This window comes from Arachis hypogaea, chromosome 3, assembly GCF_003086295.3.
Source record: "Arachis hypogaea cultivar Tifrunner chromosome 3, arahy.Tifrunner.gnm2.J5K5, whole genome shotgun sequence".
NCBI lineage: Eukaryota > Viridiplantae > Streptophyta > Magnoliopsida > Fabales > Fabaceae > Arachis > Arachis hypogaea.
Genome location: NC_092038.1, coordinates 9,276,943 through 9,400,298, shown reverse-complemented (window position 1 = coordinate 9,400,298; position 123,356 = coordinate 9,276,943). Strand labels below are relative to the sequence as shown.

The 123,356-nt window shown below is 33.6% G+C and overlaps 13 protein-coding genes across 22 annotated transcripts; 8 read left to right on the top strand and 5 right to left on the bottom strand.

Annotated features, from left to right (window-relative positions):
* Nucleotides 1–3,319: 3,319 nt before the first annotated feature.
* LOC112789360 (conserved oligomeric Golgi complex subunit 7) lies at nt 3,320–9,219 on the bottom strand. Its single transcript, XM_025831215.3, has 10 exons — nt 8,653–9,219; nt 7,865–7,954; nt 7,645–7,764; nt 7,440–7,541; nt 7,070–7,350; nt 6,663–6,808; nt 6,375–6,573; nt 5,385–6,057; nt 4,280–4,609; nt 3,320–3,842 (listed from the first exon to the last, which is right to left on the bottom strand). Exons 1-10 carry the CDS (start codon nt 8,935–8,937, stop codon nt 3,570–3,572), a joined length of 2,499 nt encoding a protein of 832 aa, XP_025687000.1. The 5' UTR covers nt 8,938–9,219; the 3' UTR covers nt 3,320–3,569.
* Nucleotides 9,220–10,724: 1,505 nt separating this feature from the next.
* LOC112789359 (uncharacterized) lies at nt 10,725–15,550 on the bottom strand. The gene is made up of 6 exons (XM_072230954.1): nt 14,340–15,550; nt 13,785–14,024; nt 13,226–13,632; nt 11,677–13,148; nt 10,804–11,595; nt 10,725–10,748 (listed from the first exon to the last, which is right to left on the bottom strand). The coding sequence occupies exons 1-6, from the start codon at nt 15,548–15,550 to the stop codon at nt 10,725–10,727; spliced, it is 4,146 nt and encodes a 1,381-aa protein (XP_072087055.1).
* Nucleotides 15,551–24,992: 9,442 nt separating this feature from the next.
* LOC112772570 (uncharacterized) lies at nt 24,993–25,664 on the bottom strand. The gene has a single exon (XM_025817539.1). It carries the CDS (start codon nt 25,662–25,664, stop codon nt 24,993–24,995), a length of 672 nt encoding a protein of 223 aa, XP_025673324.1.
* Nucleotides 25,665–27,354: 1,690 nt separating this feature from the next.
* On the top strand, nt 27,355–29,986 carry LOC140182966 (uncharacterized). Its single transcript, XM_072230950.1, has 5 exons — nt 27,355–27,694; nt 27,761–28,446; nt 28,724–28,891; nt 28,949–29,197; nt 29,465–29,986. The coding sequence occupies exons 1-5, from the start codon at nt 27,355–27,357 to the stop codon at nt 29,984–29,986; spliced, it is 1,965 nt and encodes a 654-aa protein (XP_072087051.1).
* Nucleotides 29,987–36,593: 6,607 nt separating this feature from the next.
* On the top strand, nt 36,594–38,187 carry LOC112789358 (heat shock 22 kDa protein, mitochondrial). Of its 2 annotated transcripts, none has more exons than XM_025831212.2 (2): nt 36,594–37,375; nt 37,532–38,187. In XM_025831212.2, exons 1-2 carry the CDS (start codon nt 37,165–37,167, stop codon nt 37,948–37,950), a joined length of 630 nt encoding a protein of 209 aa, XP_025686997.1. In that variant the 5' UTR covers nt 36,594–37,164; the 3' UTR covers nt 37,951–38,187. The 2 variants fall into 2 exon arrangements, with proteins under 2 accessions (XP_025686997.1, XP_025686996.1); XM_025831211.3 differs by having other exon boundaries at nt 36,951–37,378.
* An 8,277-nt stretch (nt 38,188–46,464) lies between these two features.
* Nucleotides 46,465–49,787, top strand: LOC112789356 (putative glycerol-3-phosphate transporter 1). Its single transcript, XM_025831210.3, has 3 exons — nt 46,465–46,923; nt 47,472–48,525; nt 48,662–49,787. Exons 2-3 carry the CDS (start codon nt 47,547–47,549, stop codon nt 49,210–49,212), a joined length of 1,530 nt encoding a protein of 509 aa, XP_025686995.1. The 5' UTR covers nt 46,465–46,923; nt 47,472–47,546; the 3' UTR covers nt 49,213–49,787.
* An 11,746-nt stretch (nt 49,788–61,533) lies between these two features.
* On the top strand, nt 61,534–66,605 carry LOC112789355 (RNA polymerase sigma factor sigA). 3 transcript variants are annotated; one of them, XM_025831208.3, is made up of 10 exons: nt 61,534–62,113; nt 62,462–63,204; nt 64,036–64,234; nt 64,321–64,413; nt 64,820–64,948; nt 65,037–65,090; nt 65,185–65,262; nt 65,367–65,429; nt 65,724–65,836; nt 66,226–66,605. In XM_025831208.3, exons 2-10 carry the CDS (start codon nt 62,507–62,509, stop codon nt 66,332–66,334), a joined length of 1,536 nt encoding a protein of 511 aa, XP_025686993.1. In that variant the 5' UTR covers nt 61,534–62,113; nt 62,462–62,506; the 3' UTR covers nt 66,335–66,605. The 3 variants fall into 3 exon arrangements, with proteins under 3 accessions (XP_025686993.1, XP_025686992.1, XP_025686991.1); XM_025831207.3 differs by having other exon boundaries at nt 61,733–62,113; nt 62,439–63,204; XM_025831206.3 differs by having other exon boundaries at nt 61,734–62,113; nt 62,430–63,204.
* Nucleotides 66,606–67,478: 873 nt separating this feature from the next.
* On the top strand, nt 67,479–71,678 carry LOC112789354 (maltose excess protein 1-like, chloroplastic). 4 transcript variants are annotated; one of them, XM_025831203.3, is made up of 9 exons: nt 67,479–68,035; nt 68,258–68,431; nt 69,065–69,355; nt 69,578–69,667; nt 70,062–70,163; nt 70,247–70,365; nt 70,776–70,838; nt 70,925–70,986; nt 71,278–71,678. In XM_025831203.3, exons 1-9 carry the CDS (start codon nt 67,775–67,777, stop codon nt 71,358–71,360), a joined length of 1,245 nt encoding a protein of 414 aa, XP_025686988.1. In that variant the 5' UTR covers nt 67,479–67,774; the 3' UTR covers nt 71,361–71,678. The 4 variants fall into 4 exon arrangements, 3 of the variants coding, with proteins under 3 accessions (XP_025686988.1, XP_072088440.1, XP_025686989.1); XM_025831204.3 differs by having other exon boundaries at nt 67,594–68,035; nt 68,265–68,431; XR_011879507.1 differs by lacking the exon at nt 70,776–70,838 and having other exon boundaries at nt 67,489–68,035; nt 70,247–70,390; nt 70,889–70,986; nt 71,278–71,505.
* A 10,969-nt stretch (nt 71,679–82,647) lies between these two features.
* On the top strand, nt 82,648–90,704 carry LOC112789352 (DNA topoisomerase 1). Of its 3 annotated transcripts, none has more exons than XM_025831201.3 (16): nt 82,648–83,092; nt 83,900–85,334; nt 85,472–85,666; nt 86,175–86,255; nt 86,929–86,988; nt 87,131–87,225; nt 87,304–87,460; nt 87,571–87,696; nt 88,188–88,268; nt 88,401–88,491; nt 88,605–88,738; nt 89,187–89,255; nt 89,358–89,447; nt 89,556–89,659; nt 89,738–89,906; nt 90,358–90,704. In XM_025831201.3, exons 2-16 carry the CDS (start codon nt 83,943–83,945, stop codon nt 90,424–90,426), a joined length of 2,913 nt encoding a protein of 970 aa, XP_025686986.1. In that variant the 5' UTR covers nt 82,648–83,092; nt 83,900–83,942; the 3' UTR covers nt 90,427–90,704. The 3 variants fall into 3 exon arrangements, with proteins under 3 accessions (XP_025686986.1, XP_025686987.1, XP_072088439.1); XM_025831202.3 differs by having other exon boundaries at nt 83,897–85,334; XM_072232338.1 differs by having other exon boundaries at nt 82,672–82,847; nt 83,897–85,334.
* Nucleotides 90,705–101,873: 11,169 nt separating this feature from the next.
* LOC112789350 (cytochrome P450 89A2-like) lies at nt 101,874–104,222 on the top strand. Its single transcript, XM_025831199.3, has one exon. It carries the CDS (start codon nt 102,614–102,616, stop codon nt 104,165–104,167), a length of 1,554 nt encoding a protein of 517 aa, XP_025686984.1. The 5' UTR covers nt 101,874–102,613; the 3' UTR covers nt 104,168–104,222.
* Nucleotides 104,223–104,334: 112 nt separating this feature from the next.
* Nucleotides 104,335–107,634, bottom strand: LOC112789351 (embryogenesis-associated protein EMB8). The gene is made up of 8 exons (XM_025831200.3): nt 107,024–107,634; nt 106,671–106,799; nt 106,426–106,557; nt 106,076–106,218; nt 105,888–105,985; nt 105,715–105,809; nt 105,338–105,391; nt 104,335–104,850 (listed from the first exon to the last, which is right to left on the bottom strand). Exons 1-8 carry the CDS (start codon nt 107,450–107,452, stop codon nt 104,647–104,649), a joined length of 1,284 nt encoding a protein of 427 aa, XP_025686985.1. The 5' UTR covers nt 107,453–107,634; the 3' UTR covers nt 104,335–104,646.
* Nucleotides 107,635–108,838: 1,204 nt separating this feature from the next.
* On the top strand, nt 108,839–113,781 carry LOC112789349 (uncharacterized). The gene is made up of 2 exons (XM_025831198.3): nt 108,839–109,689; nt 112,598–113,781. Exons 1-2 carry the CDS (start codon nt 109,160–109,162, stop codon nt 113,235–113,237), a joined length of 1,170 nt encoding a protein of 389 aa, XP_025686983.1. The 5' UTR covers nt 108,839–109,159; the 3' UTR covers nt 113,238–113,781.
* A 1,330-nt stretch (nt 113,782–115,111) lies between these two features.
* Nucleotides 115,112–118,456, bottom strand: LOC112789348 (uncharacterized). 2 transcript variants are annotated; one of them, XM_025831195.3, is made up of 5 exons: nt 117,997–118,453; nt 117,702–117,871; nt 117,067–117,311; nt 116,762–116,866; nt 115,112–115,989 (listed from the first exon to the last, which is right to left on the bottom strand). In XM_025831195.3, exons 3-5 carry the CDS (start codon nt 117,251–117,253, stop codon nt 115,253–115,255), a joined length of 1,029 nt encoding a protein of 342 aa, XP_025686980.1. In that variant the 5' UTR covers nt 117,254–117,311; nt 117,702–117,871; nt 117,997–118,453; the 3' UTR covers nt 115,112–115,252. The 2 variants fall into 2 exon arrangements, with proteins under 2 accessions (XP_025686980.1, XP_025686981.1); XM_025831196.3 differs by lacking the exon at nt 117,702–117,871 and having other exon boundaries at nt 117,997–118,456.
* Between the last annotated feature and the right edge of the window lie 4,900 nt (nt 118,457–123,356).

Genomic DNA, 123,356 nt, shown 5'->3' with positions numbered 1-123,356 from the left:
CAACTAATAAAAGTGAGGTGTTAATTCCTCATGAATTTATTTTTTCTCTAAAATAAAATCACTATTTTCTTTTCTAAATTTATTTTAGAAAAATATATTTATTATAATTATATTACAATTAACATTTAACGAATAATGCATGATTATACTAATTTAGAGAAATATTTTTATTATAATTATATAAAATCAATATCTGATACATTATCAACTGATAAAAGTAAAGTGTCAATTCCTCATGAATTTATTTTTCCTCCAAAATGAAAGTACTATTCTTTCTTCTAAATTTATTTTAGAAAAATATATTTATTATAATTATATTACAATATTACAATTAGCATTTAATGAATAATGCATAATTATAATAATTTAGAAAAGTAAAATAAAGTCCAGTAATTTATCTTTCGACTGCACACGTGTATAGAATAACTTTTAAGAATGAGTCATGTATAGTAAATACGATCGATAATTGTAAAATTGTATACTAACATTGATATAATATTATTTCACGTATATGTTTTGCAGGCATCAAAGAAAAGTGTTGAGTTATTTTTTTAGTAGATTTAGATTATTTATTGTTTATTAGAGAATTAGAATTCTCTAATAATTTCTTATTTATTTTGAGATAATTTTGATATGTTCTTACTTGACAGTAAAACAACATATAAAACTTTGTTGGTGGGTCTAAATATTATTAAGTTATTTATGGTCACATTGAATATATATGTTTGATTTATTGAAAAAAGTAGATTACTAAAACCAATTAATAACTATTTTAGAATTAATATATCTAACTAGCTTAAGAAAAAACAAATAATACATAACATGTTATATTTTTATTAATCAAATTATTATAATTTAAATTAATTTTAACAAAATAATTTAAAATTATAATTTCAATCTTATCACGTGCATGACACGGGTGATTAAACTTGTTAAAAACACTAAAGATTAGAATCAGAATATTGTTTAAAAATACTATTAAAGAATTATCTTGTATTATCATGGTTTTTTTTTTTGCAAATATCATAGTATATATTATCTTGAATGTCCTGCTACACATTCAAAATTTTTTGACAAAAATCAAATTTAACCGAATTGGCCCAAACCCAACAAACACTATTTTCATTACACGCAGCATGGATATGCGCGCGCTTCACTAACGCAAATAAAACGGTGCTTCATAGACGTTTCGCGTGCCATGCTCAAAGAATATGAAAACGGTTCCTATCTTCATGCGTCTTCTCCTCTTTCTTCTATTAGTGCTGCTATTATGTACTTATATTGCTGTGTTTTGTTTTTGTTTTTTCTTCTCCTCCTCTTTTTTATGTTATTGTAGTATCTTATTCTTTCTTTTTTATTTTTTTCTTTTTCTTGATTTTATTTCTCTCAAACGACTAAAATAAGAAGACTTATAATAAAATGAAATAAAAAAGAGAAGATGAAGAAAAAAAAGATGAAAAGGAAAAAAGAAAACGAAGTAGAAGATGAGAAAAAAGAGGAAGAAAAACTTTGAATTGTGCAAAATTTATCAAAAAGATAACACTTAAATTTTTTAACAAAAACATATAAATGTCTTAGTTTTTTACACCAAAATTTTGCTACAAAAGTACAAAAATATTCTTTTAATGTTATATTTTTTCTTCTTTTTATTCTTCATTCTTTCTCTATTTTTTTTCTATTGCGCTTACTTCTTTTTTTAGTAACATTACTTCTCATATTAGACTTGAATGAACATGTTTGTACTGTATTGCAATCTTATTTAGTTGAATGAATGTAGGTTCACACTTATTAAATTGAATTCTTAGCAGAAATGGACCGAAATTTATTCTTTTTTTTTTCTTTTTTTTTATTCCTCTCAAGAAAGTAAAACAAGAATAATTATGAGAAAATGAAATAAGAAAGAGAAAATGGAGGAAAAAAAGAAGAAGACGAAGCAAAAGATGAGAGAAGGAAGAGGAAGAAAAGTTTTGAATCGTGTGTGCCTTATTTAAATCCAGAATGCATTGAAATTCTTTAATGATGACGACACACAAACAAATTCACTTTAAAACAAACTCAGACCAGAAAGCATCAAAATTACGATACACAAACAAACTCAGTTCAAAACAAACAGGCACCTTATTTACCAAAATTACTTAATGATAACGACACACAAACAAACTCAGTTTAAAACAAGCATAGACCAAGTGTACCTTATTTAAATCCAAAATACACCGAAATTACTTAATAATGATGACGCACAAGCAAATTCCTCCTCCTTCTCCTTCTTCTTCTCCATCATTATCATCTTCTTTTATAGTTCGTCTTGTCCTTCTTATTTTACCTTCTCATGATTCTTCTTCACGTTTTATTCTCTTAACAATAATAAAAATAAGAAAAAATCAAATAAATAAGAAAAAATACATAATGCTCCAAAATCACTAGGAAGAGGAAAAGAAAAAAAATGCAGCAACAAATAGTAGCAATAAAAGAACGACGATGAGGAGAAAATACGCGATAACAATAACAATGATGATGATAATGGTGGTGGTGGTGGAGGAGGAGGAGAAGGAGGTGACGACAATAACAAAAGATAAAGATGACGAAGAAGGAGGAGGAAGAGAACGTGCGTGACAACCGTGAAGAAGAAGAAGATGAAGAGCGACAGAGATGAAGAACGTGTGTGCGTGAATTTAAAACTTAGTTAAACTTGGTTAAATATTTTGCTTAGTTGTAGAGATTTATTCATATTTTTTAGTATCTATTTAGCAGTAATTCATTGGTAACAACGTTTTAAAATATTTTTCCCCACTATTTTATAACAGAAATTTTGAATAATTTGGAATCATCCTCCTTAGTCCTTATGCTTTTAAGACATTAACGTTCATTGCAAACATATGTAAATAGTAAATACTATTACAATCTACCCCAACCTTGTATAAATATCATACTCCACGGCTCCATCCTAAGCAGATAGCTTTTAAGTTTTAACATGTTACCCAAAGTTTAGATCCATGATAAACCTAATGAATGTTAGTTCTTATATTTTATTTATAAATATTGCATTTCAAGCTTTTGCATATAAATTATTCTGGTTCCACAATATCAGGATTGAAAGAAAAGGAATGCATATCCAGATATTGAGTTGGTTTATAAAATGGGGGGATTGAAAGAAGGGATTTGATGAAGCCATACAAAGCTTTAGTTGAGGTGGTGAAGCTGCTTGCCTCACAATGTGTATTGTGTGTATGTAATGAATAAAAACTTAAAGGAATCGGTTGCATCCTCACAGATTAGCATCGAGCACAAACGCGTTATAAAAAAGCAATGATATACATTGTTTACTGAAAGACTAATCTTTTTTTCCAATATATACTATAACAATTATGCAGATTGTAAGCTTTATCTAACTAGTTACTAATTCAATATGCAAGTAGATATGTCACATGCTCACCCTAAAACTAAAAAAGAATGCTCTAATAGTAGGTATTGCCGAAGTAAAAGAATGTTCTCTGCAAATCAAGAATACATTTCAAAAAGGAGAATAGAAGGGGGTGCAACTCAACTGCACAAGGTTTGCAAGCAAACACTCATGAATCTAAATTCACTCGCCGCATCTTGCACACAAGGTTTGCTGTTGGCATATCTACTGAATCTGACTTGAGAAGATCTTTTAACTGGTCCCTTGACGCAGAGAGACAACTTTGGAATGTGGCCAAAACCGCGGGGATTGGCATCGACAAAGCGGATAGCACATTACTAAGATACTCAATATCAACTGACAGCTGTTGCGCTCCACGATCCGAAATGTGCTGAATCCCACGCAATTGCTCTATGTACAGTGCTGTTGCCCCTTCTGCGACCTAATAATATTTTAGTCCAAAAAAAAAAGTAGGTCATTATCTGTTTTTCATATGAAAAGAGGACGAATAGCCTGAGAAAGACATGATAATTGCAATAATTTCAAATAATCTGTATATTTGTGTTGTTTGCAACGGCAAAGAGGGAAACTTTAAAACCTAGTCATATCTTTCTAACTTTAGGGAATAAATTCAACTGCATTGCCAGAAAGGGAAGTTTTTACTCAAAAGAGGTGTTCTAAGCTAGTTGAGAGGCCAATTGAGACAAGACTTGTATATATAGGCAGAAGCTGAATTAAATGTGTTAATCAAGAATATTAACCTCAAACTGAAGCATCCACAAAACTGTGGGAAGAAATGCCACTCCTTATCCTATATTAAACAAAAGGGAAAATTGATTCTGCCTAACTTTTAAGCATCCATCAAAGTATGAGTTATACCTTGAACATCCATTCAGTTGCAAAGAACTGAGCTTCATCATTGTTTTCACTGCTAGAGATTCCCTCAGCAAGTGGCTCCAATTGTTGGGGTAGAGTAAGAAGGTATTCACCAACACTGGTCACATAGGACTGTGGATATGCACTGAAGGTAGGAAGATGAAAAGCACTTTGCTCCTCTACTGATGACCAAATTGGCAATCGGGACACATCACTGAGGCGTTGCCGTACTTTAGATATGAGGACGTCGTATACAAGTTCATTCACTGTATCAGCAAATGCTGCAACTCTTTGAGATGCATGAGGAAGTGCATGAAATCGGGGATCTTTAGACTGCAAAAACCAGAGATATTTTTACATAATGACAGAGACCAACAGAAGAAGTATATAAACTGAGAAGACAAAGTACGTAGGCGCATAGCAAAAGAATACCAACACAACTAAAAACAGATGAACTTAGAAACAAATTCACATTCATTGATTTTAACCTTTTTTTGGATAAAATGGGGGTGAATTTGAAAATTTCAAGAATAACATTTTTAGTAATTGTTGTAGAACGCTCAAGACAAATGAAAGAAAATCATTTTCTTTTTCCTTTTATGTTCTCTTCTTTTTGCAATAAAAATGTCTAACCTTCAAATTAAATGACAATAAGAAAAAAAATAGGTTTCTCTACACCTCCCTTTTCAGACAAATCAATTCATAGGCATAGAGGGGTGGAAACTCTGCACATAACAGAGGAAATAGAGATTAATGAGCCTGGGCAAAGGCACCAATTCCACATGAACATTGCCTAAACCTTAAGTCTCCTGTTGATATGTTTTTGTCAAATTGTATATTTACCAATGTCAATAATTAGCATTTTTGTTGGAGGGAAACTGTATTGGGGAAATTGAATCATTGCTACATTAAAGCACGCTGCTAGGGGATTTTAATGTGGACTGGAGAAGAATGTGTTAGAAGGGCAAGTGTGGAATTAGGCACTATATTTTGAGGCTCCTCCAGATCTAGATATTGAAATTGAATCCCATATCCTTTTGTATCTATTTCTAAACCAAAACATATACTTAAGAAAGTGAGATTGCAATAAAGTTAGTCTTATTTATACCTGATTCAAAAGGTTAAGGAGTTTCCTAGCCTTTTCCGGCACATCAACAAGCCGCAGAGCTGCCATATCCAAGGCAGCCCTTCCACCAAAATATGGCTCCCCATCTTCATTACTACTTCTTATTGTCTGGTTTTGGTCTAAACTTGAACCAAATACTGAAAAAGATAGACTCGTGCTCAATCTAGCAAGTGTAGCTCTCAAAGATGCTTCAAATACAGAAGACCTGCTTGTCAAACTATCTGCAACTGTCAGGATTTGCAATGCCCCTTGAACTATGGACCACTCCTCTTCATTTGAGATCAAATCAACTCTTCGAGCATTTGGGTTTCCATCCTTCTTCTCCGTTTCCTTCTTTATTGTACCATCACTACCATAATCGACACCACATACAGTTCTTAGTGACTTGAGTGTGTCTTGCAGAGTAGCAATGTACTGTAACATTATGTCATCAAGAGCAAGAATTAGCTCATCTGCCTCAGAACCTCCAGTGAAGTTGATGCATCTCTCCACAGCTGCTTCAAGAAGTATAATAACTTGCGGAATAGACTCCTCCATCCTGCGAACTGTTTCGCTGAGTTCTATTCCTTGGGCTCCCACGCCTCGAATAACAGCTCCTCTTAAATCTACTCCTCCAATCTCTGAGGAAAGGATGGCACGCTCCATTTGTCCATACCTGTAAGATATGCCCATAAATAATGATAAAGTAATTAAAGGAATAATTCAAAGAATTGGAGAAAAAATTTATGTGTACAATGAGCCAAAAGATCAGTAAGGACGCCCCACTATTCATTTAGATTTACTTTTCTATGCCTCTTTTGTTTTTCTATGTTTTGAGGAACAAATCTGAGAAATATGTTAATATTATTTCTCAGGCCCCTCTAATTTGTCAATAATAATGAGGCCACTACCAAATGGCACTAGCAAACAAACTTTATTTATCAAAATTTCAATTATGCCTTTCTTATTATACATCAAAGAAAAAAAAATTACCTGTGTTTAAATGATTCATATGGCAAGTACACAGCTTTCAGGACATCTATTAAAACTCGGACATCAGAATCCGAAAATAAGTGTTGAATATTCCTTGCAAATGTACCCGTCATGTTGTGTAATTCAATCAATGCCTCTAGATGCTTAGTCTGAATCTTAATACCCTTTTGCATATCTCCAGATAATATATCCAATAAGCCTGCAAGGATTAAAGAGTTGAAATGTCAGTTTGTATAAATTATACCAGTTTTCTCAGACAGCAAATTGTGTAAAGCATCTAAGAACAACCTTTAGCAAGTGCTTTCGTTTCAGGAACAGCATCTCCAATGGCAACATTGATATGAGATACGAAACTGGAACCTATAGACATCATAGTCTCACTTAGTAGCCTTGGGACTAGAGTTTTATAATCTTCTGGAAAAGCAATCATACACCTGCAAGCAATAGTTAGTACTTAGTACCATTTTATTCTTGCTAATTTTTAAATAGAAAGATATGGTGAAAGAAAATCCAATAGCATCAAGGTTTGAGTATGATTTTATTCTTAATCTAATCCAGTTTGCTTTAAGAACTTAAAATTTAAATGGCCAAAATTAACATATGACTGAGATGTTAACCCAAAAAGTACTTAATATTATTAGAGTAGCATTCCAACTATTTGCTTTACTGGTAAAAATTATCTCTAAAAACAATACCATTTCCATTCTTGTTCAAGATAAAGTAGTAGTTCATCATAAAAGTTTGGCAACCAACTGGAGAACGATATTGTTGGCAAAGCTGACTGAAAATCACCACTACTTGATATCCTCTCCATTTCGTTCTTCTCATTTGCAGACTTATTGGCTCGGTCTTTTGAGTCAAAATCTTCCCAGAGCTTCTTTATTGGTTTTAAGTGAACCTTTGTGTATTGCGATTCTAAAGACTTAAATCTCCCAATTCTGATTAGAATTTCCCGCAAATCTTGGGCAGCATCAACCTGATTGACAATGATACAATCTAAAGTTACTACAGATTATATTTATAAGGCATAAGTGCATGGTTTCACAAAAATAAATTAATAATAACCTTGCGATTCGATAATGCATCAGTAAGGCGGGGCTGCACCATCGTGTCTAGCCTATCTTCCAAGACTTCAAGTTGCTTTCTTATGTTGGCAAATTCAGCAACCTACATACAAGAAGTGATGGTAAGTCAAAACAACCCCCACAACATCTTCTGATAAAAATCAAATCACATGCATATAAAACATAACCAATGTGGAAATTAGTACCTCCCCAACAGCAGACAAGCAATGTCTCATATTAGCCAGAGTTTCTGCAGCACGAGGGAGATCACCACTAGCAAATACATCCTCCACAGTTGAACTTAATTGAGTTAATCCAGCAGCATCCTGTCATTACAATGCAATTTAAGATAGTTTGCTTTGTTATCTCATTGAGCTACATCAATGTGAACTTTTGACTCAAAATATGAAAATTAACAATCTTTACCTGCAATGTCTCATAAGCAGCTTCCATCCTCTGCTTGACAACGTCAACTTTAGCAAGGGCTGCTATAGATTCAGCGGACGATCCCTCTGCCTATAAGAAATAAAAAAGTTGATCATGAGGAAAAGGTCAGGGTGGGTCTTCAGACGTATATAAATCGAACATTTCAACCATGAGTCAGCAGGAAGATTAAAAAGAACTCTTAGGATTATAATGAAAAAGAAAGCACAGAACTAAAATAAAAGTGACATCAATGCAACAAAACTAACAATCCCATTGAGCTGATATAGAACCAGAATTTGAAACATGTGTTGCCTAAGCACCACGAAGCCAAAGTAACAACTCTATTCCACGGAAAAAGAAAAAAAAAGGGGGGGGGGGGGGGGGGGGCGGGGGCGCGATGAAAACTACAAGAAGTGTTATCTTAAACAAATATAAAGCAGCATAGAGTAAGCTTATAGCAACTATATTCAGAAAAAGGAATACACGGTTTCCCCTTAATGCATTCACATAACCAATTCAACACAAGCTTGCTCCGAGTTAGCCAGTTAGATCTCAGTGCAAATATTATGGTGCATAGTTCGCTACAAGTAACCAAGTTTAAAGATCTATAACTTAGCACAACAAAATTCAAAATTAGATTAACAAATAACACTATGCATTGACTATAATCAACAATTCATTCTTCAGCACAAGAGATTGGAAAAGCTCAAAGCAAGACAAAGATGAAATTCCCGATTTGATCTCAAATCTAGGCATAGCGAATCGCACATTATAGCAGACACACGTACCTTCTTGAGCTTCTGGAGGATGGCGGAGACGGCGGAGCGGAGAGAAACGGCATCGTCACGGAGTCGGATGACGTCACGGGTGGCACGGGGGACTCGGAGGAGAGCGCCGGCGCTCTGTTCCTCGAGGGAGGCGGCGATCTCCTCGGAGACCATCTGGATTTTCATCTCCATGTCGACAAAGTGCTTGTCGACTGGCTCCTGCGGGTGACGGCTCTGGCAAGCGGCGTTGATCCATTTCTTAGAGTCGTAGTTCTCGCTTGAGAACGGACCCAAATCCAGCATCATCCTTTTCTCCCGGAAACACGAACGAGTTCACTCACTGAGCTGAAGATTGCTTTGGTAGATCCATGAACTATGTGTGGTTATTATGGAGGTTATGTTGTGTGAAGAGTGGAAATGGGTAAAGTCGAGCCGTTTTTAACTTGACGAGGCTGGCTTATATCCAGGATGTTTGGATACGGTTAGGATTATTTCTATGAAGATAAAGTAGTATTTACATATTAATTTTGTACTTAAAATAGAGGTGACATGCTTTTGAAAGTATTTTTTGATTTATTTTTTTTATCGTATTAAATATAAATTATTAGATAAATTAACTATATCAACTAATTAATTTAATTAGATATTTAAATATCATATAATTTATTATAATTTATATTAATTTAATTTAATAGTATTTTTAATTTATCTATTTTAATATTCTGTTAATATTTTTAATTTATTTTTTTCTAATTTATTAAACTAAATTTATTGTGTGTACTAATTTATTAATTTGATTAATTTTATTAGTCATTAAAATAATAAATTTATGAATAAAATAGACAACTGAGATATTTTCAACTAATAATTAAATCAAATAAAATCAAATCATATATTTATTTTTGTGTAAAAGGAGGGTCAAGGACCCTAAAGGAGAAAACACTCAAATGGTGCCTCTTAGCCGAAGGCAACCATGAAAATCAGAAAAAAGGAAGTGAAGACAATTAGGTGGTGGTGCATCAAAAATGTGCAGTCCGTTGGGGAGCTCTTGGCCCTTTTTGGCTAGACAATCAGCAACAGTGTTTGCTTCTCTAAAAATGTGATTTCACTTAATAGAGGGGATGCGTCCTGCAAGGATATTGATATCTTTTACCAAGGTTGCACAAGGATGAGAATCTGGACATCCGTTTTTGACAAAATTAAGAGCCATCTTAGAGTCTGATTCGATGATGACATGATGAATATCATTTGCCGTTGCTATTTGAAGGCCTTTGATGACGGCCTATAATTCTGCATGCATTATGGAACAACTACCAAGGTTGCATGAAAAACCTTTTAAGAATCTACCCCACTGGTCTCTAAAAACTCCGCCACAAGCGGCGTTATTATTGTGCGAGTAAAACGAGCCATCAACATTGATTTTTATAATACTCTCCGGCGGTGGTATCCACCGGATGAGGTGATCTAACCTGTTGGGCTGCTCCTTGATAAGATTCTTTCTCAAGCAATGTATTACTTCAGTTGTCCGTTTGTGAATAGAAATAGCAACCGCACCTGGAGCAGAGATTTTTCCTTCGAAAACCAGCTTATTTCTATCATACCATAGGGCTGATATTCCCATTCCAAAAATGCATGGCCAGTTACCTCTTTGAATCAGATTAAGCAAAATCCACTCCCGCAAATCTGTGTTAAAAAACTCACCCAAAAGGTCTTGAGAAACTAGGGAAGTCCATACATTTCTGGCAAATTGGCAGTCCCGAAGGACGTGAATGGTAGTTTCCTCCTCAGCGTTACATCTCGGACAGTTAGCAATATTTGTCACGTGTCTTCTGGCTCTTGTAGCATTAGTAAGAATAGCCTCGTTAGTTACTAACCAGAGAAGGTACCGAATCCTTTCAGGACCATTCCACTCCCAAACCTTTTTAAAGACCTGGACCGGCATTGAAGGATTACGATCCAGGGAGTTATAGGCTGATCTGAGGTTGAAGGTTCCATCACTTGAGAGGTTCCAGGCCAATTGGTCATCATCTTTCCATGGTGAGGGAGGTGACATCGCGATGATTTTTCCCACTAACTCCTCGGCAGCCAAGTCCTTAGCTTATTTGCATCCCAGTCCCCTGAAACCAACAAGAAGTCATTTAGTGAGATATTAGAATTATTTGTTTCACTTACCTGCAGAGCATATTGATTGAGATGGCCAGCTGTTGGCACCCAATTGTGTTCCCAAAAATTAATTTTAGAACCGTTTCTAACTTTCCAAATAGAGTTCCGCTCCACATCTTGCCAGGCTGAACAGATTCCTTTCCAAATATTAGAGTCGTTCTTTTTTCTCCCAACAATGGGAATGATATCATTCCCACATTTGTACTTAGACCGTAGAACTCTAGCCCATAAACAGTCTTTCTTTGTTGTTAGACCCCATCCCATCTTTATCATAAAAGCATGGTTGAGATCCTTAGCATACCGGATACCTAAACCTCCAGAGTTTTTTGGTTTATTGACCTTCCTCCAACTCAAGAGATGAGTCTTTTTCACTTGACCTGTTTCGCCCCAAAGGAATTTCCTACAATTTAAATCAATTAAGTTACAAGTAGATGAAGGAAGCAAAGCAGTTTGCATAGTATAACTAGGTAAAGAAGTTAAAACAGATTTCACCAGAGTAGCTCTGTCGGCGAGGGAAAGAGTTCTGGCTTTCCAACCATTTAACCTAGCCTCCAGATTATTAATGATTGATTTGTATGTGCTATCGGTCACCCTTGAGTGCAGCAAAAGAACCCCAAGGTATTTACCCAAGTCATTTGTTCTACTAAATTGTAGCACCTCACTAACACCTTCCCTTATATTATGGTTGATATTGTTGGAAAAAAAAAACACGAGTCTTCTCATTATTGACTCTTTGACCTGAACTGTTGCAAAAGGCTTCCAGAACTTTCTTAATAACGTCTGCTTGTTCCATGCTTGCTTCTGCAAATAGAATCATGTCTCGGCAAAGCACAAATGGGATAATTTGGGCCCATCTCTGTTGAGACTAATCGGATTCCACACTTCCATATCAACAGCCACACTAATGAGTTGGGAGAGCTTCTCAATGCACAACACAAAGATGTATGGAGATAACGGATCTCCTTGGCGAATACCTCTAGAAGGCGAAAATTCATCAAGGGCTTCTCCGTTCCAGAGCACTCTCATACGAGCAGTGGAAATGCACGCATAAACCAGGCTAATAAAATGATCAGGCATACCAATATCCTTGAGAATATCTTCAATGAAGCTCCATTTTAGTCTATCGTAAGCTTTCTCCAAGTCAATTTTGATTGCCATCCATCCTTTTTTACCTTTCTTGCTTTTCATGGAATGGATAACCTCCTGTGCGATAACAATGTTATCGGAGCTTTCTCTTCCAGGGATGAAACTGCATTGAGTAGGTTGCGTCAACTTACCCATGATACCTCTGAGTCTTCTGGCCAGGATCTTGGTAATAATTTTGTAAGAGACATTGCACAAGCTGATGGGACTCATCTGCTTCAGGTTCATTACGGGTTCCACTTTAGGTATAAGGGTAATAAGTGTTTCATTAATATCTTTTACCTTTTGTGGATTCTGAAAGATATTCTGAACAAGCTGACACAAGTCTGTACCAATGAGATCCCACTTATTCTGGTAGAAAATTGCCTGTATCCCATCTTTTCCCGGTGCTTTGAGGGCCCCAATACTAAAGAGAGAGTCTTTAATTTCAACAGCCGAGATGTTCCTACCAAAACTCTCTAGCTCTTCATTGCTCAACATAGGAAAGGCTTTGCTCAGAACAAAGGGAATGTCAGCCATATCATCAGTGTATAAGTTTTTAAAAAAGGAGGTAGCCATGTCTTCTAAAGCTGAGCTTTCTGTAATCCAAACCCCGTTATCATCTTGTAGAGACTCAATCCTGTTCCTTCTTCTACGTGCCATAGTTGTGCCGTGAAAAAACTTGGTGTTTCGATCTCCGAATTCAATCCAGTTGCATCTGGACTTTTGGAACCACAACAGTTCTTCCTGCTCTAGGATGACCTCATAATCAGCCCACAAGTCTTTTTGAAGTTTTTCAAGAACCTTGTTATTTCTATTATTCAAACTGTTATTTATACCCTGAAGCCTTCTAAAAATCCTTGACTTTTTTCTGTTAATATCTCCAAAAACCTCAGAATTCCACGTCTTCAGAGAGCTTTTAAAATTCTCAACACCATTACTCCAAGATTCTTGGACCCTCCAGTTATTGGAGACCAGATTATCGAAATCTGGATGATTTAACCAAGCTGCCAAGAAGCGAAAAGGACGTCTTCTCCTATTGAGGAGAGCAACAGGAGAAAGTTGAAGATAAATGGGGGAGTGGTCGGACTTTAAAGAAGGTAAATGTTTAATGGAAGCTTCAGGAAATTTAATTTGCCAATCAATATCGCTAAGAGCTCTATCCAGGCGTTCAAACAAGTTACCTCTTTTCCAAGTAAAGGGGAAGCCAGAGAAACCCAAATCCAAAAGGCCTACATCCGAGACGCAAGATATAAAATCGGGGCAAGCATCACCACTTTGAGAAGGAGCTCCTCCCCTTTTTTATAACTGTGTAAGATGGCATTAAAGTCGCCAATGGTGCACCAAGGAAGATTAACAGAATTCCGAAGATCTCGAAGATTATCCCAAAGTGACTTACGCATCAATCTCTGAGGACTCCCATAGATAGCCGTTAGCATCCAGGGCATAGAATCTCTACCTTCAATCTTCAAATGAATAAACTGAATATGTTGCTGAATAGCCTCCACTTTCCAGTAATGGGAATCCCACAGAACCCAAATACCTCCCGAATGGCCCCTGGCCTCTTCCACACAGCAGCTATCGAACCCTATTTTATTTCTAATAATTTTACCCCGGTCCCCACTGATGTGGGTCTCAAGTAAAATGATCAGATGAGCTTCATAATTTCTCCTCAAATCCCTGATAAGAGTGGGAAAACCTTTACCACCCGCTCCTCTGCAATTCCAACAGATGATATTCATAAGACGTAATAAAGAAGAAAAGGTCGAATAGACCAACACCATTAAGAGGATCGGTTGGAACCCCCTTTGTTATCCGATTTGGATTGGCATTGAGAGACTTGCTCTTTTAGTTTGTTGTTTGAAGACGGAACCCCTGTGCTGAGATCCGGGGGTTTCTTCGGTGACTCCACCTCCACGTTCTTTCCCTTCATCTTCACTGAGAGGGGCCGCTTACTCGAATGATCACACATGAATTCACTCTTTGCAATGTTGTCTTCAAATAGCACATTCACTCTCTTTGTCATGTCAAAGGCTTCCCATTGTTGTTTCTCAATTTCCCTCATACGATTCAAGATCTCTTTTTCTTTCAATTCGGTCTCGGGGTTCCTGAAAGAAAAAATTCTATTTTGCATTACTACAGAAGCTTCAGGAAGGATAGGGTTCTTTTCTTGGACCTTTGCTTTAGTCTTAAAGCCTTTCTTGGGCAAAATTGGCCCAATTCTTATGGTAGGATTTTTTTTATTTGCTTGTGGGTTTTTACTTGCTCCTGGCCTTAAAACCTTTTTTTGGCCAAGATTAGATTTGATAGGTCTTTCTTGGGCTTCCTTTGGATCAAGCCCAACCTGCATGGTGGCTTATGAACACAAGTTCTCACAAGGCTCATTTTGACAATTATTCTCTTCCACATTTAAGATATCAAACCTGGATCCACCTTCCACTTTTTGCCTTATATCATCCGTAGCATCTTCCACAATGAGAAGGTTATTATTAGAAGGAACGGATTTAGTTAAATTAGACGAGATTCTTTCCTGTTTCTTCCGGACTTGCCTCCTCACCATCATCCACGGACCAAAGTCAGGGGGATCCTGATTGAGCCTACTATTGTTATCTTGGCTTTCCTTCATGCCTTGATTATCGCACAAATCATGACTTTCCATATCCACTGTTGGTTCCCCGGAGACTCCCGTTCTCGGCTGAGCGCCCTTGGTCGCAACACCTTCACTGCACTGATCAGCCCTGTGCCCATATTTTCCACACGAGAAGCAGATGAGGTGGAGCCCTTCATACTCTATGTTAAGAATATTTCCCATGACCGAGATTCGTGGTACAAGTTTTTTAGATAAATCGATTTCCACACATATTCTAGCAAACTTCCCTCTTGATTGAATAGACGTAGTTTTGTCGATCTTGAGCATATTTCCAATGGTGGATCCAACACGCCACAGAAAATGGTGGTTATATAGCTCAATAGGTAGGTTTGGAATACGTATCCATGTTGCTATTTTCCTGACTGCACTCTCAGAAGAGAGAAAAAAAGGCCTCCATCTTTGAACAATAAGATAATGTCCGGCAATCATCCAAGGTCCTCCAAGAAGAGCATGAGTGTAATCTTCCTCATCTGAAAAATGAACCAAGAAATAGTCACGATCCATATCAATAATATTAATCCTACCTTTTTTAACCCAGTCTCTATTTAGACGTTGTTCTATGAAGCCTTGGTGCACTCTTTTGCCAAGAACTTTGACAATAAGTGCTGCTTTCCATGGTTTACACCATTCATTGAATTCCTCCTTAGAGATCGGAATGACCGGACAAGGGTCAAAGGGCTTCTCGCTCTCAGAAGGGCCACCTTCCTCCATGTACCACCGATCTTCTGGATTAGGAGTATCTTCCTCAATCTCATTGGTAAGAAAGGAATGATCTTCTGTACTAATTTCTGGTGTTGATAGCAAGGAAGCTTTATAGGAGATCTTGGTCTCTTCATGGACTTTCGAGAGAATCGCATCAGCTACTTCCATGTTATCTACATGTTGGTTGAGATCCAATGCTGAACGATCTTTGACTTTTTTGGTGCTTCGTTGCACCTGATCATCTTCTTGAGGCGAAACCCTACCAGAGCTTTCTAACGACATTAGTATATTAAAGACTATATTATTGAGTTAAATTCAAATCATGTGAATTAAGGACTAAATTAAAATAAGATAATTTCTTATCTATTAAAGTTCAGTGCAATAAATACAAATTAATTTTGTTAGATAATCATAGTTGTCTAATCTAATATATATAGATGGCCACACAAAATTATAAGAATCGTAATTTTCATGGCTCTTACTATTTCAACTCTTTTTTGTTTTTTTTTTCTTTATGTATAATTTATTTTATATATAAATGTATCCAAAGTGAGAAAGTACGAATGAGTGTTTTATTGATTGTTTATTTGATGAACATATCTCAATTTAAGCATTCTACTACTTGTGGATAGAAGTTGACCTGTAGCAATTCAAAGTGGCTAATATATTTTTTTATAGTATTAGATAGAAGAATATTTATTAAAATGAATATACCCATTGTTATAAATTTTTTTCAATTGTTATATTTTTATGTCAATAGTGTAAATTCTTTGAAGGCACAAGATAATAAAATAGGTTAACTTTAATATCATTAGAAGCTAAATTTAATGGTTCAAATAAACAACACTAATTATATTAAAAAAATAATTTTGTAACAATAATGTGATTTACATATTAATTTTTTCGGATAAATTCATTTCAAAAGGTAGAAATTAGACTCAATTACGCTAAAATTTTAAAGGTAATATAGAATTTGACAACAAAGTTAACATTCATTAAGGAAATAAATTTATTTATGACTATTTTCTAATTATAAATAATAAAGATGACTTATGAAAAAATATTAATGTTATCATTTTTATTAATTAAATCATAATATTAGATAGTTGATAGTTTTATAGGCGGAAATTATTAAGTAATTACATAAAAATTAGCAACGAACAAGTAATAAGAATTCAGGAAAAATCTATTATATAATACCAATTTCATAATTAAAATATGCTTGTGGTTAATTTATGTGAAATAAGCTTGTGGTTAATTTATGTGGTAACTAAAGACTATAAAAGTCTGGAATTTAGAGAATAATAGATAGGAGTGGAGTTGAGGTTTAAGATAAAGGACAACTGGACGAGAATAATTTAAAAATTTTATTAAAAAATTAATAAAAGATTAGAATTTGATACTTTGTCACATAGAATCTATTTTTTATAGATACTAGTGTATGTTCCCGTGTCCTACACAGGATAATACATAAAATTATATAAATTTTTTATTAAATTTAAATAAAAAATGTACATAGTAATTATTATTATAAATATTTTACAATTTAAAAATATTAAAAATAATTAATATTTATTTTAATCAATTTAAATTTATTGAATAGTCATCTCATTGGCCCGCTTAAGCAAGTATTTGGAGTTTGAATTTCGTCTTGTGTGTATCACAATCTATTAGTTAGCGACAGACCCTTAATAAATAGAGCATCAATATGTGGTGGATTAATTCTCGACTTGCCAAGTTAGGAAATCCATAGAAAAAAAATTGTATTTGTCTTTAAAATAGATTAATTTTTCATTAATAAAAATACTTATTTATTTTTGTCTTTGTTAAAATTTACTTGGGACAATTTTATTTATTGCTATCGTATTCATTCTTGAAATCAAAATAATATGATCAATATTATTACTTGTTAAAACTTTACATTTTATGAAATAATTTTTAAATTTTCAAATTCATAAACTTATATCATTACAAAAGTTATTAGATCGATTAATATTTTTTGGTAATATGGTGTATCGAAACACCATTCTTGAGTATTAGTTAGTGTGAAAAGAAACCGATAGCAACTTTTGTTATTCAATATATAATTTATTCTATTGAAAAATAAATTAATATGGTAATGAAGACTCAGGGCGTGAGAAACCCACTTTCCATCCCTCATTCCTATTAAAAAAAAATGTCCTCGTTCTTTCTCCATCATTGCAAGTTCCTGTTTAATCACCCTTTACAGAACGTAGATCTTTTCGGATATCTACGAATATTCTTTGAAATTGTTTAAAAAAATTAACACAAAAAGACATAATATAATAAATCATAAAATAATCAATTCAATATAATTCAACACAATTTATAACATATTCGTTATGAAAAATAACATTTCAAAAGGAGAAAACATAAAAAAAATAATCCAACATAATAATATAACATAATTTTTTAGGACGATACTGAGCGACATAGTGACGGACTTGATGAGAGGTAAAGAAAGTGAGTTAGAGAGAGAGAGGATCAAGGCTGAGAATGAGGCTGGAAGAAAAAGAAAAAATTCGAATTGGAGACAAAAATTAGGATTACTAAATTCAAGAAATGGATTTACGTATATATAAATTAGGATAAATTAATAATTTTATATTCGCGTATATTTAATAAGTTTCATGGGACGGGTACTTATGTCCGTTCCCCTATTAGGAGTGGCAAACGGAAAAGTTCGTCATGTCTCGTCAAAAGCTCGTCCCGCCTAGTAAGACGGTCTTGAATTTTTCCCCTGCCCGTCTAATGGTAGGCTGACGGGATCTCCTTTTTTTTATAAGGCATTAAATATTAAACAATATATATAATTTTACAACAATTTCAATAAATTTATAATTTCTAAAAATATAAAAAAAATTATAATTTTTAAATTCATGTACATTAACGTCTTTATAATTATAAATGTGTAATAAATATAATTATAAATATTTTTTTAACAAAATAATAAAACCAGCATTGTTCAAAGCAAAACAAATATTATCCAAAATATAACTTAAAACTTTTTTAATTATCATCTTCATCATTTTGTAGATCAATAACATCATAGAAATTTGTAAAAAAATGACTCTACCAAAATAAAAGTTTGGCCTAGCGGGAAAGCCTGCCCCGCCCCGCCGAAGCCCGCCAAATCCCGTGGATTAGGCGGTGCAGGGTAGGCGGGATTTTTAAGTTTGGTGGCCATAAATTTCTGGCCCAACCCGCATTTTTTAGCGGGTTATACGACCAGCTCGACAGATTTCGACTCGTTTGTCACCCCTAGTCCCATTCATTTTCACATGGCAGGTCGTGAGGATTTCAGGAGTTTCCATCTAGCTCCAAAACGCGAGTAATTCCTGCAAATACCTGTTTTGGCTGTTTTTGTGATCATCCTTATTGCTAGCATTCATTGGTTCGTGACGTGGAGCTATTCTAGCCACTCAATAAATTCTTAGATAATCAAAGTTTATGTTATCTCATTTTTATAAAGTTACATGTATCCTTGTTATAACAATATTAATAAAAGATAAATGGATAAACACTAAACTATTGTTTGGATATAAGATAAAAAATAAGAGGAAAGAAAATGGAAAGAAAAGTATTTTTTGTGTGCTGTTTAGATGAAAAAAATGAATGAAAAGAAAATAGAGGAAAAAATTTCTTTTGCTTAAATGGAAGGAAAAATAAGAAGAGAAAAAATTATAATGGAGAAAAATTATATTAATGTTTTTATATATTATATATAAATTATATTTCAAATGGTAACTCTGTATTTTTATCTATGTTTGCACTTTTGAATTAGTTTTCTTCGCAACTTCGAAGAAAAAAATTTACGTGAGTTTCATGTACACTTTTATATTTTTCATTCAATTTTTTTTTGAACCAAATAATGAAAAATTGATTTTTCCATCTATTTTCTTCCCCAGCATGTTATTTCTCTACAAATTCTTCTAATCTAAACAATACATAAATATGTCACATTTTTTATATATATAACAATAATTAATATCACATATTAAGCTAATTTACGTTGATAAATCAAAGTCACTCTAAAATTACCTGAATCCCCTAAATCCAATAACGTTGCCTAGTTGTCTCTATTTAAATCGAATTTAATGAATTCGAATTAGGATAATAAGTAATAAATCTAATTTATATTTAATAATTTACCTCTAATTTATGGTAAAAATGTAAGTTATGATGCCAAAAAAAAACTAAAGCGTCATAAATTTTTTACTACCAAAATTTTGTTTTAATTTTTAGACACGTATCTATCTTTTTAAGTTATACATTTTGATTTATATAAATTAATGATAATTAAATGTAAAAAAATACTAATTAATAAATGAATAAAATTTAAGATAAACATGTCCTGAACAAATTGAAAAAAATAAAGATTTTTAATTATGATCATTAATTATAATTACATATATTTACTTCAAGATTTATACTTCAAAACCACAGTATATTAATATTTTGTATTTTTATTTTTTAATTTTATACTATCACAAATATTAGTTACTCTCCAATAATGACAATACTTTTAAAAAAATAAACATAACTAAATTATCTTAGAATTATATAATAATTTTTAACATAACAAAAAAATATACAATTACCTAAAATATAATATTTGTGTAGTAACTGAAATTTAATTGTCAATATAAAGTAATATATAATATAATTTCATAATCAAATAAGTGTTTAATCGAAGAATTTAATATTTATATAATAATATGACAAAATAAATTAAAGTTTGAGTTTAATCATAGCAAGCGTTCAAGTTTAAATTTTTATAAATTAATTTATTTGTGTTAAAGTGAATTGCGCAACAAAAAATTCATAAAAATTTCATATATTGAAGTAGACAATAATTTATTTGTAAATACAAAAGGTGTATTGAATAAGTAAGAAATTATTTTATTTTAATTTGGTCCATAATTCACATGATTTGAATTTAGCTCAATATATATGATTTGATTTGATTTGATTTAATTATTAGTTGAAAATATCTCAATTGCCTATTTTATTCATAGATTTATTATTTTAATGATTAATAAATTAATCAAATTAATTAATTAGTACACACAATAAATTTGGGTTAATAAATTTTAAAAAATAAATTAAAAATACTAACAGAATATTAAAATAAATAAATTAGAAAATACTACCAAATCAAATTGATATAAATTAGAATAAATTATATAATATTTAAATATTTAATCAAATTAATTAGTTGATATAGTTAATTTATCGTAATAACTTATAGTTAATGTGTTAAAAGAAATAAATCGAAAAACATTCTCAGAAGCATGCTACGTCAGGTTTATCATTAAGTACAAAAATTTGATTTTTATATAATAGAATAGATAAATTTAAATGCGTAATATTATTCTTATTAAAATTATCTAATTATATTTATGCAACTTAAACTTTTAGAGAAGATTATTAATGACATCTTATTGGTCAAAAAACTTATTAACGACTCTAGAGTTTAGATAACTTGATGTGAATTTTTTTATATTTTACATTAACTTTAGATAAAAAAAAATTAGTTCTGACATATAATTGAAAACTTAAAATGCAATTAATAAAAAATTTTATCTACAATTATTAATAAGATATAATCTAGATATAATGAGAAATAAATCATATAAATAGAGATTTTGTATAATAGGTAGAGTTAAATTCAAGAATAACGATGTTTTTTAATTAATTTTTTTAATTTATTCAATAATAATAATAATAATAATATATTTGTCTAACTTAATTTAATTTTCTCGTAGACAATTTCTAATATATTTTATATTCATCTACATTAAAAAAAAGAAAGAAATGAAGGATATATAATCTTTAACACGGTGCTCTTTTAGGTATTTAGAAATCTGACAAAAAAAAAGCCTTAAAAAACCAAATAGCTACCTAACTTTTTCTTGCCCTCAATTCTATGATCTCACTCCCAAAATCCCAGGAGAGTAGAATATTGCTTGACTTGCTTTCGAATGCAATAGAGAAAAATATGCAACTTCCATCTCGTCGCTGTTATTCTACCTGTCCAGTCACTACTGTTGTCGTATCTGCTCTGTCGTCGTATGCGTTGCTATGCGTCATCCAATTTAATAAATTTAATTAGAATAAATAATAAATTATTTATTTTATTTTAAATTTCATAAACGAAAAAAAACCAATTCACTGATATAATGAATTACAATTAACGTAGTCTAATTAATTAAGTAATATAAATTTTAATAAATTATATTAATATTTAAAAATCCAATCAAATCAATTAGTTAATATAATTAAGTCATTGTAATAAATTGTATTTAATGAGTTAAAATAATTAAATCGAGAAACACTCTCTAGAGCATGCTACGTCAGTTCCATCATTAAGTGCAGAAACTCAATATTTATATAATAGAATAAATAAATAAAATAAATAAGTAAGTAAGTATTTGCACTATTATATTTATTGTTCTACATGATGACTTAAGATATTTGTTTTGTATGTTAAATAATATAAATAATATTTTGTATCTTATATTCATTAAATATTGATATTAAGATGAGAAAATTATGTAATAAATTTTATAAATAGTAATTATAAAAAATAAATAATTATTTATTATATATAATAATTCTTGGTATACATAGGATCGGACCATGTATATATTAGGATATCTATTTTAATTACATGAGTAATTATTGTTATTTTTAATTTTTTATTATATTAGTAAATAATATTTAAAACTAAAAGAAAAAAATAACTAAAAATAAAATTTTCTTAATTTGAATAAAAACTCTCTTATAAATATAGTGAAAATATAAGATGTGATATAGAAAAAAAGTTAAAGTGACATAAATTTTTACTAAAAATAAAAATATTTTTTTGTTCATTTTTTTAGACACATAACTATTTTATTCAAGGTATAAATTTTAATTGATATTTTATCAAAAAAAAAAGCAATCAATACAAAAATAAAACTTAAATAAGACAAATATGTTCTGAAAAAAATTAGAATAAAATAAAAACTCCAATTATAACTATTAATCATAATTATATGTATTTATTATAAGATTTATACTTCGAAAATTTAGAATATTAATATTTTATATTTTTTATTTTTTTCAATTTTAAACTATTATAAATATTCGTTGTTCTCTAATAATAATAATCCTTTTAAAAGAATAAATATAATTAAATAATTTTAAAAATATATAATGATTTTTAAAATAACAAAAAATGTACAATTACCTAAAATATATTATTTTTATGTAGCAATTGAAATTTAATTGTCAATATAAAAATTATATATAATATCCTATCATAAACAAATAAGTGTTTGATCAAAGAATTTAATATTTATATAATATAAAAAATAAATTAAAATTTGAGTTTAATCATAGTAAACGCTCAAATTTAAATTTTTATAAATCAAATTTTATCATTTTTTTCTCGAAATAACTTATACAATAAAAAATTTCTAACGCATTATTGATACTCAAATAATAGAAATAATATATTAATAAATAAAAAATATTATTAAAAGTTAAATATACAGATAAAAAAATTACAACTTGCAAAAATATCTCTAAAATTTATTACATAAATATTAAAAATCATGTATTTATATAAATTAAATTATGTTAAATTGTAAGATATTTAAATATTTAATTAAATTTAAAAATAATTGGTATGTCAATTTAAATAATTTAGATTGAAGATAAAAAAAAATATATACTCAAATTATATCATATAACATAACATTTATATAAGTTTATTTTATAAGAGATTTAATACAAAAATATTTATCATCATCTGTTTAATATAACAATTTAAATTTAGGAGAATTATTCCAAAAAATACCTTTTTTGAATTATTTATTGTTAATATCAGGTCAATTTCATAACATTCAATAATAACATAAATGATTATATTTAAACCACAAAGTTAACCTAAAATAAAATATGGAAATTGATGAGAACAAAGTATTAAGACATAAAATGATTAGAAGCGTAAAAATAGAAAAAATATCAAATTTAAATAATGTCAAAAAGAATCTAATATATAAAGATGTGAATTGTAAAAATAGAGGGATACATATATAAAGAATAATAGCATGCATGCATAAATGTTTTTTCACTATATCATAATTTGCTCAAACTATACGATGAATTCAGCGGCAGTCAGCAGCTCCAAAAGTTTGCACTGATGCACCTCGAACACATGACCTGATTTCTTAAGCTGCAAGTATGCCGAACACATTGTCGTCCAATTCTATTAGCAACGGTAATGCCTAAATTAAGACATTTTCGAGTTATAAACAAACAATCAACGAAATACTATTTATCCATAAAAGAAATTTTACATAAAAAAAAAGAAAAAAAGAAGAACGATAAAAATGATGATTCTTATCATTTTGTTTGGCCGTCTATATATAGAAGACCCTAAAATCATCATTATCTAACAAAATTAATTTGTATTTATTGCATTTAATTTGAATAAGTAAGAAATTATCATATTTTAGTTTAGTATTGAATTTACATGATTTGAATTTGACTTAATACATATAATTTAGTTTGATTTAATTATTAGTTAAAAATATCTCAATTGCTTATTTTATTTATAGATTTATTATTTTAATTATTAATAATTTAATCAAATCAATTAATTAATATACATAATTTATACCTAATTTGATTTAATAAATTAAAATACTACCAGAATATTAAAAGAAATAAATTAGGAAATACTATTAAAACAAATTGATATAAATTATAATTATTATGTAATATTTAAATATCTAATCAAATCAATTAGTTGATATAATTAATCTCATAATAAATTGTATTTAATGAGTTAAAAGAAATAAATCGAGAAACACTCTCAGAAGCATGCCACGTCAACTCCATCATTAAGTGTAGAAATCTGATTTTTATATAATAGAATCGAATAGATGTTAATTCATATATAGTATATAAATAAATTTAATTAGAATAAATAAGAATTTATTTATTTTATTTTAGACTTTATAAATGAAAAGACTAATTCACTAATATAACGAATTGTAATTAATATAGTATAATTAATTAAGTAATATAAATTATAATAAATTATATTAAGAAAAGAAAATTTAAATATCTAATCAAATTAATTTGTTAATATAATTAATTTAGTGCAATAAATTGTATTGAATGAGTTAAAACAATTAAATCGGGAAACACTCTCCGAAGCATGCCACATCAGTTTCATCATTAAGTGCAGACATCCGATTTTTATATAATAGAATAGATAGATAACATTAATTTTTTTGTTTAATGATTATTTTTATCAGCATTTATAAAATTTATAGGTACAAATGGTTGTTTTTTTATTTATATACCAATTATTAGTCACATATCATAACCATATTTACAATTTATAAATTTTTTCTTTGAAAAAAAAAGTACAATCTTACCTATCATTGATTCTTTGTATTTTTGTTTTGTATTTAATATAAGTGAATAATTAAAAAGTCTAAAGTAAGAATAATTTGTTATTATAAAATAATATTTTGACAAATCGACCAATAAATTTTGTAGACTTTTTTTAAGTCTAAGACCTAACCTTTTTAAGTCATAGACTTTATAAAGTTTTAATCCTAATATGTTTAATAAAATAATCCATTGAGCAGAATTTAAAATAAGTCGAGTTACAAGTCCCGTCGAATAATTCGACTTACTTTCACCCCCTAATTGTGTGCAAGAGTAAGAGACAAGTGGAAAAATATCCAACTTTATCGACGTTCTTTGGCTCAGGATAAGTGCCAGCTTTACGCGGAGGTTTGATTAACTTGGAATTTAATATTTCCTTGATAATATCGTCCCTCTTAGTGTTGAATTGAGTGTAGGACTCGTATCGGGGAACGGGCTTGAAACTCTTCTTGTTCTCTCGGGGTTTATCATCATCTTTTGTGAAAGCCGACTTTTCTGCTCGTCGCGCCTGACGGAGCTCTTCAATGTCTATCTGCCCTTTGGCCTTCTCCCTGAACTCGGCCAGAGTCTTTGACTTGGCTACTGCAATAGCTTCTTGAAATTTTCCGAGGCGGAGGCCACTCTTAATGGCGTGTAAGTGGACTTCTGGATGAAGATCAGGGATTCTCATAGCGATCTTCGTAAAATGGGTAATGTAGTCCTTCAAACTTTCTTGCGGACCCTGCTTGATGGTAGTCAGATAATCAGAATCGTGCAGGTAAATTGCTGATGCCGCGAAATGATCTTCAAACTGCTTTGCAAGTTCTTGGAAGCGTGAAATAGAATCTGCAGGTAAAGAGCAAAACCAGTCAAGCGCGGGTCCATCTAAAAAGGAAGGAAAACAACGACATAAAATGGGGTCAGATGCCCCATTAACAATCATAATAGATCGAAATTTTTTAATATGCTATTTTGGATCCCCTAGCCCATCATAGGGAGCCAGGGTTGTCGGTAGTGTGAATTGTCTGGGCATTTGAAAGTCCATGACGTTGGCCGTAAAGGGTCTTGCCGAGTTATCTTGCTCGTCATCTTCATCTTCGGGCATGGCGTCTCTATTCCGATGGTCCGCGTTGTCATCTTGAGGTGTTTCCGAGACATGGGTCGGTTGGGATTGTCGTTCGTCATTTTCTTGTCGCTCACGACGATCATTGTTGTGCTCCAGACGAGCATTAGCCAATTGCTGAATTTGTTGCTGCATTCTCTGATTTTCTTCCGTTATACGTTGATTTGCTTCAGCCATACATTGATTTGCTTGCTGGAGCTCAATTACCATCCGAAGAAGTTCGGATGGGGTAGGGGGAGGTACATCGGCCATCATCAAACGTGAGTGGAGATGGAACTCGGTTATTGACGAAGGTCGGCGTTCTTTCCCTAGGAGACGATGTATACGTCGGTCGATCAGAACAGGTGGATTGGGTACTTGCAAAGGCACTTCGATGCTAAAGTTAGTAAAAGACAGTGTATATGTTATATCTATTTTTCATGAAAAGAATCAATACCTTCCTCGTTCCTGGTTCTCTTTTTATATCTGATTTGAATGGGTTTGATCGTTTTTTGGTAACGCCCGAGGAATAATTGCGTATCCGACGTTATTGGGCGAAAGTAAATGCTTAATTATTGAGAATACTCAGTTAAAATTTGAGATCGGCCGTTACCGAACTATAACTCGTAACCGACTTTATTGGTCATACCAATTGCTATTATATGATTTGATTCTATGAAACAGCTATGCTCAAATTATTATTTAATCATAATATTACCATTAAAAATGCTTACTTAATTAGAGGAGAATACAAATGGAATGAATAGTAAGAAAATATTTTAAAAAATAAATCATTAAAATTACTTTTTTTTATGATATGTTATATCTATAATCTATAACAATATATAATGAGAAAATATATTTTGGTGTCAAAAACTTTTTTTCATTTTTATCCTTTCTAATAACCTACCCCACGTCAGTTATTCCGCGTTACAATACTCTCACTACCTCATCTTCATTCATGTTCTCTCTTATTTTATAAATCAACCTAACTTCTATAATATTGATCTCTTTCTTTCCTTATTCTCTCTCACTTCACATTACTGTTACTAAAAAAACTTCCTTCACTTTTCATCCATCTTTTCATGCATCTTTCTCACTTTATCTAATATATAATTTAATTTTTGTCATTAAATAAAAGTGTAAAACTATATTTATATGTTTGTTTTGATTAATTAAAGTTGACAGGATACCAATGGAAGTAATTGACCGACTTGGCAAGACTATACCAGACGACGAAGACAAAACAAGAGTGAAAAACAGAGGTAGCAACACCTCGCCAGAAGGCGTGCCACTTAAGTTATACATCCTATTAATAAATTTATGTAGTTATTATATCATTTAAAATATGAATTATCTTTTACAATATATTTTCATGTTAATAACAAATTTATTCAATACTCATAGTAACATGGTCCAAGTAGCAGACCGAATAGAGTGCTCTGCTAGGGTTTTTTAACGGAGTTCCTACTGCTGTCAAGGCTACATTGTCAACGTCAATTAAATCTCAATACAAGTCTACGTAATTTGCATGGCTGAGACAACGAGGGATGAAGATCGGACCGAGGAAGACAACCGAAAAGGAGGTAGGAATGTGATTCTACTGGAAGAGGCAGACATATCAGAAGGTATTAACCCTTGCTCCAATAGTCTCTATGACAGACTCTTTGCTTCTAAGACCTTCTCAATTGGAACCATGGGGAATGCTTTAAAGGCTATATGGGGAAACCCAGAAAGATTTAGCGTGAGTGAGAAAGGGGATAATTCCTTCCGATTATTTTTTAATAAAGAAGTGGATGTCTTGCGTATTGAACGTGGTTCTCCATGGCTATTCAAAGATTATGTGCTCCATGTCAAGAGATGGAAGGAAGGTCAGAACTGTGATGAATAGATTATTTCCAATTTTTCAGTTTGGGTTCAATTTTGGGGTTTGCCAGAATCGTTTAAAACCCTCGAAGTTGGACGTAAATTGGGAGAAAATCTGGACACAGTGTTGGAGGTAGGTAAATTTCAGATGTTAGACAGAGAAACTAGGATTGTGAAGACCAAAATTAATATTGATGTTGCCAGGCAAGTGAGAGATCAGTTAATAGTGGCAGGACCTAATAAAAAGGAGGTAGATGTGGCACTGTGCTATGAGAGACTTAGAAAGTTCTGTACCTATTGCGCAAAATTGGGGCACAAGGTGAAAAACTGCCATGATCTGCTGAAGGACATAGAGAGTGATACAGTAAAAGAGGATGACATTGGCAAATGGGTTAAAGCCAGCCAAGTGAGAATGCGAATCTACTCTGAAAGAGAAAGAACATTCAACAACTCAACTCAAAACCAGAATAAGGCCACTCAACGTAAGAAAAAATCGGTCTTAAATTGCTTATTGGAAGAATTTGCAGGGATGTCAATGCAAGAAGGGAAACAAAGTTTGAAACCACAAGACACTGGTAACAAGGCAACACCTGAGTCACCTCAATCAGCCAATTCTAGAACAGAATGCATGGAGATTATCATAGCTGGTCAGTCCAATACCAAGGAGGATGAAGGGCAGCTTATGCAATTCGCTATTGGGCAGTGTCTCACCACTGAGAAAGGTAGGAAGTGGAAAAGGTTAGCAAGACAAGATGCTGTAGAGTCAGATACTAAAAGTGAACCCAACAAAGGGGGTTGATGAGTGGTATAGCTGAATGATCTATAAAGAAAGCAAGAACAGATGATGAAAATGCAGTTGAACAGATGGTGGAGGGTGCCAGCCTACAAATGGCACCCAAGGCGCCATGAAAACTATAGTTTGAAATTGTCGGAGTTTGGGGAAACCCCTGACAATTCACACCTTAAAAGGGATCTGTAAATCACATTCCCCCGAGATTGTGTTTATAAGTGAAACAAAGAATCAATCTCGACAGGTGGAAGCAAAACTTCGGGTATGCGGCTACGAAAACTGGAATATTGTTAACCCGGCAGGAGTGGCAGGAGGACTTTTGCTAGCCTGGAAGGACAGCATCAGTGTTCAAATTATTAGCAGTGGAGAATTCTTTGTGGCAGCCGAAATTAAGGAAGTCGGAAGCAGTGAGGTATGGGCGTTCATTAGTGTCCATTTGAGTTGTTCAGAACAAATTTGATCCTTACAGTTTGAGGAGTTTACAACAATGAGCCAACACTTGAAAGGAAAAGTAGTAATAGCAGGTGATTTTAATGCTATAACAAGTCAAGCAGAAAAGGAAGGTGGAGGCCAAAAATCAGGAACCACCATTGCAACATTCACTAATTTTATTGACAGTAACGAATTAGTGGATATTGGAATGGTGGGGTGCCCTTTCACGTGGACAAATCGAAGGCAAAGAGAGGATTTCGTGAAGGAGAGGCTTGACCGCTATTTAGTTGGGATGGAATGAAAGTTGAAGTTTCCGAATGCAGTGGTGCACAGGCTCATAGAGTCAGGCTCGGATCATGCTCCAATTTTGATGGAAACCGAACCTCAATCCTAGCATAGTAAAAGGTGATTTAAATACCAGGAACATTGGTGTGGAGAAAAGGATGTCAAGAGAATTGTCAGTGAAGTGTCGAGAATGAAAGTTTTAGGCTTGGCTATGTTCTCCTTAGCCCAAAAGTTGAAAGTTTGTAGACATAGACTAGTTTAATGGCAGAAAACTCACAAAGCAAACTCCCGGAAAGAAATTGAGGACCTTCAAGCTAAACTAGAGGAGTTGCGGGTGGCTGGAATCAATGGGGGAGAGGAGGTTACCAGTTTGGAGGAGAAGTTAGAGCTGGCATATTTGAAAGAAGAGAACTATTGGCGAGAAAAATCTATAGTCAAGTGGCTAAAAGAAGGAGATCAGAACACTAGATTCTTTCACCAGAAATTTCAATCAAGGATGCGAAGGAACAGAATTTGGAAATTAGTGGGAAGGGACAATGAGATTGCATCGAAACCTGAGGATATTGCAAAGGTAGCTGAAGACTACTTTTGGGATATTTTTACTTCTTCTTGTTCGACTAATCCGAATCCATACTTAGAGGATTTGGAGCCTAAGGTTACAGCTTCCATGAACCGTAGGCTCCAAAGGCCAGTAACTATGGACGAGGTCAAAAGAGCTACATTTAGTGTTCATGCTCGGAGTGCTCCTGGTGATAACGGGTTTACAGCTAAGTTTTTTCACTTTTTCTGAAATATAGTTGGAGGTGACATGTTTAAGGTAGTGAGAAGTTTCTTTCACAGTGGCAGAATTCTAAAAAGCTTCAATCATACTCAAATTTGTTTGATTCCAAAGGTGCCAGATGCCAGTGACATGACTCAGGTACGACCGATCAGTTTGTCTTTAGTTATATATAAAATTATTTCTAAAGTTATGGTGCATCGATTACAAGGTATTATGAATAAAATTATAAGCCAATATCAGAGTGCGTTTCTTAAAGGTAGACTCATTTCAGATAATATTCTAATTGCCCACGAATGTATGCACTATTTGAAAAATAAGAGAAGTGGGGTAGAGCATGAGATGGCTATTAAACTAGACATGAGCAAGGCTTATGATATGGTTGAATGGCATTTTTTATGGTATATTATGGATAAGCTGGGCTTTGATGCTAAATGGATTAACTGGACTAAGGAATTGGTAACGACTGTTTCTTACTCTGTCGTTGTGGAAGGTCAACCTTTTGGCTATTTTAGGCCAAATAGGGGCATCCGACAGGGTGACCCCCTATCTTCATATCTCTTTCTTTTTTGTGCAGAAGGGTTTTCCTTCTTGCTACACAAGGCAGAGCAAAACAGATTAATTCAAGGAGTTCAAGTTAATCGGAGATGCCAAACAGTTAATCACCTTTTGTTTGCTGATGATTCAATCCTTTTTTGCAAGAGCACACCTAATACAAGCCAAAGTATTCTAGAATTGCTAGAGATCTATGAGGGTTTCAGTGGGCAAAAAGTAAATTTGAATAAGTCGGCTATCCTTTTCAGTCACAACACACCTCAGAACAAAAGACTAGCAGTTGCTCAGACACTAAATATTGAACATATCGGAGCACAAGACAAATACCTGGGACTGCCCTCTATAGTTCAAAAATCAAAGAAAGCAACCTTTGGAGCTATCAAGGATAAAGTTCAAAAGAGGATTATGGGTTAGAAAAGAAGTCTATTGTCATCAGGTGGCAGGCACATGCTATTGAGAGCGGTGGGGGAGGTGATTCTTATTTATACACTCTCTTGTTTCAAGCTCGCGAACACGCTGTTGACTGAGATTCATAGCATGCTCTCGCAATTTTGGTGGGGTCAAAAAGGCGCAAAATGAATAATGGTTTGGATTAAATGGGACAAAATGACGAGACCAAATAAAGATGGAGGGCTGGGGATCAAGAACCTAAGGGCGCAAAATTTGGTTTTATTGGGCAAGCAATGTTGGCGCCTAATGAAATACCCTAATTATACTCTATCAAAAATGCTCAAAGCTAAATATTTCAGATATACAGATTTTCTACATGCAGAGATAGGAAGCGTACTGTTGTGGGGCTGGAAAAGTGTTCTTGAAGGGCGCAAGGTGATCGAGAAAGGCTTGGTATGAAAAATAGACTCTGGCACTAATGTTCACATCTTCCATGACCCCTGGCTCCCACCACCAGTGTCCCGTAATGTCCCTCAAAATGCACTCACAATCCTGTCAAATCTGCAAGTGTATTAAGTTAGTGCATTACTAAATCCTGATAGAAGCTGGAATAGGAATATGATTGAGTCGATTTTTTTAGTTGATATATGCAATAAAATTTTTTCAATCAAACCAACAGAGGAGGAGGATGAAGTTAATTGGTGCTGGACAAAATCTGGTATATATGAAGTTGGGTCAGGATACAAAATTGCTTATGGATTCTTTCATTCTCCTACTTCATTGAGGCTCCAGAACATACACAATAGAGCCTGAAATAGCATTTGGGAGTTGAAATTACCATATAAAATTAAGATTTTTCTATGGAAAAGTCTACATGAAAGGCTTCCGGTGTTGTAACAAGTTCACAGCCGGTTCGCATCCACTCCTGCCACTTGTCCAAGATGCATGTTGAAGGCTGAATCAATTTCTCATGCTTTGTTCCAATACCCCCGTCTTCAATAATATGGAGTCTAAACTTAATAACCCCGACCTATGGATGAGAGAAGAAGAGACCTTTTTCAATTGGTGGCAACAAGTCTTATCCTGGGCAGCGGCTCAATTCGATGGTAGACAAAAGACCCTCCTCGTAGCGGCGTGGTAGACAAAAGACCTTCCTCGTAGCGGCGCTGTGTTGGAGCACTTGGAAAGCGAGGAATCGGTGTGTTTTTGAGAAGGTAATAAGCCTGGCACCAGAGATAGTGAAAGAAGTCAGCAATTTAGTGCGTGAACTCGTGAGCCATACCTGATGGATGCTGATAATTTTCTTTACTCTTACTTTACTTTTCTTTAAGCTCTTAGTCTTTCAGTCACAATTGGTGATAAATAGGAATATCCAATTTTTTAATACTTTCTTATGAAAACACTTTTATTTTATATTAATAAAATAACATTTATCTTTAAAAAAAATAGTAGACCGAATGATCCAAATATAGGTAAGAATCTTGTATATTATTTAATCAATAATAATTTATTTCTTAGGTTTTGATTCGATAAACCTTCCATAATTGTCCTAAATGATATTGTTATAGATATTATTATAATATCTTAATATACTTTAAATTAAATATCTATAACAATATATAAAGAGAATAGGAGAGTTTGGTATCCAATTTTTACTCTTCCATCTTAATCTTATTGATAAATAGTGTTTAATACCTATCTTTATTTCACTTAATTAAAAAAAATAATGATAAATATGTGTATGGAGAATAGTAAAAAATAATGAAAATAAAAATTAAAAATTTTTAAGAAATAATGGAACAAAATATGATTTAACATAGTGAATATAAAATTAAAAAAAATTAGCAATTAAAATTATGCAAGAAAAAGAGTTCTTTAAGTTTAAATTTTTATATCTGCTTCAAATTAAATAAGATTAAAAAATAAATTTATAAATATTTATAAATTTTTATCTTAATTGTTACATATAATAACAATATAATAATTTTAGTATCATACTGAAATTAATTTAAATTTTATTATTCTATACATTAAAAAATAAATAACTTATAAAATTTTTATTTTTATTTTTATTTATTAATAATTTGCTATTTATTAAAATTTTTATTTTTTTATCTCAAATTTATAATTTAAAAAACATAAAAATTAATTTCCTAAAAATATTAGAAAAAAATAAAAATATAAAAATTACAATTTTGTTTTGAAATTAAATGAAATTTTAAGAAAATCTTAATAATTTTATTAGTTAGAGACATAGAAGTTGACATATTAGATATAGAAAAATATTAAAAATTATTATAAATAAGTGTTAAGAATAGAGAAGATATTCAACAATAATATAATATTTTTATTTTCAATTGTATATGTTAATAGTAGCTAGAATAGTAGTGTCCATATAATATTACTCTTTTAAGAAGATATAAATATTTGATATTATTTTTTTATAATTGTTGGCAAATTTTATAATTTGATTAACAAAAAATTTGAATACTTGATATCTTAAATGTTGTCTGAAAGCAATAAAATATGACTTAACAAATAAGTCTGAAAAATAATAAGGATCTATATAATAGGTATACATCTAGATATATAAATCAAAAAAGAAAAAAGAAATCCTTTAGCAAATTTTTAATAACTCAAAAGTTAACACAATGATAGTTATGGATCAAAATGATAAAAAAAATGAGAGTTAGAATAATGGTACGGTGATAATTAATTACGATTGGAATGAATAGAAGAAGAAGAAAAAAATAATAAAACAAGGCAGCATAATAATAATGATGAGACAAAGGATAGTGTATAATATGATGAGATAATATAATCAAAATAAAAATTAATAATCTTAAAAAATAATAAAATTAAAGATAATTAAAGAGGTTCAAAATAAAATTGAAAAAATATATTTTTTATCTATTAAAATTATGAATAGAGATAAAAAATGTTTTGGATATAAACTTTTAAATTTGTTTTTAATTAAATAAGATTGAAAAAATAAATAAATTTAATAATATTTATAAATAACTAATCTTTAAATAATATCAATAAATTTTCATATTAATTTTATTACTCATAATAGTAAATTAATATATTTTTAATTTTATTTTTTAATTTAAATTTGTTTATTTCATTATTCTACATGTTAAATAATTTAAGATATTTTATTTTTTATAATTTATTTTTAATTATTATTAAATTTATAATTTTAAAATAAAAATATAAAATTAATTTCTTAAACTCAATAAAAAAATAACTCAACAGACACGATAATGTATTTATAATCACATTTAACTGTCTATAACACACATTTATCGTACAAATAGTTATCAAGTTAATCATCTTCAGTTGATACTACCAACCATCACACCTAAGTTCTCTTTTCAGTCAATTTGATTAGCTCCAAATCTTAATCTAATCAGAACTCCCTTGAATGGTATCATTTACATGGCATAACTTGTTCTTAAAGATTATCATATTCCTTGCTAACTAAATCGGATAAATAATAAACATGAAACTGATACATAATACTCTCTTGTCTTTGTATCTCCTTGATCTTATCCAGCTTATTAAGTAGTCTTCTTTTAAGGTCAACAGTTATACTCACATTAGTTGTTGTTACCAAGAATTCCACACATTGTTAGAATTTGGTTGAATTAGTCCCACATTATTTAGGATAGCAAATAGAGTGGGTGGTCTAGGCTATAAATATGAGGCTAAGTTCTCCATATTTTTTTCACTAGTTGAAAACACTTAAAGCTTGTATCTGACTTTTCTTTTCCTATATACCTTTTGATTAGAGAGTATTGTGAGGTGTAGTTAAATATTTGTTTTGAGAGTGTGAGTGTACTGGGGTGCCGGTGTTAGAGAGAAAGAAGTCTATGTGTTGTAACAATTTTCACATAATGTATTCTCTGGTTGTCATTTGGCAACGGCCATGGTTTTTTCTCCAATAATTGGAGTTTCCACGTTAAATTCTTGTGTTGTGATTGTGTCTATTTTATTTCTTTATGAAAGGTATTTTCTCAAGGGGGAATGGTGTATTATTCTCGACAAGTGGTATCAGAGTTTCGATTCAGTGGGATTTATTCTTAGTATTCAAGTGTTGATACAATCAGGTTTGTACAAGGCGTTGAAGGAGAAGATCTCTGGTATGAATGATGAAGAATGGGAGGAACTAGATTTGAGAGCTGCAAGTACTATTCGCCTGTGTTTGGCTAAGAATGTTCTTGCAAATGTGCAAGAAATGAAAACAGCCAAGGAACTTTGGAATAAACTCGAAGGGTTGTATCAGGCAAAGGGCATCTCAAATCGGTTGTTATTGAAGGAGCAGTTCCATAATATACGCATGGATCACAATGTGAAAATCTCCGACCATCTTAGTGCTATCAATGGTATTGTCTCTGAATTAGAGGCAATTGGAGTGAAAATTGATGATGAAGATAAGGCACTGAGACTCATATTGTCTCTCCCTTCTTCCTATGAGTATATCAAACCTGTTTTAATGTATGGGAAAGAAACTCTGAATTTTGAAGAAGTTTCTAGTAAACTCATTGCTGAAGGAAGAAGAATGAAAAATGAGGGTAACACTTCTTCAGATTTGGCGCTTGTAGCTAGAGATGACAATTATGGAAAAAGAAATCTTGGAAGGAGTGTAACATGCTGGAAATGTGGAAAGCCTGGACATGTAAAGAGAAATTGTCCAGGTAATGCGGTTTCAGAAAAAGGCTCTCAATCTGATACTTGCAATATTGCTCTCTCTCTATGAGAGAAGATGATGTTCTCTAGAAGACAAGAAATATCCTCATGGTATTACCGCACTGCCATGGATAAGGATAAGTTGTGGCAATCGGGTTCACAATTGCACACGGGCATTGGTTGGCGTTGAGATGCAAGGTGAGTGGCGGAGTTATGTCGATGGCTAAAGAACTTACAGAAAAAGCCAATTTGGAAGTTGCACCATGAATTTTCAGCAAGGTTTCGATCTGTACCAAGGCGAAATGCTTGAAGTGGTCTAATTCCAAGTGAGTATACTTTCATGGTGGAGTATGATAGTTCTCTGAACTATGATTGTCGGTATAGACAATGGCAGCAAAGAATTGTCGGTGTTGACTATGGAAGCTGAAGATGTGTGACTATTTCAATCAAGGTGGAGATTGTTAGAATTTGGTTGAATTAGTCTCACATTGCTTAGGATAGCAAATGGAGTGGGTGGCCTAAGCTATAAATATGAGGCTAAGTTTTCCATATTTTTTGCACTAGTCGGAAACACTTAAAACTTGTATCTGACTTTTTTTTCCCTCTATACCTTTTGATTAGAGAGTGTTGTGAGGTGTAGTTAAATATTTGCTTTGAGAGTGTGGGTGTATTGGGGTGCCGCCGTTAGAGAGAAAGAAGTCAATATGTTGTAACAATTTTCACATAGTGATATTCTCTGGTTGTCATTTGACAATGATCGTGATTTTTTCTCCAGTAATTAAAGTTTCCACGTTAAATTTTTGTGTTGTGATTGTGTCTATTTTATTTCTGTGTGAAAGATATTTTTTCAAGGAGAATAGTGTATTATTCCCAACACACCCCTCACAGACTCACACATTCTCAGGCTCGAGAAATAGGTGTGAAACTATGTTGTTTTTCATCAAAAACAATTAGAAGGCACCACCAAAAGATGTTAAATGCTATCCTTCTAGATCTTTTGCTTCGCTACAGCGAAATCTCCTTCTCTCTTGTCGTAGCAGTAGCAGATAATCATCTGAGCATTATTAGCATTCAAGTGCCCTTTCTAGTTTTGTAGTTCTTGTGATTTTGGATTAAGCTAATGTCTTCTTTAGATTAAAGTATGTCTAGAATCTAGATCTAATTTAAAGCATTAAACTATGTTTTTGGATATGATTCTTCAACTGAGGAAAGAAGGCCCGTGATACCAAAAAGTCCTTTTTCTTTTTCCATAAAAAGGGCCCAATTACATTTGGCATCCGGCGAGTGTGACCACGTGCTTTGGTACAGAATCACGACCTATTGACAGATTTGCTTGTTCCCCAAGTCTGCCACCTTCGCGAAACCGTTGCAAGCTCTGGAACCTTCTAGACTCGTTTCTAGCACCTTCTAATCCTTCTTACCCCTCCCCCACAAATACCCCCGACTCTCCCCTTCCACTGTCGCAGTTCCACACTAATTTTTCCTGACCTCAATTCCAAGCCATATTCTTCAATCCTCCCCAAGTTTCAGCTCTCACTTCGTTTCCAACTCCAATGGCGTCCTCTCTTGCAGTGAAGCGTTTCCTCTCCTCTCCCCTCATTTCCAAGTCTTTGCTTCGTCCAGCTGCTGCTTCCGCTTCCCGCTCCTTCAACACCAATGCCATGCGCAACTACGACGACTCAGCAGATGACCGCAACCTCGACGTCGAACGTCGCTCCGATCGTACTCTCCCTCGCGCTCCTCGCCGCGACGATTTCCTCTCAGGTAGTTGTCTTCGCTCTTAAAATCCACACCGATTCATACCAGTATAACTCTGATTTTACAAAACTCGAACTCAATTAGTTCAATTAGTCATGAATTTTTAGTGGAGGTTCGATTTCTAAATCGTTTTTGTTCTTTTCTTTTTTTTTTTTTTTCCAGATGTGTTCGATCCATTTTCTCCGACTAGGAGCTTGAGCCAGGTTCTGAATATGATGGATCAGTTCATGGAGAATCCTTTCCTCTCTGCTTCTCGTGGAGCGGGAGCTGGACTTCGTCGTGGTTGGGACGCGCGTGAGACGGAAGATGCATTGCTTCTGCGCGTGGACATGCCTGGTCTCGGAAAGGAGGATGTCAAAGTTTCCGTGGAGCAGAACACCCTGACCATAAGAGGTGAAGGTGGTAAAGAAGGCGAAGACGAAGAAAGCGCGCGTAGGTACACCGGGAGGATCGACTTACCTGATAGGCTTTTCAAGATTGATCAGATCAAAGCTGAGATGAAGAACGGCGTGCTTAAGGTCGTTGTGCCTAAGATGAAGGAGGAAGAGAGGAGTGACGTGTTCAGTGTCAAGGTTGATTAGGAAAACAGAGTTAAAAAAATGTAGCCGAATAAGTTTGTTAGTTGTTTTGGTTACTTGCAAATATGCACCTTCTCTTTTGGAGTTCCTTTTTCTAACTGTTTCCCATGGTGTGCATGGGTTGTTATGCAGTTTTCTCTTTTTTGTAAAAATTTCATCAGTGTAACGGAGGAAGCCTTTATAAGGCTATGTTTTTGTTATCAATATCTCCTGATATAAATCTACGTATTTTGTATTCAAGCCATCATTTGATTTTAGGGCGATATAGTTTGTTGATGGTATTGTGATGCTTGGAGATTAATGTAACAATTATTAAGATTCATGAGTCTATAGCTGATGGCTTGTTTCAGAGTAACAAAAATTGGGAGGAAATGATAAAACCTGAATAGAAATACGGCCTGATTTGTGGAAATCTGGTGGAGGTGTGCGCTTTTTTTTTTTTTTTTAATTTACTAATATGTGTGGGGTTTTCTGGTTTTTGTTTCAGCCCGCAGAGCGGAAAAAGCAAAATGATGTGGTTGCTCTGAAATGTTGTGCTAGTCTTTAGTCTCGTTTAGGACTTGGGGATTAGAAAAATGTAAATTAAGATTATAAATTAAAAAAGATTTTATTAAAAATATGAAAAAATACATTTTTGATGTATTTATTTTATATTTATTAAATAATAAAATTTAAAATTTTTTATTAATAATAAATTTATCACATATTAACTGAATTCTAAGTATAAAATATACTCAACAACATGAAAAGATTTTCCCTTTTAAATATTTGTTTATATAGCACGTATATTACAATATGTTTTGCAACTTTGCACGTATAGATCATTCAAACTCACGAGCTTAGACTTCTTTCTGTATTATCCTACATTTAAATGATGTGTCAAATGATCATCCGGTAGATTTTTTGTTTTTAACTAGAGCAGCATTACACAAACAAGAAAGAAAAGAAAAGCAGAACTCTTTGTCTCAACATTTTGAAAAATTGCCTCTTCAAGCTCTCTACCTGGCTCTAATCATTCTGAGTAATTTACTTTACTAGTAATTCTTATTTCTGCAAGTTTATCAACAATGGTATTAGCTTCTCTTAGTATTAAAAGCTAAAATTGACAACTCAATTTCTGCTTACCATGTCTTTAATTCTCAAAATTAGATCCTCATCTTTCAGAGTCCAGCCAGTCATTCCTAACTCTTTGGGCAGCAAGAACGGCATTTTTCGAATTAGTCTCGCAAGTAATCAATTTGTCTCTTCAAATGACAACACTTGCCAACTGACCAAAGAAGCGGCAATCCTGAGCAATTCTTGATTCATCTCCTTTTATCATCCCCCACCACACACCCAAATCTAGCTATAACTCTGTTTCTGTATAAATACTAGTATCACAACTTGTCTTGGCCTTACCAAAAATAATATTTTTTTTCTAAATTATTCTAAAAATTTGAGCTTGTAGGAACCAGTACTTATGATCATCATGTATGCAATAATAGCAATAATAATAATATCAATTTGGAATACATATTTATAAAATATAAAGTCTTTTTTAGATAAATTATAATAATATTTTAGTATTTTGTTGATATTAAATATTAATTATTTAATTCTTTGTAATATAATTAATAATATATATTATTATTAGACTCATTTTAATAATATCGGTTAAGAATAAAGTTAGATACGTTGATACATAATAGTATTTAGGTGTGTTTAAATATGTTTAGAGAAATTTTTTTATTTTTTATTAAGATACGGTTGGATATAGAAAATATGCATGTCGGACAAATTTTGTATCTAAAATATGTTACAAATTAAAAAAAGTGTCCATAATTAATAGATTCTAAGAATTAATATATTTTGAATCTAAAGACTATTTAAAAGTTTGTTGTTAAATAATAAATCGATGTACATATAAAATAAAATTTGAATTTTGAACTCTTATATAAGTAAATTAGGGATTTAACGAATCTGCCACCTTAAAATTGGGATTTATTTATTTTTTTGGTTCAAGCCAACTTAAGTTAGTTAATTAGAGAGATAATTTAAAAGTATGTTTTGTGGTGTATTCTTTAGAAAAAAAAATTAGTTGACCTAAACGGCGCTGAAACAATATGGGTATGGGCTTTGTTTACTTCTAGTCCACAATGACGGCGACAATATACAAAATTAAAACAATAAAAGATTTGGACCTTATACAACACCTTAACCAAAAAGAGTAACTAGGATTGAACTTAAAAAAGAAAACAAAAAAGATTGAGTGGGATGATACGTGGCACCCTAGTGTTCTAGGTGGTGTCAATAGCCACTAGTTTAGCCATGTCATCTTGCAAAAAGACTCCAAGTTGGAAAGTGGAGCCCATATTTTCCCGAGCGGATATCCGCTTCACGTAAGGAATTATACCTAACGGATATTCGCATATACTTTCCTTTTTTCTTTTTTTTTTCTAAATTTTAGTCGGTCAGGGCTGCTATCACATGACCATTATACCCCTATTAGCTTTTGTGATTTTGCAATGCATGCCGTACTTGGTTGATGTTTATTTACCAAAATATCCTCCATATATTGATGGCACCCCGCAGTATACGGGATTTTTTTTATTCCGCTTTTTGTTTTCCCTTAAACCCCCAACTTAGGATTTGGCTCCTCTGAAGTTGTTTATTTACTTTAGAGAAAAAAATAACGCAATCTAAGTCATTGATAACATAAGCGATTTTGATCATCTTAAATAAATAAATAATAAATAAATACATTAAAAGAACTTTGAAAATCGTGCAACCAAATCGTGCAAGTAGCAATTTCCAAAACTGCGTGATTTTAATCTTTCATCTTTTTTGAATCTTGAATAATTTTTTGAAAAATTTAATAAAAAAATAAAATTAATTAATTTAAATTGGGTCAAAAATATTTTTTTATTTTTTATTTTAATATAAAAAATAATCATGTAAATGTACTAAATTTTTTTTAGATAAATGTACTCAATTTTTTTTTGTAATCTATTGTTTTGTTTATATTTTTTATTATTTGTCTATTCTGATGATAATATATTTTTTTTAACCAGTCATACATTTAAATTTAAACTACAACATTAGACATAAAACAAGCATCATAAACATATAAAAACACATAAAAATATAAATAAATTAATTTAATGTATATCAATATAAATTTAGTAGAGATCTATTAAACCAGCATCACATCATTAGTTATTCTAAACACTCTTTAGTTTGTTCTCAATTAGATTCTTATTTTAAGTACAAACAAAAAAAATTGAGTACATTTATCTAAAAAAAATTAGTACATTTACATGAGTATTTTTTTATATTAAAATAAAAAATAAAAAAATATTTTTGACCCAATTTAAATTAATTAATTTTATTTTTTTATTAAATTTTTCAAAAAATTATTCAGGATTCAAAAAAGATGAAAGATTAAAATCACGCAGTTTTGGAAACTGTTGCTTGCACGATTTGGTTGCACGATTTTCAAGATTTATTTATTATTTATTTATTTATTTAAGATGATCAAAACCGTTTATGTTATCAATGGCTTAGATTGCGTTACTTTTTTCTCTAAAGTAAATAAACAACTTCAGAGGAGCCAAATCCCCAACTTATATGCATCAAGTGGAGTTGCACTTTTTAATTTAGATATGGAAAGAGAAATAGTGTAGGACATAGTTATAAAGTGTATGGGTATTTTATGTAATTATAGTGTTAAGAATAAATTGGATTGTCTAATTTGTATTTAAAAAATAAAAAAAATTGTATTACACAAATCGGATTGTCCGATTTATATTTTAAACAATTAAAAAAAGTTAATATTGAAATTGGATCATTCAATTTTTGTTTTTGAAATAAAAAAATTTAAAAGTACAAATCGAATCCTCCAATTTTTTTTTCCACACAAATCGAACTATCTGATTTGTGTTTAAAAATTTTTTAACAAAAAAATTGTACAGTCTAATTTCTTTATTTTATGATTCAAAAAAAATATCCTACATTCACATTTAACACTATCCATTTTCATAGCCATGCACAACACATACAGAATTTGCATATCAAAAAAATTAGCCGTAGAGTTGTTCGGCAACTTGCACTATCAATAAAAGGTGGTTATGTGTTTAAACTTTAAAGTTGATTATATATCACTAATTAAATGAGAGTAGCTACTGAATTGGGGAAAAAAAACATTGGCATATTATGGGTGAAATCATCCCTTACACGTTTACTATGTTAATATACGTAAGGATAAGCATTGGAATTTTTGTTACGATAATATACTGGACACACTCACATACATATAAATGTACATAAAAACAGAAAAAAAATATATTTTATATATAAAAAAGTTTAGAAAATTAATTATAATATAAATCAATTTAATTTTTTTATTTTACTTTTAAAATTTTAAAATTAAGATAATGAAAATTTATTTTGTAACAAATTTATTTTTTAATTAATTAATTCTATTTAACTACACTCTTAGTTAATTTTTTAACAAAATTCTTTATATGTTTGTGGGTCTTTTCCTTTTATTTTTTTCTTTTTTTACTTATATATAATATCAATATATATGTAAGTGTACACCTAATAAACTTAGTCTTATTGCCAAACATAGAAGAAAAGGTTCAAAGTACAATTAAAATTATAAGAGTATATTTTTGGAAAGTAGATAGTTTTATGAAAATATCTTTATATAAAAATAATATTATAAGTTATTAAATAATTTGATATATTTAATTAAATTATTTAAAAAATATTATTTTTATATGAATATATTTTATGGAAGTATCTACTAATTTTAGAATTATTTGATTATAATAATGCAAAACTTGTTTAATTAGTCGTATTCACCTTATCGAGTTAGTTGAGTTCAAGATCAATATATAGGCCCGTACTCCATTGTTTTTCTTGGACGTGTTTTTATCTAATTTATTCTATATCTTTTCATCATGTGAAGTATAGCTAATATATATAATTAATTAATTATGGGGTTAGTAATTTAGGCCACATTTTTTTTTGCCTACATTTTTATCTTGATTGGACCATCGTCGAACATGATGAAGCAAAGTGCTAACATTATATGGGTAAGGTGAGCTATATTCTTGTCGTTCTGTGCATGTCAGAATGTGTGATTTTATAATAACTATGGAAACAGCACAATTATGAGCTTGCTTAGAATGTAAGATGTGTGATCAATTTGACAATTTGATGAGAAAAAAGAAAAATATATTCAAATGATACGTATTATAAGTTTATCAAAACTAAAGAAAATACGAATAAAAATAGGAAAAATATATGGAACCAACTAATAATCAGTCAAGAATAGAACAACATAATTAATTATAATTAGTTTTATTAATTTATAATTTAATTTGTTTTTTAAATTATTGTTGACCACGTTCAAAATATGAGAAAAAATACGCTAGAAATAGGAGAGAATCACGGAACAGATGCTTTAATCATTCATTAGTTGGTTCCATATAATTAATGCGTAACACATGAAACATAGAAATCATATCCAAAATCATCCAATTTACAAGAAAAAGAAACATCCGTGTGCCTATCAATAGCAACATCCGGTTAAAGTCACTGGTGGCTCTGGTTTACCAATTGACTGATTCTTGGCTTATATATAGTTGATTCCCTAACATTGTTCATAAAAATAATGCGTTTTACTATATAATATTTAATTTAGAGGGATCTAAATATTATGTATCAATGACATTAATTAAGAAGTATCTTATTGATTTGTAGCATATATGTATAGATTTAAAAATAAAAGAGATTTTGTTTGGTGTCTATTTTTACTTTTTAAGATTTTTAGTATTTAAATATTGAGTTTGCTATTATATTATAGTTCAATACATAGAATATTTATCTTCTTATTATTTATGTAGAATTGATAGTTTTTTTTTATATTTGTAAGTGGCGTTTGATTTTTCTATAGTTGAACAATGTTTTTTTCTGTAAAAAAAAATGACATTAATTAAGAAAATTATTATAAAAAATATTTGACAAAAAATTGTTTTAAAAGATAAAATTTTATATTTAATATGTTAAATATAAAACATGTAATAAAAATATGAGAAAGATTATTAATATATAATTTTTAAATATTTTTTATTATATATAATTTATAAATAAATATTTTTTATTTATTATTTTTAAGACATAACTTTAAAATTTTTAGTTAAATTATAAATATCTTGTAATTTCAGTTAATCCTATTTTTATTTTATATATATTTAATAAATAAAAATAAATCAACAGATAAATTAGTATCTATTGATATCCACTAACAATATTTTTAAAAGAATGCGTTTAAATTGACAAATGCAGTTGCAAATTTAAATTATAGTAAAAATTTAAGTATAATTAATTTTATATAAAATTAATAATTAATATTTATTAAATAATAATTTGATTAAATTTATTAAATTATTTAATAAATTTTAATTATTAATTTTATATAAAATTAACTGCACTTATCTGATTTTTCACCTTAAATTATTTGTAATGTGGAGCCACTTCGCTGAAAATAATTAATAACGTGAACGAGTTGCTTACACAAAGCCTAGAAGTTGCTTCGACAGTTCGACCTTAGCTTACAAATTTAGTATTAGGTTCCAATAATTCGTGTCAATTCAATTCCCAACGTTGCTGGCAAAACAGGAGTAAAGAACTCTGTTAATTATTGGAGTACAAAGACTATATAATATATTTGAATTGAATTCTGTGACCTCTTGAATTAAGGCTACGCATCCCGTCCCATTCTATATCTATTTCGGATATAATATTATCTGTATTATTTCAATATCATGAAAGCGTCATAGTGATTTGAAAGATCATGCCGATGCAAATTGTATCAAAAAAAGGGGACCATAAATTGCAGCGCAATTTCATCAATTTTAATGTATATTGATGTTTCATTTTCAGCCAACTATATAAAATATCGAAAATGGAGGATAAAAATATCGTTAAATATATACGATATCCATACATAATATATATTGAATATTTAGAATTTTAGATGCTAAATAATGTCAAATCAGAATAAAAAAAATAATATATTTCTTTTAAAAGATAGTCAAAATAATTTGCGGCTGCTATTATAATTGGAAAAAGTATATTATCTCTTAAATTATCATTATAGTAATATATATAAATTTTTATTTTTACAAATATCACTGTACGTTAGTTAGTCATCCATCTAAAATTTGTGAATCTAAAATAATATATAACACACCTGATTAACTACAATAACAAGAAGTCCACGACAAACTCTTGTCTTATTAATTAAGTAGAATTGACTACATGATATATATAAAGGGACGGATTCAAGGGGTAAGTGGTGGTATTGGCCCTAACAAATTTTAAATTTATATATTATTATACTAGATATATTATATAAAGTAAAATTTAATAGTGTAATAATAATAAAAAAAGTTAATATTTTTTATGTATTAGAATTTAAATTTTTCTATATACATTTATATCGTTTGTATTTTTTTATTTGATTTAGAATTCTTTTTATATTTTTTTTTTAAAATTAATTTTAACATTTATAATCATATAAAAAATATTTTAATATTGTTTATAATAATATTATTCTTTTTTTAATTGGCAATATAGTTATTTTTTTATTATTTTTCTATTAATTTTTATTTCTATTATTATATAAAAATATTTTAGTGTATTTTAAATTCACATAACAAAATTGTTAGTGAGATTAATTTATATTAATTTATATTATTTTATGTCATATTTTATAATAATATAAAACATAAAAATTTAACTCGCTGCAATTAATACTTACTAAAGTAAATTAATTAACAAAATATTTAAAAATAGATAATTTTATATTTTATTAGATATAAAATTATAAAAAATTATAAAAAAAATTATAAATACTGAGATAATTCTTTTATTTGACAAGTATTTATTAATTTTTTATTTAAAAATTAATTATAATTATATCTATCATCAAATATATGACATTATATTTGATTATATAAGATTTTAATTTTTGGCTCCTTTATTGTTAGATTTTTAAATCTGTCCCTGTATATATATGAGCAGTATTTGTATTAATATTTACAGAAGTTTTATACAAAAAAAAACATATAATTTATATTTATTTTTACTAAAATTATACACACATAAGTTAATACAGGTTATATCTATATTTTTTTAAAATTTATACACATAAATTAATAAAATTTATTTGTTAAAAATAATTTAATATTTATATTGATTAAACAATAATAAAAATATGAAAAATGACTGATTCAAAAATTTAGGCATACTAAATATTTGGGATTAATATCTTGCTCATACTGATTTTTTTCAATAAATCAATTAATTCAATTTAACAGTAACAAAATAAAATAATATTCACTGTCATTTTTTAACATTATTTCCCAGTTATATATTTTTTTTATTTTTTTCTGTTCAATGAACCTGATAATATTCGAGAAGATAATTTCATGTGAAAGAGAAAATAGAGTCCCACACTCACCGGCCAAGGCACACGTAATAAACCTACCAATTACCAAATATGAAAAAAAAAAAAAGAGAGAGAGAGATTGAAAGAATCATGGCACGTTCACAATTAAAAAGGGGAGGCAGTTCGATACCAAAATAACAGCCGAGGGCAGTTTAGTCAATTAACAGAAACAAATGGCAGCCTCGTAATTAAACCGAAGACGTTATCACTACGGCAAGTGGTGTTAACCGAAGAGGGCAAAAGGGTCATTATAGTGAATAAAAAAACCATTAACGTCAATCATAAGTAAGGAGCATTCCTTCACACGTTTTTGCCTCCGAATTTCTCAAAACCCGCTAAACAAAACAAAACAAAACAAACACAATAGTAACTTCCACGAACACAAGTGGTGTAATGGTGTTCGGAGTTTGAAACTTGTTCAAACGTCAAAACCCCCAGAATTTCCACCCAATTCACCTTCCACTTTGCTTAATAAGGTATCATACATATTCTCATGTTCTATTTTATTTATTTTTTAATTTTTTGTTTACCATTTCTGACTTGGTTTTCATTTTCCTCTGTTTGATTTTTTTTTTTTTTGGTTTTTTTGGAGTTGAAAGATTCATTCTATCATTGGGTTCCTCAATGTTCTGGGTTTTTTCTTTTTTCTTCCTTTCTTTCTTTTTGTGTCCTAAAATTTTGTTTCCTTTTTCAGAGTATTTTGTGTCTCTCAGTTTGTTAATTTATTCTCTTTTGAGTCAAATGCAACTCTGGCTGCTCTGAAACTGGATCTTCTGCTCTCTTGATTTGCCTATATTTCATCTTATACTGAATTTCCCAATGGTGTCTTTTATATAACCCAGGGGTTGGAATTATACCTTAATGTTTTACCTTAGTTTGATTTATTTTATTTTTATATTGGTTTTTAATGTTTGATGTTGTAATTTGATTATCATGGATCAAATGAATCTAGTTCCTTTAAAAGCAAAGATTTAGAATACTCTTGAACATCTATTCATCTTATTTTTCTTCAATTTTTATTCAGTTCAATTCTGCGAGGGGAGAAAGTTCAGCTTCTACTCTTTTGTTGCAGCTGAATTGAGATATATAATATAATTTCATGGGTTCAGCACCAGAATTGTCCCTTAAGAGAAGTTCTAGTAAGCTACTTGGAATTAGGGCCATTGAATACTTGAAAGGTGGTCCTGTTTCCTTCAAAACCCACCAAGCAATTGTTCTGATTGTAACATTTTTGGCTTATACTAGTTACCATGCCACCAGAAAAACCACAAGTATTGTTAAGAGTGTTCTTGATCCTCAATCATCAGATATAGGATTGAGTCTCCCGAAAAAGAAGAGAATTTCTTCAAGTGTTCTTGGTAATGGTTGGGCACCATTCAATGAATCAAATGGGACTTCCCTTCTTGGTGATGTGGATGTTGCATTCCTTTCCTTTTACGCATTGGGGATGTACTTTTCAGGACACTTCGGTGATCGATGTAATTTAAGGATTTTTCTTACTGTGGGAATGCTAGGAACTGCTTTGTTCACTTCACTATTCGGGGTAGCTTATTGGGCAAACATTCATAACTTTTACTATTTCTTAGTGGTTCAAATGATTGCTGGACTGTTTCAATCAACTGGATGGCCTTCGGTTGTTGCAGTCGTCGGAAACTGGTTTGGAAAGAGCAAGAGAGGGTTGATCATGGGAATATGGAATGCTCACACGTCCGTTGGGAACATCACAGGATCCTTGATTGCTTCAGCTATGTTGTGTTATGGATGGGGATGGTCCTTTGTTGTGCCGGGACTTATGATGGCTTTCGTCGGCTTGATGGTTTTCTTTCTATTGCCGGTTGCACCCGAGTCTGTGGGAGTTAGCAGAGAGGAAGATGAGTGTAATTCACCCAAGAAAAGTGGAGATGAAGAAGTGAATGAGCCTCTCTTAGCGCCGGAGAATCCGGCCGAGGAAGAACCAGTTGGCTTCCTTGAGGCCTGGAAAATTCCTGGGGTTGCCCCTTTCGCACTCTGTCTGTTTTTCGCCAAATTGGTTGCATATACATTTCTTTATTGGCTCCCCTTCTATGTTAGCCACACAGGTACTTCAATTTTCTATGCTAGGGAGAACAAAAAAAACAGCTAGAACATTTAGCATTTATTAACAAATTCATATAAGATTGTATCTTTATGTTTGCAAGTAGTCACAATTTCTCATTTATGTTCATTATCTTGCAGCAATTGATGGGAAATATCTATCCAGTGAGACATCAGGGACATTATCGACTTTATTCGATGTTGGTGGGGTTCTTGGAGGGATTCTAGCCGGCCACATTTCCGATCACTTAGATGCTAGAGCCATAACAGCAGCTAGCTTCATGTATTGTGCTATACCTGCTCTGTTCTTCTACAGAAGCTATGGTCATGTTTCATTGATTGTGAATGCTGCATTGATGTTCATAACCGGTATGTTTGTGAATGGCCCTTATGCCCTCATAACAACCGCTGTTTCGGCTGACCTGGGAACACATAAGTCATTGAGGGGGAATTCGCGAGCTCTAGCAACTGTCACGGCTATCATCGACGGAACAGGTTCTATTGGGGCTGCAATAGGACCTCTATTGACCGGTTATATATCGGCCAAGAGCTGGAGTGCAGTTTTCACAATGTTGATGATAGCAGCTTTAATTGCAGGGCTGCTTCTTACTAGGCTTGTAATGGCTGAGGTGGCTGCAAAGATCGAAGAGTCGAGGTCCAACAGAGCACCGGAATGTTCCCTTGATGTTTAAAACTTCAAGGAGTTTCCGGTATACTACCTGGCTGTGTAATGATGCGGATAGTTCTTGTGAAGCATCATTTCATGGCTTCAGGTGATCAAATTCATCAGATCATGCCCTGCAGTGGTTGAAAATGGAGATGTTTAAAGGTTTTCAAACATTCTTCATGTTATTGGAATAACAGTTTCCAATGTTATTTGTATGTACATCTTGTGATATATAGTTACCCTCAATTGCCCCCATTCTAGTATAGATTAATATAGTGTTGTCCTTAGAAATGAGCTTTGTCAAGAGCTTCTTGTAGTTTTTTGAATATGGAAAAAAAAAAAAATCAACCACATTGTTTGTGAGATCAAGAATCAAAGATTTCAAGTGTGTTTACAACTTGATCTTGGCTAGGATTTTTTCAATGGATTTCATTGATGGGGTGCAAAGAGTTTGCAATAATGTAAAAAAGTATAAACTCTATATGTGCCCCCTCAATTTGACTTGTATCTTCTAATTTGAGGAATGTGTCTTGGCCTTCTATTTTGCTAAGTTCTTATTAGCATTTCTTATTATAAATTTTGAGTGTATTTTGAAACAAATGGGTGTAATTGCTGAATCACAATGATCGGAATTTGGAAAATCAATTCTCAGGAATTTGGAAAATCAATTCTCATTTAAAATACATAGTTGAAAGTTGAAAAAGAATGACAAAATATTGTAGCAGAAATTATCAATAAGTTGTTTAGAAACTATAAAAAATAGATTGAATAATAAAATTTTGTTATTAAATTAGTTATTATATATTTGTATATAAATATATATTATTTATTTTATTTTTAATATATATTTTATATATTAACATACAATTTATATAAATAATTAATTTAATAATTGATTTTTAGTGTATAAATAATATAATCGGGATAGTTGCAAAATCAATAATTTGATCTACAAAGTTGGTTCAATCATTTGGCAAATGCACAGATCTCAACAAAAACATAAAGGGTACAAGTACAATTATATTGATGGATATGTACAAGTTATTTGGACTGTATAAGAGATTGATTCGGTTCATTTTCTGCTACAAATTCAGAAAAAATATTTCATGGTACAAGAAACAGGCGAAGTGATATCTGATTTATGAGCATTATTATGCATGTTTGTCAGTGAGTGAATCATGAATTCTTTTAAATTTTTAAATAAAGGTGTGGGCACAAAGGGAAAATGGCCCACAATTTGAACAAGTAGAGGAAAATAGCTTCGCTTGGCCCCTTACAAATTGTGATATGGTGAGGTGGTCCAGCAAGAATGGTGATTCAGATGATGTACTGTGTTCCATGAAGCTTCCTGTTGTTTGGTCCTTCTTTCACATCTGCTAACTTTAGTAATAACTAATAAGTGTGGTAGAAAGGATGAGAAATAGTTTCTTCCTTACCTTAAATAACTAAATATTGGGATTCGAATCTTACTTTGTGCATGCAATAATTTATTAGTAAGTCACAAATTTTTAAATAAATAAAAGATATCGTGAGAAACAAAATAATAATAATAATAGAATAATTTTATAAGGCTATCCAATATAAATAATTTTAAGATTCTCTTTTTTTAAATATCTCAATTTTTTCTTTATTGGGTTAGACTAATTTTTTGGTATTTTGACCTAACCTGAAAGAGCTAAGAAGTCGATAACGAGAAAATGAACCAAATCAATCTCCCTACATTAATGATTTGTTCATATATTGGTCTTGTGACCTAACTTGAAGGAGCTAAAGAAGTTGATAGCAAGAAAAATGCTATAAGATCATCCAACACAAATTCAAGATTTTCTTTTCTAACTAACTAAAGGTATACCTTACATTTTCTTTGTATTGGATTAGACTAATTTTTTGGTCTCTTAACCTAACCTGAAAGAACTAATTAAGAAATCGATAATAAGAAAATTAAAATTCTAAATTTTTAACCAAATTCACAAGATAAATATTTTGAATGTATCTCATAAAGACATATCGTTATTAGGTCTTCTTCATTGTTATAATAGTATTTTTATTATTAGATAATTTATATATATTAATTGAAATTGCAGTATGTTATGACTTTGATGGTTTGATCGATATTAAACTTAAATTTTTCGTTAATTAAAAAAAATTGTCTAGTCATACTTAGTTCTTTTTTTCCCCCCCTATTATTGAACTAACATTATCAAGGATTAATTAACGCTATAATGATATGAAAAGATTTCAGTGGAAAGCGCTAGTATAATCACACCATTAAATGTGCCTTGTTTGTATTATATGTTGTGGAAATTAAATTATTTTAAGAAGTGTGAAGAAAAATGGCATAATGAAGAGAGAGAGACAGTTATGGAATAATAATAATGGATGTTATCCATGGGAAAGTTGCACCTGAAGTTGATGGTATTCATATTCATAATCCAAACAAATGTTGGCGTGTCTTCTGAAATATATGATAATATTAATAGCGGGTACTTATGGCCACCAATAATTCAAGCATAGGAAATTGAAGATAGTGACAATATATAATGTTTCCCTATTTCAATATTAAACGTAATCAATTGAATTAGTATCATACTTATTCGTTGGGATTGGATTTCTCTAACACAGACTTGTTACACATTATTACAATGATGATGATTTGATTTTCATACAATGGACTTCTTACACATTATTATAATGATTTGATTTGCATACACAATAGTAAATATTATTATTTCATAAATAAAAATAATTAATTTTTAAATTTATTATTTAAAAATGATTTAAATAGCTGCAATTATTAGATGATAACATAAAAATTTTTATATTATTTAGTACATCAAAATTAATCTTTATATTTGTATATATAAGAATTTAATTTCTGTAATCATTGAAAAATTTTATATTCACATTTAGTTGTATATTATCACATTATTAAAAAGTAATTAATTTTTGAATCTATTACTTGAAAAATCATTTTAAAAATTAGGTTCCTTTGTGTTTCACGAGGGATTTCAACGAAATAATGCAAGTGAAAGAAAGAAAATGTGCGACTAAATTATTGGCATCTTATGAAATGAGTACATGATATGTAACTAATGGACTTACTTCTTCTTAATGATCATAATTTCACGTGGATCAGGGGTCGACAGTATAGTCGCTTTAATAGAGTGTTGGTCAGTGTATAGAGGTGGCAACACTATTCGAACCTGCGGGTACCCACTCCGTCCCTACCCGTTCGGGGCGGATAATTACCCGCACCCGCACCGGGGTGGGACGGGGTCGAGTTTAGGTTAAACCCGCCCCAGTATATATAATAGATATATAAATATATATATTTTTAATATATAATATATGTAATATATATAAAATAATTAATAAAATGATTAATAATATTGTATCATATTTAAATTTTTACTTTAATTTATGTTATGAATGTAAATAATATTTATATAATTTTTAAAATTTTATTTTATTTTTTGGATTTAATAATTGTAGGGGCGGATAAGGACGGGGTGAGTTAGGATTTAACATTTTACTACCGTGGAGAAAAGCGAGGCGGGTTCGATGTGGGTTTTTGTTGAGTGGGGTGGGGTCGGGTAGAACAAAAACCCGCCCCTACCCGCCTCGTTGCCACCCCTATCAGTGTAGATTGGATTGAGATTCTTTTAGATACTACTTGTTTGCAAGGTGTGGTGCGTGTGGTTGACATATTTTGGTAGAGTTTGGGTTGCTCTTGGTGCGACCAAAAAATTGTTTGAAAGTTGAATAGGAGTATCTGACAGATAAGATGAGCAGGAAAAATGGTTGATTAGTTTTCTTGTAGTAATTTAGACAATTTGGCTAGAGCAAAATACAAAAATTTTCAAGAATAAAGAAGAAAGCATTCAGGACATCTAAATGAGTTCGTTTCTAAAACTATAAGGCAGTGTGGTAATACTCGATGCGGTTGTTGATGACGATGTTGGAGATGACAATAAATTATTGGTAAATGATTTTTTTGGCTTTGTTGTGTGTGTTGTTTTAGTTGAATCGCTCCACTGTAGTGTGTTGAGCCTTTTATGTTATAAAAAACTTTATAAAATTATTTAAAATCTTACAATAAAAATTATTTTTAATAACAAATTTTTAATGACAATAGCATAATGGTCACTATATATTTTACTTAACTTATATTTTTTAGGCATATATTTATCGTTATTACTACATACTATATAGCAGCAATTATATATTTATTGCAATAATTAAAAAGATTTTTATTTACAATCATATAATTGTTGCTAAAACTTTTTAAGGACAAATTATAAAATAGCTAATGTCTAATTGTTGATAAATATATTAAGAGGAATGATAGGAGATCAGTAATTTTAGTGTTTTATAACTATTAATTGGCCATCAATAATATTTTTAATAGTTTGAGATTATATTTAATGGTGGAAGATCATTCACTTTTATTTTGATAGTTAAGTGCTCACCAAAAAATACAAAAATTGCTAGTCCTCTAGACTTTTTCATATATTAATGACTATTATTTTTATTATCACTAAAAATAAATAAATAAACACTAAAAATAATTTTTTTAACAGTGATAATCAATACATCAAAATAATTAAACTCTATTTAAAAACGTAAAAATGACCAACAATCACATAGGATGCTAGTAATATTAATGGCAAGTAATAATCCCAACTATCGATAATTTAGTGACAAAGAATAAAATTAAAGATAGGGACGGTTTTTTTTTCGGTAATAAAATAGGGACGGCTTTATTATCGGGTAAATTAACTTATATTTTGTTCACTCCTTCGTTTATTTAGTGTTTATTTTCACAATTTAATAGTGGGGGTGGGGTGATCAGTCACTAAGCATGCAGTTAGTGATTTTCAAACGATGATTGTGGCCGAAAGTAAGATTAATTAACTTGGTCTCGTTAATTTCCAACCATGAATTTGATACGTAATTAGTTTGTGCTACTTTGAATGAGACATATATAATAATAATAACCTTTTAATAGTATTAACCAATGAATTGCAAGGAACGTTGGGAAACTTGGGCTTTGGAATTTCCGAGATTAAATAAGATAAATGTAACTAAGTTGGATTAGTCTAATAATTAATTCACTAATTCGTTTAAACAATTGTAGTGAATTTAAATATCTAGTAATTTATTGACTAATAACAAATTTTTAAATAAAATTTTAATTTATAACAAATTAATTATAGATGTATCGAATTAGAAAATTCCGTAAAATAAAAAAAAAGTTAAGTGTGGCCTTGATCAGCACCTTGAACACGACGTTTAGATATCATTATAACCACTACTGTAAAGGTTAATGATATCATTAGCTTAGCTTATATTTTAATCGATGACACTATTAGTTTAATTACTCAATTGAATTGCATATCAATTTCGTTTTCTATTGCTCTTCGTCTTGGAACCACTCAGAAATTAATTAATTAATTCCAATGAATTAAATGATATTTGCGTGGACGTCGTTACAAATGTTTTTATTTTAATTTATATTTATTAATTAATTAATTGTATTATAATACAAGGTTATTTTGTGTTTGCTCTTTTTGTCTTCTCGTTTGATCGTCATAAACTATATATATTTTTGTTTTCTATATAAAGTGGACGAGATATTTTTTTACTTTTGATGAAGTCAACAATGAAAAATGAATAATGAAAGTGAGGAACGCATTACAGATCTGTTCATAACAATAAAAGATACCCATATTTCAAAAATAAAAATAAAAATAAAAATAAAAATAAAAACAAAAAGAATTTCTAATCTTAAACACTAATTATGATCAAAAGTATTACTATGTCTTATTAAAAAAGTGAAACATTAATAACAAATTACCGTCCATTTAAAAAGTTTTAAAAGTAACTTTTTTTAATTTTTAGTTTATGAAAAATAATAATATTAATGTCTAATATAATTTTTAAAATTAATTAAATTGTAACTTTCTAAGAATCTATTTAGGAACTTATAGAGAAGTTAAAAAAAAACTTCTCTCATAATACTACTACTTCTTATCACATTTTTATAAAATAAGCACTTTTAAAACAAAAAATATAAATACAAAATAATTTATTTATAAGTTACTTTTAATATAGTCATTTATTGTTTAAACTATTTTCTCAAAAATAACTTAATTAAGCTGTTTACCCAAACTAAATTTTATTATCTCTAATTGCTTAAAAAATTATAAGGGGTTAATTTGATTTTTTTATATCATAAATTTATTTGTCTAATATTTTAAAAGATCAAAAGCTAATTTGTCAATTTCTTTGTTAGAAATTAATTTGCCTAAGACAAAAAAATGTTATATTAATTTAGAGCATGAATTAAAAATTGACATTGGCTAGGATCAAATTATTTTTAGAAGAGCAAATCTTTTTATGAGAATATGAGATAACTGAATTTCATTGATCAAAATTACAAATACAAGAGACAATACGATGAGTTAATGAGTTATACCTCAAATGACATAGTCTCGTCATACTTAATTAAGAGGTTGCGGATTTGAATCTCTTATTTTTTGGTAAAAAAAAAAAAAACAATACGATGATGGTGAAAATAAAGGAGATATAGTGGAAAAAGATAACAAAAAAATGGTAGAAAGAAGAAGGGAGTTGCCGCCACGGCTAAATGATAGCATGGTGTTTCCAAGACATATTCCTGTTGGTTAAGATCAATTGCCCTTTCAACGGAAAACGACTCTTCAAACAAGAGAATTTGAAACCTTAGCAAAGGCCAAAGGAGTTGCATCTAGGTTCATTACTACCGGTGGTTGTTTCTGTTTGTCTTTTTTTATTTTGGTAATGCAGCGAGTTACTGTCCAATATTAAAGATTAGAAATACGACAGAATAAGGTAGCCACTTATTTTGAGGTATACCTTAAGATGGATAATGTGTAAAGGTCACAAGTGATGGTAAATGCGCCAAAAATATTTTTACGTCAGTTTTAAAACAGCAGTTGAGAATACTTGTAAAAGACTTTAATATTTAAGTCAATAAGAATTTAAACATGTTTATGTAAATTAGGTTAAAAAAAATACTTAATTAAAGTATTGGAGGCTATTTATAAGAAGAGATCATAACTTAATTATCACTTATTAATATCTTATCCAAAATTAGTGGATAAATTTTTTTTATTGCATAGAAAATTAACCAAAGTTAAATAGTTACTTCATTGAGGGTAATAATCTGTCGAAAGTTGATATGCAATGAATTATGCATAGAAATAGAGGAGAAAGCAAAAAATGAAGACTTTGTACAACAAAAAAAAATTTGAAAATTTTAATATATTACTACTATTTCTTTCAATTGTATTCACTTAGTTATTCAATTAGAAGTGTACTATATCTAAAAAAACTAACTATAACAAAAAAAAAGGTGAAAATAGTCAACTAACACATCAACTAATAGTACATCAATAATTAGAAACTAGTTATTTCAATTACTGATGCACTTTGAATTTCTACAATCTCCCTCAAACTCATAGTGGATTGAGGAACCATTCTGAATTTGTTCTTGAATCTCTCAAAGGATGCAGTGGATAGTGGTTTAGTGAGCATATCAACAATTTGAAAATTAGCTGGAATATGAATCATATGCAATTACCTTTTAAACTCTGATGAAGTAGGACCCTAAATGTCAATAAACACAAATGATAAAGAAGAAATGTATTCAATTTGTGAAAGGAAAAAGAGGAGGGCATACATTTTTACTGTGCAACAATGGTCACAAAACAAAAGAATCATTAGCTGAATTTTGATTAATAGGAATATTACATTGTTTGAGGACGCTTTTTATTATAGAGTTAGATGGATGTCCAAACTTTCTATGGTACAAAACAAGCTTGAGATTACAAGAAGCTAAAAAAATATGAACATAATTATGATCATATAATAGTGTTGGCACACATAAATGACCAAAAGAATATAGTTCATGTCTAAGAATTTTTTGAAGAAGTGTTTGCTTGTTGACCTGAAATTCAACAAAACATTGAAAGGAGTGAAATTCAAAAAACACATTGTTATCTAAACAAAACTTTGATACATTTATAAGATTCTGGTAATTTTAAAAATGTGTAAAACATTTTTAAGAGCAAAGAGATGATTATTATGAAGATTAAGCAAAGAAGAAGAAACAATATGTTTGATAGAGATACTAAATTCATTTGCTATATATAGTTGACCAGGTCCAGTATATTCAACTGAAAAGAAAGATTGGCAGAACTATGTGTGAGGTGGTGGTTTGCACCAATATTTGGGTACCATACAGTGACAGCAACAGAAGAGATGAAAGTAAGGTAGGACTATGGCTGGTGAAAGGAAGAGGAGGGAGGAGGTGGTAGATTATATGAATTAGTATTGGCTGAATTAGAAGAGTATCCATTGTATGCTTGATCAAATCGATAGAAGTATTGTAAAGCGAAATGGCCTGGATAATTACACATTTGACAATAAAAACAGTTTGTTGCTTGCCATGAATTTCTTTCACCACGTCCAAATCTTCAAACATGAGCACTTCTTCGTCCTTCAGAGGTTCTTCCTGCAAATCTTGGATTGGATAAATTTGATTGAGCTAACTGAGCTTGTGCTAATCTAATGAAAAATTGTTTGAACTTTTTAAGCATTGCTTCATCAGAAATAAGGAGAGTTTTAACCTCTCCACTCGTAAATAGTTCATGTTTGGTTTGAACAAGTGTAATGTAGTGGAAATAATCTTTAAGAAGACCATCACATGGTTTCTATATGTCTTTCATTCAGGACTTCATATCCAAAAGCAATGAGAGAGTCAACAAGTTTTTTGATGGTAATAAGATACTGGTTGTTGGTGAGAGAGTTCTTCTTGACATTCTTGAGTTGAGTTTTTAATTGCTTGATCTTTAATTTGGTGGATTCAGCAAATATTTGATAAAGTTTGTGTTAAATTTGAAGAGCAGATTCGCAATGTACAATTTTAAAAGAACCATCAACAAATGTAAAGAGCCAAGAAAAGAGGATATGTCTAAAACGAGCACAATAATTATGTGCTTATTGGATGCGCCACATTTATATAGACCATTAGATTTGATTAAATGAAAATCAAAGACTAATATGAAAGAACAGCATTGATAGACTCTAATAAATATAAAATATCCTAGTATAAAAATAAATGTTTTAAATGACAGTACTTTAATACACAATACTTTAAAAGGTAACAGAATCTTTTATTCTTAAATAATTAAATATAAAATATATAAATACAAAAATATGAGTATTATTTATTCAATAAAATTAATTATTATACAAATATTTTTTATAATATTAAAATATTATATTAAAATAAAATTTTATACTGTAACATAAAAATATAAAATAATTAAAATTTTATTTTATATTACTTGACAAATAATTAGATTATTATATTCAAAAATTTATTAATTAATTAATTTTGTTAAAAATATTATTATATAAAATAATTTTTCATCAAAATATTTTAAAAATATAATTTATTTAAAATATTATATATAATACATGAAAATATTAACTTTTTTATTTTTTTAATTTTTTTAGAAAAACGGAATAAAAATAATATAATTCTAAATATATGCCATTCACATTATATATTTACTTATATTAGTAAGATCTAAACTAATTAAACTTACGTAATTAAAAATATAAAACATATAAATACAACAAAAATAAAAGTATTTTGAAAATATTATGATATTTACACTAATTTTTCACACACACACACACATATATATATATATATATATATATATATAGTCGAGTTAGAGAATAAAAAATTTAACTAAAACAATAAAAAATACTTGAAAATAATAAAAATAAAAAAATGATCTTATTATAAATATATAATTTTAAATATTATACATATAAAACTTTAAATGTTAATTTTAATAAATAAAAAATATTTATTTTTTGTATTTATATGTTTTATATTTTTAATTAGGTAAGTTTAATTAGTTTAGGTCTTACTAATATAAATAAATATATAATATGATAGGCAATATTTTGAATTATATTATTTTTATTCTGTTTTTCTTAAAAAAATTAAAAAGTTAATATTTTCATGTATTATATATAATATTTTAAATAAATTATATTTTTAAAATATTTTGATGAAAAATTATTTTATATAATAATATTTTTAATAAAATTAATTAATTAATAAATTTTTAAATATAATAATCTAATTATTTGTCAAGTAATATAAAATAAAATTTTAATTATTTTATATTTTTATGTTACAGTATAAAATTTTATTTTAATATAATTTTTTAATATTATAAAATTTTTTTGTATAATAATTAATCTTATTGAATAAATAATACTTATATTTTTGTATTGATATATTTTATATTTAATTATTTAAGAATAAAAGATTTTATTGTCATTTAAAGTATTGCCATTTAAAGTATTTATTTACGTATTAGGATATATTTATTAGAATCCATCAATACTCTTCTTTTATATTAGCCTTTAATTTTCATCTAATCAAATCTAATGGTCTATATAAATATGACGCATCCAATAAACACATAATTATTGTACTCGTTTTAGACATACCCAAGAAAAGATATTAGAATAATTTTACATCCATTTAGTGTACATACTTAAGATGATACCAATTTTCAGCATCAAAGGCATATTTTGTAGGTTCTTTTTCTTCAATAATATGATCTTCTAAATTTTGACCTTTAATTGTAAAGAGAGCTTATTGTTTCATGTTATAAAATTGGTGTCATCCAGTTTGTCGGTAATAAAATTGAGTGTATATTTATTGTTGTTAGTTACAAAAAGAGGAACAATAAATGCCATAGATCAAGATTCAAGTTTTTGATACATGTGAAAAGTTGATTTGCAATGAATTATGCAAAAGAGAAAGCAGAGAATGAGAACTTTGTGCAACAAGAAAAGATTTAAAATTCTTGGTATATCAGTCATATTTCTTTTAATTGTATTCACTTAGTTATTCAACTAGAGGTGTAATATATATATAAAACAGAAAATCAAAAGGTAGAAATAGTTAACTAATAGTACATCAAGAATTATCTTAAGAATCAGGAATTAGTTATTTCAGTTACTGATCTACTTTGGTTCTTTATTTAATTAAACTAGAGAATTCTTTCCTGTTTTTTAAATCAAGTCGGACTTGGATCTTGATACCCGAACTCTTGATTAGTAGAGGTGTTCAAATCTTATGTCTTTGAAATGTTCATCTTTAAATTTAAACGGACTATTTTAAATTTGATCTAATAATAATTATATGTCTATTTTTAGACATTATCGTATTATTTAGGTCATGGTATAAACACTATTTTATAATTATTGACAATAACAAACTTTAATTTTATAGGAGGTAAATCAATAAAGTAAAAATCTGGATGAGTTTCCAGACTTTGTGTGACAAGCTAGTTTGCTCCTCTATTTTCTTATCTTTAGATGAATTTGAATAGTGTTGTATGGACGAATTTTTCTAAAAAAAATCAAATGACATTATTTGTATGATCAAATGATTTTTTATTTATTTATTATTTTTGGATGTTGGATCCAACCAGCTTTAGATGTGCTTAAATTTTGTTTCTGGTTAACTGTTTTTTGTTTTTCTGTCTCTTTTTTGTTATGGACTCTTTTTGTTAAGGATGTGCATAAAGTCAGAAAAGTAGTTTAAGTCCTTTAGATGTTTGGGTAGCCCATTTGGTTGATTTTCGAACATTTAGACCTCTCATTACATCTCATTTCATGATTGAAGAGGACTCAGTCTGCTTTTGGGTAACGGACTCGGGCCTAAACAAATGGCGAATAGGACCAATATAAAAGCCCATTACCATTTTTGGTGTTCAAAGCTCATTTAATTTTGGATCTAAGAATTAAACCCCATCAACTTCTTAGTCCAACAACACAATGCCTCTCATATGTCTAACTATCTTGGGCCTAAAAGAAAGCCTGCTTTATTTTTCGAACTAGCCATTGGAAGTTGGGGCCCAATACTTTTTAATAATTACGTGTCATTTACATTTACCAACAAATTCCAACCACAAAAAATTGAAAAGAAATTAATTTTCATTCACTAATAATATAAATAAATTTTATAAAATATTTTTCATATTTTATAAAGATAATTATTTTTTAATATTTAAAACATCATCAAAAATAGGAATCTTGATTAAATAATAGTATAACACTTTTTATATTATATATATTAAAATAAATTTAAAAGTAAAATAAAATAGTAAAGTAGTAGTAATGTCTACTCATTGTTATTAAATTAAATCATTATTATATGATTAAACAAATTAATATGAATTCAATACATAAGACATAAGCAAACAAGCACATGGAATTATAGTGGCTAACTTGCCTAATACCTTGGTCCTTCCCCCAGTAAGAGGAAAAAATCTACGAGTCAAGACTTAAATTAATAAGCACATAGAATTATAGAAAAAAATAAAACCGGAAAAACTAAAAAAGGAAAAAAAATTATGAAAATGAAGAAAACAAATAAGGGAACGTGGAATTAAGAGAAAGACAAAGCATCACACACCACTCAAGGCTGGTCCCAATATCTCTTCTAACCAATGATATCTCTCTCTTCCATATCTTTATCTTTTCATTTTTTTCCCCTTCAAATTTATGTTTCATTCATTTATTTCTCTGTTGCTTTCTCTCAAACATAAATTAATTAATTTTTATATGATAGTGATAATAAAAGAATAATTATTAAAAAAAAAAAAAAATCTAATATAGCAGCAACGTTATTTCCTTCCACACCAACAGTTATGTGAGTGAAATCTCTTCCTGTGAGCTTGTTCCTTTTGATTGTATGATTCTAAATAAGAACTACTAAGCTAATACCTTTTTGGAGCAATCATCATTCTCTGAATTGCATTTCTCTTTCTCAGTTCACTCAGGTACTTCATCAAAAACATGCCATGCATCATTTTCCGTTATTGCACCTTTTATGTTTCAATTTTTGAAAAAAATGCAACTTTAACTAAACCCCAATTCATTTATGTGTTTGTTTTTCATTTGGGAACTTCCGCTTTTATATGCTGTAACTTTATAAGTTGTTTCAGTGGATTCTACACTCAAAAATTGAAGTATATGGATCCTGAATTATCTTGTTCCTTTGATTTTATTCTATTAGTGTTGTTTTGCTATTTCATGGATAATCATATGGTTAGAACTTAGAACAATTTGGGAATTTTCTGAGAGCTGTATTTTCAGCTGACACAGGTTAAGAATTATTGACTTAATAGGGAAGTTTGATGTTACTCGCACATAGTTATTAGGGGAGTATAACAATGGCTACTGCAGCAGTTATTGGACTCAGTGGAGGCAAGAGGATTTTGAGTTCATCATACCATTACTCTGATGTTACTGAAAAGCTTTCATTTGGCACTGATTTTGGATCCACACACTATCAGATTGTTCCAACAAAGTCTGTAATAATTGCTAAGAAGCCATCCAATTACACCCCGACCTTTGCAGCATCGAATCGCCAAAACCAGTCCATCAAGGCTCTTCAGGAACATGTTGATGCCGAGGCAGCCGGTACTTCAGATCCATCGTGGTTTCAAGGATTCAGTTCCAGTGACTTAGAGTTGGAAAGCTCTGAAATGGGTTATTCTGTGGAGGCTCTTCTTTTGCTGCAGAAGTCAATGCTGGAAAAGCAGTGGAACCTTTCTTTTGAGAGGGATGTGCTAAACGAGCATTCGAGAATGGATAAAAGCCGAAGGAAAGTGGCAGTAACTTGTTCTGGGGTGTCTGCAAGACAGAGAAGAATGAACACCAAGAGGAAGGCCTCGGGTAAAACCAGCGCAATGATCGAACCATGTACTGCTATGCAGCTGAGGTCTGCCATCAGTCCAGAGCTGCTTCAATATCGTTTGAAGGGCTATGTGAAAGGAGTAGTGAGTGAGCAATTGCTCTCTCATGCTGAAGTTGTAAACCTTTCAGAGAAAATAAAAGCTGGACTTTCCTTAGAGGAGCATAAATCCAGGTAATTGCATGTTTTTGTTTCTTATTTTGGGATCCTATGATTCACTGAAAGAAGAATATATCTTATTTATAGCTTGCTTATCATATTCCATACGCTGCAATTTAAAAATTTAAGCATTCTTTTTGTCCCAAGAATGTTGCATGTTAAGTAATCTTATTCCCTTGAGGAAGAGAAGGATTGTCACTTAAGCATTGAAAGTTAACAAACTTGAATGATCAGCTGATCATTCTTTTACTTCATAGCTATGATAGAGCATCCAACAAATCCTCCTAAATACTAAATGATAAATGCTCCTAAACACTAGTAATTAGGAGGATGTTTAGGATGATAAATTATTTCCCTTTATAGAAATCTTATATTCTGAATGAATATTAAGACCTTAAGAGCCATCAGTGAATTCTCTGCAACTTCATGATTTTTAAGTCTCATTTTCATGAGAAATTCACTGTTTTAATTTCTTAAGTCAATGGCAGAGCCTTAGTTTCAGTAATTAGTTAATGCATATATAGAACTTTTTACAGACGGAACATGGACTACCATTTTGAATTTTCTTTCATCTTATTTAACTAAGGGCAATAGGAATATTTCCTTCACATCATTGTTAACTTTCAACAACATATTGCTACTAAGAGTTCTATAAGGATGGAGTACAAATCATTATCTTTTATAATCAAATAGTCATGTTGAGTGTTCACACTGTTCTTGATATGTCAATTCTTTTGCATCCATTTAGGAAACTTTAATAGGCAGTTTTGTTATGTGACTTTGTTTGCTTCTTTAGAAAAAAGTAACTGATCTTAGTTACCTATAAACATTTTCTGTGAGTATCAGAATGAAGGACAAACTAGGATGTGAGCCCTCTGATGATCAAATTGCAGCATCATTGAAGATTTCTCGGGCTGCACTACGAGCAAAAATGATAGAGTGCTCTTTGGCAAGAGAAAAGTTGGCTATGAGCAATGTTCGCTTAGTTTTGTCTATTGCTCAAAGATATGATAACATGGGAGCCGAAATGGATGACCTTGTTCAGGTGAATTACATAGAATCTCTGTCTTAACTTCAAGTTAGACTTTTTGTCTTCTCAGTTGTGCTTGACTTGATGTATTTTCTGTGTAGGGTGGTTTGATTGGACTTCTTCGTGGGATTGAGAAGTTTGATTCTTCAAAGGGGTTTAAGATTTCAACTTATGTTTATTGGTGGATACGTCAGGTGAGGCTGTGTGTTCTTTTTCTTTAGACAACTTCTTTTGTGTAGATTACACATACTTCTAAAATCAAGGGAAATAAGGGTTGCATATCAGAAAATATTTAATGAAACCTCTTGAAAAAATTTCTATTAAAGGCTTTCATTGGTCTCATAATTTGTGCAAAACTTGAAATTATATAAGCATATATTTTACAATCAACAGAATTTGTTTAAACCTTTGATATTATATAGCATATGCTCCTATGCTGTCATTTTTATCTAAGTAACCAATTTAGTTATAGAAAATTCATCTATTTCCATTTTATTAGTATTGGGATCATATAAACTTGTGTTCTAAGAAATCCGAGCAAGGATATTTTACAACTCAAATTGGTCTGTTTAGCATGGATTATGTTTTCTCTTCTGACAGGGTGTTTCAAGAGCCTTAGTTGAAAATTCAAGAACACTTAGATTGCCGACTCATATACACGAAAGATTATCTTTGATCCGCAATGCAAAGTTTAGACTGGAAGAAAAAGGAGTTACTCCAACTGTGGAAGTAAGTCATCTAAAATTAGAACTTCTGTATAAAATATTTTAGAATTTTAAAGTATTGGTAAGCCAACCTGAACTGTTTTCTTTTTCAGAGGATAGCAAAATGTCTTAATATGTCTCAAAAGAAAGTCAGAAATGCCACTGAGGTAATGAATCATAGAGTTACACGACCCTCATATACATATTTAGATATCCTACTGTTCTGTTGTTGACCGTGTGCAATTTACATAAATATTGCAGGCAATGAGTAAAATTTTCTCGCTTGATAGGGAGGCGTTTCCATCTTTGAATGGTCTTCCAGGAGAAACTCATCATAGTGTAAGTGTTAAGTCTTTACTAGTACATCAAGGATGATCATTGGAACTGCTTTCGGCTTTATGAATTGTTATCAACCATCTCATTTGTTTTCTGTTTTTTCCCAGTATATCGCTGATACTCGCGAAGAGAACATCCCGTGGAATAGAGTAGATGAATGGGCACTAAAGGTATGTAGGGAAGTTTTCATTTTAATGCTCTGTATATTGTTCCTTTTTTAAGTGCATGTATAATGATCCTTTAACTTAGCTCCAAAATGCATCTTTATAATTTTCACAGTGAACACTATGATGGCATTGGATGATATATGTAAGCATAGTAAATTGGCATCGTTTAAATAATGTGTTTTCTTCCCCTAAAAGGCTCAAATTTGGAAATGAAGTTAATCTCTTTTCAGGCAGAGAACCTGCATAGTCATTTCTGAACTTCCATATGGTTGTAATACCCGTTGTAATCGTTTACAGGACGAAGTGAATAAACTCCTTAATGTGACGCTTGTGGAAAGAGAGAGAGAAATCATTCGACTCTATTACGGATTGGATAGAGAATCTCTTACATGGGAGGATATTAGTAAACGGTGAGTTTCAACCATGATATCCAATTTCTTGAATTGGAAATTTGCAACTATAAATTCACATGTGATACATAATATTTGGTAATTCACTCATTGCTCTTGCAATGCTGGTGCACTTCATGGAGCTTTATGGTTTAATTCCCACTTTCATGTCACTTACACTTTACATGCTCTGAAATGAAGCTTCAATGTATCACACTAACTACACTTCATGTCATGAGTCAATGCTAAATGATGCTTTTCGGACAATCAAAAGTTTTCCAACAACTTCTAAAGAAACTATGGTGTTCGTCCCAGTCATTCGTTCCGCTGTCGAAAGTTAAAACTATTCGAACGAGAAACCTTTAACATTTCTAATTCTGTTGGCGACTTGGTGTTCTTTCTCTGTGCAGGATAGGGTTGTCAAGAGAAAGAGTAAGACAAGTTGGACTTGTTGCATTGGAGAAACTAAAACATGCTGCAAGGAAGGGAGGGATGGAAGCCATGCTTTTGAAACATTAGACTTTGGACTCATCATAGATTGAGAAAGAGAGAGAGACATGTTAAAAAATGTATATATACAGAAGGGAAGTGTGTACCTAGAAAATTTAACTTCCTGATTGAAAATAGATGAAAGAGGCCATATAAGGGAACACTGAAGATTTGTAAACCCCATCATAAGATCAATTATTGTCTATTGTAATAGTTTTTGTTTTTATCAATAGGTTGAGGGATACAATCTATGGATCTCAACTTTCTATTCCAGAAATGATGAGGTCACGTTTATTTTTTCCTTCTATTTGTAGGGGCCATAGTCCCAAAAAGCCAACATAGCAATAGATCTTAAGTGTGTGCTATCTACCACATGCTAGGTTGCAATATATGCACACATACTTTCCATCATAAAAGTAACATGTGAAGAATCATCACAAGTTTTATGGAGAGATTTTCTGTATAGTGGATGTGAGAAGAATCAAGCATCTTTCTTTACATGCATGATAATGCATTCCTCTTTTGACATGAATGATGGTACGATGCACAATTAAATTGATTGAATAAGATAACTAATATTCCTTCTGTATCAAAAGTTAATTGTTTGGGGCATCTTTATAAATGATTGTTCTATCGGATCAAGAAGATCCCACTTTCATTTCTTTATTATTTTGAGATTATCACAACTTAGAAAACAAGGAAAAGGAAACACATTTTTTCAAAATTCAATTTAAGGTTTGATGCTGGTTAATAAATTATTCTATATATAAAATAATATTTAAATTTCTGATATTTATTTAAATAGACTTGATTAACCTAAGTTGATTATTATTTTTATATATTTGACAACATATCTAATTTGATAATTTGGGTAGGTTGGATAAAATAGATGAGAATCCTATCATATATGTAATTCCACCGATTCGGATGGTCAATTCGCTTCAATTAGAGTGAATATTCGAAATTAATTTGAATTGGTCGAGTGACCAACTTATTCATCTACTTAAATAAATGTTGTGGGTTTGAATCACACCTTATACATATAGTAATTTATTGGTCATCAACAGAGTATCCCAAATATACGAGTAGGTATTGCCAGCGTAACTTCAATTGATCTACTCCGTTGGATATTTGAAAGAAAAAATAAGGGCCCTTAACGTTACTCAGCTTCCACGGTGCAAATTGCTGCAAGATGCGTCAAAGTGCAAGATTGCAGATGCAGTTAAAGTTGGAAGCAAATATGAAATAATAATATCCACGTGGTAGTCTTGGAGATCCTCATATCTGCCACCGTCCAATCCCCGTTTTCCAAACCCCAACACACACTTCACATTCTTCACTCCCTCCAAACTCCTATTTCTATTCATTCACTTACTCTCCTTTCTTGTCTCATTCGAATCCCAATCAGAATCATCGAGTAATAATATCAAACACTTGGTGGGCGAATGCGAGCTTCAACCAATTCAAGTCATGGCTCATCAGTCTTGTGTTGTGTCTCATCCTCCACCTTATGCTCCTCTTAGACACCACCAAAGTCAACATCACAACCGCAACAATAACAATAACAAAAACAACCTCGTCCAATTCAAATATCCCACGCTGCTTCTCCCTCGCACACATCATCATAATGCTTCTGCGTCTGCCTCCAACCTCTTTGGTTTTCCAAGGCTCAGAAGACCCAATATCTCTCTCAATGCTCTTGATTCTGATGCCCCCGATCCGCATCACCAGGTACCTCTTTAACCCCCCTCCCCGCCCACACATTGTCACCATTTTTTTGGTTCCCGAATTCAGTGGCACCTTGTCATTGGGAAATTTTGGATTTTTATGTAATGGGTTTATATGATTGTTGAATAATTGGATACAAGTTTTAACCTTGTTTGCAGTTTTATTTTGATTTATCATATTACAGTGGTGTTCTCTTTTGGGATTAACTTTGTGCATTGTTTGAAGGGATCAGTTAACTTTGGGAGAAATGAAAGCTACCAGCAATGGGATTCTCTTACAGCAAAATTCTCTGGAGCTGCCAATATTCCTTTTTTGTTACTGCAAATGCCACAGATTATACTCAATGCTCGAAATCTTGCAGCTGGAAATAATACTGCTCTCATGGCTGTCCCGTGGCTGGTAGGGTGCTGCCTCAAGTTTTGTAATCCCTTAAATAAATCCCAATTAATCCCCGGAATCAGTCCTAAGGAAATTCTAGTCGAACGCTTTAGTCCTAAAAATTTTAATTATCAAATTTTTACTCCGTAATTTTTCTTGTTGAATTATTATATTTTGTGTGATTTACACATTCCTCCTTGAGGGTAGATGATATAACACATTTTGCACGTTAATTTGTCATGCCTACATGTACCTTCCTTATAGAGAGTCAGTGTTATGTTTAAATCTCAGGGGAGATTAGTGTGTATTTTTGGAAATAGAAGGGTGTTGTGTGTATATTAAGATAGGTGAGTGTGATTTACCCCCTTCTTCTTTTTTGCTATTTTTGTTCACATCTGAGTACATTTTTTTAACTGAATAATTGAGTGTAATCATGTTTTACTTCATTAAACTAGAGTAGTTGTTTCCAAAGCTTGTGTGAATTCTCTTCGCTTGGCTGAAATATTCAAGTTTTAACCATTGTTTCAAATTATGCTATAGAATTGTAAAGTTTCAGAATTTATAGATTCCGATTGTCTTTATTCAGTTGTTCCTGTTCTTCGTTTAATTACCTCAATGTGAAATTGATCTTACACAATAAGGGTGTCAATGTAGGGAATGCTTACTAGTTTGCTTGGAAACTTGTCACTACTTTCATACTTTGCCAAGAAGAGAGAACAGGGAGCAATGGTAGTGCAGACACTGGGTGTCGTTTCAACATTTGTGGTCCTTGCTCAGCTGGCATTGGCAGAAGCTATGCCTTTGCCGTACTTTTCGGCGACTTCAGTTGTTGTGGTGTCTGGTCTTTTCCTGAATTTCATGAATTACTTTGGTTTGCTAAATGCCGGAATCTTTCGATTGTGGGAAGATTTCATTACTATTGGGGGTTTATCTGTGCTTCCCCAGGTAATACTTTCCTTTTACCCCCTCAATATAAATCAGAGAATTGTATCAATTTTATTTAATTTTGTTAAGTAGTAGTACGACATAATCACATTAATTCAGTAACAACTGCTTATGCATGTTAGTATCATCTCATCTTGCGTGCATTGGTGCACACTGGCAGATAACATCTTTATATCCTTTTGCCTCTCATATTACGTTGTCTAATTTATAATCTGGATACAGATAATGTGGTCGACATTTGTCCCCTATATACCTAACAGCATCTTGCCCGGGGCAATTTCTTTTGTGATAGCTGTCTTGGCTGTTACCATGGTAATCTTCTTATATCCTTTGTTTTCTGTTTGATTATGTCTTAACTCTCAACTTAGTCCAGGTTGGATGAGTATGCCATCTACTGCCCCTAGTGCTTATATCTTGATCTGCTGTACCTTGTAAACATTATTTTCTAGTTCGCTTGAAACTCTTATGATTAAGTAACATAAAAAAAGAAGGTTTTTGCAACAACATGCCTTAAAATGAAAGCAAGTCATGATTATGCACTTATTTCACCAATTCATGCAGAATAGGGTATTCACAGAGATGGGATCCATATCGTTACATTTAAACGTCATATTATCTATCAACTGAAACTAAGAAATGCATAATTTAGTAGTATAGGCTTTTACTTCCATTGTCATGTTAAATGCATAGTTTTTAAGATTTGCAGGCAAGAAGTGGAAAACTTTCTGAGCAAGGTGTCAAATTTGTTGGAGGAATATCTGGATGGACAGCTACATTACTTTTCATGTGGATGCCGGTTTCCCAAATGGTAAATGTTATATACGAGAAATATTTACAAGGAGCAGTTCGATTCTTGTATTTATGACCTTTGTGACTTTTCTTGTTCTCTAGTGGACAAATTATCTCAATCCCGAGAACATGAAAGGCTTGTCAGCAATTTCTATGTTGCTAGCTATGATTGGGAATGGACTTATGCTCCCACGTGCACTCTTAATCCGTGATCTCATGTGGTAATTCTCTGTTTTCTCCTGACATGTACATTTCATCGGAACACCATATTTACATACATGACATTTTAGAACAGTTTTATCATTGAGCCCTTGACCAAATAGCACATATCATTACATTGTTTGTACTCTAAGGTAATAGGGTACAGGTTGCTACTTTTCATAGTAGAAAGCAAAGTGACTTGTTGATGCATGGAATTCTAAATCCAGTTTTTCATGGTTATACTATAATTAACAGCACTTTTATTTACTCTGCTCCCGTTGACATGCACATGGCCCACCTATAGTTTCTTGATCTTCCACCATTGCCTTCGTGTTGTTCTTGCTTCAATTTTGGTGTTGTGTATTTTTTTTGTAGCTACTTCTACATATAAAGTCGGCTCTTCATTGGTTAAAATGAACTGTAATTGTAGGTTCACTGGTTCAGCTTGGGCTACCTTTTTTTACGGATACGGGAACATTGCATGCCTATACTTGTAAGCTAATCTATGCTCACTTTTCCCCTGCATTTGTGTGTTTCCTTCAGCAACAATTATAAACTAATATTGCGCTTTCTTTTCAGGTCAAACATTATCAGCAAGGAATTCTTCTTGGCAGCTACTGCTGGTTTGGTTTCATGGATAGGTTAATTACTCTCCTGGCCCTAATGATAACACACAAACACACTGAAACACAGTCACACACTCATAATAATACATTGATATGATTCATAACTCAGATATTATAGGTATCCCATCTCCATATTGCAATTGTAGTCATTTGCATTCTACAAAAATGTGATTCTAGAAAATTTAAACATAGTATTTTTTTTCCTCTCAATAAATAGACTAGTAGCATTATACCAAAAATACAATATTTTGTGGAGATTGATTTTCTTTTATTTTATTTTATTTTCTTCCTTGTGAATTGTGATAGGAATGGCTTTCTGGAGAGATTCTGTAGTGCATGGTTACAGTTCACCTTTGACTTCCATAAGTGACTTAGTTTCTGGATCATGAAAGTCCAAGCTTGTATTGTTGCTGCACTGAAGCTCAAATTATCCAGCCATAGATTAATCCTTGTTGAAAATTGACGCTTGGTAGATACAACAGTTGTATACAAACTACTGAGTTTTTATATATTATACATATATTACTTATAGTACGTTGGATCATAATTAGTATTCCTCTCAGCTCTGAGGGCTGAGAACAATAATGTTGTAACTAAATAAAAAGGTTTAAGGATCTCACATTCAAGTTGTGATATAGCATTGCTTTGCACTTCTAGGACATAAATGTATTGATGAGACTAATTCCTTTATTCAATTGTTTCTTCAATTGCTTGAGTTTAATTACTATACACTTAATGTGTTATACAGTCATTTACTCAATCAAAATTCTTGTATTTTGAGGGAAGAGTATAGTATTATGTTTACTCTCTAATTTTGTTTTTATTTTATTTTTTTGGTCAACACTCTGAAATAATTAAATTTTGTCAAATTTGTAATTAAATCATGTAGCCGATGGCGCCATTTAATTCATGTAGCCGACTCCATCTAATGGGACAAGGTTTTGTTGTTGTTGTTGTTTTTGTAATTAAATCATGTGATTATCTTAATAATTAAGTGTTGCTAATTATTTTATCAACCATGCTACTACATATGCACTAAAATATAGTCATTAAACTAGTCTTTTATAGAAAATACATGTTGAAATACAAAATATACATTAAAAATGAGTTAAACAATGCATGTATTTATATCTAAATCCATGGTGATTGATTTTTTGTATGTGCATATGTAATTTAATAAATTATATATTTTCAAAATTTATAAAGCATGTTATCATACTTTATAAATAAATTATTAAATTCTTTTTAAAGTATGTTAAGTTTTGCATGTTTTTTGAAAGAAAAATTTAATGCACAATCTGGAGGAAGAATGTTAAGACTTTAAACATACTTTTGATTCTACCTATATATAGTAGAGGACAATCAAACATGAAGCATCTTATTTTAAAACCAAGTTTACACACCTAGTTAGTGTATCTACCCAAGCAAAACAAAGAACCCTTTTTTATTTTTTCAAATTTCAAGGTTCTAATATATAAAAAGTTATATAAAAAATATGTCGTAATGGTTTTAGTGGGTTAGTTTAATATACGAGATTTTAATATTAATGTATTATTATTAATTTAATATAAGTTTACATCGATATTCATTTATATTTTACTACTTGTACTAAGATAATTTGTTTTTGATAAATTTTTAGTTGAACATTTGAATCTCTGATAAATTTTAATTGGGTTAATATTCAAATTCGTCTGTGAAAGATCACGCGATCTTTATTTTCGTTTCCGAATAATTTTTTTAATCAAATTAGTCCTCGAAAGAATTAATTTAAATCACATTCGTCCTTCCGTTAATTGAGTGACGTCGCCGTTAGAAATCTGCTGACGTGGACTGTGACTTGGCTGGCCACCCTAACACGTGGCATTAGGGGTGGCAAACAGGCCTAAACCCGCCGGACCGACCCGCGTAACCCGCCAAAAAAGGCGGGTTTGACTGGAAAATTATGACCGCCAAATAGCAAAAGTCCGCTTAATCCGTACCGTTTAAACCGCGGGCTTTGGTGGGGCGGGGCGAGCTTTCCCGCCGGGCTTAGTATTTTTTTGGCAAGGAGTATTTTTACAATTTTTTTTGCCAAAACCCAACTTCCTCCAACCCAACTTACAAGAGAAGGAAAATGAAAATTGAGTGTTTTAGATTATATTTATTTTGTTTTAGAGACAATATTTACAATTATGTTTATTTTGCTTTGGGAACAATATTTATAATTACAAAGACTTTAATATTTGTGAATATAAAAATTATAATTTGTTTATACTTTTTGAAATTATAATAGTTAAAAGTAAAAAATAGAAGAGATTTTTTTGTGCCTTTATATATATATATATATATATATATATTATTTAATAGTTAAAAGTGAAAAAAAAAGATATTTAGCGGGTTTAGCCCGCCGGCCCGCTAGCCCACCATTAGGCGGGGCGGGCTGGGATTCTGGAACCGCCTCACTAAGTGGAGCGGGGCGGACCAGCCCGCCATGGGACGGGGTGGGGCGGGGCGGGCTTCCCTACTTGCCACCCCTACCTGGCATGGTGTGTATATTGCTGACGAGATATGTTTAAGGTGTTGCATCAATTTGGTCCCTAAGTGTCAAATTAAAAAATCCTAATTCCCAACCTTCGAATAACACGATTGCCTTGCTTGAGCGTTGTCGCAGACCCAAGTGCTGTTCTTGTAGGAGGAAGTTGATCTCAGCGCCATGATGGGAAGCGGAAGTGGAGGGTCCGGTGGTGGGTTTCCGTCGCACTCACACAGTAGTTATACGTCGAGTTCGTCCATGCGAAGAAGAAGACAAAACCATGAGAAAACATGTTTCTACGGTTTAAAAACTTTGATTAAGAAATCTGGGACATCAAAGAATCCAAATCGGTTGTTTCATACTTGTGCAAGATATCGGGTGACGGGTGAGTTTAATTTTGTATGAATGATACCATCATGTTGGCTTTTACTCTTGTTCTGGGGTTTACACTGTTGTTCAATATTTTCAGAAAGGGAACCATTGCAATTTTTTAAATGGGTGAAAGAGAATGAAAATGTAGCTGTTGTAGAAGGTTCCAGGGGTATCCTAGAAATTGAAGGATAAATGGACATTGATTATGAAGATTGGAAGGTTAAGTTAGCATGGAGAATAGGTAGTTTAGAAGCAAAAGTCAGAGTATATAGAATGTTAATGTGCTTCATGTTCACTATTGTGATGTTAGTCATCTTAGTAGGAGCTTTACTTTGCATGTCATATATGTACAAGTAGGACTGGTTTCGTTGTTTTCAGTACCCTGGCTAAATTATTGTAATCTGAAACTAGAGTTTATAAATGACAATTTGGATTTTGAATACACCTGTGATGAAAAGATAATATGTAGAGAAGCAAATGACAAACCAGATAACAAGATAATAAAGTTTCTTAAATTTCTTAATATAAAGTGTCAACACCAAAGGTAGTAGAGTTCCTAAAAGTGATTCAACAGAAACACTTCATACCAAGGCATAACATGCACCCAAAATAGAGGCCTTACAAAAAATTCAGACTATATAGTGTTTAACACAAACATATGTTTCCTAGTCTATAGCCTAAAACCAACAAAAAAAAAGTTGCATATGTTCTTATTCATGTGCTTCAGATGGCGTCGTCTTTCTTCCTTGGCCGTTTGAACCCTGGAGTTGGGACGAAGGTCATAAAACTTGCAAGCTTCTTAGTTGTCGCAACACTAGATCTTTTGATTGTTCCAGCAGAAATTGGAGTTGTTGTTGTTGTTGGTGGAGCAAGTTGGGGAGAGGCAACTCTTTTCCCTTTTCCCTTACAAACTTGAAGCTTTTGTGGTCTTCCCCTCACCTTAGCTTGCATGACATGTGAAGTAAACACATGAATAGAGAAACTAGACAGATGTAGTAACATGAAATTGAAATTAAAGTAGTTAATCAAACTGCTATTGATTCAGTGGCTGCATTCGATCGCTGTGGTGGTGGAGAAATAGACAATGGGACGGGATTATCTGGAGTAGCACCAGTAGCATTAGTTGGGAGCTCATTTGGTGCATCTGTGTTAGGTTTAGTTAATGTCAATTGCAGCTGCATTAAACGTGCTTCTTCTTCAGCATCAGCCTGTTTCTTCTTTTTTCATGTTCTCTTGTTGTGTCCAACCTCACTACAGAACATGCATCGGAAGGGGTTATATTTTCTCTTCATTCTCGTCTTGGACCCAGATCCTCTCTCATCTTTGTTCTTTGTCGGCCACTTATCCAAATAAGCTCATGCTCGTTCATTTAACACCTTCACCCTCTTCATGTTTCTTTCAAATTCACTAACAGTCCTGGATCTAGCACATTCCCATACCAGCTCCTTCAGTTGTATACTCCCCCATTGTTTGAAAAAATTCCTCCACAGATGCCAGACGCAAAATCTATGGTGAATTCTTGGCATCACTTCCTGCATGGCTGGGATTAATCCCTACAAAAACATTTTACATCGACAAGATTTTGCATTGAATCAGTCCTTAATTGATATTTCATTAAATCAAACAAGTCCAAATTGATATTTCATTAAATCAAACAAGTCCAAATAGATATTCATTAAATCAATTTAGTCTTTAAAATTCATTTCGTGAAGCAAAAAGGTCCTTACCTTCTGCATATCCGAAATGAAGGCCCATCCATTTTTCCTGTAGTCACCAATATCATTTTGCAGCATCTCAAGAAATCAGTGCCAATTATCTCTGTTCTCCACATCCACAAATGCATAAGCAATCACGAACACGTGATTGTTGGCGTCCTGGCCACAAGCAGTTAGCAGCTACCCTCCATGCAAGCTCTTCAGAAAGGCTCCATCCAGGCCAATCAACGGTCTACACCCGGCCTTGAATCCTTTCTTACACGCCTCCAGACATACATAGAACCTTTGAAATTGTGGAGGACTCTCAGGCATGGGAATGACACCAACTTGAACTGTTGAACCTGGGTTGGTGGTCCACAGTTGGTTAGCATAATCCTAGATAAGTGCATATTGTTCAACTTCATCTCATTCCACTACTTTCCGTACTGCCTTTAAGGCCCTAGTAATGCAGGTCCTATTAAGCTTAACGTTGCACTTCCTGACAAACCAGTCATATACCTCTCTATGCTTCATAGTTGGGTGCTTTCTAAGCTTAGGAACCAGCTTACCCAATGTCCACTTTTATGTTGCAGCCTTGTTCTTTCTCTTTCTAGGACACGTGTGTTCATCAACTAGTGTTTTAATCTGCCATACCCCATTCTGCTTATTACATGCACAATAAACAACCCAGTGACATCCCTCTGTTTTGCATACAGCCCTCACTCTCACGTTATCATTTTTAGTGAAACTGATATTCCTACCCAATTGTATGGTATAATCTCTAGTTGCATTCATAAAGTGTTGTTTGGACTTAAAGATCATGCTAACCTCAAGCTTCAGATTTCCAAATTTTGCCTTTTCATTGTATGGTGGATAAACAGTGGCCTCATCTTCATCAGAGTCCAGGACCTTATCCATATCTTCCGAGTGCCAGGAGTCACAGTCGAATTCACTCTCAATTTCAATCTCCTCTCCCGATTATGTCAATCCAATCACAACAAATTTTAGTTATCAAATCAATATGTGTGATAAAAAAAAAGCATGAGTAACATTGGTCGAATTACCAACCATGACTTACTTGAATCAGATGGGTCATCCTCTTCAATATCTTCGTAGCTAGAGTCATCTGTGTCAATAACCTTCTCTTCCCTTCTAGAAGAAACTGGTCTGTGCTTCTCTCTAAAATCAGTCTTTCTTGTACCTCTACTTTCAAACTCTTCACCCCCACTGTTAGTGTCACTGACATCTCCCAAGCCTTTGGTAGGTTTATATAGACTGTCCTCAGCACTCTCATATGAGTCATGAGAGTCACTATCATCCTGAATAGGGGGTGACTTAATAGCTCGACTAGATCTAGTGCAATGCTGAGATTCTTTGTTCTTATTTTTAGCATTTAACTTCTTTAGAGGTTGGTGCCTACTTCCTGGTTTAACAGCAGTGCTGGAATTTACAGGTTGGGAGAAACTTTTTGGTTGGAACTTGGGCTGGGGTTTGAGCTTTTGAGTGGACTGAGAACTACACTTTCTAGTGGGCTTTTCAGTGGGCTTTTATGTGGGCTGAGAATTGGGCTTTTCCTTGGACTTTTCTGCTTGCTGGGAAGACATTGTTTTGGGCTTAACATAGTCCATGTTCTTGTGGTGAGGATTGGGTTCAGCAGTGTTGGGAGTGGATTTGGCTTTATTTTTGAAAGTGGGATGCAGAGGGTTTGTTGTCAGTGGCTGTGAGTGGCTCATTGTGGGCTGGGATGCAAATTTCCTTGCTAGCATTGCAGGCTGTGTGCTGGGTAGCTTCAACAAAGGTGCATTGGTTGGCAGAATTACATCATCTTCCTCACTCATGCATTCTACCATGTGTGGCTCTGAAATTCCATGTTCAAAGAATATGTTCATCACATTGTGATTCCTTTTACAAGTCTTACACAATTTGAGCATGTCTTTATCAGTCTCCAACTTTCTCAGCCCACTCTTAAGCGACAGCCAATGAACCTTCCACCAACATATGCCCCCCAAGCATATCCTAGTTCCTTATAGTATTCTTTAACAAAAAACACATCCAACGTATCCCCATCAACCCCCATCAACACTTCCGTATTATCTGGTTCGTAGATTCTATTTTCTTTCTTATCATTTTTAAAGCTTCCACCATGATGAAATATGAAAGTCATCGGAGGACCCTCCATCTTAGAATTGCAAGGCCTCCAAACCCTATACAAAAATTAAAACAGAACATGAAAAACACTAAACCAGTAACCATTACTCCATTAACACAAAAAATAGTTATAATTTTTTCTAAGCCAGAGTCTTTCCTCATTTATGCATTCAGCCAATCATAAACCAAACCCTGGGATGAAACCCTAGACCCTATGCACTAACAGATTCTTAACGATGACTCAATCAAATAATGTGGAAACTAGGGGTTTACACAGTTTTACCAAATTTCTTTGCAACATATTAAAAACTTTACCTCTTACTTCGAACGCAAAAACAATGATGTGTACTTGCCTTCAGGTTTTCCACCAAGCTCCAGAGCAGACGCACGAACAATGCTCCACGACTACTCCAATGCTAGCGGACAATGGGACGGTCTTCTTCGTCTTCGTGATGCTTGGTTAGGTGCCAGAGAAACAGAGAGTCACGCTGAGAATGAAGAAGAACAAGTGAGGTTAGAGATCAAAGACAAAGTGTAAAACATTACACTCTACCCTCAAAACGCAGGCGTTTCATTACAACACTCTGGAGTTGCCAAACGACATCGTTTGGTTAGGGTGGGTAGCGAAGTCACCGTCCACGTCAGCAGATTCCTAACGGGGACGTCACTCAGTTAACGGAAGGACGAACGTGATTTAAATTAATTCTTTCAGGGACTAATTTGATTAAAAAAATCATTCGGGGATGAAAATGAAGATCGCGTGATCTTTTTGGGACGAATTTGAGTATTAATCCAATTTTAATTACTGTATATTTAGTTGGCATTTTTTATTTTCAATATTTTATTTTTAGAATTTTGCAAAAACAAAAATAAAGAGTGATAAAAATAAAAATATTAAAAATAAAAAATCAAAATATAAAACTAAACACAAAGAATTGATTATATATTTTTAAAATTTTTTATTTTATTAGACAAATTAATTTTTCAAGTTTTATGTTTTTTCATTGAGGCTAATGAAATTCACCTATAAGAAAAAGATTGATCATATAATTTAAAAAATTTAAAGAATTTTTGTTTTTTTTAAATAATGATATAAGCTAGTTTGACTAAATTTATTAACTTTTAATGAAAGAATTTAACATGAAAAATAATATCTAGATTCACTCTTTTCAAGTTACTATTGAGCATTTGCTCTTTTTTTTGTGTGCTCTAAATGTACTCGTGGTGGTTCTATACTTTATTATTATTAACAAACTATTTTAAGAAAATGAATGAAGTTGATAGAATTTATTTTGTTTGTTGCCAAAACAAAAAAAATCACGCAAGAAAGGCAGTTGAGAGTACTTTTAGAGAAATAGAAAGAGTACAAAAAGGAAGAAGCAGCAATAACTAATCAATGGAGAAAATAGGATTGAAGTAATTCACAGGTTCTTGCAAAAGATGGAGAAAAGAGTACTGAGAGACAAAGATAGACCATAGAATTCTAATTACAAGTTCACTGGTAGGATTTGGGACAAATAAATTAGAGAGTTCGAACCTATCAATAGGAAGCTTGTGGGAATAAACCAAACTGGCTTTAGGTTTAGAATCTTCTTTATAGCACTTGAAGTTGCTTACTTACGATGAACCAGTAAGGACCATGTATGATTGTTATACTTGTTTGAACTTCCCTCACCATTGTGACTTAGAGGTCAGTAGGCTCCAATGCATCATTATCTAGTGCAGATCATAAAAGATTATCAACTGGACTTTTTGCAAATATTTTGAATGATGGTGATCTTATAAAAGTTGAAGGGTTGGATGAGAATCTTAATATAAATCATAAAATATTCAAGTTTTCTGAGATAAATAAATCAATAGAGATAAAAATAAAGATCTGAAGGAAGAATTATTCAACATCCGTTAAGTATGTTAAGATTGAAGTTTCTTTAAAAAAGTAAAGAACTAGAAGAAAAGTTAGAGGAAGTTTTGGGCATTTTTTTTTGAATTTCATACTCTTGATTTGATTCGAGATGTGGTTGGTCACTATATATTTAAGTGTGAAAGGAGGAGAATTCTGTTATTTGGAGATGATCTCATTTTTTTTATATAGAGTTTTTTTATATATTATTTAATTTTTCTTCTCTGTAAATGAGAAAGCTACACTACAGTGTAGGCCTGTCAAACTTTTATTCCATGGAAAGAGTACATCTACACTACCATTGTTGTTCTTGTATAAAGCACAACATTTTGTTGAATTGACGTATCTGCATGTCAAACACATTTTGAATATTATAATTCTTAGTGTCAAATCGTGTCTTAATAAAAAATAAAAAAATTCTGACATATATTTTTAAAATAAATTTAAAAATTATAAATATTATTATTTATTAAAATAAAAAATATTTTAAATATTTTATATAATTAAAACAAGATATTACAAATATTTAAAAAATTATTTTCTATTTACCAATTAACTAATGATTTAAAGAAATAGAAATTGAAAAGGGCTATTGATGACCCACTCACTTCGGATTTATTGGAAGGATGCAAAGCCTTTCAAATCTCTAGCATTGAGCTTCCGAAAAACAAAGAATTTCTAGTTTCAACTACAACCATAATCTTATCTAATTGAAGCATAGAAATACATGCTTGGAATTCTAGATAATAAAGTAGGTATCCAAAATCTTAACATTATAGGTGGTAAAGCTCAATAAAAACCAACAATATAGATGTCAATTACATATTTCTTCTTTTTTCTTTTGAAAATTGGATGATAATACATCTTTTTTATTATTTTGTACTCAACAGACATCTCGCTACAAGATAAAATTTTGATTTATGATGATGAGAACAAGAAATTTTCTGCTAACTGTGACAGGCTTAGGTCAACTCTTCATATTTTTTTTTATTTTGACAGCAAATACATCTTAAAAAAATTTTTTGCATTATTTTCTTTTGATCATTAACAGTAGATCATGAAGTTAAAAAAAGATTTTTCACACTTATACACTGTAATATAGTACAACAGAAAAATAAATAAGTTATTTTGACCTAAGATACTCACATGTGAATGAAATAGAACATATGATTAAATATGGTACAACACATCTAAATGCTTAGTACAATAGTATGTGTATATATTATACCTCATAAGTAGAAAAGTGTTAAGTAGAAAGATTTTAAATGTCATTAATACAAAATATATACTCAAGATATGAGAAAAAATAGTTGCAGAAATTATGCAGCTTCGTTAAAACAAGTACTTTAAAATGATCAATGTTTCGTTACAAAATGGTCAATTCATATACAAGTAATTCAATATTAGTAATTGTAAGAACGAAGGAAGAAATTACTATGACAAAAGATTTAAAAAATATCAATTTATGTTGGAAAATAATCATCTAGATACTAGTAATACTTTCAGAACAATTGCAAATGTGTCAAAAAAAATAAGGTCTTAGATTATTAATAACACTAACAGCTACTCTAAAATATTAATAAAGTATAGGAATTCATCTCATAAATAGTTTGTGAATAATTTTATAAGTATTTCTTCCATATTTTTATTTGGGAGTACATGAATTATAGTAAATTTTTCTATAATAATTATTATAATGGATATGAACATTATAAAAGCTTGACAATGTTAAAAATAAATAAAAATTAAAGTAGTATGAAAATACTTCTTAATTTATTCATATTTTTTATTTTAAATTAAAAAATGTCACTAAATAATAAAAAAATTGACTTTAATTTTACTCTAAAATATTAAATTCCTAAAACACAATTATTTAACTATACTCATTTTTTAAATTCTTAAAAATATATGCAAAATATTATTTTAGGCGGGTTATTTTTTATTATTTTAACCTATGAATGATACGTAATAATTTATTTTTTTCAGTATTTTCTCATATTGACTTTTAAAATTTATCAATAAAAAATATACTAAAAAAATGAATTCATAAAAATAAAGGATTATATACATCCAATATGTATTTTTAAGCTATAAAGTTGAAATAAGATTTTTAATAAAAGTTAAATGTAGGCAATGTGTGTACTCAACAAATAAATTGATATAACTAATAAGTATTTGTGTTTAATTGATAAAAAAATTTTAAATTTTTTATTTTGATAAATACATTGAAATTTAAATTTTTATATAATTTTTATTAAAATACTTTTTAGATATAATGATAAAGATACTTATTTATTGAATCAAAAGTGTTTGTCTATTTGTTGTTATTCTTGTCCTGATACATTTGAATAAGAAATTAGATGTCTTTAAAAGAATTCATTTACTATAACTCTATTAATTTGGATTTTTTTCCTTGTACATCTAGGATAACTTTTCTTTTAATATTTTTGTAGTGATATTAATTACTATTAGTCATACTTACTAATACCTCTGAGTTTTTTTTTCTTTGTGTTAATTATTCAGAGCTATCATTCAATATTTTACCATCTCAATGCTTACTAATAATGTTTAGGACAACCTAATTATACAAACATCAAGTTGTTTATTCTATAGTTAGAATTTTGATTTATTTCTTAAAACTTATTGATTTCAAGATCTTGAATAAGTTCATCAATTCTAAATGATATATAATTTAAATTTGGTTAGAATTTTATATGTTTAATTTATCTTTTCAATTTTACATAAAATCTTAATTTTTTCAAATTTTATTTATATAATTACATGTTAATTCTCTTGTTGTGGTCTTAATAATAATAATAATAATAATAATACATGTTGAAATTTAAGAAGGACAACTACAAACCTAACTATTGTGTAAGAATACAAAATAATGGATCATCTTAAAAAAGCATACCAATTAAATTATTAAAATATATTTTTATTTAAGGACTTTCTATTTAAGAACGAGTGACCAACTCAAATTGGTTCGCATTTTTATAGTTACAGCAATCCAAATTATAATTAATGCCATTGAAACAATATATTGAGCCGAGTTGAGATATGGGCTTGGGCCTATTGAAATGGGTAGGGTGAAGGGGTATTGGGGGGGTCCGAACAAAGAGAGCAGTAGAAAAATGAGAAGGGGTGGGATATGGAGGAGGAAAACGTTAGCTGACCAAAGTCACCGGACGCTGAACCTGACACCTGTGACCCCTCTCTTTCTGTTTTCTTTCAATTCATTCATATAATCGTAAGTTCCCAAATTTTGCTGAGTTCAACTCGACTCGACTCACCCTAACTCGTTCCCTTCCCTTCCCCTCTCTTTTCTCTCTCTTTATTTGTTGTATCTGTCAGCTACCCTCACCTCACCTCACCTCACCTTACCTTCGCACTTCTCCGCCATATTCCTCTCTATCTCTATCTATCTATCTATCTATCTATCTATTCACTCTTCACTTCCACCACCGCCATTCCTTATTCTTATTCTTTCTCTCCGTGAGTATGCTAATTAATTAATTAATTCTTTATTTCATTGCGTTTTATCTCTCTTCAATTTTATTTTATGTTTAAATGGCATGGATCTTTTGCTTATCTGCATTTCCCCCCCTTTTATTACATGCACTTGTTATTCCCCTTCTTTTTTTAGCTTTTCTTTTGTACCGATACCGCCCCATAAGCCTTACGCACTAATGATTTAATTCTTGATTGTTTCTTTGTTTTTCTTGGAGGTTAATTTCATTGACATTTTTAGACTAGTTGTTGGTGGTGGTGGTGCTGGTGGTGGTGGTGGCGGGTGTTGTTTGGGGTTAAAATGTTTTACATGTGCCCTTTTTGTTCTCTGCTGAAATTTGGTATTGGGTTATGTGAATTTTAGCTTATCGTTTATTGTGTTTTGCTGATACTTAGTTTTTTCGCAGCTTCTGAGAGCTTGGTGGTGTGAATTAGGAATTGGTGATTTTTCGTTGTTCTTCGTCTTTATATAAGAGTTGTGTTTTACTTTTCCCCTAATAGAAAAATCAAATACAACTTGAGTTTGTCTCAGAAAGTATTAGGGTTGTGGGGTTTGGTATTGTTTTTTCTTTTGCTTTAGGGTTATATTGTTCTCCCCCATGTGAGATAATTGAGGAGTCCAGAGTCCCTTTGTTTTAATGGGCTACCATATGTTATATTCATTAGCTGTGGCAAATGGATGAGATTGCTTACCCTTATCTTGGAATTGAAATCTACTGCTCCTGCAGTGCTGTGTAAGTGATTCTTTATTTGGTTGTTATTCTTAATGTAAAATTCTTTTCTTCACAGCAGAATTATATGTGATGCGCATGCCAACACTTTCTAAAGTTGAATAATGGCTGTTGAGGCTTCTGACAAACCAGTTTTGCCCAACAAGTTTGATGATGACGATGATGATAATATGCCGTTAACTATAAAACGGTACTCATCGAATAAGAAAAGCCAATTGCATTCAGATGTAAAGAAGTCAATTTCACATAGTCAAGATGGTCATACATACAAGAGGATTTCTGGCGTGCCTTCTTCAAATGGTCAATCTTCTAGCTCTAGTGCACAGAGGGGTAATAATTCCTCATCTGCTAAGGCTTCATCATTAAGATCCCCCCCATCTTCAAGCTCTAATGCACAAAAGGGTAATGCTGCTCCATCTGCTAAGGCTTCACCATTGAGATCACCCACATCTTCAAGCGCTAGTGCACAGAAGGGTAATGCTGCTCCATCGGCTAAGGTGTCACCCTTGAGGTCACCATCATCTTCAAGCTCTAGTGCACAGAAGGGTAATACTGTTCCATCGGCTAAGGCTTCGCCTTTGACATCTCCTTTGAGATCTCCTGTAGGTGTCTCAAAACGACCAAATTCACTTGCCAACTCCACTTCTGCCAAGTTGCCTATGGCAAATTCAAAACCTCCTCATCCAGGAGATAAACCAAAGCCTCTTATTAATCAGAAAGTGTCTGGTGATGTTAAAAAGGAAACAAAATCAATCAAAGATTCTTCAAAGAATTATTCTGAAGATTCAGAGGATGAGGAGGATAATAAACCATTGAGTGCTAGGTTGAAGGTGAACAGTAACCACAACAAAGCAACCCCGGTCATCATCAAGAAGTCTGATGATAATTCTGATTCTGATGATAATGTCCCTTTGTCAACAAAGATAAACTGGAATTCAAACATGGGAACATCCAGTAGTAATTATGACAACTCTGATCAGAAAAAGCCTATTCCAAAAGTTCAGAAAGAGCCACAAAATGGTTCTGGGGCAAGTAATAAAAGACCCATAGATAACAGTAATTCCATGAACTCTTCTGCAAAGAAGTCAAAGATTTCAGAGCCAGCCTCGTCAGTGAAGCCTAAGCAAAGCTCTATGAAAGTTGAGCCAAAGGTAGAGGATGATGATGATGATGTACCTATTTCCCAGAGAATCAAGAAATCGGCCACATCAGCTAATAAATCATCTTCTATAAAACAGGTGACAAAGATCACTAAAGTTAATAAGGCTAGTACCAAATCTTTTAAGAAACAAGCCAAAAACAAGAAGTTGAAAAAATCAGGAAGTGGTTCAGAATATTCCAAATCCACTAAACTTCTTCCTAGCTCTGGTGACGGCCAGAAAAAATGGACAACTTTGGTTCACAATGGCGTCATTTTCCCTCCTCCTTACAAGCCCCATGGGATAAAGATGCGCTACAAGGATCAAGATGTTGATTTAACTCCCGAGCAAGAGGAGGTTAGGTCTTTTCTCTGGAAACTGTGTTCTTTCATCTTCAAGTGACTGATTGCTCTTGTTAATTAATGTTCTTCAATTTATAAAGTCTCTTACCTTAGAGTAGCTGACAGTATTATGAACTAAAATACATATTGCAGGTTGCAACAATGTATGCAGTCATGCTAGATACAGATTACATGCTGAAAGAAAAGTTCAAGGAAAATTTCTGGACTGATTGGCGTAAATTGCTAGGAAAGAATCATGTAATTCAGAATTTGAAAGATTGTGACTTTAGACCAATTTACAACTGGTTCCAAAGTGAAAAGGAAAAGAAAAAACAAATGACTGCAGATGTAAGTTGGTAGCTTTTTTATAGACTTCTCAATATTTTCATTATTAATAATAGAATTTGATATATTAAAGCATTACTTTTGCTCTTAGGATTTCTGGTTTGCACCCGATATATGCATGCAGTGATTTGTTTTAGAGAGATGTAATTTTGAATTTAGCTGTACATCTATGTAGTCCTAATAATAGAGTACTTCATGTCTTTGGTCATGCTCTACATAGTTTGTTGATCTTGCAAGATACAAGTTTGTTGATTTGTTAACAACTTCCGGTAGGGAGTAGAGAAGCAACTAGGTCAATTTGCAATCGTCCTGCTAAATTTTACAGTTGTGACCCCGTTGTCGGCCCAACATCAGTCTCATTTTTAAGGATCTGGGATTAGATGTTCTATGTTTGTATATCCGTACACAGTTACATCTGCATGTATGTATGTTCGTATTGGCTACTTAATTAATCTTTGAATTTCATAAGTCATTTATTTGATTGTTAAGTGTTAAAGCTGTTCGTCTGCAGGAGAAGAAGGCCTTGAAGGAGGAGAAAACAAAACAAGAAGAGAAATACATGTGGGCCATTGTTGATGGTGTGAAAGAGAAGGTTTAGTCTGGTTTCCCTTTTCTCAAAAAATATGTCAATTTATCTTTTGGATTTCTTTCTTAGGATTTTCTGGAGAATTTATGACCAGTGATCAGGCCATTATATTTTGCAGGAGAAGTAATGTGTTACATTCTCTTTACTTGGTCTTGCTTTAGAGGTTGTTAGGAATTTTTGTTATCAAATTTGAATGTTCACTTTCACTTTATATTTTGATCTTTAGTTGGTGCTGGATTGGTCTGCGAGTCTGGACCACTGGGGCACCAACAATCCTCTGATTACCATTTCATACCTTTCCGTGTCTATTATCCATGTATTGTTTGGTAAATTGTTTTCATATCCTTCAACTTAAGGAAGTTTTGCTGGTGTAACTTGCAATCTAGTCTTTGGGTTTTATCTATCAATATGAGTTTCACTCTAGTATTAAGTCAATGGCACATTAGAAATCAAGGCAAAAATTGAGAAGAATGCACGTGCAACATGACATCATTGTGTTTATATTGTTAATATTTCAGTATAATTGTTTGTGTTTTTATATCTATTATACACATTTTTCATTCAAGCTTTCAATTTTTAAATATATCCTCATAATGCTATTCATTATAGAAAAGAGAAAAAAGGGGGCGGTGGAGGGATCAAACTACGACTAGTTCTTATTAAATCTTTATTATTTCAGGTTGGTAATTTCAGAGTTGAACCACCAGGATTGTTCCGAGGCCGTGGGGAGCATCCTAAGGTAATGATACATTTGACTGGAGTTTGATGTGCAGATTTTCCTCATTTGATTGTTTCATTCAAATAGTGGCTGCATCTCCAGAACATTTACCCATTTCAGTAGCTTCCATTACCTATTCACTGATTGCAACCAATTTTATCAGATGGGAAAATTGAAAAGGCGCATTCATCCAAGTGATATCACAATTAATATTGGAAAGGATGCTCCAGTTCCTGAATGTCCTATTCCTGGCGAAAAGTATGAGCCTATCAAATCTTATCCAAAAAAGAGGACTTTTGGCTCTGTTTTTTATCATTAAATTTTGTAATCTTACAGGTGGAAGGAGATAAGGCATGATGATACAGTTACATGGTTAGCCTTTTGGAATGACCCAATCAATCCAAAGTTATTCAAATACGTGTTTCTAGCAGCTAGTAGTGCCCTAAAGGGTCAAAGTGACAAGGAAAAGTATGAGAAAGCCAGGATGTTGAAGGTGCTTGCATGCATTGCTAGATTATTTGAACTAGTCTTTCTCTTGCACACTGTTTTTGGATGACACTTAAATGGAATTCAATTCCATTGGTTCTTGATTTCTCTGTGCAGGATTATATAGAGAACATTAGGGCTGCTTACACAAAAGATTTTAAGAGTAAAGATATTACTAAGCAGCAAATCGCTGTTGCTACTTATCTTATTGATAAATTAGCTCTGAGGGCTGGCAATGAGAAGGTATAATATCTGTCTATTCCCTCTTCACCAAAACATTTATATACCGGAATATATATTAAATCATCAAGTCAATTTGAATGAAAATCACTTGTTTGTGTAATTAAAGTTGTCCATATTCTAAATTGAAAATCACTTGCATGTTTTATTTGATAGTTTTGTTTTCCAAATATTTCTAAGATGTCACATAAACAATGGGGCAAAAATGCAAAATCTGAGCTTGTTTGTCAGTTGTTGCAATAAAGTCCTGTGTTGTTTGGGATGAGATCTTGACCTTTTGATTGGTATTTACTGAAAAGGTTATTTTGATGGATGGATTATATTCCTTTGTTGATTCAAAGGAGGTTATTCTCATAATCCTGGCTGGAACTACAATTGTGTGAACTGGATTAATTGGAATATTTTGAATGTGTAATCCTGGCATGGTCTCTTAGTTTATATATTGCCTTCTTCCTCACATATTGCTTCAAGTTTTCATGTGTTTTTTCCCTCAGGATGATGATGAAGCTGATACTGTTGGTTGTTGTACATTAAAAGTGGAGAATGTGACCAGAGAAGCTCCCAACAAACTGAAGGTAATTTTCAGTAAGGGTTGATGAATATATGTCCTTTGGGACATTCTAAAATTTTCCCAATCCCTCTCCTAAGGTGGTTTATGATCAATTTATACTTGATGGTTGGCATATTTCCTTTTCGTTAAATTACAGTTTAACTTCCTTGGTAAAGATTCTATCAAGTATGAGAATACAGTTGAGGTTGAGCTTCCTGTTTACGATGCAATTTTGAAGTTCCAAAAAGGTCAGGAACTGTCTTCCATCACTAAAAAAAAGAAGAGAAAAAGACAAAGAAACTTTATTTGTTACCATTATAAGTGAGAAGCTTTCAAATACGTTCCTGTTATTAATTTTCAGATAAGCGCCCCGGTGATGATCTTTTTGACAAGTTGGATACAAGTAAATTAAATGCTCATCTGAAGGAACTCATGCCTGGCCTAACTGCAAAGGTCTTCCGTACATTCAATGCATCTATCACGTTGGATGATATGGTAAGAACTGCTTTATTGAAATAGCATGTTCTGTGTAGTAGCAATTGGCATTTGTATATTTTGTTAATAATTCTATGTCTGACATTGAAAGTGCTCTTTCGTCCACCCTTATCCATTCAGGTTAGAGGGCAATTTTAACTACTGAAATTTTCTATTAGATTTTAATTTTGGCACCATTGGAATATTGGATTACCTCTTTACATGTCGAAGGTCATATAAAAATGATAGTACAAAGCACAGAACTATATAATAGCTCTGCCAATACACATGGGAAAAAACACAAAATCTTCTCTTGGAGCTACTCACCCATGAAATTCTATAATAAATCCTTGTGCTTCTAGATATATTCCAAGTGGAAAGTTCATTTCTTATGTATTTATGATGATTTCTTGTGTTGGATTATATATGGACTTGCATGCTTAATTTTCCTGGAATCATGTGACAACAGTTGAATAAGGAAACTAAAGAGGGTGATGTTGGCGAAAAGATTCTTGTTTATCAACATGCAAATAAACAGGTAATTTCACTAAGTGATCAATTCTTTATACCAATGATATTGCATTTGTGTAATTTTTTTTTTTCATGTTCAAGTTTTATTGACGTGTGTTTTCCGTAAAAGGTTGCAATCATTTGTAATCATCAACGCAGTGTTTCAAAATCTCACTCGTCACAAATTGAAAGGTTAACAAACAAGATTGGTGAGCTTCAGGTAATGGACTTGTTACTGGGTGAATTTCTTGATTGATATGCTTGAGTTTTACAGTAGACTTGCCTTGTGGCTCATAAACATATAATTGGATTTGGCTTAATCTTGTAGGATGTTCTGAAGGAGCTAAAGACAGATTTGGACAGAGCAAGGAAAGGAAGGCCCCCTCTAAAGGGTTCAGATGGAAAGACAAAAAAGACCTTAGCCCCTGAAGCGTAATATACCTTTTCCGAAATTCTTAATGATTGCTTTGATTAGATGTGATGTATAATTTTGGTAAATGTAATGCACAGGCTAGAGAAAAAGATCTCTCAAACCAATGCAAAGATTGAGAAAATGGAACGCGATATGAAGACAAAAGAAGATCTGAAAACTGTGGCATTGGGCACGTCCAAGATAAACTATCTTGACCCTAGGATTACAGTTGCCTGGTGCAAACGGCATGAGGTTCCCATTGAAAAGGTGCTGGCTTCTTTTCTTGTATATGATAAGTTATTTTGTTGTGTTTCAGCATATTTTTGGATAAAATCATCAAAAATCAGTTTTTGCATACCTGCATTAATTTTAAAAATAATCAAAATACTAGTTCACTGCATCTTTTTCTTTCTTTTTATTTCTTTTTCAAATGCAAAAATAGTAGTTTCACAGGAAAGTCAGTTTTGAGCTTTTCAATCATATAAAGATTAGAACTAAGATCACATGAGAGAAAATAAATGTTCCATAGAAGTTATCCATGTGTCTCCCCAACTGATAAAACCAAAATCCAGTATGGGGGCTGCTGTTTGAGTGCTTCCTAATTGATGGCATGTGGTTTTACACCTCAAATTATGCTTATAGTTTCCTTTGGTGAGCTGTGACCTGTGTCATCATAGAACTCATTTTGTCACTTAAATATTTTTTGTGAAATGCTCAGATATTCAACAAATCGCTGCTGGCAAAATTTACTTGGGCAATGGATGTGGATCCTGAATTCAGATTCTGAGATCCCTAAATGGAGGGCATGTTGCAATGCTGCTGGGGGAAGACATTTCTTTCTTACTCATTTCTTCTCTATAATTTTTATTTTATTTTATTTTTTTCTGTTTTTCTCAAGTCCAGCGGAAATTAATGTTGTAACTCATCTAATCTAATTTATGGGGTGAGTTTCCCCCTTTCTCCATTTGACTGGTTTTATGTTTAAACCGCCAGCCATTCATAGTTAAGATTTTAATGTGATACACATTGGCAAATGTGGAAAGAGTTAAAAGTTTTGTACTTCCATTCTTCAATGTTTATTTATTTATTTTTTGGTATTCTATCATTAGTACCATATCACATAAGTGAATTTCAGCCTTTTAGGATACAACACTCAACAGTAGTACCCGATGCAAATCACAATGGAGTTTAATTGCTTTGATTTAGTTAGCTCCTTAGGTTTAGTTCTTTACTTCTTAGTGTTTCATAATTTTAACGAAGGATGATTTATTTGTTAAAAGTTTTGTTGGCCCATGTAATAAGTAGTTATATATATTTTTTCAATAACATTTGAATTTGGTACGGCCAGGCCCACCTATAGCATGGGCCGACCCGACCCGAACGGTCGGGTGCGAGGCAACCGAATACCAATCCAGACACGCGTCTCGGACAGCTCTCTACTACAGTTGTGTGAGAAAGCTTCGGGAAATGTGTGTTCTGCCCTTACGGGACTTACTTCTGACACGGTATATAAGGGGAGGGTCTTACCCCTCCCCCAAGGTATGACACACACCACTTTATCCCCCTTTTTTTGCCTGCACACTCAATTGACTTGGGCGTCGGAGTGTCTTTGCAGGTGACACCCCCCTCCACACCAGAAACTCGGGAAGTCGGCTGCTCCAGCTCCATCTCCGCAACCCTGAACCAGGCAGAAACCTTACCTTACCACCCGAGGGATCTCCCCAAACCGTTCGGTACCCGAGCTACCAAACATTGACGCCGTCTGTGGGAACTACCTAAATGGACATCGTACATGGTCCAGGGGACCATGGCCGCGGAGCAGGCCTTGAGGGGGCAGCCTCCGTCGCTTCTCCCCGGGAGCGGCAGAGATACCCCCCGCGACATACCGAGTCACATTCAAGGGCCCAAGAAAGACGCCCCTTTGGGGGAACCGGCGGTGATAGTACTAGGATAATGCAAGAACTGCGCCATAGGGTGCAGAACTTGGAGCGCCAACTGGCGGATCAGGAGCACTATCAACAAACTTCCGATCCCAATTACTCCCCGTCTCCCGAGAGTCGAGGAAGAACCTTCCACAGAAGCTGCTCCCAGTGCACTCCCACCTCAAGATCGGAATCGAAAAGTAATTGGGAGGACCAGGAACACCTGATAAGACGACACGACCCCTTCATCTACGCCCGACCTCGAGGAACTCGCGCCACGGGGCGAGGTTGGGAGGATGACGGAGAAATAATGACGAGAGCGCGACGACATGTGATCATGGGGGTAACCCGTTTTCACCATTCCATCCTCGAAGTCCGGCTACCAAAGCACTTTGATAATCCGACGGATATGAGGTATGATGGAACTCAAGATCCACAGGAACATCTGACGGCCTTCGAGGCAAGAATGAATTTGGAAGGGGTAAGCGACGAGGTCAGGTGCTGCACCTTCTCAGTCACCCTAGCGGGACCTGCAATACGGTGGTTTAACAACCTCCCGCAGGGCTCGTTGGCTAGATTTTCGGACATTAGTCGCGCTTTCTTAGCCCAATTCACTACCTGAATCGCGAAGGCGAAACACTCGATAAGTTACTCGGGGTGACACAAAGGCACGGTGAGCCGACTAGAAAATACTTGGACCGATTTAACGATGAGTGTTTGGAAATAGACGGCCTAACCGATTCGGTGGCCAGCCTGTGTCTGACGAACAGACTTCTGAATGAGGATTTTAGAAAGCACCTCACCACGAAGCCAGTGTGGACAATGCAGGAGATCCAAAGTGTAGCCAGGGAATACATTAACGATGAAAAAGTCAGTCAAGTCGTGGCTGCCAACAAGCGGCAGCCCTCCTATAATCAAACCCGGCAACATGGTAGCGGAGAAAGACAGAAGGAACACGCCAGAGACGGCGGTTCGAGCGAGACACAAAGGCCGTTTCCTCGAGTCGGGAAGTTCACCAATTACACCCCGCTCACCGTCCCCATCATAGAAGTTTATTAACAGATAGCCGAGAATGGAATTTTGTCGAAACCCCGACCTCTGAAGGACCGGACCAGGGGAAACAAGAGCCTCTATTGTGACTACCACAAAGGCTATAGACACAAGACTCAGGATTGCTTCGACTTGAAGGACGCGCTAAAACAAGCGATTCGGGATGGAAAACTGGCCGAGTTCTCCCATCTCATCAGGGAGCCAAGGAGGCGAGATCGTGACCGCGAGGGAGAGGACAAGACCTGCGTGGTGAAGCGACGTCACGAGCTTGAGGACAACGAGCACGGCCTTACCATAGTGAACGTGGTAACAGCAAGAGAGGCACCTCCAAGGTTGAGGTCGGCACACAAGAAAGACGCCAAGGTTCTGACGGTCTCCTCATCCTCCGTGCGAGGCTCCAAAAGGCTCCCGTCCATCTCATTCGGTCCGGAGGACCAATGGTTCGATGAGGCTACGAAAAACCTCCCATGGTCATCACGGCCAGAGTGGGAACTAACCTCATCAAGCGTATCCTCGTGGACACCGGGGCTGACTCGAATATCATGTTCTGCAACGTGTTCGATGCCTTGGGTCTACAGGATGCCGATTTAAAGACGTACCAACACGGTGTTGTGGGTTTGGGCGACCACTTCATCAAGCCAGATGAGATAATCTCCCTACCAATATCCGTAGGGTCAAGACAGGGGCGAAGGTCGGTAATGGCCGAGTTCGTGGTCCTACGAGACTCCACGGCCTACAACGTCATCCTAGGGAGGAAGACTATCAACGACCTCGGAGCAGTGATCAGTACGAAGATGGTGGTAATGAAATTAGTCGTTGATGACGGATCCGTAGGATCCATAAAAGGAGATTTGAAAACGGCAGTCGCTTGCGACAACGTCAGTCTCTCCTTAAGGAAAAAATCTAAAGAAGTTTCGGGGGTTTTCCTCGCCGACCTGGATGCTAGAGTCGACGACAAGTCCAGACCCGAACCAGAGGGGGACCTGGAAAAGTTTAGGGTCGGGGACACGGGGGAGAAGTTCACATTCGTAAACAGAAACCTCCCACATGAATTGAAAGAGCCTCTAGTGGAAATGATCAGGGCCAATGGCGATTTGTTTGCTTGGACGCCAGCCGACATGCTGGGAATAGACCCCCAACTCATGTCACATCACTTGGCCGTCAAACCGGAGGCCCGACCAGTGGCTCAAAGGAAAAGGAAGATGTCACACGAGAGAGCAGAGGAGGTGGCCATGCAGTCGGCTAGCCTCCTCGAGGCGGGGTTTATCCGAGAGCTAGACTACTCGACCTGGCTATCGAATGTGGTTTCGGTAAAAAATCACAATGGGAGATGGAGGATGTGTGTGGATTATTTCGATCTCAACAAAGCATGCCCCAAGGACTGCTACCCCTTCCCCAATATTGATGCACTCGTTGACGCGGCGGCGGGGTACCGGTATCTGAGCTTTATGGATGCTTATTCCGGCTACAATCAAATATCAATGCACCGGCCTGACGAAGAGAAATAGCGTTCATAACGCCGGGAGGAATCTATTGCTATAAGGTGATGCCGTTCGGCCTGAAAAACGCAGGGGCCACATACCAAAGGTTGATGAACAAGATATTCAGCGACCTTATGGGCAAGACAATGGAAGTCTACGTGGATGATATCCTTGCAAAAACCACCCGGCCCGATGACTTCCTAAGCGACCTGGGAAATGTGTTCGCAGCCCTCGGTAACACGGCATGAGGCTCAACCCGCTTAAGTGCGCCTTTGCCATGGAGGCTGGAAAGTTCCTAGAATTTATGATAACTTAAAGAAGGGTGGAAGCCAACCCTGAAAAATGCCAAGCAATACTTCAAATGAAGAGTTCGGGCTGTGTCAAAGACGTTTAGAGGCTAGCAGGAAGACTCACCGCGCTGTCCCGCTTCCTCGGAGCGTCGGCAGCGAAGGCCCTGCCCTTCTTCAACCTGATGAGAAAGAGGATAGCATTTGAATGGAACCCGACGTGTGAGGAAGCGTTCAATCACTTCAAAGACATCCTTGCAACACCCCCGGTACTCAGGAAGCCCAGGGCCGGAGAACCACTCTACCTGTATCTGGCCATAACGGAGGAAGCGCTTGCAGCAGTTTTGGTGCGGAAGAAGGGAAGGTTCAACAACGCATTTACTTTGTGAGTAGAGCACTGCAAGGAGTAGAACTGAGATACAGCAAATTGGAGAAACTGGCATTAGCACTCCTGACTTCTTCCCGTAGGCTAAGGCAATACTTCCAAGGCCACCAGATTGTCGTGAGAACAGACTAGGGAATCCATCAAGTGCTCCAGAAACCTGACTTGGCGGGAAGAATGATGACTTGGGCCATTGAGCTCTCCCAGTATGATTTGCGATATGAGCCCCGACACGCGATCAAGGCGAAAGCAATGGCAAATTTCCTGGTTGAAGTGACGGGAGACCCAACCGAAAAAACGGGCATACGGTGGAGGCTCCATGTGGACGGGGCCTCCAACCAAACGTCCGGAGGTGCCGGGATCATCTTGGAAAGCTCTGCTGGGGTCATATACGAACAATCGATCAAGTTTGAGATCCCCATATCAAACAACCAAGCGGAGTACGAGGCCCTCTTAGCAGGCTTAACCCTAGCTCGGAAAGTCGAGGCGGCGAGGCTGGAAGTGTGTAGTGACTCACAGGTCGTTACCTCACAAGTAAATGGAAGCTACCAAGTCAGAGACTCGCAGTTACAGAAGTACTTGGAGAAGGTCAGAGAATTGAGCAAGCAGTTCGAGGAGGTCACGATCCAACACATTCCAAGGGAAAGGAACACACGGGCAAACCTCCTATCCAAGCTAGCAAGCACGAAACCGGGAGCCGGCAACCGATCTCTCATTCAGGGCATGGTAAAGGAACCAGCGATTGTCCTCTACTTGACAAAGATAGGCCCCTTCTGGATGGACCCCATCACTGATTTCCTGGAAAACGGCAAACTCCCCGATGACGAGAAGGTAGCTAAAGCGTTGAGACGGGAGGCAGCCAAATATGCGGTAATACAAGGGCAACTGTTCAAAAAGGGACTCAGCCAGCCTCTATTGAAGTGCCTGCATCCCGACCAAATAGGCTACGTGCTCAGAGAGGTCCACGAGGGGTGCTGTGGTCACCACATCGGGGGCAAAGCCCTAGCTAGAAAGCTCATCCGAACTGGATATTACTGGCCATCGATGATGATGGACTCCAAAGAATTCATAAGGAAATGCGTCAAGTGCCAAGAGAATGCCAACTTCCACAAAGCGCCGGCAACAGAATTAAGCATATTGACGTCCTCACGACCTTCGCACAGTGGGGAATCGACCTACTGGGGCCTTTCTCGGTTGGCCCGAGGCAAGTCAAATACCACATAGTTGCTATCGATTACTACACCAAATGGATAGAGGCTGAACCACTGGCCAGTATATCCTCATCCAATTGTCGCAAGTTTATGTGGAGGCAGGTGATAACTCGATTCGGCATTCCGGAAGTCGTTGTCTCCGATAACAGGACACAGTTCACTGACAAGAAGTTCGCGGAGTTTCTTACCGGTATGGGCATAAAGCAGAAATTCTCCTCTGTAGAGCATCCCCAGACATAGCAGAACCAGACCGGACTGGCCAGTTCGACCGGAAAATCGGTAAATCGAATCCTATACCGGTCCGGTCCAAGGATAAGACCGTTCAAGGCCGAGAACCGGAATGAACCGGTTAAACTCGGAACGAACCGGCCAAAACCGGTGAAAATCGGTCCGGACCGAACCGCTCGGTCCCAACCGAAGGCGAAGCTACGACGCATCTGGATTCTGCAAGTCCACCATGCTCTCCTTACGCTCCAGTGTGCCAAGTGTCAAAGCTTTGTGTTTTTTGGCAAATTTTTCAAAATGGCTACAATGGGTTCGAACTTGTCAATTGAAAGATGCAAGTATGACGCCCATGCCACCAAGCTACACTGCTTCTTGCCAACTTATATCCAAATTATAATACATATTGTAACTTTTTATTATACTTATATTCAATTAATTTTAATTTTAAAGTCCCTCATTTTTAAATCAATTATATTTTATTTAACTATAAATTTTATTAATATATATATATATATATATATATATTAAGATAAACAAAAAAAAATTATTAATCACAAATTATTTTTTCTTTCATGATTATATGATATCTATTAATATTATTTTTTTTAATAAATACTTGTAGTGTATAATAATAAGTAAAGACTCACATGCAATTGTCTTCATATGAAGTTGATAGTTGAAAATCATTAGATGATATTTAGTTAAACTTATCAAATCATCTAACTATTTTTAAATATCAACTTCACATAAAATTTAACTGTATGTAAGTTTTTATTTATAATAATATAATAATACAATAAATATAAATTAATTAATAAAGTATTAAAATTTGAAAATGATAACTATTTTTATAAAAACAAAATAAAAGTACTTATAATAAAGAAAAAATAATTAAATTTTACATAATTATTTAATTATACCGGGTTAACCGGTTCAACCAGTAATCCACCGGTTGAACCAATAACCCAGTGACCCAGTAACCTCACCGGTTCGATTACCGGTTCGGTTCTGATAACTATGTCCCCAGACGAACGGTCAAGTTGAGGCTGCAAACAAGGTCGTCTTGCTGGGCCTCAAGAAGCGACTGGCTAACAAAAAAAGTGCATGGGCCGACGAACTCACCTCGGTTCTCTGGTCTTACCGAGCAACCGAGCAGTCGTCCACAAGAGAAATCCCTTTTCGCTTGACGTACGGGGTGGACGCAATGATACCCGTTGAGATCGGCGAACCGAGCCCACGATTACTTCTGAAGGGAGTGGAGGAAGCTGTGGAAAAGGACCTAGCAGATGAGGCTATGGAGATGACCCATTTGTCGGAAATAGCACTAAAGCAAAGAATGGCCCTGCGCTACAACACCAAAGTGCTCAAGAGAGAATTTGAACAAAACGACCTCGTCCTGCGGTGCAACGATATCGGGCTCCCGACTCGGGGTGAAGGTAAACTGGCGGCAAACTGGGAAGGCCCCTACAGAGTTAAATAGGTGATTGGCAAGGGCGCCTACAAATTGGAGAAGTTCGATGGTAAAGAGGTCCCGAGAACTTGGAATCCAGGTAACTTGAGAAGATTCTATTCCTAGCTCAAACACGCCGATCAGGCGACCTGACGAGCTCAGTGATTTACTCTTGTTAAGTACTTATTATGACAATAGACTTGTTTAATCATCGACTTATGTTTTACTTGTTGAAAATTACCCTCTCATTTACTTTCGGTTATTTACGCATCCCACGACAACAAGTTTCATAGAACACATGTCAAATGGGACAATGATACGATGCCCCGGGACTGATCACCCCGGGAGCCGACTAGGCTAACGCCATAGCAAACGGCTACAGCAAAGCCACGACTTATCCCCGCCAAATTACCAACGTAACGGTAAATAAACGCTAGCGACAAGCCAATACCAAGAAAACGGCAAACAAAATAAAATGAAAACGCTACCAGACAAGCAGAGAAAAATAATAATCACAAGCCAACCAAGCGACTACTAAAGTATATCAAATGGAAAGTTCCACAAGTTCCACGACAAAATTACAAACTCAATGTAAAAATACAAGGGATCATTTCTTAGGCATATCAACAATCTTGCCATCCTTAATTGTTTTGAAGACCCCGATTGTCGACGTGTCGAAGTCAGGGGCCACGATCTTCACTTGGGCTTTAAGAGCCTCTTCTGTCATCAGGATCGCACTTTTCCCTGCTTCACGGTCTCTCTATGTTTTTTATTAAACTCTTCGGCTTCGGCTTGAGCGGCCTTAGTCGATGAGACGGCCGTGTCACGTTCTTTCTCCAAAGCGACCACCCGACCTTGTGTGGCATTGAGCTGGCTTTCCAAAGTCATCTCCCGCTCGGTCAAATGAGATACAGTAGCATCATAGGTCTTCAATTTTTCCTCGGCAAACGCAGCCTTCTCCTCGGCAGTCTTAGCTTCTCCTTCGCCTCGGACAGCTGCTTCCGAAGCGTTTCAACTTGAGTTTTGAATTGATTATTGGCTGTAACAGTAGATTCGAGCTTCCTACGCAGCGACTGCATACCCGACAACTCAAACTCAGCCTTCCGAGCTATGGCCGCACCACGAATGAGGGTACGATACATCCACCACGCCTGTCCCGCAAGGTCGGTGCCGTGAAAGTGTTCCTCCATGCCGAGAAGCAACTGGGAGTCTATGAATGTCCCGACATCGAAGTTTCTCTCCATCACGATGAGGGCTCCTTCGGGGCTGGAGAGTGACCTCTGCCTCTTGGGGGTGGGGATGACCCTCAAGTCGTCTTCTTCGGCCTCTTGAGCAGAGGACGAGTGCCCGATACCGGCCGCCTTCCCATGAATAGAAGAAACGTGCGCCCCGTCAGAATGCTTATTTGTCGACATCACGAGGTGAGGGCGCCGCCTGATCCTCCTTCCCGGGAGGGGCCTCCAGCTCCTCATCAGCCTTCTCCTCATCACTCTCCTCCAAAAAAGTTTTGTACAAACTCTCAAGGCCTGTCACCTCGGCAAACATTCCCACTGCAACAAATAAATAAACAAGTTAGTCGTTTAATCGGCGTAACTAACCAAAGTGACGATAATGCAAGAAACACAAGACAAAGCTACTCACAAATATAATTTCGGGCGACCTCTGGGTTATCCATAAGAAGGTGGGGGCTCACGTGGTTTTTCCCAAAAACGGCCAACAACACGTCAGCAATCTTTTTATCCACGACAGACATCCCCTTGTAGGTCACCTTAATAAAAGCGTTAGACCCCGCCCCGAAACTCCAATACGTCGGGATGAGGCGTTCCCCTCTAACGACAGCCAGAAAGGATAGCGGCCTTTGACTGGACGCACCTTTTATCCTTAAACCCGTGATAAGAGTCTTCGAACAAGCCATAGATGCTCCGACCTTGGACAGATCGGAAGGACATGAACCCTTTCCTCGCCTTCCCCTCCTTGGAAGGATTCGTGAGGTTGAAACAATAAAGGAAAACGTCAACGGACACCGGCAGCTCCAAATATTCACACACCATCTCGAAACAGCGGATGGAGGTCCAACTGTTCGGATGCAGCTGCGACGGCACCACGGAGATCCGATTAAGGAGCGCCATTTGAATAGCGGAGAAGGGGATGCGAACCCCCACTTGAGTGAACATGGCTTTGTAAAACCAAATTCAATCGGCAACCCGGGGGAGTGGAAATTGAGTTCGTACAGCCGTTCGTTGGGGGCAAGAACAAAGACGTCGCAGTTAGCCTCCTCGTCAGTACCCCCACACAGGTACTTGGCCTGGCGAAACTCGATAAGCTCCTCCTCACCCATCTGGTTTGGGGAGTCCCTCAAGTCAGAAGCCACCCAAGTATATGGGTCGTAACCCGCGGCGGAGGTGGAAGCTCGTGAGACGACGCGAGGCATACCTACAGTGGGGTCACCACTAGGTTAGTCTATGAGGTCGGGAGCTCGGAAATAGTCCAGAAACTACACTTATCCTATTCAATGACTAGAATTAAGCGTGGCTGAAACAGAATCCAAGCAAAAGCCTAAGAAGCTAAATACCCTGAAATGGTAACCCCATCTAAACGCACCTGTGTTGGACCAGAAAAGCAATATGCATACAGAAGAATTGATAATGAAGGTAAAATCAACATAAAGCAAGGGATGAATGCTTACCATGATTGATTGTGGTGATTCGAAAAGGAGGAGAAAAAGGAGCAAATGCACAGGGATGCAGAAATGATACTCTAGGAAACTTGGGAGAGAAGAAGATGAGGATGGATGGAGTAAAGATATGAGATGAAAACTGCCAGAGGCAAAACCGTTTAAAACTGCCAGACTCAAAAAGCGCGAAAGGCCTAGGAGAAAAATAGTCTTTGCGCACGGGGTTTTGAAATAACCCATTATGAGCTTTTAATGCTCTGCGAGAGAAACGAGGCGACAAACGGTTATCCCAGCAACGAACAGACGCGCGCAAGAGTCACGTCTTCTCCACGGGCAGCCGACCTGGCGACGACGTACGAAAGAGGAGATAACACGCCACCAACAACCCTCACGATCCTTTCTGGCGTGTTGGGGGCACTGTTACGGCCTGGCCCACCTATAGCATGGGCCGACCCGACCCACGAACCACCCGACCCGAACAGTCAGGTGCGAGGCGACCGAATACCGATCCGGACATGCGTTCTGGACATCTCTCTACTACAGCTGTGTGAAGAAGCTTCGGGGAAGGTGCGTTCTGTCCTTGCGGGACCCACTTCTGACACGGTATATAAGGGGAGGGTCCTACCCCTCCCCCAAGGTACGACACACACCACTTTATGCCCCTTTTTTTCGCCTGCACACTCAACTGACTTGGGCGTCGGAGTGTCTTTGCAGGTGACACCCCCCTCCACACCAGAAACTCGGGAAGTCGGCTGCTCCAGCTCCATCTCTGCAACCCTGAACCAGACAGAAACCCCACCTTACCATCCGAGGAATCTCCCTAAACCGTCTGGTACTCGAGCTACCGAATAGAATTCTAGCTTGTACTAGTTTGGTTACTCATTTCCATTTATTGCAAGGACTTAGAAGGACACGATGAAGCGTACAAGTACAACCTGAAATTGATTATTGTCGTTTGCTACCTACGTCTTTACGAAAGAAGGGAAATGAAATCTCAAGCCGATAGTTTTACTTGAATATATATATATTCACACTTCAAGTAGCATCTGCATCAGCAGAACACTGTACACTGTACGAAGAGCATGGCCAATAACAAAGGTCAAGATTACAATCCAAATCAAAGGCAGCTACAAAGGAAGACCCAACAGCTATCAGAAACATATAACCATCAACTAAGAACAACTATAAGAAAACATCTGGTTCTATGAACCCGTATAACTACGCAAACTTTGTATGATCCCTCCATATTCCTTTCAAAAACTAACTTCCATTTTCATCTTCATCAATTCTTCTAGCTCCCCTCCTCATTCTTATATTTTAAATTTTAACTACTGCACACATGTTAACCACTTCAGTGCATATCCAAGTTCCAGAGCTAATGTTGTTCGCATATATATTTCAAAAACGCTCTTGCATCCCAGAAATCACAGATAATCATTGACTTTTCTTTTTCTCCTTAAATATTGCGTCATTTCTTGTCATCCAGATTGACCATAACACTGCAAAGAAAGCAACACTCCATTTCTCTCATCTCCACTTTGGCATCATCCATTGAGTTCCAAGGTTTGAAGCCACTCACCCCAAAGTTTCCATGAAAACCTGCAATTGATAAATGTGTTCTAACCCATCCTTCTTCATTGCTGCACAAGACACATACCCAAATCTCTACTTATATAATATTCATCCTGCAAAGGCTCTCTTTAGTGTTCACAATTCCTACATGTACAAACTATGCAAACGTCTTAATTTTCAGTCATGTGAAACTATAGCTTGTAATGTCCTCGGTGATCTGATCCTCTTGGTAAGCGCATGTTTGGTTTACATGTCACTAGTTAGTTTAACAGTTAAACTAGAAGCTTCACAAGGTGGAGTGTAATTTGTCCAGCTTTTCAAAATACGTTTCATGCAGGGCCAAGTAATTTATGATTTTATTCTACTCGATAGTTTTTTTCGCAATCTTGATATAAATCAATCTTATACTTCCTTTTCTTTGGGTCAAACAATGTTTACTTTTTGTTATTAGAAAACGTCCAATTCTTTTATTAATTGCAAGTTTTTATTTTTATTAGAAATGTGGCAAACGAAGTTCTTTTAGAAAATGTTAACCAACGTAAGATGTATTTATTTATTAGCAGCTAATAAACATACATGGAACATTCAATTATAGGGTAAATGTAACGCTTGCAGGTGTTACTATTAGTAATTAGCATGGTACACTTCAATTTTATTTAACTCACCCTTTTTAAGCTTCTTCTAACACATACCCTCTTGTGTGTATTGTCAACCAATTTGATGCGGAATAGTAACATGGAAACTTGGTTCATCTTTATTATGCTCTTTCTTGGTGTCTCAATAATCATCAAACGCATACTTTACCTTGTGTTTCCACGGTATCCCCTCCCTCCGGGGCCTCCAAAAGTGCCTATCATAGGTAACTTCAAATTACTCCAACGATTCAATAAAGATCCTAAGACTGTTCTTGAGAAACTTCATGCCAAATATGGTCCAATCTTTTCTTTTCAAATGGGCTCTCATACCGACATTTTCATTGCCAATCGATTCCTTGCGCACCAAGCATTGATCCAAAATGGCAGTACCTTTGCGGACCGCCCTGTTGCTGTTCCTACCAAGAAAATCATTAGCAGCAATCAAAATGACATCCTTTTTAGCTTCTATGGTCCTGTATGGCGCGCTCTCCGGCGAAACCTCACTTCAAATATCCTCCACCCTTCACAGGTCAAGTCCTATGCAAATGCACGCAAATGGGTTTTAGATATGCTTCTTGATCGATTAAAATCTGAGTCGGGGGCTAGCAACCCCATAAGGGTCATTGATCATTTTCAATATAGCGTGTTTTGCTTGCTCAGTTTTATGTGTTTTGGTGACAAGCTTGATGAGAAGCAAATTAGGGAAATCGAGGATAGTCTACGCAGCATGCTCTTGAGCTTTACTAAGTACAATGTCTTGAATTTTTGGCCAACAATCACAAGGATATTGTTTTGGAAGAGATGGAAGGAATTCTTGCAGCTAAGAAGAGATCTAGAAGCCTTGTTGATTCCTTATATTGACGCTCGAAAGAAAGCCAAGCAAGAGAGACTTGGCAAGGATGGCAAAGAGGACAACACAAATGAGTTTGTTTTGTGCTATGTGGATACTTTGTTGGATTTGCAACTCGTGGAGGAAGATGAAGGGAGCAAGCTTGATTATGGGAATATTTGCACCTTATGCTCAGAGTTTCTAAATGCCGGAACAGATACTACTTCGACAGCATTGGAATGGATCATGGCAAATTTGGTGAAGTACCCTCAAATCCAAGAAAGACTTGTGGAGGAAATTAGAGAGATCATGGTTGAAGGAGAGAACCAGGTGAAGGAGGAAGATTTGCCAAAATTGCCATATCTAAAGTCTGTGATTTTGGAGGGTCTACGACGCCATCCACCACTGCACTATGTGGCTCCTCATAGAGTAACCAAGGATGTGGTTCTGGATGGTTTTTTGGTTCCTACCACTGCCTCTGTAAATTTCTTTGTGGCTGAGATAGGTAGGGACCCTACAGCTTGGGATGACCCTATGGCCTTTAAGCCAGAGAGGTTCATGGACAATGGAGGAACAACTTTTGATATAATGGGAAGTAAAGAGATAAAGATGATGCCATTTGGGGCTGGGAGGAGAATGTGCCCTGGATATGGTTTAGCAATTCTCCACTTGGAGTATTTTGTGGCCAATTTAGTTTGGAATTTTGAGTGGAAGGCTATGAGTGGAGATGACATTGATTTGTCAGAGAAGCTGCTATTCACAACTGTGATGAAGAAATCCTTAAAGGTTCATATATTGCCTAGGAAATAATTAGCATCAATTATTAGTTCCATTGTTCTTAATACAAAAGTCTATATATTCTTCCCCACTTTTTATGCTTTTTCCTAGCTATCAATGATTTCTACATTGATCCCACCAGCAACATATCCAATAAATTAGTTAAAAGGAAAAAATATAGTAATGAACTCAGTAACAAATTTTAAAATGAAACGAATTATGTGAATTGAATGTTAAAACAATACAATTACACTAGTCTTGTTTAATCAATATCTCTATTTACCTCAAACTAAACAATTACAGTTCCAACGCACTCATAAAGAATGCAGTTCTACTTTATTGAATGGTCTGTGAAAGGATCATGGTTGATATCAACCCCCTGAGCTGCAAGGATCCAAGTCCTGCAGTATTCCACACAAAAAAATGAGTGTAATTGCTTCAATACAGTATTCCAGAATGTACAGCGACGAATGGTGACATCGGAAGATTGTAATGTCTTCATTAGTGCCATGCTACACTTCAAGATGGTGCAAGGCTACTTTACCATCAGGATTAGCACTAGTTTTAGGGTATTTGACTTCCTCTGTTTCTAAATATTGAATGAAATCCATTACCACGGGATCAGTCCAAGGAGCTCCAAATGGAGCTTCATCACCAGCAATCCACCCCAGATGGCCACCTTTTGGTGTAACTATTAACAAGCAGTTCGGATTTTCCTGCCATGATAAAACAAATTATACTCAACCAGGGAGTTAATATAGAACAAAGAACATGGAAACCCCAATACATTGACAAAGACAAGAAAACAAGATATCTTTCTGTTCTAAGAATATGTTGTTTAGTACATATATGAAAACTTGATGGTCGACTATTAACTTGTTAAGAGTATCAATCAATGTATACTTAGTAATGTAATAAGAGGAAGCAACGACATAAAAACTAAAAAGCAAACGAAGAAGCAATTAAAATCGTGTGGTCACCATGTGAATTCCATTTTTTATTTTTAATTTTGTCTATCCCAACGTCCAAATCGTACCATTTATGATTTTCTCTACTGTTGAAAAAGATCATTACATTTCCATCTATGTACATCCTTATTCCTCCCTTTCCCATTTTACATCTCCTTATCATTTACCAATAACATTCTAGTGAAGAAATGGTAACATTGAATTCCATGATCCAAGGAAAAGAAGCTGCACATACCTCGATATCTTCACGAGGAATTCCCCTAGCAGGAGCAATTGGATCATTTGCGGCCTGTGAAGAAACAGATTGTTTCTGGTTCAGTAAGTTTATAGCATATACAAAAAGGGAAAAGGTCACTGAAAAACAACCTATTAATTATGCTCAAAGTCATGAATTTGTGTTTCACAGGGTGAGTTCTTGTGGGATATTGCAAGAAAATTCTAATAGGTAACATAAAATAGAATCAATGAATGTAGGCGGCAAAAATACAATGGAAAGGAACATGAACCAAGATAACAATGCAAAAAGCAGCTTTTGTTTTAGATAAAAGAATGGCACAACGAATATCAAAAGAATAATAGATAGCCATTTTTTTATTCTAAAAAATTTTGTACCTGGATGCAAAGCAGAGGGGTTTGAACATGTTTCACGGAATCTGAACTACTTGAACTAGAATAGTATTCATCCACAGACTTGAATCCAAAAGAAACTGCAAATTCTCATAGCATATAATAATTCACAATCCATATCAAATTTATATGGTGTCTAATAAGTATGAGGCACATACCACGGGTTAGTCCATCATCAAACTCCCTAACAGACTTGGCATTGGCTGCCATAGGAATGTTGTATTCGCCACCAATATCTTCAAAGAGTAAAACATGCCTGCACCCAGCCACAAAAATGAACAAGACATCAATCATACTGTGAAGTGCAGCAATCGATCCATCAACAACACATGTAAGTTTTTATCACTTGTTGAAAATCGTGCGAAGGGACTTTGCAAGAGCCTTGTCGTAGACATTGTTAAAGCCTTTATGGAAGTCCTCATCTGCCACTACCAAATTGAAAGGATTACACAATGACACGGCGCCAGAAAGAGGGCAATTGTAGCCTTCCTGAAAGCAAAGCACTCCAAAATTAGTTCAATTTGGAGATTAAAAGTTCGAATGCAATCAGAGTAACATTTTCTATCTGTCAAACCAATCATCGACACACTTCTATTTTCCTGATCCCTAAATACAGAAAGCATTTGCCTAAGGAACAACAAATGCATATTCATAACAATGCCAATCTTCAGGTTATGAAAAAATAATCTTACTCACCTGACCCAAGTAACGAACAAGAATATTTGCGCCAAGTGACCAACCAACTGCATACACATTGGCATTAGGGTATCTACCAGTGACATGGGCAACAACCTCGCGAATATCTCCCAGAAACGAAGCTGAATAGAACTGCACATCACTATTACCACATCACATCACATACAACACTAAAAAGTTCTATCAACACGGATTCAGATTCGGTAAGAAATAAAAAAAAAATGTATAACACAAGCAACAATTACCTGTGGAGTAGTAACAGGACTATCCCCACAACCACGGCTATTGAAAACCACCACGCGCCACCCTTTGCTCCGAGCTTTATTTAACATGTGCCTCACATAAGAATCTCCACTACCACCAGTTAATCCTGGCTGCAAAAATAAATACATAAATAAATCACAATTTTCAAAATTCCATTATTATCTTAAAAAAAAAAGACCAAAGGAAAAAAAGAAAAGAAAGAGACACTTAAGTTGAGAGTACGACTGCATTGAATTCGTTAACTTACTGGCAGAGGTAACCAACCAACTAACTAACTAACTAACTAATTCAGTTATAGAATCAATTCGGTAACTGATTCAGTTACATAACGAACCAGCAAAATGAGGAGTGGAGCATCGGGGGGCAGACGGCGGTCGTCGCCGGAGACCCAGTCAAGGGCGACGGCACCACCATCTTGTGTCCGGAGGCACTGACGGCGGAGTCTTATGTCAGGAATTGAGCGGTAGAACGAGGCAGAGATGGTCTCGATGTGGCGGTTCCATCCGAGGAAGGGGAAGGGGTGGTAGGGGCGAGACAGCACGTGGGAGAGAGCTGGGAGGAACTTGTCACGTGCTCCACCGAGGATTTCGAAGGAGGAGTGAGGTTGTTGGGGTGTAGTAGTAGACATTGGTGAGGCGGAGGAAGAGGAGGACAGGTGGAGGGATCTGATTAGTGCGTTGGGGAGTGTGCGAGGTGCATATTGTACAGAGGCCACCACCAATGGGAACGTCAATGAGGTACCTGCAGTCACTGCCCATGCCATTCCTCTCCTTTTCTGTTTGCTTTGGAGTTTGGACCTTTCTAGTTTTTAGTTTTTAGTTTTTACAGTCGGACTCTTCCTGTACCAAGTGTCCAAGTGTTTATTGGAGAGACTTGGAGCCTCACCCTATGTTGGAAATTTTGTATACGTGGTAATCTGTTAGGCCCAAAACAAAATGCAGTACCAATACCAAGGTCAAACATTGACCTTCTTAAACTAAATTGCTCATAACTCATAGCTCGTTAACCTTCCAATTCCGCTGGAAGCATGCAGCAATCCATTGATATTAGTGGAAAACTTTTAACTGAACTCCGACCCACGACAAAATACTGCTGGATTGAGGATACCGTAAAAAGTTATTAACCTTTTTATTAAACCGTTATATCTACTTCATTTATAATAAATATTGTTTTAATATAAATATTTTTTGATAAATAAATATGCAGTTTTTTGTGTTTAATTAATTAATAATAATATTTTTATATAAATATAAATAATATTTTTATTCTAGTAATACTTTCGATCTATTATAATTTATAGCTTTTTTTTCTTCTTTTTCATTCTTTTTTTTTATTTTATTTTTTTGGACTGTAAGATATAATGTTAAGTAAAACAACACAATAGTAGATACTTAAATAGTAATATTAGATAAACAGAAAAAAACAATTAAAATTTATTTTATTTAATTTTTATTTATTATTACAATAATTAATAAATATTAAATAGGATAAATTTCAACTATTTTTAACTAATTTATTTTTGTTACCAAATATTTTTTATGCTTAAATTATTTAAGAGGATCATGTATTTAGTTGGATCTTTGTTAAGGAAGATGATTATGTGGCAGATCATATTAATTTCTTTGAACCAAAAAGTGATTTTTTACGAGAATAGAAATTAATTGTTAATTTTCAGCTCACAAATACTTAAGAATTTAAGACTAGACAAAGAAAATAAAAAAACAAAAAGCTACTACTTGTAGGAAATTTTGTGGTTTATGATAAATAGTTAAATACTAATTAAATATTTCCATTTTAGACATTTGTACACTAATTAAAGAATCAATGTTAAAAACTTAAGAAATAAAAAATAAAAAATATTTGTTAAATATCATCATTCTATAAAAAATTTCTAATAAATATTCTTAGATATATTGAAAAAGAATACAAATATAAAATTTCTAAATAAATGATATATGATATTAATTATTAAATGCATAAATTTTACTTTCTCTGTAAACAATTTATCTGTTTATATTCTTAACAGATATCTTTTCAATCCCTTATATAATTAGCATGACCTAAAAATAGCACTGGTTAAAAACAAATTTTTCATATCACAACTCACAAGTAATATATATTGATGAACCAACCCACATAGGTCCGACCCGACATCAACCGGTTCGACATTTGAGTAAAAGAAATCAGAAACAAAGAAACGAGACAGGCCCGTCAATGCTCTGCGAGCAACGAGAGTGGTGAGCTGATAAGTGCATTCTGTCTGAAATTATCAAACTCTTCAAACGAATGCATCAATGGTTAAAGTAGTCACGTAAATACAAACAATCCTGAATTCTGAGACCCTTTCTCTTTCTTTTCTTCTCCGCATTCCAGCTTAGAAAAGAAAACAAAGGGGCGATCCATTGGGAATACTCACAAAATCTATTTTTCTTTCTTTTTTTTATTTTTTAAAATTTAATTTTGGTAAAGAATGGAAGAGGCAAAGGCATTGCAGCAACATCAACAACAACTACTGTTGCAGCAGCAGCAGCAGCAGCAACAGCAACAGCAACAACATCAACAACAACACCATTTCATGCTGTTACAGCAATTGCAGAAGCAGCAGCAGCAACAGCAAGCACAAGCAGCTGCAATTTCTCGATTCCCTTCAAACATCGACGCCCACTTGCGACCCATAAGGCCCCTCGGTCTCCAACAAAACCCTAGCCCTAACCCTAATTCTGCGCCTAACCCTAACCCTAACAATCCCATCCTCAATCTGCAGCAGCAGCAGCATCACCAGAACCCTAATTCCAATCATGTCTCGCAGCAGCAGACCCAGCAATCGCAAACGCAATCTCAAACGCAGCAGCATCAGCAACAACAGCAACAGCAGCAACAACAGAAAGCGATTCGCCCTGGGAACCAGATGGAGCTACAGATGGCATACCAAGATGCATGGCGGGTCTGTCACCCTGACTTTAAGCGACCATTCTCTTCTCTTGAAGATGCCTGCGAGAGGTTCGTTTCAATATGCATTATGAAAAATGGTGCTTTTCTTTTTTCAGTTTTTAGCCTTTTAATTGCTAAGCGAAAATTAAGGAAAGTGCGGTTTTTGAGTTTCAGTTAGGCGTGTTATTCCCCCTCCCCCACTCACAATTTAAAAAACATGATACTTTTAAAGATCAAAGTTGATTAGTATCAAACTGCTTATTTGGTGGTTGTGGATTTAATGATGCGAGTATTTTGTGGGATATACTGAGATAATTCTGCCAAGTCTTCCGTATAAAATAAGAGTTGTTTTTAATGCTGCATGCTACATTCTATATAAGTTATTTGTTTAGTATCACCTAATGATTGTGGAAGGTGGTGCTACTTTGAAGCACTTGGCCTCTCAGCAGTCTATAATTTTACAAGTGGCTGGTGGTTGTTGAATAGGCTTGTTTGATTAGTTAATGTCCTTTCCAGAAAATTAGAGAGACATGTTGGTTATTGACAAATTGCATTTGGATTTACCTGACATTAATGAGATTCAGTTTATAATCTTTGTTCTCTCTTCAATCCTTCCTTTTTTATGGTTTTGTTTATGCTTTTAATATAAGAGAATAGTCTTTGAAAGGGTATAATGCCATTTCTTGTGGAAAAGGCTATTTAATTACTTATTGTCACCATTAGAATAGTTTGCAGCTGAGAATGTGAGTGTAGCTCTTAAATAAGTAGTATTCAAAACAGGGTACAATACCTTACACACATAGAGATGAGTTGGTAGTGCTTTGCTTGGTGCAACACCTGGAAAGTATTTTGTGTTTGAACTCCTCAAGGCAGCGGATCTGATATGTTTATGAAATTGTATAATCTTAATTATATATGAGAACTGAGAGTATGATAAATGTTAGGACTTAGGAGTACTCGACAGATAAAGATAAGGTAAACCAGTGATGTAACTTTTTCTTCTTTGAAAATTAAGATTTACTAGTTCCCAGTGATACTATTGAGTGAACACCTTTTTCCTTTACACCTTAAACTGGGGTGTGATAATTGTCCAATCCAATAAATATCAATTTAATTTGTAAATAATACAGACACATGTATTGGATGTTAGCGTTGCTTGCTTTCATTGAACCATTGAAGAGATTCATGTTACTGTGGATATTAATAGCGGTGCTTAAATTGTATTATAATCTCATCAACTGCCAATTGTTTGATGTTTGAGCCACCTTTGGCTGTCCGTGGTATTCTGCTCATGGCCAAGTGCCTCACACTGGTCATGGGGTGGCTACACCTTATTTGCAAGCTGACTAAATATTTTCACCATTTGCCATCTAATAAGCTCAAAAAAAGGCTGAGAACTACATTTTGTACTAATGTGTAAGAAAAGAAGTATATCAGGTCTTCTTTGGTGGATCTTAATTTTAGCTGGGATTAGAAAGATACTAGAAGTAATATTGACCTTGATAGTGCAACTTTGATTAATTTTCTTTTCTTCAAATTAGTCCAAGCTGTGATTCAGCCAGAAATGTCAATGTTTTTTCTGTCAGAATCCGATGGTATCACTTGTGCAGTTTCATTCATTGCAACCTGATCCTTTTTTTGGAACTGCCGTGCACGTTCTGCAAATTCATGTTGCTTACCCATTTTCTTTCCTTTCATATTAATTTCAAAACTCTTTCTCCCGTTTTTTAAAATCTTCTGTTACAAGTATCTGATGCCATGTTAAGTTTTCTCGCTTTGTAGCTTTGCCCTTCTTATTGTTTAGCATTTGTATCTAGATAATACTGCTACTTCACTTTCTTTGTCATTGATCCAACTTTAAGCTTACTATTCTTAACTAACAACCTCTCGAGTTATTTGTTTATGTTTGGGACTAGTTATTATCTGTTTGTGTCCCTATTTCTAACTTTTGTTTATATTGTATATTTTCATTTATGTTTGGGACTAGTTATTATCTGTTTGTGTCCCTATTTCTAACTTTTGTTTATATTGTATATTTTCATTAGCAGTCTTAATTCTACAGAACCTATATCATTGTCATTTAGATCAGAGTCAATAATTCCTTTACCATGAGTCTGCTAACACACTAATTTACTTAAATCAATATGGAAATAACATTTGGAGTTGCTTTATGTAAACTGAATATTTTGAAACTCTGCCTTTGTTATTGCTGTACTGCAAGTGAATAATGTCTTCCGGTTTAGTGAATTTTTTTTAGCCAAGAGATTTATGGGGTATCTTGATAAGCCTGATGTGCAAGTCATGTAGGACTTACCTGAATGAACGAAAAAATTGTATATATTAATCACTTCATGTCTTAGTTTATAATGTTAGATATATAACTATTTATGTGTCTCTATATAACAGCTTAAACTGGGATAAATGGTTTCATAGCATGATATCATAGCTTCTATAATCAAAAGTTCTAAAGGTCGATCCTTGTTACTTTCAAGAATTTCAACATAGGCAAAAATAGACCTATGCACAACTCGTGCTTCAAGCTCAAAAAAGAGGTTCTTGCGTGAGGGGATGTATTAGATACATAAGCATTCATTAACCATTACCTAAGAGCTTAAACTTTTGGGATAAGTAGTTTCATGATATATAATTTATTATTTAATTTAATGGTTTGATAGATAAATTGTAATCAATTGTTGGAGATGGGGATGCATGTAAAACTTGCTACATGTCCATCTCTCTAAGTATTTGTGTATCCTCATTGGATTTCATTGAGATATGCCAATGTTCAAATTTAGCTTACATCTAAGAAGAATTTTCATTATCAAATATTTTATGGTAAAACGACAACTTGTGTTGGGATTTTGGAATATGGGGATTGTATTTAACATGTGTAACTAGCCAGAACTGGTGCAATGAAGTTTGATCTTACATGGATTTCTTATGTTTCAGAATTCCCTGAAAAATTTTCCTCATGCAGATTATTGCCATATCATGTTGTGGCAGACTATGAAGCAGAAGAGGATGATAGGATACTGGATTCTGACACCACTGGCCAGATGCTTTCACGGTCCCAGCAGTGGGATAATAATATTGCTGCTAAAATTGCTGAGTTCACAGCAACTTTTGAGAAGCAGGCACTTGCCTTCAACATAATAACCCAAAAAAGAGGTTTGGGGGAATTCCGATCTGAGGAGAGATTGATGTTTGAGCAGGCACTTCTTCAGGAGGAAAAGCGAGCTATGTTGGAATTAAGAGCTGAACTAGAGTCCAGGGAGAAGGCTGGTCGTGAAGCCCACGAGGCTAAACTTCGGATGGCAATGGTCCAGGCAGAGCAGGCTCGGGCTGATTCACAGTCTCATGCTGAAATGATGTCTCGAACCCCAATAAGAGGGAGTGCACTTGGGTCCCAAGGGAGCGACATCGCAATTGGTCATGACATGAGAGAGCAGGATCAGGGAGGCAATGCAGGTGAGATGATGAATGGATGGGGAAACAATGCTCAGAGAGAAGAGAAGGAGCCATCTGATGATTTCTTAAATGATGAAGCTGAAAATGGGGACACCGGCACGCAGGATGGCTGGCGTGATGTTGGTGAATTTGATCTGAATGCTAGGTGATTCTCGACATAGATCGATGAATAAAACCTTTTGACTGATAGAGCCTGAATTATGCGTAAGGAAACAACATTCATTTTTTATAAAAAAAAAATGATTATTCTGGGCATCATATTGATCTTCAAGCTGCTATCTTAAGATTGTTTTTCTCAATCTATGTCCATTGACAAGTGCGGAAGATAAAACTGTTAAACCAGTATTAGATTGGATGAATATGAAGTTATGCTCGCCATATAGTGCAGTGCACATGATCTCCATCATTATGTCCAAAAGAATGTTATATCCATAAGCATACAAATGTTCAATCAAATGTATATCTCTAGTTTTATGGGAAACTGGTTTCATTGTTGCTGGTGATCTAATATGTTGACTACCATTTTTCTCATTTAAAAGATTGAGGTAAAACATGTAGTTTAATTTCTTTGCTCTGAAGCAAAGTTGTTTTCAGTTACTCATGTGCTGATGTGCATGGCAATTTGACTAACAAGTGTTGGTAGTTCCTGCCAAGTGATGTCAGCTATTAATGTGCAAGAATTTGTTTACTGAATGATGTGCACTTTCCGATAGATAATTCACGTGTAAATTTTTTGGCATGCTCTGATATCTTTAGTATTTTATGAATCAAGAGTCACAGATGTCAAATTCTTTGTTTTTTTATTAATTTTTAGAAGCAAAGATCTTAGCTTATTTTGTTTTTATATTTTTGGACAATAATGCAGTGTATTTGTAATGAGAAAGCGAGATGCACTATATTTTGTTAAAGAAATGATATTTGTACTGGTTTTGGTGTACACATTTTTTTATGGTATCAAGAATATTTTTTTTCACTTATTATCAATAATTTTTAATATAAAAAATAATGTATATAAAATTACCACATAACATTTCTCCCAATATTATTTTGAGCGATTGCAGTCACAGAACCTACATGTGGTTTAGGAAGTGAACCTTCCAAATAAATAATTATGATAGCGATGTTAAAATTACATAAGTTTTGCGTCACGGCTTCAGCTTGTTACGTTTCGATGTGGAAATATACATAAAGTTCGTGTAGTCCATACCAAGAATGTGTGTATTGAATAAAGGTGTTCCACTCGTTCGAGATAAGATGTGGCATGACACTGGCATCCTTTATTAATTTTTGAGAAATCGTCGTTAAATGTAATGTTACTTTGTAGTTGCCAAGTCTTCGTAGCTGTACTTTAATTACGTTGAATAGTTAACCAAACCACCTATATGGCTATATCTACATGCGATGGAGACATTGAATACTATTCCATGTAGACTTTAACAGACTTGAAGCTTTCCCATGTTTTTGGCACTACATCTCATATATCCCGCCATCCCGCAACATAGGGAAGGTAATGGCAGAGAGGACCAGCTACTTTTCTCACAAATGTAAAATCTGAAATGTGAGTACTAAGTAGGTGACGCATTTATTTAATGTCGGGGTAGCATTAAATAAGAGATGCCGTATCCTTAAAAGGTGACATCCTAGTTTTAGTGTCTTCATTGTCTTCTTACCAAGTTGAACAGGTTCCCTGATTTGTTAGCACAGCATTCTAAGCGTAATATAACAGTAACCTTAGTTGGAGGGGCTACAATCGAAAATTTAAGCTAATATTTGACTCAATACTTAGAAGAAATTATTTTAATTTGAAAATAAATCATGAATGAGTTATTTGAAGCATCAATAAACAAACAAAAAAACTCCACATTTAGAATAAGGGAAAAGGCAAGTAATGCCTAAAACATGGGAAAATATATCACTTTGGCCAGTGTAAACTTACTCTAGATCAAGAGGGAAAAAAGGTAGAGTAACATCTACGACCGACCAACATTCATCTTGCCTTTCGTTCATTTCTCTCAAGCACACATCGCACAAACTAGAAATATATTGCCAAACAATCAAAAGTAAGCTAATTACAGTGAGAAAATAAAGAATGAGGGGAGGCAGTGACAGTGAAGCTTTGTCAAAATGTAAAAGATGCAAAGAATTCACATACTTCTAATAGGTTCTACAAAATGTTAGGCAGCTGAGAATCCAATCTATGTTGCAATTCCCTGATTTTCAGAGACAACTCTGCCTTCTGTTCCTTGTAGCTCTGGAGCAAGAATTCTTTCCCTTCAATTACCTCTTTCAACTCTCCTACTTGCTTTCTAAGCATCTCGATTCTCTCCTCATCATCCCTTGTTTTCTCAGGGGACTCCAAATTATTCTCCCCATCTAGATGGCCATTTGCATGGCCATTTCTAGCCTCAGCTGGCCAGGCAGCGACGGTGGAAGATTTATCGTGTGGAACACGTCCAACACAGTGATCAGCGATTGCTTTCCTCAGACGTTGGATCTCTCTCTCCGAGTCAAATAACTCTCTGTTTGCAGATTCAAGCTGCATTTGCAAATGAGAAGATAGTCCGAGCTGAGCATTGAGTGAGCTTTGCAATTCAGCTATTTGATCTTGCATCTCTAGGATCATATCATCTCTTCTCTTCAATTGTTGCCGCAGTTTCTGTATGACTTCCCGCTTGCTAAAAATATCGGACCCAGATTCAGATACACATGGAGAATCTGAGCAGTTTGAATGGTGGAATGGCTTCGAAGGCAATTCAAGACGGTCAGGAGAGCATGCCCACATGACACCATTTTCCTTGTTATATTCAGTAGCAGGAACAGTCACCAAAGGGAGGGCACCATCAGATTCACTCAATGTCTGGCCGTTTGGTGGGCACTTAAGTTCCATACGACTTCCAGTTCCTATACAGTCACATATACACAGTAAACAGCACCATTAATATAAGGATAATGGAGAACAAAAAAATGGAACCAGATTCACAATCTACAATCACCAATGCTTGTTTATCCAAAAGAATGTGACTAAGTAATGGTTTTTCCCATAAAATATAATCACTAAATAATGGTTAATGATTCATGTAAGTTTACTGGCATTTCTCACTAAGCAGTCAACTTCAAATCATGGCCATCAACTCATTCACATAATCACATTTAAGAACTTTACGTAGCTTGAAATCTCTGAGCTAGTTGTGTAGTTAGAATGACTTGCTGATAAGACATCTGAAAATACCAAATAAATAATTTTATTCCACTAATGCAACTTTTTTACAACCAACACGTGGTCTACAGATTGCTGAGCTTAAATTTTGGTTCAGAATATTTCTTGTCCCCAATATTATCTAGAATTTCCATAACATATTAGCATATATATGTTAACAAGTAGGTACCAGAGACAAAGACAAGATGAAAATGAAACAAACAATAGATAAGAGTGAAGAGACGTTTGATGATGAGCATAATAGGATTTTATTAAACTCAAAATAATACAATTAGGCTAACACAGGAAAAGAAGAATATGAGAGACGAGTAGATAAATGAAACAGAGAAAGTGCAGTGAAAATTTCCACAAAATGAACAAACAATATAAGGTAAACTATCCAAGGAGAGACATAATACTATAATTGACCATTCAACACTATGCAAATAAAAATGATCTTTCGAGCATAAATTAAACCTGAATTGCAGCTGAAGCAGCCATGATTATCTTGTGCATGGGAATATCCATTAGACTGCATAAAGCAATCTGGGGATTTCCTCATGTTGAAAGGTTTTCCATTTCCTGAATTTTGAAAACAAAACTATGAAGTTACAATCCATTATACATATCAGTCTCAGACAAAGTACAAAACTATGCAAAGTTCATGGGTAAGACACTGTTTCCCAATTTGGATAAGAGATTATCAAGACAAAGAAAAGCAAAAAACAGAACATGAAATTGAAAATTTTAAATCCTCCTAACATAACACAGGACATAAGGACCTTTTGGAACACTAGTTGAATTCTGCTTTGGCTTCGAATCAAGTGCCTGCTTCAATTTGTAACCAAGACGAACGGATAATGTACTCAACAAAGCACCGGCAGCAATAAGAATCCAATTAGGCCCTTCAACTTGAGTAGAATGATTTCCTTTTTGAACTCTAGACACCCCACCGTTCTGCGGTTTCATTTTAATCTTAATATGTTAAAAAGACCGAATACAACGTTGTGGGTTGCCCAGGTAAACCCTACAGAAACAGTAACCACCAAAGATTCAGTTTCATTACCAACATTTGAAAAACATGAAAAACGTGACTTAACAAAAATTAAGCGAAAATAAAACTCATTAGTACATATCTAACAAAAAGATTCCTCGTATCATTCTATCACCACAAAAGAACAAAATTAACCTTCTAAATATTTTATGTAATACATGTAGTTTTGCCCTAAAAACATACCCCCCCCCCCTCCCTTTTTTTCCAAAACGTTGCCTTCACACCTAAATCCACACAAACTCAGAAAAAAACTTCCCAAATAGATTTTTAATTTTGGGGGTAACATTAAATGCTAGAAACATTGACACTTTTTTAAATTTCAAAAAGTTCATAGAAATAAGAGGAAACTAGAAATCTCAGCACCTTCAGAAGATCTCAACCGTGTGTTCTCCATAAACCCTTCGTCATTTCTTATCCCATTTCCAACCACAAAATTATAACATCGTCGCCGAAACTAGGTCAATTAGAAAAACCACGCTCCACAGAGAAACCAGTGCAAGCTTTCTAAATGCGAAGATTAAAAAACTAAAAACCTAATAAATAGGGAAAAAAAAAAGAAGTAACACATAGCCAAATAAGAAGAAAAAGACAAGGAAAAAAAAAGCAGGATTAGAATAAGAAGTTATACGAAATGAAAAGGAGTGAAACGGAGCTGTACCTCTAGGACCACATGGTAGCGCCGTCGTTGTAAACGGAGAAAAAACGGTGGCGAAAAAGAACGAAGTAAGAAGTGAGAAGGGTTTTCTATTTTTTTTTTAATTTATTTACTTCTTTTTTTATTGAGAAGAAGGATGTGGAGGGAGTGCGGCTAACGAAGAAAGCCAAAGGAGAGTGTAGAGTGAGAGAGAGAGAGAGAAGAAGTGTGGCGTGTTTTTGGTTTTTGTATTGTGTCATTTGTGTTCGGAAAAGTAATATTTGACTGGTACAACAAAGAGAAAAAGAAAATAATAAAAAAAGAATAAATAAAATTAAGAGATAAAATGAAAAATGGAAGATGCGAAAAAGAAGAATATCGTTACAGAAGCTTGGAGGTTAAGAACAATCTCGGCAGTACATACTTATATTTTCTTATACTTTATTGTTTATTCCCTGTGTGACACACACCAGAAGTCCAGAACACATACCCACACCTACACGTTCCTCTTATCATAAGGTCATTCTGAAATATCAATTTGTTTGTATAAAAATAAAAATATAAAAATGCGAAAGATATTTATATAAAATAGTTTAATTTTAATACGTTGATATTAAAATATAAAAAATTATATATTTATTTAATTATATTTATTTTTAGATGATTATTTATATAATTAATATAAAAATAATTATTTTTATTTATATAATATTATATAATTAGATCTGTAGCTAAAATCACGTTACAGTATTAAAATTAAATTTTATATAAAGATATACAAATATTTTTATGTAAATAAGTATCTAAAATTACAGAATTTAAAAGAATTGTAATTTCTTATGTTCGTGTATTTATGTGAACAATTACCTAAAATATAGAACTTAGAAGAATTGTAATTTCTTATGCGCTCTCTTTTTTGTTTTATGTCGGATCTCAATTTCAATATCTCATGATAGAGACATAAAAAAAATTCTCTCATAATACAATTAGAAATAGTACAGATATATCACACATTAAATAAAAATTGAGCGAAACCATTATTGATTATTGTATGGAATTATGATTAGGAGACTAATGCAAACCCACTTCACTTACTTTATGTTTGTTTTTTAGTTATAAATTATAATAATGTGATGTGATGAAAAGGACATGAAATCCATCCTGTTATTGTTAATTTGTTATTTTTTTTTTTGTAATTGTTTTGCAAAAGTTGCTTTACGATTATTACCGTATCAATTTTTTTATATAAAGTATATTTTTTATTTGGAACTATTTTTTTAACTAACAATTTTAATAAAATAGTGGATGAACAAAAACTAACAATTTAAATTGTTACGGTAAAAAGAGCAAGATAAATTTGAAAGAGAATAAAATATTAACTCATTAATTAAAAAACTAATTCTCATTATTTTTCTATAAAAAACTATTCCTATAATTCACCCTAAAATTTAAAATATAATAACATGTAAATAAATCAAGTTGGGTTGATTTAGTGATTAGTTTATTAGTCTAATTAAATAAATATCGAGAATTTTAATTTCACTTTGTGCATGCAGCAACCTATTTTTTAACATTTTCTGCAAGGCATCTGGAATGAAAGTAAATCTTGAAAAGTCCAAAATTTTTTGTTCTAAGAATGTGACTGTTCGTAGAAGAGATATTTTTACTAGTGTTTCTTCAATACGTTTTGTTTTGGGCTTAAGAAGATATCTTGGAGTTATCCTTAATCATTCTCGTACTAGTAGGACCTCTTTTCATTCAGTGATTGAAAATGTGAGGAAAAGATTAGCTAATTGAAAAGAAAGACTTCTAAATAAAGCATAGAGACTTTGCCTAATCAATTTTGTTGCAGCATTCATTCATGTCTATGATATGCAGGTATCCTGTTTTTCAAATTGAGTTTGTGATAAATTGTCTTGTATGATGAGATAGTTCCTTTGGAAGGGTCAAGTTGATGGCAGATATCTTTCTCTTGTTAATTGGAAGATGGTGGTCACTCCAAAAAAAATTTGGTGGCCTGGATGTTAGAGATCCTGCATGTGCAAATATATCTTTACTTGGTAAATTGGTTTGACAATTTTTTTATTGTCAGGACAAGCCTTGGATTGCTCTATTGAGGACGAAATATCTGAGGAATGAGGGAGTTTTAGATGGTCCTGTTCCTTGCAACGCTTTTCATGTTTGGAAGAGTATCTCAAAGGCTTTTGATACATTTAAGGATGTCTTCTCTTGGTGCATTCGGTCACTTGATCAATTCTTTTGGTTTGACAAGTGGAGTATTGAGGGTCCAATTTCTCAAGATGTCCGTTTTGTTCATATATATGACACTGATTTAACTATTAGAGACGTTTGAAAATATAGCCAATGAAATCTCCATGTTGTTTTCTCTAACATTAAAGAAGATGTCAGACAGTATTTGAATGCTTATAATTCGGATTTGAATGTTGGGGAGAGTTCGAGTTGGGCGTGGGTGTGGCATCTTCTAGACTCTACTCAGGTAGGAGTGGATACAATTGGTTAGCTAAAATAAAATTTGACTCGAATGAACGTGATAATTAGTTGTGAATATGGCGACTGCATATTCCTGAGAAATACAAGTTCTTGATTTGGTTCAATTTCCATAACGCTATTCCTACAGCAGAGTTTTCATTGGATCGTGACTTAGCTTTATCTAGCACTTGTCATTGCCTTGGTGTCAGAGTGGTTCTGAATCTATACTTCATTGTCTTCAGAAATCGGGAGTGTCCTAGTGCCAAGGAGATCTAGAACCGTTTAGGCCTGTATTCAAATAATTCGGATTTACGTGATTGGCTCTATAGAGGTGCAAGGAGTGAAGATGTTTTTCTTTTTTTCTAGACCATCTGGTGGATTTGGAGAAGTAGGAATCATGACTTGTTTAATACAGATGACTCTCGGAGTGCTAGTAAATTAGTGAGTTTGATTCGTAGTTCAGTAAGGGAGTTCCACACCATTTTTTGCCATGCATAAATCGTTGTCTCCTCCTTCACTTTGTCTGCATTGGGTTCCACCTCTCATTCATTCTGTTAAATTGAATTGTGATGCTAGTTGTTTTGCTCCTTTTGTGTATGCTGGTTTTGGTTGTATCATTCACAATTTTGATGGATGTTGGTTGAAAGGTTGCATTGGAAAAGTCGAAGTGTATAGTGTTCTTTTTGTTGAATTGTACGTGATTTGGAGAGGTTTACTTATAGTTTGGGATAGTGAATTTCGTGAGGTTATTTGTGAAACAGACTGTTTAGAAGCCCTTTTCTTGGTAAACCAAAGAATGCTTAGTAATAATATTCCGGAATGAGATTTGACAAAGCATATCCAGGAGGTTATGAATTGGAATTGAAGAATCTCTATTCTTTTAATTCAGAGGAATGTGAATCGTGTTGCAGATTATATGGCTAAAGCATCTACTTCTGGTGCGGACATTTGCTTGAATTGGAGTCAACCATGGAGTGAGTTTCAACATCTAATAAATTTAGATATGAATCTAGCCAAATAATTTGATTTTGTCTCTATTTTTTTCTGTTTAGTCACAAAAAAAAATACAGCAACCTATTAATTAACGACAAATTCTTAAATAGAGTTTCAATTCACCACAGATTAGTCATTAATCTTCCGAATTAAAAATACCGTGAAAAATAAAAAAAACCTTACATGCCAAACAAAATCCACTTAAAAGGAACTTGTGTTGCCGAAAAAAAAGTGTTTTAACTTTTAAGTTCTAAAATTGCTCCAATAATTTATACAGACAGAAAATAGTTCAGACTAAACTCGAATTTAATTTATACAGACAGAAAATAGTTCAGACATTTTATTGATGTGGTGAATATTATTATCTATTTACACATCTTTATTTTATATTTAGTACATCTTATTTATTTATTTTACAACACGTTATTAGCACGAGACTCTGATTAAATTTTAGGAAGACTCAGGTAATAAATTTTTATTATGTCAAAACTCTCTCATCTTAAATTTAATGCTCTTGATATATCTGAAAATAATTATTTACCATAGATACTAAATGTTGAAATCAATCTTGATTCAATATATCTTGGAGATACCATTAAGACTAAAAATAATGTATCCCAGAAGAATAAAGCTAAAGCCATGATCTTCCCTTGTCGTCATCTTGATGAAGGATTGAAAAATGAATATCTCACATTAAAAGATCTTGCAGATATGTGAAAAGACCTTGAAGAAAGGTACAATCATCAAAAGACGGTAATACTTTCTCAAACCCGGTATGAATGGTCGCACTTGCGTCTATAGGATTTTAAATCCATAAATGAATATAATTCAGCAATATTTCAAATCACCTCACGAATGAAATTATGTGGAAAAAATATAACTGATAATAATATGTTAAAGAAAACTTTCTCAACCTTTCATGCATCGAATTTGCTCCTGCAGCAGCAATATCGAGAAAAAAGATTTAAAAAATATTTTGAGTTAATTTCTTGCCTTCTTGTTACTGAACGCAACAATAAGTTACTTTTAAAAAATCATGAAACCCGCCCAGCTGGCGCTGCCCCATTTCCTGAAGCAAATGCGGCAAATCATTACCCCATAAGAGGTAAATGGCAAGGTTTTAGTAGCAAGAAAAATTATGGAAGGAACAAGAATTATATTCAAAAGAAATGACCTCACTAGAAGTGGGATAAAGAAAGAAATAATTGGCAAAATAAATCAATAGAGGATAAGTATTTTCGTTGTGGTGGAAAGAGCCATTGGTCGCGTACCTGTCGTACCCCAAGGCACCTAGTCGATCTTTATCAAGCATCTTTGAAAATGATGATAAAGGAAAGGAAACGAATTTCGTTTCAAATTATGCTGAAAATTTCACCACTTATTATGATGTATCTGATTTCTTTGAGGATCTTGAAGAAAATATTGGTCATTTGATCAATGATAGAATAGTTTAATATGTGAGATTGTTAATAATTCATGTAAATAAATAATGTAAGAAACTTATTGTTAAGTTTTATTTTCTATGCATCTAAATTTCAAGTATGATGTGTATAAATAATGTTTAATAAAATGTTTATGAATTTCAAAATTACTAAATGTGACAAGTTTTAAAAATAATAATAATAGTGATAATAATAAAATTTTTAGTATATACTATACTTTTTAGAAAAATATTTTCAATCAAGAAAATAATTTTACTGTGCAAATATTTTTACTCGTTTTATTATTATTTGTCTTTGAAGAAAATGGTAAGGATATATATATATAATGAAGATGTATATGCCTTACGGAGAGTGCAAGTTCGCACACCATTCTGAAAAGTAATATATACTTTACTCATCTTGTGCCAAAATAATAATATGTTAATACTATTATTGACTCAAGTAATGTGATAGAAGGCT

What these genes read in the sequence shown, in the direction of transcription:
- LOC112789360 (XM_025831215.3), bottom strand. Translation starts at nt 8,937, where the DNA reads ATGATGCTGGATTTGGGTCCGTTCTCAAGCGAGAACTACGACTCTAAG. An exon ending in GCTTGTCTGCTGTTGGGGAG is followed by an intron (nt 7,542 to 7,644) that starts GTACTAATTTCC and finishes TCTTGTATGTAG; the next exon opens with GTTGCTGAATTTGCCAACAT. An exon ending in TCCTTAACCTTTTGAATCAG is followed by an intron (nt 4,610 to 5,384) that starts GTATAAATAAGA and finishes TGGTTTTTGCAG; the next exon opens with TCTAAAGATCCCCGATTTCA.
- LOC112789359 (XM_072230954.1), bottom strand. Translation starts at nt 15,550, where the DNA reads ATGTCGTTAGAAAGCTCTGGTAGGGTTTCGCCTCAAGAAGATGATCAG. An exon ending in AAAGTGGAAGGTGGATCCAG is followed by an intron (nt 14,025 to 14,339) that starts GTTTGATATCTT and finishes TTTTTCTTTCAG; the next exon opens with GAACCCCGAGACCGAATTGA. An exon ending in GTGTGGCTGTTGATATGGAA is followed by an intron (nt 11,596 to 11,676) that starts GTGTGGAATCCG and finishes TTCTATTTGCAG; the next exon opens with AAGCAAGCATGGAACAAGCA.
- LOC112772570 (XM_025817539.1), bottom strand. Translation starts at nt 25,664, where the DNA reads ATGATTGTTAATGGGGCATCTGACCCCATTTTATGTCGTTGTTTTCCT.
- LOC140182966 (XM_072230950.1), top strand. Translation starts at nt 27,355, where the DNA reads ATGGCTGAGACAACGAGGGATGAAGATCGGACCGAGGAAGACAACCGA. An exon ending in GGTTAGCAAGACAAGATGCT is followed by an intron (nt 28,447 to 28,723) that starts GTAGAGTCAGAT and finishes CAATCTCGACAG; the next exon opens with GTGGAAGCAAAACTTCGGGT. An exon ending in AGGAAGTCGGAAGCAGTGAG is followed by an intron (nt 28,892 to 28,948) that starts GTATGGGCGTTC and finishes TGATCCTTACAG; the next exon opens with TTTGAGGAGTTTACAACAAT.
- LOC112789358 (XM_025831211.3), top strand. Translation starts at nt 37,165, where the DNA reads ATGGCGTCCTCTCTTGCAGTGAAGCGTTTCCTCTCCTCTCCCCTCATT. An exon ending in CGACGATTTCCTCTCAGGTA is followed by an intron (nt 37,379 to 37,531) that starts GTTGTCTTCGCT and finishes TTTTTTTTCCAG; the next exon opens with ATGTGTTCGATCCATTTTCT.
- LOC112789356 (XM_025831210.3), top strand. Translation starts at nt 47,547, where the DNA reads ATGGGTTCAGCACCAGAATTGTCCCTTAAGAGAAGTTCTAGTAAGCTA. An exon ending in CTTCTATGTTAGCCACACAG is followed by an intron (nt 48,526 to 48,661) that starts GTACTTCAATTT and finishes ATTATCTTGCAG; the next exon opens with CAATTGATGGGAAATATCTA.
- LOC112789355 (XM_025831208.3), top strand. Translation starts at nt 62,507, where the DNA reads ATGGCTACTGCAGCAGTTATTGGACTCAGTGGAGGCAAGAGGATTTTG. An exon ending in AAATGGATGACCTTGTTCAG is followed by an intron (nt 64,235 to 64,320) that starts GTGAATTACATA and finishes TTTTCTGTGTAG; the next exon opens with GGTGGTTTGATTGGACTTCT. An exon ending in GAGTTACTCCAACTGTGGAA is followed by an intron (nt 64,949 to 65,036) that starts GTAAGTCATCTA and finishes TTTCTTTTTCAG; the next exon opens with AGGATAGCAAAATGTCTTAA.
- LOC112789354 (XM_025831203.3), top strand. Translation starts at nt 67,775, where the DNA reads ATGGCTCATCAGTCTTGTGTTGTGTCTCATCCTCCACCTTATGCTCCT. An exon ending in TCATGGCTGTCCCGTGGCTG is followed by an intron (nt 68,432 to 69,064) that starts GTAGGGTGCTGC and finishes GTGTCAATGTAG; the next exon opens with GGAATGCTTACTAGTTTGCT. An exon ending in TTAATCCGTGATCTCATGTG is followed by an intron (nt 70,366 to 70,775) that starts GTAATTCTCTGT and finishes CTGTAATTGTAG; the next exon opens with GTTCACTGGTTCAGCTTGGG.
- LOC112789352 (XM_025831201.3), top strand. Translation starts at nt 83,943, where the DNA reads ATGGCTGTTGAGGCTTCTGACAAACCAGTTTTGCCCAACAAGTTTGAT. An exon ending in GCCGTGGGGAGCATCCTAAG is followed by an intron (nt 86,989 to 87,130) that starts GTAATGATACAT and finishes CAATTTTATCAG; the next exon opens with ATGGGAAAATTGAAAAGGCG. An exon ending in TGAGGGCTGGCAATGAGAAG is followed by an intron (nt 87,697 to 88,187) that starts GTATAATATCTG and finishes TTTTTCCCTCAG; the next exon opens with GATGATGATGAAGCTGATAC.
- LOC112789350 (XM_025831199.3), top strand. Translation starts at nt 102,614, where the DNA reads ATGCGGAATAGTAACATGGAAACTTGGTTCATCTTTATTATGCTCTTT.
- LOC112789351 (XM_025831200.3), bottom strand. Translation starts at nt 107,452, where the DNA reads ATGGCATGGGCAGTGACTGCAGGTACCTCATTGACGTTCCCATTGGTG. An exon ending in CTCCACTCCTCATTTTGCTG is followed by an intron (nt 106,800 to 107,023) that starts GTTCGTTATGTA and finishes TTATTTTTGCAG; the next exon opens with CCAGGATTAACTGGTGGTAG. An exon ending in CCCCTCTGCTTTGCATCCAG is followed by an intron (nt 105,392 to 105,714) that starts GTACAAAATTTT and finishes GTTTCTTCACAG; the next exon opens with GCCGCAAATGATCCAATTGC.
- LOC112789349 (XM_025831198.3), top strand. Translation starts at nt 109,160, where the DNA reads ATGGAAGAGGCAAAGGCATTGCAGCAACATCAACAACAACTACTGTTG. An exon ending in CTTGAAGATGCCTGCGAGAG is followed by an intron (nt 109,690 to 112,597) that starts GTTCGTTTCAAT and finishes TTCCTCATGCAG; the next exon opens with ATTATTGCCATATCATGTTG.
- LOC112789348 (XM_025831196.3), bottom strand. Translation starts at nt 117,253, where the DNA reads ATGAAACCGCAGAACGGTGGGGTGTCTAGAGTTCAAAAAGGAAATCAT. An exon ending in TTCAACTAGTGTTCCAAAAG is followed by an intron (nt 116,867 to 117,066) that starts GTCCTTATGTCC and finishes TTCAAAATTCAG; the next exon opens with GAAATGGAAAACCTTTCAAC. An exon ending in CTGCTTCAGCTGCAATTCAG is followed by an intron (nt 115,990 to 116,761) that starts GTTTAATTTATG and finishes GTGACTGTATAG; the next exon opens with GAACTGGAAGTCGTATGGAA.